Here is a 118,637-nt window from a genome sequence, read left to right on the forward strand (position 1 = left end):
TTTGTTGCTTGTGCTTTTGGGGTCATAGCCAAGAAATCTTTGCCAAGATTAATGTCAAGAAGTTTTTCCACTATTTTTTCTTCTAGTAGTTTTACAGTTTCAGGTCTTACATTTAAGTCTTTAATCAATTTTGAGATGATTTCTATACATGGGATGAGTCCAGTTTTATTCTTTTGCAGGTGGATATCCAGTTTTCTCATCACCACTTATTGAAGAGACCATCTTTTCACCATTGTGTGTTCTTGGCACCTTTGTCAAAGATCAGTTGACCATAAATGTGTCAATGTCTTGATTACTATAGCTTTGCAGTATAGTTTGAAGTCAGGTAGTGTGATGCCTCCAGCTTTGGTCTTTTTATTCAAGATTGCTTTGACTATTGAGCACCTTTTGCAATTGCATATGAATTTTAGAGCTGTTTTTTCTATTTCTGTGAAAATGTCATTGAAATTTTGATAGAGATTACATTGAATCTTTAAATCAGTTTGGGTAGTATGGCCATTTTAAACAATATTAATTCTTCCAATTCAGTAACATTGGATATCTTCATTTATTTGTGTCCTCTTCAATTTCTTTCATCAGTGTTTTACATTTTTTGGTGTAGAGATCTTTCATCTCTTTGGTTAAATTTATTTGTAAGTATTTTTTTAAGTTATTGTGAATGGGGATGTTTTCTTCATTTCTTTTTTGAACAGTTCATTGTGTATAGAAACACTATTGATTTTTGTATGTATGTTGATTTTGTATCCTGCAACTTTACTGAATTAGTTTATTCTAACAGTTCATTGGTGGAGTCTTTTGGTGGAGGTTTTCTAATTATAAGATCATGTCATCTGCAAACAGAGACAATTTAACTTCTTCCTTTCTGATCTGAATGACTTTTATTTCTTTTCCTTGCCTAATTTCTCTGGCTAGGTCTTCTAGTACTATGTTGAATAAAGAGGGGGCAGTGGACATCCTTGTCTTGTTCCTGATCTTAGAGGAAAAGCCTTCAACTTTTCACCAATGAGTATGATGTTAGCTGTGGACTTGTGATATATGGCCTTTATTGTGTTGACGTACTTTCCTTACACACCTAATTTGTTGTGAGTTTTTATCATTAAAGGATATTGAATTTTGTCAGATGCTTTCTTTGCATCCATTAAGATTATCATATGGCATTTGACCTTTATTAAGATTTTTTTTCTCAAGAAATAAAATATTACCTCCAAATTCTCTCTTCCTCTACCCACTCACTGTCATCCATCCATAGAGGTAACTATTATCTTGAAGTTTGTGGTTAGCTTTCCCATGCATAATTTAGCACTTTTATTGTATTTGTCAGTGTCCAGATATAATATAGTCTTATACTGTGAATTTTAAAATTAATGAAATTGTATAATACTTTACATACTGTCTTAGTCAGTTCAGGCTGCTGTAACAAATTACCACAGACTGGTGGCTTATAAACAACAGAAATTTCTCACAATTCTGAGGCCGAAAGTCTGAGATCAAGGTGCCACCTCGTTGGGTTTTGGTAAGGGCCCTCTTTCTGGGCTGCAGACTGTCAACTTCTCATTCTATCCTTATATGGTAGAAAGAGGGCCAGAGAGCTCTCTGGGATCCCTTTTATAAGAGCACTGATCCCATTCATATGGGCTCCACCCTCATGACCTAATTACCACCCAAAGGCTGCCACCTTCTAAAAACATAGCCTTGGGGGTTAGGATTTTAACATATGAATGTTGGGGGGGGTGGGACACAAACATTCAGTCCATAACACATACCCATTTGTAATTTGCTTTTTATGCATTGTATTTTTAAAGATGTGTGAAAATATGCAAAGCTCTAGATCATTTATTTTGACAGCTGGATAGTATTTCATCTTATGAATATACCATGATTTATTTGTCTGTTCCTCTATTGGTGAACAATTTAAGTTGTTTCTGCTTTTTGATAATATGAAAAAAAGACCCTCAGGAGTGAAATTAGTGGACCCTGCTACATGACAGCTTCAACTTTACTAGGTCCAGTCTAATGATTCTCCAATTCATATCACCTCAAGCGGTGGTAATAAGAGTTTCTGTTTTCTCACCACCTTAACAAGAGTTGGTATTATCAGACTTTGTTTCCTAAATAATAGTGTCAACTCTGGCTTGCTTTTTATAAACACCATAATTAATCATGCCCTCATCTGGTTCCATAGAACCTACCATATTGTATTGCAGCCATGTGGGTTACAACTGAGTCATGTTGTATTACGATCACCCCCACTGGGCCATTCATTAATGACGGGGTTCCTGTCTTTTCCTTGTTGTGTCCCCAATACCTGGCATGGTGAATGGTAACTGTGAGTGCTCAGTACACACATGTTGACTTGTATATAAAGAACAAAGAGATCAAAGAGCAGAATGGTTAGTGAAGGGGGTGGAATCAAGATTGGTCAAAGAACTGGAACCTGCAAACACTCCTGAACAGAATGTCAACTGGTACAACCACTTTGAAAAACTAGTGGGCAGTATCTACTAAGGCTATGCACGCCCTATGACTTATTAATTCTACTCCCAATAGAAGTGTGTGCAAACAAACACCCAGACACATGCTGCTATGTCCACAGCAGCACTATTTGTAAAAGCCCCAAACTAGTAACCACCCAGAAGCTCCTCCATGGTAGAACTGTCAAATTAAAATGTGGCATATTCACACATTGGAATACTAGGCAGTGACGGGAATGAATGATCTATAGCTGCAAGCAACAATCTGGAAGAATCTCACAATACGATATTGCTGCCAGACCTCAAGGATCACATGCTGTATGATTCCATTGACCTGAAGTTCAAAATCAGGCAAAACTAATCCAGTGTAGAAGTCATGATAATAATTACTCTTGGTGAGGAGTGGATGCTGACTGGAACGGGGCACGGGAGTGCCATATTGTCTTATTTATTTACCTTGTATTGAGGTAAAATTTACATATGCAGAAATTCACTTTTGTTAAGTGTACAATTCAGTGAGTTTTGACAGTCAAGCTACACAAGATATAGAGCATTTCTATCATCCCAGAGAGTTCCCTTGTGAGTCTTGTGTTCTATTCCTTAACACTGGTCATGAACATTGGTTACATGGGTGTGCTCACTATGTGAAAATGCACTGAGGTGTACACTTAGGATACACGTGTGCTTTTCGGAATGTATGTTATACTTCAATAAAATGTTTCAAGAGTATTTTTGGAAAAGATTGGCCCAAAGAATGGCCATTTGGATGCAAGATGGCCAATCGCATGGCAGAGGGGGTGGGAGAAGAGATGTGGGGAAGGGGAATGGCATGGTGCAGTGTAGAAATAGTAGAGAAGCGTGAAGCGGAAAGAGAGCCTGCCAGTGTCATGTCAAGCTTCAGCTTTCTACACTTGCTGCTGGTGAGTGGCCTGAACCAGGCTTTATCCTCCTGGCACTGGATCTCTTCCTTCCTTCTTTTTTTTTTCCTTTTTACAATATCCTATAATAGCAGGAGGAAATGTCAGGAGGGACTCAGTAGTGGGTTTTTTCCTGAAACATGAAGCAGGTGGCCTTGGCCTCTGCTCACTGGAGACCCCAGGTGAGGACCCTGAAATATTCTTGACAGAAAGTTCTGCCCTTTATGGCAACACTATAGAACACCTCGATCTTTTTTGACTGGAGGAATCCTGGTTACTTGACTCTGAGACTTCAGGCCTTTGGAAATTCCTTCCTTGTCTTTGCTGGGTGGGACACAGCCAGCCCTGAGGGGGATTCAAAGGCTCCTTGGGGAAAGCTGCCTCAGAAGCGTGAACCTCTCGTCTTCTGTTTGCAAAGGTCTCACTTTGCTTATGTTGACAAGAGGGGTGGTGAGTCACTTTAGAGGCTCCGAGGAGAATTTCATCTTGGAAGACCCTGGGTTTTTTTTTTTTTTTTTTTCCTTTCTTCTCCATTTGCTGAGCTCCCCAAAGGTGAAAAACAAAACAAAACAAAACAAAACACTAACAAAACAAAACAAAACACCACCAAATCTGGGTGTAGAGGGCATAAAGGAGGGTACAACTAAATGAAGTGCACTGCATGTCTAATGGTGTAAAAATTTAAAGTGGTGCTTGTTAAAATCTGCTAACATTCCCTTTGACTAAGGAATTAAAGGTGTATTTCATTTAGACTGTTCCCTTCCATGGCAAATAAACCTAAGAGTTAGCCACGACCTTTGTGAAAAATAAACTTAACTGCATAAAAAATTCCTTTTTCTTTTTTAAAACTCAAGCTTGAAATTTTTATGTTCTTTGAGTCATATTCTTGAAGCAATTGGCTGATTAATTCAAGAAATGTTACTTTCCCAATTCAAACATGACATTTTGAAAGTCATCCATGAATTACATGCCTCAAGAATGAAAGGTTTTTCTGTGTCATTTAAAAGGTTTTTTCATTTTGAGGGCAATCATGAGTATTTATAAGGGCACATTTATTACTCCCAGAACAGATAGAAAATGAGCAAAGTCATAAAATTCTTACCCAGCTTTGCTATTGCAGCTGTGTCTCAACCCAGTGCCCCGCCCATTCCCCTGCCACTAAAATGGTTAAGGATGATGTTATTTTTGCCATTACAGGCAAGGCACTGGTCTTTGTATGTTGGCTTTCTGGATCTCTTCATGAAGATCTAAAAAAAAAAAGTCTGTGTTTTAGCTTTGTTCTTCTGGTGGGATTCAACCAAGAATTGCTAGTCTCATAAGTTTGTGCCTGGAAATTTTACCTTCTGATCCCAGAACATGTCCCTTTTCTTCTGATCCCATAAGGTAAACCAATACTAAACCTCAGAAAAGCAACTGGCTGTAAACTTTCTGCCTTAATTTACACTACTGTATGCAGGACCTGTACACACGGATGTATGTTTCTGTATATACCCACCCAGTAATTACTGAGGCAAGCCTTTAATTTGTCTGAAATTGTACAGACATAATGGTGACGACCCACACATTTTTCCATTGGAAATTGTAAATGGATGACCAAGAGAGAACTCCACCCCAAACCCCTCCCCACACACGCTTCCTGGGAAGCTTTTTCCGGGGTCACTCAGTTAATTGGAACAATGGTACTAAAAATGTGCTTTTTGGAGCTGTAGTCAGCAGGGAAATTAATTCTAAAATTAAGAAAAGGTTTTTAAAAAGCTTTTAGAGGTATTTGGCAGGGCAATTTTCTGTCTGCTGAATCTAATCATTAAAACTGGCCAGAATGAGATTGTTTGGTCTTTTTCACCTACAAGCAAAACCTCATCTTCAGATGTGCGTGATGAAAACAATAATAAGTTAATATTTGAGTAGCATTTAATAAGTATTAAAGCATCATGTGATGTCTTGGTTTGGGATCCCCTAGAAGCACACCCTGAGAAGAGACTCTGAGCAAGTAGCTCACATGGGAGATGATTCTAGCCAGTACCAGTAGGGAAGAGGAGAGATGGGAAAGGGAAGGAAGCCAATGCAGTATGTGTTACCAAGAAGGTTACCACCATGGTTGCCTGGACCTCTGTCCTATTGGGAGCTCTGGGAAGGGTATAAAATAGGCTTCATAATTGCCTCACTTGAGGGGTGTGGGAGCTGAGGTATTCATCCATGGAGTGCCTGTCAAACAACTGTTCAGTGCTCCTGGGGGCGGCGTTAACTGCTTGACATGTCCAGTCTGCTTCTGTGCAGACAGTGGGCTGCCATTGGTGAGGTGGTGAGGGAAAGTCATCAGGTGAAGGCTTGCAGGAGCTGACAGCTGAAACTTGGGCTGGTCTGAACAGACATTGGCCACCTACTTTGGGTCCACTGGAGCCCCTTCTGCTGTCTTTCTTTCTTGCCTTGTGTAATCAAGTAGTTGATCATTTACCTCTGTGCAGAGACTGGCTAGGTGCTCACACAGCCCATCTCTGCTTCCAGGGCTCCAAACTAGACTATTTCTTATGTCCCTTGCAGAAGGGTATGGCATGTAGCAGAGCTGTGGAGAGTGAGTAGAAGTGACATGTGGTACTTCTGCCTTACCTACAAAACCCTTTACACATATTCTCCCTGCTCTTTACCAGCAGGCTGGAATAGAGATGACTCCCAGGGCATCCTAGAGAGTCACACCTTGTTGATGGCAGAGCCACAAGATGGAAGGAGCCCTGGTCCCTGGGCCATCACTTAGAGGCAAGCCACTTGACCAGAAACATACTCTTGAGATTTTTACTGTGTTGAGCTACTGTGATTTTGAAGATTACCTATTACAGCAACTAGCATCACCTTAAGTAAGGCAACATCATACATGTGTGATAAAAAAATCTTGTTTGTCTTTATATCACTTACCATTATCTTAAAGCATGTACTTATTTACTTATCAGATTATCCAAAAGGAGGGCCTTTGATTTAGCATCTGGAATGATGCCTGGCACCTAGTAGATGCTCAATAAATATCTGTTAAATGACTAAATACCTTCACTGCACATGGTTTGTGACAGGCCCTATGCCAGGAACTTCATGTACCTTATCTCATTTTATTCTTACAATAACTGTATGAGTAAACTGAAAAAGACTTATGATCTTATCCAGTGGTACCCAGCAGGCAAGTGAGGGAGCCAGGATTAGAATCCAGGCAGTCTGACTCAACCCTCAAACTCTTAAGCCCTCTGCGCATCGCCTGGCGCCCTGTCAGCTGCAGTGCTGGGAGCTGGGGGTGCGGGAAAGCATGCGGCATAGCGCCTGTCCTGAGGTCTACCCTACGGGCTTCTGTGCACTGGGGAAAAGAGGCCAGTCTCTGCTCTTGTTCATGGAGCAGGATATCTTTTAGAAATGTTACTACTCACCCAAGCCGACCAAGCAAGGGCTCAGCCACAGAGTCAGAAAATCCTGTTACAGATTATGGGAGAATTGAGTAGAATACACAGAGATGAACCAGATCCTCTTTGAACAATCTAAGCAAAAGCACTGAGTCACAGAAAAGAACGGATCCTACTGATCTCAGGAAGAGTTAGGAGGAAAGGAGAGCCCAGGGGTTCAGTTTAAAAGCCTGGGCTTGGATGGTCATACAGAGCTGGCTTCCACTAGCTCTGCCATTTACCAAGTGGTATGACCTTGGGCAAGTTGGCTAAGTTTGCTGGGCTTCTTTTCTTTGTCTGTAAAATGAGTATAATAATGGCTGCCTCCTGTGGTAATTAGCTCAGAGACGCAAAGTGTGTGCCCAGAAAATGGTGACTGGTGTAGTACCTCTTCTCTGATCTCTGGTCTTAGGATGGGGAACTCTACCCACTTGGCCACAGGGATATAAATACTGAAATGTGTGGGAGACTATAATCGTGGTGGACACTTGATCCAGAGCTGCAGGGAAAGCTATGCACTCCCCTGGTCTCTCCTTTACCCTTCCCATGTGCAGCCACTAGAGGGCCTTGAGCATCTCTCTTTGCCACTTTTGGCTTGTTCAAATGTGGCACCCAAGAGGCCCAGTGGATTACTAGGGCTCTTTGCAGGGGAAGGAAAAGAGCAATGCGCTTGAGCAGCTGCTGAGGTGTGTCTGAGTCACATTTACAGGTGCTGCCAGTTAGACCACAGATAGCTTACTCTGCTGTGGGCAGGACAGTGTCGGCCCTTGAGTCCACTCACTGAGGGAATTACCTGGGGTTGCCCTGGGGCTGGCTTGGGGCCCTGTGTTGTCTTATTGGATAATCTGGGCAATAATGTCTTGATTTCTGAGGATCGCTCTTTGACCCCCTAGAATTTTGGGACTGAAAATCAGCTCAACCTGTAGAGACAGATGACAGTTCGACAAAAATGTCCCAGAGGAATGGGACCATCCTGATGATGTATGGGAGACTAGGGTGTTCTCAACAGGCAAAGAGCTCAAGAGCCCTCCCCCTCTCCCAACTCAATCCACCTTCCAACTCTTAGTTCATTAGGACAGCAGGGTCAGATAGCAAATGGCAAATAACCCATGGAAAACACTGTTTTTGTCAGTCATTCTCATTATAGGATGAAAAATCTCTGTTTTCTTTGAGATTCCATGCTAAATCCTTAACAAAAGCCCTTAGATATAACTCCATAACTCACTGCTCTTGCTCCTCTGCTCATTACTCTAAACATCCCAGTTTTCAGAAAACACCAAGCACTTTCTTAGTTCTTTGTCTTTGTCCATGCTGTTTTCTTACTCCAGATACATCCACTTTCCCCTCCCTCTTTTCTGCTTCATCAAATACCACTTCTCCATGAGAACCAACAGATACTTCCCTGATTCCTGCCTCCGTTTTCCCATAGTACTTTGAACTTATCCTTAATAGACACTTCTCAGAAGGTCTTGTTCTGTACGTGTTAGTCTTTCCTCATCACTCAGGTGAGCTTCTCATGTGCATTACCTCCAGCCTCTGCTTGAATACCAGTCCTGACAGGGAACTCACCACCTGAAAGGCAATGCATCCCATTGTCAGTCCACTCTTTGCAAAAATAGTTTTCCTATTATTAGAAACCAAATCTGCTTCCGATAGATGGACCTTGACAAAGGCTGAATGTTTGTCCCCTCCAAGGCTCATGTGAAAGATTGATCCCCTGGGTGGCAGTGTTGAAAGGTGGGGATTTTAGGATTCATGATTGGATCATGAGGGCCCTACCCTCAATCCCTTAGCGGGTTAATGGTTTAATGGGTTATCATGAATGTGGAGTGATGGCTTTGTAAGGAGAGCACATGCAGATGCTCTTGCCATCCTCACCATGTGATTGCCAGTGTCACCACAGGACTCTGTAGAGAGTTCCCACAAGAAGAAGGCTGTCGCCAGATGTGCCCCCCAGACCTTGGATTTCCCTAGCCTCCAAATCTGTAATATTTCTCACAGTTTTGTTTTCTTATAAATTACCCAGTTTCGGGTATTCTGCTATCAGCAACAGAAAACAGACTGATACAGACCCGTTAATTCTCTTCCTACTAGTTCAGTTGCATAAAATTCTTAAGATATGAATAAGACTTCTCATTCCACACTCGTAGACCCTAAATGTAAATATCCTGAGAGCGGTGCATACATCCTAAGTGTAAATAATTCATTTTAAAAGTGTAAATGACTGGTAAGAGCATTTCCATAAGCACAGGATTTTATTAGGAGAACTTACAGACGGGGTCAGGAATACCAAAGACACCAGGAAATAAGGACACCAAAAATGTGATATACTAGAAAGAGAACTGGGCTAGGAAATGAAAGATAGGTCTGATGTGATTTATGTTTTCTGAACTTTAGTTTTCTCACTTGGAAAAGAAATGCTCTGAATGATGAGTAGTTGTACTTATTGCTGTAACTGTGGCATTTTGTCTGGAAGTGGCCTTGCTCACCTGGGCTGTCTTAAGTCTTTGCTCTGGCTTAGCTTTCTTAGCTCTGGGTGGGCAAAAAGTTGCATGTGTCAATGGGCTTCAACCTCCTGGGGGCTGAGTAGACGCTCTTGGTGCCAAAGACACTAATGACGTGCGCCACCCACCATACTGTCAGTCAATGAGCCTTTTAGGAGTACTCCCACCTGGGTTGAATTTTGTGTTTTCCCCTGCCTGGAAGCCTTGCTTCACTAGGGCTATTTATAGTATTGGTATCATAAATCAAGGACACAGGTAACATATTTTATTATGTTTTTATTATATATATTCTCTTTTCCTGGAGTTTTGCAAGTAAAAGATTGCATAAGAACCAACTATTTGTCCTAAGTTCTACCCTACAGAACCAGGTCCTATTACAATTCCTTGAAGCATAAGACCCAATGACTCAATAAATACTTTACAAAAATAATGCAGCTTTTTTCCCTTTCTTTAACTACTATAAAAAACTTAGTATTTCCCAGACTTGAGTTCCCCTCCCCTTTTTATATTTATTGGGAATATATTGGTGGAGAAAAAAATGTTAAGATGGTATTAATATAAAATCTATGAAATGAGCTCCATATTCTTTTCCCATTTGTTTCGCTTTTTTCCTTTGGAAAAGTGCTATTCTCTGTTTTTACGTCTAAACTTTCTGGACTCTTCTGAACCTACTGACATAAGCAGAAATTTTACTGCTTTGGGGCCTTCTAGTAGAATCATAGCATTATGCTATTACTGGTCTTTTATGTTAAAGCCTACTTAAAACAAGATCTCAGATTTGTCCCTAAAATACCCACTTACCCTCCACCCCTACTCAGTCTGAGGCAAGAGAATTTCGGAATCTGAGACTCCAGTAAGGTGCCTTCTGACTAAATAGCATTTGGTTGAAGGTGGGCATTTTCTTGTTTTCATACATTTCCACTGTGGCGTTTATTTTTAAAGAGATCATTGCAAAATTCCCTTTCTCTTCCACTTCCCTCAGCCCTTTTCTTTCCCAACTCTCACAGAAATGATTCATTTCATGATGACAACTCCAGAGAAAAGGTTACGCTTAAGTCACATTTGTATTAAATAAGTTATACATAAAAACCGCTTATAACGTTTACAACCTCAGTCTCTCTCTGGAAACACTGGATCCGCCTGGGAACGGAGTCACACCTACTATGTCCCCCAGGTTCTCCTTCTGGCTTTTCTGTCGTCCCCATCCTCCTGCCCACATCGCCCCTGGGAGGACTTCCAAGGAGGTCCGTAGGCACTGTGCATAGCAAGGGTGGCTTCTGATGACGGGTACCCGGGCCTGGCGCACAGCCTTAGTGTAATCTATAACAAATACTCGTGTGCTCTATACAAATGCACACATGTGCGGAGAAGGAGGACTCGGCGCCAGTGGCAGATCAGTGCAGCGTGCTTGTGTCACAAAGCCAGAGGTGGCGTCACCCCACCTCATCCCGGTCTCTTTAATACTCCCTGGCCTCTTGGAACTGCTTGATGTAGTCCTCGTCCGAAGGGCTCTCCGTGCACTTCTGTGCGTTGTTGGGAGGCCGGGCCTCGTTGTACCTGCTCCAGTCGCCCTTGCAGATGATCCAGGGCAGGACGTCCACCTTGTAGTGGAGCTCGGCCGAGAACTCGGTGCTGATGAGGTTGGGCGTCCCCGCCCCTTTGCCCCTGGTGATGAGCTGCATGTTGTCGCCATAGCAACAGTGCTGGGCAGCCAGCGTGGTGCTCTCCAGGGACAGCATGGAGCGGATGCAGTACCGGGCCGTGGGCTTGTAGATCTCCAGCTTCTCCCTGGGCCCGCTGGCGTCCTTCCAGCGGAAGTCCTTGCGCTTGATGCGGTCGAAGATGTCAGCTGTGCTGTAGGCCACCTCGGTGGGGTAGGAGCAGGGACAGCTCGGCAGGTCATTGATTACCTTGTGCATGTACTTCTTTAAGAACTCGCTTTTACAGCTCATCCAACGCTCACAGCTGTCCGTGTCTGAAAAAGGCCACAGAGAAACCCTCTCACCACGTGCAGAACTGGCTGGCCGGGTGACACTGAAGTCAACAACACCCCTCCTAGAGCCCAGAATTACCAGGCCATGGGGGCCATTCTCACCTTCCTTGAACTTGGGAAGTTCTTTGTTGGCAAGACTTCTTCCCAACCCCTCTCCTTTACATTATGAAAAATTTTCAGACACACAGAAAAGTAAAGAAAACATACTTACAGATATGATGACTAACCACATTCCATCAGTTAGATTTAACTATCATTGCATTTACTCCATCTTTCTTAACTTTCATGGAAATATACATTATTACCCCTAAATCTTAGTAGGCATCTACAAAAAAGAAAGGGGGAAATTTTCGTAGATCACAAGAACCCCATTATCACCCTTAACAAAATTAACAATTTAGAGGGCTGTTTTGAATTTTCTCTCTAAATAAGTGGGGGTGTAATGAAAAAGGTCTCCAGGGAACGTTTATAGGATTAAGTTTTATTTCTGTCACTCACTGACTCGTTTTAAATAGGGCTTGTCTTCTAATCTCTTAATTTTAGGCATGTAACAATCACTAGACATATCAAATTCATATGATAAGATGCCTTAAGGAGGAAGGGGCCTGTGGAACCTGCTTTTAGGGAGCTTAACATTTAGACCAGAGGTCAGTGACCAGCAGAATTCGGGTCAGAACCTACCCCCAGAGGTATTGTGTTTGGTTCTCACAATATTAAAAAAAAAAAGATTAGTTGCCAGCATTTGAGAACTAGGTGATTCCAACTGTAAATGTGGATTTCTGGCTTCATTTGAAAAAAAGAAAAGATGTATCTACAGTGGTCTTGCATTCACCTGTGAACAGGTGAATGATGACCCCTTCTTGTACATGGTAGAAGGCACAGCCCCTGCCTGTTCCCTTCCCTCATGGGTGCCCACTCGTGGCCCTGCAGTCATCTGAGTCCAGGATCTCTGGTTTAGTGGATGTCTTAGACTGGGTTCTCCCAGACCGGGACACAAAAAGCTTCCAGTGAAAATGGCTCTTTGGGAGGTGATTCCAGGAAACACTAGCAGGGAGGTGGGAAAGTGAGACAGGGAAGAGAGGGAAGCTAATAGGGTGTGGATCAGTAAGTAACCACTGCAAGGGACTGGCTACTCAGGCTGGGACCCGGGAAACAGTGCACAGAACACCTCACTGTTTTCTCATCCACTGAAAATGTTGAACTTCATCCAAGCCTCATGATCCTGGGAAATAGCCGAGGTTAAGAATCCTCCCTCCCCACCCCCCTGCACCCCCCTTTTGCATTCTGGAAAACAGTTTACTACAAAGAACCCCCTTTCCCCATAGGACTTAGATAAGATTGATGGATGCCCCCTTTGTTTACCTGCAACAAAGCCAGACACAGACCCTCCAAATTCCTTTTCTTTGCTTCAAAAATGATTAGCTGAGCTGCTTGTCCCCATTGATTGAAAAGAACAAAATGCATCTTACTGAACTTTGATTAAGCTTCTCTCCTTCCTCCAGGTCCCTGAACTTTAACCCACCCTCAGCCCAAGCCAGCACACAGCTTCTCCTTAAGGGTCCCTCCTGGAAAATTGGCTGTTCTCAGAGCAAAATGTTCTCTGATCTCCTATCTGATCATGCCACACTTTCATCCCACTTCTGACACAGGGTTCCTTCTAGCCTCATTTACTCCTCTGTAAAAGAAAACCCTCTTTGCCTAACCCTGGAGATGCTTGTAGACCTTATGGTCACAGCATTCTCTTTACTGCCATAATAGGGAGATAAATCTCCCTCCCTCCTTGCAATAATCCTTTGGATAAAGTCTCTCCGTACTAAATTCAGATTTGTTTTTTATTTGATGGGGATCTGGGCATATTTCCACCAGCTCCCATCAATCACTGACAGGGGGCTGCTCCTGACTTCCAGCCCACTGTGCATTCATGGACAGGTAGGTATCAGGGGCCAGAGAAAGAGCTGAGGAGAAGAAATACAGTGGCTTCCAGTTGAGAAGTCAGGCTGGGGTGGGTGGAGGAGACATGGACAGGTCACTGACAGCATCTTCTTCTGTGAGCTGCAGTGGGCAGGATGAGGCATATTTAAGAAGCCAACCATGGTGGAATGTGGGGGTGCATTGAGGGAGGCAAAGGCAAAAGGCCCCACAGGTGTACAAAAATGCAACATTATTTCTAGCAGGGCAAATTGGGGTGCTTCAAGGAGCATGTGGCACCTGCTGGTCCTGAGGCACAGCAGGGCTTTGTGGCCACCACAAGTGTACTGCTCAGAGCTCCTACAGGAGAACCTGCTGTGGGCTCTTGCTGACTGGAGCCTCCAGCTGTCACAGCTTTGGATCTATCGTGGTGTTTACATGAAGTCCATGTTCCCTCCCGGCTGCGCCAGCCAATGACGAGGGACTCCTGCAATAGGCAGCCTTTGCAAGGGACTTCTGGTCAGCATGGCTGCGACTTTCTCAGAGTTGCTTGCACCTTGGTCTGAAAGCTCTCCCTGCCCAGTCCCGCTGCCGTCACCTTTATCCTTCTAGAGAGTTTCCCCAATAAATCTCTTTCATGTCTAATCCCATTTTGATACCTCAGTCTTAGAGGACACTAACTGACACAAACTGCAATAGCAGAGACGGCGGAATGGTGAGGGAGGGCACGCCAGGTAAGCCCTACTTGTGCAAACCAAGGTTGAGCAGGAAAAATCTGGGGTGATGTCTGGGGATGGGGACACACTTAGATTCACTGGAGCAGAAGGTATAGGGAAATAATGTCGGCATTAGATCATGGAGGTCTTGTTCAGTTCAGGCTTGTTTGGAGGGCACTAGGGAGCCACTGAAGGTTTGTGAGAGTGAGCTATTAATTGAGCTGTATAGTAATAAAATGAATTCAGTGCTGATATTGATTGTAAGGGACCTGCTGAGATACATTGGGAGGAATCAGTAGGTGTGTATCAGTATCAAGAGTAGTCAGAGAGTTAGAGCTGTCAGTCCTTGGTGGCTGATGGGCTTTGGGAAAAGAAAGGAAGACGTCAGAAGTGACTCCAGCTCTGACCCAGCTGCCTGGGAGGATGGTGGTGCTATGAGTGGAAATCAAGTGGTCAGGACAATGGCCAGCTTGGAAAAAGGCTCAGGGCTCTGGTCAATACATGAGGAAGAGAGATGGGGCATCTTTTAGGAGCTCAGAAGTGTCGGCATAAGGTTGAGAGTGGAGGATCTCATGCTAAACCGTGTGGGATTGAATCCCAACTCAACTATTCAGTAGTGCTGTGACCTACTTGTGAGCAAGTTCTTTTACCCCACTGTGCTTTCAATTTAGAGTTTTCTCACCTCTAAATTGGGCATAAAAACAGCACCTCTCTCACCCAGGTCGCAATGAGGATTAAATGGGAGGGAGCGTAGAGAGTTCATGGAACAGCGTCCAGGTGCTGCTGGCTGGAGTACACCACGGCTCCTTTCAGCTCTAAGTTCTGCAACTCTACAGCTGTCACTCCCTAACTGAGCAGTCACTGAGAGAATAGAAATTCCATCCTAGGAAGCGCCTGCAAAGTCTGTGGGATCTCCTTTGGAGGGGAGGGTCTTCAGAAACAAAATTCGGCGAGTCCCCAGAAAACACCTTTGTATTTTCCCTCCAGGATGGGAGGTCATCATAATTCATATTATGGGATGTCCATTGACTTATTTTTATTTTTTATTTATCGAACTTACGTAGAAAGTTTAGCATGATGGGCACATTCTAAATGCTTTACAAATAACTCATTTAATTCTACAATAACTCAGTGAGGTAGGCAGTATTACCTCATATTATTTTATAGATCAGAAAACCGAGGCAGTACTAGGTTAAGTAACTTGACCTTGAGCAAGACAAGCTTTTCCCACTTTCCATTTGTCCTTCTATATCCTCATTCCGTGCTTCTCCTTGGCCTGGAAGATGGACCTATGTGGACTGCATCAACAGGCTCTTTGACCCTGACTTCTAGTTGGGTTGAGCCAATGACAGATAGAGGAAAGAGAGCGAGGTCAGGGTATTATTTCCCTGGCTCCTCCTTCACTGTTGCAGGTTGGCTGTATCGCTCTGACAGCCAGGGCTGCTATCAGGTTACTCTGTGGGCTCTGGCAACTGCTCCTTCCCTGGTCCCTTCAGGCCAAGAGGTGGTAAGGGCTCCCCACTATTGCCAGCCCTGGGGTTCTGTATAGTCCCTTCTTGGTTTCCATCCATGCTGCTCCTACCTTTGCAGACAGTCCCTCACCAAATGCTCCTCTGTGACCTAATTTAAATGTGCCGTGTTCTTTCTTGCCTGCACCCTGACTGAAACATCATGTCTACTCAGCTCTCATGTCCTTAGCCACACACCGGGCACGGCTCTGTGCATCTGGGCTGTGCTCTGCAAAAGAACGAGATGCTGCCTGCCTGTGGGGTATATGAGCAGGCCTGAGAAGCTCTCTGCCCCCAAAGACTGCCTTTAAGGCTCTACCATGTTATGTAAAATTCCCACCTTTAAAGTCACTTTTTAAAATCAAATGCATTGTGTTTGCAGACTGCTCCTGTTAAATGCAATTTGATTGTGTGTATGTGAAAGGACAGGGGTGAGGTGGAGGTCCTAGTAACATTGAATTTCCAAGCTGCCTCCAGTTTAGCTCATAGACACATTTGACTGGATTCGATTTTAATTTATTTTAAAATTATTGATAATAATTTATTTTATTATCAAGCATTTAAAAAATTAACATATATTTTAGCAAGATCCAGATTTTGGGACTGTCCTGGAAAACCAGGATATCTGACAACATCGAGTCAGTATTCACTCCACAATGGCCACATCATGTCCAGCCCCTTTGGATAAAGCCTGAGTTCTTCATTTTGTCACAGTCCCCACCGCTCCCTGCTGCCCCGATGCTGTTTCAGTTTCTTTTCATCACGGTGCTGGTGCCATTTGCTTTTTCCTTTCTTTCTTATTAGTCTTTCTTTTTCTTGTAGACTTGTTCTATTTAGATCCTTGACTGAGCCCTACAGTCATTTGAGGAACATGTTTACTTACCAAATTAGCTCTTGAATAGCTGGGCCATGAAAAAAAAAGACTTAGGACTGCTAAGTTTTGGCAGAGATGATAGGGCCAAGGTGAAAAGGCTAAGAAAGAATCTTTAGATGGCAAAAAGAAAAAAAAAGGGGTGGGGTAGGGCAGAAGGAACCTTAGCCTTCCACAGTATAGAATCATATCCAGAAGCACAGGAAGCTATTCTTAAAAAGCAAGCTTGCACCTTGTACCTGAGTAGTCACTTTCAGTTTTGTTTGGTTCACGTTTATTGTATCTGCTCTAGCATTTTCTAGCAGGCAAGTAGCAGAGTGCACCAAACGTTTATGAAAATTCTTGCAAGGGAGGGGGCATCTAATATTGAGAAAATTCCCTTTTTCTTCCCCCTCCCTCCATCTGCTGGAGTGCCAAGGACCATTTCTTGGTTTTATTGAGGATGCTCAGTGAAGGCTGTGAGAACGATTCCATCCCTACCATAGAATGATTCCATGCTAAGGGAAGAGAATGTCCCCTGCCCACCAGCTGCTGTGAAGTCTGTGTAGCGAGCAGGGTGGACACAGAGGTACTGTAATGGCTCAGTGTGGTGTAGGAGGGATGAGATTGCTCTTTCTTGCTTGGAGTATATTCACCGAGCAAGAAATATGCTGGGAGAATTGGATCCCAGAAGAGGAAAATGAAACATTTACATGGATCCAAGGATGGCACTGCAAAGGCAAAAGGAATCTCCAAAGCACTAAATCAATATTTGGATAAAAAAGAAAAAAAATCTTCTTACCAACTTCAAACAGTTTGGTGGCATTAAACTCCTCACTTCCCGCAAGCAGACTCACTTCGGTGGCAGCTGTCCTGAAAGTGTCTTCAATTCCTAAACACAGACAAAAGCTCATTTTCCCCTAGCTATATATAGGAAAAAGTAACCCCCCCACCCCCCGCAAGTAAAAAAACGAATACACCTGAACAAAGGCTTTCTGTACTCATTACAACTCCTGGGCAGAACTACTTGCCAACAGAGGAAACAGTAAAAAGCAGGTAGTAGCGCATAAAATATATTAAAACCCCAGATACCATTTGCAGCATGAAATCAGATCCAAATGTGCCTGAATGAATCCTAAGGAACTCACTCATTAGGCCTGGGGATGGGCTTTTGGGCAGTGGGGGCACATGTCAGGATGGCTGTCTATGATGTCAGGGTGACAAACTAAGCCAGCGGCAATGGAGTGTAGTGGTCAACACCTTGTCTTCAATGACTGCCTGGGATCAAATCATTACTAGCCATGTGAACTTGGGCAAGCCATTTCACCTTTCACATGTGTGCCTCAGTTTTCACATCCCTAAAGTGGGGAGAACTAAATGCCCCGTCTCACAGGGTTGAAAGAATTAAATGAGTTATGTGTAAAGAAAGCACTTAGATAGAGCAGTAAGTGGTAAGTGTTAGTGGATATTTTTCCCTGGAATATTTGTCTAGCTCATTTATCTAGCTAATTACTTGTCTAGCTCATTGAGGGTGTAGCAGTCTATAGCCAAAGACCAGATATTTCATAGTCCTGGACTTTTAGCATTGTCAGCGATGCTTCAGAAAGAAAAAGCCAGGCTTGTTATTACTTGCTCTGAGAACCAAACGCAGCTTTCCTCAAACTTCCCATCTCGCCCATCCCTCACTCCCCGAACGACCACCCCTAACAAGGCTTCCTTTACAAACAGGAATCCTGTGCAAGCTAAAGCAATGAGACGGGAAGGCGTGGAGGGCCACAAAACATTTGCTGGTGAGCCTCGGCTTTCCTGCTAAAGATGACTTGATTTCCCTTACGGGGCTCTCTCTGATTTTATGTGAGGACCCTCAAATTTCTTTGTAGAGTTGACCTAGGGGATGAACTTTTACAATGTAATCACTGCCAGGCCAGGGAGACCTTGTCTGCCCCATGATTCTTTCCAGCAAGGCTGAGAATCAACAAACCAAATAAGGAAAGAGATCCTGCAAAAGGAAATCCCGCCTGTTCCAAGAAAGACCTAAAATGCTGAAATAAAATGCTGAAAATGCTGGAGAGACAGAAAGGATGGAAAGAGGGCAAGGACATCTGAGAAGAAAATGCACAAGCAGGGCTGCTGGCCACACCGCTCTCCGTGGTGACCAGAACAAGAAGGAAGCAGAACAAGTGGTGGCAGAGAAGCGCCTTCCCCTGACGAGGTGTCTAAGTCTACCACCCTGGGTCTGGATGCCAGCTCTGGAAGTGAAGACAACAGGCAAGCCCCAGCTCCGGACGTTCAAAGTCTGTATCCACACTTGGCTGACTGATGCAGGCAACAGAGGTTAATGGTTGAGAACGTGGACTCTGGAATCAGACTGCCTGGATTCAATTCCAGATGAACCCACGTTGCTTGTGTGTCTCTAGGCAAATTAATTCCCCGTGCCTCAGTTTCCACAGCTATCAAATGGGTACAATAATAGATACCTATTTCGTGAGGCTATTGCAAGGATTAAGTGAAATAGTTGAAAAAAATTTAAAAATGTGCTTGATACTGAAGTACTCAAAAAATCTTATTCTTCCTCATCTTTTTCATTTTTTCTTCATCTTCTTCATTATCCTTATTTTCTTTGGCTTCGTCTTTTTGCCCCCATTGTTATTTTTGTCACCATCTCCTTTGTATTTTCCTTCTCTTCCTTCTTCAGTTTCTTCCTTTCTCCTTCTCCTCATATTATTCTTGTTTTTTGGTTTATTTCTACCCATCCAAATCCACCCTGCAGACTTCCAGCACACTTCCCACTCTGCTCATTAAGACGAACGTGGGAAAGATCAGAAAAAGCATCCGGGTCTTTGCTCCACTTTTTTGAAATCCGTCTGCACGGCTGACACGGAGTTACAACAGCCACTTCTTACATTTCAGCCCATTCTCTGCACGCCCTTTTGCTAACATCCATAGTCATTCCCATCTGATCCGTCCTTTCTCCTCAGAAACCCCTTTTTTGCTTCCAGTTCTTTTTTTGTTCCAAACATCTCTGGTTTGAGAATAGAGTGTCTAGGGGTAGGAAAAGGAAGTCTGGGTACAGGGGTCAGATTTTCTGTCTCTGAAGTTTCTTTCAGATGAAGCCATTTGGAATGTGTGGTTTCTTGAAAGGGCCTAAGACACTGTTTTGGGCTGGTGCTACCTGGCAATGAGCAACACACAGTAACACCATAGACCCGGGGTTGGTAAGCGTTTTTGCAAAGGGTGAGACAGTAAATATTTTAGGCTTTGTGCATCACATATAATCTTGCTCTCCTTCTTTCTCCTCACAATCCTTTAAAAGTGTATGAGCCTTACAAAAACAGGTCACTGGCTGGACATGGCCCATGAGCCACAGTTTGACAATCGCCGTTACGGTCCCACTTATTTCCCACTCCCAATATGACCAAGTATGCAATCAGTTTCACTTTTAAAGCACTGACAACGTTCACCATATGAAGTGATAATTAACTTCCAAGTTGACGTACTTTGCTCTCTTGGGAGCCTTTGGATACTCTCTGGTGTTACCTGCAGGGCTAACCATGTGCTTTTCCTGTGGATGGCTGTCAAGCCTCTCGTTCTGGCTTCCTTATCAGACCATGAATATCTGTCTTCGGGTGTCTCTTCAAACACAACAAATCCCACATCAAAGGCCCAAACTAACCAGAGTCCCTCCTTTAAGTTAAATAAGTACAACATGATATTGTCCTTTAAGTCACAGCGACTGCAATCGTGCACAAGATTTGGCAAATCCATCTCTCCATCCTCTAAGCTCATTAATTGTCTCTTGTCTCATTCTGGTCAAAGTCTTATTGGGATAATGGCCGTCTTTTAAAAAGTCAATTTCTATAAGTTTTAAAATAGAAATTAAAAGCTGCCCCTTGAACTTGGAACCATACCCCCATCCAAGCTCACCTGGGCAGTTTGGACGGTCGCAGGTCCTAGATTCTGTTGCAGTGCATGCATAGCCACAAGACCGGGTCCGCTTCTGGTTGCCGTTTCCGCAGGTGACACTGCAGACAGACCAGAGACTCCAGTCACCCTCACCATCTGTGGAATCTGGAAGGGAGCCAGGGAGATGGTCATCAACCTTGCCCAAAGAGTCCCCAAATGTCCCTGTCAAGAAGCGCTCTGATGGTTCACTTCCATTGCTCTCACTGTGGGGAGGGGACCAGATGCCAGCTGGACCTCAAAGGATTATGGCTTCAGGGCCCATGTTAGTGATCAGCTTCGTGAAGACAGGAAGGTTTGGGGCACTGTGGTGATTAGTACATGGCCAGGACTTGAGCCCTGGAAGGTGCCCAGTAAGTGCTTATTGAGAGTGTGCACATTTCCAGAGCATAGGATCATGGAATAACATGCCAGGCAGTTGCCAACGGTGACCATTAGCAGTTCCCTCCCTCCTTGTTGCATACATCCACAGAGAGAGAGAGAGAGAGAGATGCCACTACATGGAAAGAGAGGAGCCACATGAAGGACCTCTGAGACACCAGGCATATGGAGCCTTCTTAAACCTTCCAGCCCTTCCCCATGGACAGCCAACCGCAGCCATTGATGTCAAAAGTAGAGAAAGTGCCCAGAGGCCCTGCCCAGACTCCTGAGCCACAGAATCATGAGAAAGAATGAACTGTTGTTTTTTAAAGCCACTAAGTTTAGGATGGTTTTTACACAGTAGTAGATAACTGATACATTTTTTAAAAAATTAATTAATTTTTTTACAATGTAGTTGATTTTCATGGCCCTTTTCCAATTAGATGACTGATATGTTAATGGTAAAGCTAGAAATGGTCCCTGAGGTCATTGCTCAACATCTATCCAGTAAATATTTATTAAGCCCTTATTATAGGCCAGGCACGATTCTAGGTATGTGAGATAGACCATTAAGTAAAACTTGCAAAGATCCCTGCCCTGGTGGAACTAGCATATTAGTGAGAAGAGAGAGATAATAATCAATAAATGCACAAAATGGGTAACTTAAATAGTTTGCTAGTGCTGATGAATGGTGTGGAGAAAGGAAAAGTAGAGCAGGCTCGGGGGCCCCTGGGGCATGGGAGGTACAGTAGAGGCTAAGAAGAGCTCTGGAATAGTTGGGTGACTTGTCCCAGGCCATCGGGTTAACAGAGAAGGAAGCTTGGGCTCTCTCACACAGCCCTTGCTCTCCGAAGCCTGACTCTGCAGCATCTCCACACTGTTATCATTTCTCCTACTTTACCCAAATCTTCCTATGGCCTTGGGGCCTCTGCTGGTGCCAAGCATGGAGCTACAGGCATGTGCCTTGCAGGGGAGGGGTACCCTCCTTCCACAGCAGGTCACAGTGATGATTATGACATAGGCCTGCAGGAATGCAATCCGCACGTGTTTCTACCTGAACTGCGGGCCCCGTGCCAGCCTCCCGGGCTGTGGTTTACATGGCATTCGCTCTGAACACTCCCTAGGCACACACAGGGCCACTGAGCCTCCTTAGCCCAATGAGCAGAAGAGGAGTGTGCACGTGTGTGTGTGTGTGTGGGGGGGTGCTTTGCAGTTGTGTCCTCTTCCCTAATTCTGAGTGGACAGTTTGCTCATGCCTCACCTGCCCCCAGGTGCCCCATCCATTTCTCTCTCCTCCCCGCAAAAGAATTTTTCCAAAATGGTTTTCCACCGCATGGCCAAGCAGATGTTTGAAACTACTGCTTCCTATTAGGGAGCTGGGCCTCCTTCTCCAGCTTTATCTCTACCATTAGGTAGGCTAATGGGACTGGACAGAAAACTCATTTCCAGAGGGAGAAACATTGCAGTAGGGGCAGCTGCTGTGCCCTCTGAGACCTTTGTTGTCTGGTGACTCTTGCTAATCTCCCAGAGAACACAAGAGATGTGCCTGGAGCAATTGCACAATTGCACGCTTGTCAGAGGAGCATCCAGGTGCAGTAGTTTTCACGCACATGTGCACACACTCAATCATGTCCTGCACACACCACCAAGCCCAGATTTTGTTAAAGGGAACCAAAAAAGCCCAGTCACAGGTAAAGATTATAATGTTTTTATACTCATAAAAAGGGAGAAAGCATATTACATCACACAGGTAGCAGTTCACATCCCCTGTGGGGTGGGTACCAGTGTAAGACATAAGCCAGTGATGCCAAATGGTTTCCTGCTTGGGTTTGCAAAAGCAAAAGGGCCTCAACCATCCAGAAATCTCTTGCAGCCTTTTCTCTCCATTACAGTGATGTAGAGAACTAAATTGGGGAAATATCACCCCTGAACTTTGGGATTTCAGCATGAAACTCACTGTGAGGCTTATATAGGAATTTCTGCATGAGATAATCTCTTGTTCTGGTTTCTTGGACCTAAATGATTAAATGTCAATACTGTGTCAGATTATTGTGACTTACTTTGGTTAATGGGATAATAGCAAATATGATGCAAGCAGAGGCTCAAAAGTGTCCATGCATTAGGGCTTGTCCTTTCCAGCAGTGGAGAACTCTCCTACCACCAGAAGAAGAGCCCAGGGCAGCCTCCTGGAGGTGGAGGGACCAGGTGGAGAGAGGCCCCAGGCATCTCAGCCTCCCCAGCTGTCTAGCTGGGGCCCCATCATTGTAGTGAGACCATCTCAGATGATCCAGCCCCAGCCAAGCCAGCCTGACCAGAACAGTCCAGACAACCCACAGACTCAGGAGAGAGAACCCTTTTGATCTTTTAAGACAGTAAATTTCAGGGGTGGCTTCTTAAGCAGCAAAAGCTAACTGTTACAAATACGCCATAAATTCTCCCTAAAATAAGCTCTCTAGACAGCAGCCAGACTCTAGAACCATCAAGGATTTATTATCCCAGTAAGTAGCTTTCTCCACATCTTTATTTTAAATGCTGCCAAAGCCATTTTGTCTCCAAACTTTATTTATATGAGTCTCCCAAAGTTAGGCATGCGACATGTATACAGCCACGTGGTTAATGATTTCCACTGAGGCTAGTGATGAAATGAAACAACCTCCTGGGGAAAAGCATACACGTATGTCAGCTCACTACCCTGAAGCCTATCTAGCACACTGGACCAGATCAATGTCCCCGCAAAGACCTTCCTCTTGGGGATTTCTATTTGTTTAATGTGTTCATAGACAGGAAGGGAATTTCTGACTGGGACAAAGCTTTGAGGGCAGTATTCCTTTTGCTGTAACAAACAAGCTGGTTCTCATTTGCTCACCTACCAGGGAACATGGCTCAGAGTAAAAAATGAATGTGAGCAGCAATAATTGTAGAGATGACAACCACCACAGGAAAACACTGTCCCTGGGAACATTTATACGATGCTTTGATAGCCCCTATCTGTGACATCAGAGCTAAAAGAGGGAAGAAAACACCCCACAGTGCAGTGGGCTGAGAGCTGGGTTACAAGGATGCCATCTGAAACATTGAAGTAGTCCTTTTATAGTTTCAAGGCCCTAGGGTTCTGTGGGCCAATTTCAGTGCCAAGGCAACTAAAGTGACTGGGTCTTGACTTGGCCCCTGGCAAATGTCACTACTAATCCTAGATGATAGTGGCTGCCAATTATTGAGTGCCTGCTTTAACCCACTGCTTCTCTGTAAACACTAATTTAGCTCCTACAGTAATCCTGCAAGGTAGGTTGAAACGTGCTCCTTTTGTGGATAAGAAAACTGAGGAACAGAAAGGTTATGGTACTTGCCAAGGTCACACAGCTCAAACTCAGCAGAGCTGGGATTAGATCTGAGGTCTGCTTGCTCCCACCACACCCTGTTCTATACCCTGGTACTCCAGCAGCTTTGATTCTGGCTCAAATTGGCCTCCCTTCTTTAAGGCAACCACTCATGTGGCCATAATTCAACATTGTAAAGAAAACCCCCTAAAAAAAAAAAAAAATCACTGTGAAATCTTCTGTTAAAACAGGACCATGACCAGGTAGAGAATTTCAAAGAATTGCATTAAAAAGTACCAATCCTTTTAGTAACATCTCCATAATTAGATTAGAAATCAGGATTGCTACCTTATGAAGAAATCTTGTCACTTACATACCTCTAAAGTAGTCCTCTGAGACTTCAATGTGCACATGAATAACCTGGGGCAGTGGCCTTCAACCTGGACTGCACATTAGAGTCATCCATGGCACTTTAAAAGACACTGAGGCCTAGGACCCAACCCCAAAGACCCTAATTTAAGTGGTCTGGAGACAGGTCCCGGCATTGGGATTTGAAAAAAATCCCAATGGTGAGTATAATGAGCTACCAAGGCTGAGAACCTTCGATCTCAGGGTGCTCAATGCATCAGAGTCCCCTGGAGGCTTGTTCAAATACAGATTTCTGGGACCTACCCCAGAGCATCTGATTCAGTAGGTCTGGGATGGGGCCTGAAAATCTGCATTTCTTTCAGATCCTCAGGTGATGCTGTGCTGCTGGTTGGGAGCTACACTTTGAGGACCATTGGTATATAGAGAAGGGGTAGGGCCCAGGATTGGCAAGTTTTAACATGCAGCTGAGGGATTCTGATGTCAGGTGTCTGAGCTCCACTCTTAGAAAGAATGTTCTGTGGGGGCTGGGCAAACAGGTGAAGCCACAAACCCTGTGCAGTCTCAGCTTGGCATCCAGGAATCCCCTGTGTTGCTCTTATTAACAGCACTGATCTTTTCCTCTCATTCCTGTCTTCCAATGTAACCATTCATTTCTAGATCCGTCCTACTATCCTAAGGGACGTGTCACTTTCTTCCCAGAGAGGCAGAATAGTATGATGGTTAAGAGGACAGAGTCTGGGCCCAGACTACCTGGGATGAATCCCAGATTGTGATCCTTCAACTCCAGTTGCTTAACTTCTCCAGCCTTTAGTCTTCCCACCTATAAAATGGGGTATCTGCCTCAGACAGCTGATTAAATGAGCTAATATATGTAAAATGCCATGAAGAGGGACTAGTGCATGGTAAATACTACATAGATGTGCTACCCCCAGTCCTTCCTCTTGGAAAACAGATAAATTGGATTTCCCCTCAGAAAGGTAAAGGTTTCATGAGTCTCCTGGATGGAAGGGTATAGAGTTCTTTGTTTCCCTAGAATTTGATGTGTATGTCTACCATGGCACTATTTCGCTCTCTCAGTTAATTTTCTCCCTTTGTCCTCAGTGGGTGAGATCTTCTTTAGGAAAGAACTGTGTCTGCTCATTTTTGGATTCCTAGCACCTAGCATAGTGCCGGACACGAGACACATTCTTAATAAATGCTGGTTGAACAACTGAATAATGTGGCTAGGAAAAAATTGTCTTGCTGCTTTGGAAGTCACCTACAATTATCTATCGCTGGGTAGAAATGACACTCTGATATACAACTGGTCTTTCTGTTGAAAAATGGGGGTAAGGGTGAGAGTGCAAAGGTACAATCATTCTCAACACATACTGTTCACTCCCAAGTCCACTGATGGTGGCACCATCATGATGATGGGTGCCTTTGTAAGACATCAAGTATTCTTATAACACACTGCCTGATTCCCTACCAAGACTAGCCAGATGCTTGCCAAATGTGTTTCCTCTTTTTCTTGGACACACAGAATACATTTCCCACTCTCCCTTGTATCTATCTGGGGTCATATGACCAGGTCTTGCAGAACATAAGTGGGTATGATATGTGTCACCAGGGCTGAGGGGGTTAAGTGTGTGTGTGCCTTCTCCAGGTTCCCTCTCTTTCCTTAGCTATCAGCCAGATAGACAGTATCAGGAAGATAGCTCTCAGGCCCTAACAGCTGGTGGAGCTCCAAGATGGAAGGAGGCTGGATCCCTGAATGACTGAGTGGAGCTGAATTCTCTCCATTCTGTCTCCCATCCCAACTCAAGTGAGACACGAACTTTTATTATTTTGTCACTGAATTTGGAAGTCGTTTGTTACCTCATCTATTCCATTCTAAAAACATGAGAAACAACAAGTCCTAACTTGGGATCTTGAAATTTATTGGGGGAGGGTAATTACCTTGACAACCCATGACACATTCCACTGCCAATATCAAACCTAACACACTTGCCTGCTCCATGCATCTCTTTTCCTAAACTGATTTTCAACATAAATTCTTACAGTAAAACATACGAGGAAGTTGATTTGATGATTTCTTCATTGTTAGAAATAAAAGTAGAATTTGGGGGGGAAAAAGGCAGTAAGAACCCCAAAGACCCTAAAAAAATTCTCTCCTAGGATAATTGGTATGATTTTAAAATTATAGTCTTTCCAGAAAAATGTGGCTGCTGGTGCCTCCTTGGGGCTTCTGCGGAACAGAGCCTTTGTGAGGTATGCCTCATCGATGACCAAAAGCCACATACTGTAAACTGGGTTTTGCTTGGCTCCATGTCCGTTAGTCCTCATGGTCCTCATTTACTCTACCCACCAATCTTATATCACTGGGTGGTAAACTCACCATATTCTGGCTGCTCTTTGGTTTCAAAAGTCCGGTGGCCTGGGGCCGGACGGTCCCAACCCCTGGGGGGGTTGAGGAAGTTGCTGTCGTCTGAGGTACTGTCGTACTTGTAGTCCTGGTCCCCGCTGTTTGCCCTCGCCAAGGACAAGGACCTCTGCCACCAGGCCCGCCAGTTGGGGGATGGGACTGACCAGCTGGGTTTATTCTCCGGATGCTGATCTTTATCTGCTTCAGTGTCAGGACCGTCGACCACCTCTATGGTGACCTGAAGAATTCAGAACAGGCCAGGGTCAATGTGGAGTCCACAGCCTCCAAGCTATGGGACCCTTGGAAGAAAGTCTGAGAGAGCAGAGGGAAAGGATGGATGCATCCCTCCTGAAGGAAAGCTGAGACTGCCTGGCAGTACAGAATGCAAAACATCCAGGACAGCCCAGGTGAATTCCATGACCAGAGGGGACATGGCCTTGGAGGAGACATGGGAGGAGAGAATTCATCACTAGGCTCCCTGATTTACTGACAATTAGGTTGTTGAGAAGACTTTTATTCAAGGAGTAAACAGGAACTATATGTGTTCCCAAAGTGATACAAGAATAATCAAGCAGAACACTTAGTGAGTACTAATGCTATGTCAGGCACTGCTCTAAATGCACCACCTATATTAATTTACGAGTATTTAATCCTCATAATAACCTCCTGTACCTGTATGTGTGAGCCACTCCTCCTGTCAAGAGCTGGAGTCTGTTTCCCCTGCTGTTCAATCTGGGCTGGCCTTGAGACCCACTTTGTCCAGCAGAATGGGTAGGGGTGACACTGTGACAGGTCTTAAGAAGTCTTGCAGATTCCGTTTTTGTTCTCTCGGAATGTTCCTACCACTGCATAAGGAAGACCAGCCTAGACCACTGCATGTGTGGAGGGCACATGGAGGGAAACTGAGGCACCTCAGCTAATGTCCAGCTCCAACCCCATAATCACATGATCAAGGCCATTTTCTATCCTCCATCCCCAGTTGAGTCACCCCCACTGATACCACATGGAGCAGAGACATGCTGTCCCAGCTGAGCTCTGCTCAAATTCTTGACCTATAGGATCATGAACAATCTGAAGGTCATTGCTTCAAGCTATTGAGACTTGGGGTGGTTGCTGGTTAGCAACAGATAGCTTTTTACAGACAGAGAAAACTGATGCACAGAGATGTTAACAACTGGTCTAAGGTCACAGAGCCAGTGAATGGTGGATGTGGGGAGTCTGGCTCCAGAGCCCATGTTTTAATCAACTTTGCCACGCTGCCTCTCAAGAAGTAAATGAGAGTGGCACTGCACCTCATGAGTCCGAGGGAGCAAAGAGGCCACAGGTGCTGGTGGGGGTAGAGCTGGATGCCACAGGGTGTGCCGAGAGGTGAGCACGGGTCCTCAAGACCAGGCTTTCCCAGCTATGATTATCATTCATCCCATAGTCCAGACCCAGACTGCACGTGCCTCAACTGACCCTCAGGGTTGGAGCAGACAGTCCCAGAGTCAAGGTTAGAACTTGCTCTTGGATTTACAAAGCCTAGTTTTGAAGTCTGTCACGGGACTGGAAGGAGGCAGCTTCTTGGCTCTGAGAGACAATCAACGTAGAGAAACTTGTTTAAAAAATATAATAAAAGACTCATTGGGTTCCTTTGGCCATCACTCAGCTCTTGCAACACTCTCTGGATGAGTTCTGTGCAAATGAATCAGAAACACGTGCTCCAAGTAATCAGCGCAAGATGTACTGGGCAGATGCATTTCCAGTTTCGCCCTAACCCGACATCTGAGAGAGCTGCTGAGATGCTCTGCCAGATTGCACTGGGGTGTGCCCATCCCTGAGACAAACAGCCCCTTCCTTTTGTGTAAGGAATGGGAAGGCTTGGATCCTGCTCACTTGTACATTCATTCCCAGCCCATGGTGGGCCCAGGCTGTGGTTTTGCAAGGTTCAGACACACGGTCAAGACAATGGCCTTCAACCTCGGCGTATGCCCAGGCTGCGGCGGGCCAAGTGCATCTTCTGTTGTAGGATGCCTAAAAGGGCACCATTAGCTTTATCCCATGCCACCACCATCACCCGAGTCTTGTAGGCATCTCTTGCATATTTATAAATAATTATGGAGCCATTTAGTAATCTCCTAAAAAGAAAAAAGGGAAAGGAAGAAAAGGAATACATCGTACATAGTGTATCATTGCTGTTTGTTGGCATGGATGGTCGCTGGAGAGTAATGGTCACTGCGACCCGCACGGAAGCTGGGAAGGACAAGTAGAGAAGACACACACAGCCGGGTGGTGCAGAAACAAGCTGCGCAGTGACAGGGCAATGCCGAGCCCTTGGAGGCATGACCTTTCTCCTCTGCAGCCCCGGCTCCCTCTGCCTGCAGACAGCACAACCGAGCTGCAGTGATCGTCTGCAAGGCTGTGAGGGTCTTGGAGGGGAGAGGCTGCCAAGAGCCAGGCAAGCCTGCAATTATGGTAATGAAATCAGTCTCTGGGTAGGAGATAAGGGGGACTGTGCCCAACAGTTTCGGTATTCCATTTGTATGCGGACTGGAGTCAAAGGGATTGCTCAAACAAAACTTGCCCTGCAATTTCTCCAAGCTGGGAATAAAAACAATTTCATGTTTCAAGCTATTACCGTCAATACGATTTTTTTTTTTTTTTCCAAACTGCTGTTCAGATCCAAACAAAATAGATTTGTTGCCTGGTCAGGCAATGAGTAGCAAAATACGAATTTATTCCAAAAACTATATCAATGACTAAACCTCAACAGCTTAGAGGTTTCTTTCTTCCCTTTAATTGCTAGCCACTGGCCCAACTGAATTAACAAAACAAAACAAACACTGAACAAATCTTAAGATCCACCCTTCCTTACAGTTAACAATGTGGAAATCTCATATTGATATCGAAAGAAGAAATCTAATCTTGAACCTGAAATTTCATAGGCATCCAATTAAAAAGACTTAATAAGCATGATCAATGACTTCTCAAATGGTGGGGATTAGTTTTACATTTCCCGTTGCTCTCATTTTATTTACGTTTTTTTTTTTAGCATCAACAAATCGTTTTGTAAAGACGTCTTGAACAATAATCGACCATAATGAGCTATAGGTGTGGAGTGAGCACAGCTGATTTCCCAGCTAAGATCCTAGATCTTCCCATCCTTTCTCATCTTTAACACATAATTCAAGTGTCTTAGAGCATTTGCTTCTTCTGGACTTTCCCACACCTTAAATCAAGATGGCAAAAGGAAGGGAATGCTTCCAAAAGCCTCAAGTCCAACTTCTGGCAGAAACTCCTCAGCTCTAAGTAAGAGTCCAAAATAGGTGCCCATCTGGAGAATTCCGTCCAAAATCAAGAAATGCACCTTGATCAGCTTTCCTTCTCTTGATAGTTAATACTTTCATCAGAAACAACTGCTTACTCTTGCTCTGAAAAACACTTCCCACAAGGAAACTAACACTCCTCAGTCTAACTGGTAATTAAGAAATGCTACCAAGAACACAGAAGCCAGGTCCTTCGACCCCAGGAGAATCCTCTCACTCATTGGTCCTCTAAGCATTGGGAGCTGTGGGGACTAGGTGGGTGTGGGTTGGTATCTCCCAAACGGGAAAATGACTTCCTCGGTACAAAGAGCACCCAGGGACACGTCTCCAGCAAAGGTTTTGGATCCAGATCATTCTCCCCCGCACCTTGACAACTGCTGTGGAGAGAACACAAAATGGACTAGTGGGTCCTTTCAGACCCACCGAGGCTCTAAAAACCACTATGGCAACGCCAGCTAACTGTGGCTCGTGCTTTGAGACTTGCAGCAAGCATGCCCACACATTACTGTCCCTTTCACACAGTGCAGACCCAACTGTTGGGCACAGAAACTGGCTCGAAGAATTCAAATTCCCGAGGCAAACAACGAGGAAGGTAGAAAGCCAGTCTCAAAACCAAGCCTTCTGATTTACAATTATTTTCATACGCATTTCCTCTGTCATCTCTGTCCCCATTACCATCACCAACCAGCATCTATCAGTTCTAGGAAGCTGACTAGGCACGTGGCCCTGAGCTAAGACTGTAGGGATGTCTCGTTTAATGCTCCCAGATAACCACACTTAGGCAGTACCACACTTACCTGTAGTATGTAGGTACTCATGTCAGTTTTATCCTTCTGATTTTACAGAGAACGAACCTGAGGCACAAAGAGGCCGTGTAGCCTGCTTGAGGCTACAGAGGCCAAATCCGGCTGACTAAACGGTGGTGCTGGATCCTGGGTCAGTGTGACTCCATAGTCCATGCTGCTGACAGCAGCACCCCACCGGATTCTGAGCAGCAGAATGGGTGGGTGTGTGGGTCTGTGTCTTGGGCATAGAAATTTCTTGGTTCTTACTCAGCCAGGCCTGCCATTCCAAATATATTTTAGAGAAGAAAGAGGAGGGGAAATCAGAAGTAGAAGCAAGTACAACATTTGTAGCCCTGGCCAACTCATCTGATGGTATCTTGTGGCACTCAAGAGGCCTATGGCCATGCAAGTAAGTCTGTGCAAGAAATAAAAGGCCTTTACACAACTGTTTTTAAGTCTTTCTCAATGGAAGAAAAGAAATAAGTATATTCGTTGAAATGAATACTAACTTCACTTTGATCCAGAGAAGGGAAATATTTGGCTGTGAATAGCTACTGTAGTATTGAACTGATGCAGAAGCCCCACAGAAGCAAATGTTGGGGCTTTTTAAAGGATTTCTCACCCTAAAAGTCAAGAGTCCCAAGAGGGACAAGGCCCTTTGCACAGGCTCAGCAATGTGACTTTGGAAAGGTGCGGGCTGTTTCTGCAGAAGGCACAGCAGACCAGCCCTGGAGCGTGGGAAATGCTTTCAGAGCCTGGAAGGGTGACAGGGACAGAGGGAGGGGGTATTGAATTCCTGTCCAGCTCCCCGGCTCCAGCTAGGGATAACTAGGTGGGGGCAAGGGGCAAGTTGCCAGGGAAGGGGGCAGATGAGATCAGAGGCCCTGGCAGCGGAAGACGACCCACTGATGCACCCTTCACCTGTCTTCACTCTGCTACCCAGGGAGAAAGTGCTTTGAGGGCCGTGGTGACCAGTGGGGCTGTCTGCTTGGTTGAATCGGCCCTGTGTCAAACCAGTGGATTTCAATAAAAGAGCAGTGCTGTAAGGAAGGGTGAGGGCTGCCAACATGGAAATCATCACCCCCTTTTAGAAAGCACCTTATGTTTTAAAGGACCACCAGGGAACTGGTTTACTCAAGTGCAGTGGTGCATGGGCTGCTGCAGCTAGCACTGTGTGTGTGTGTGTGTGTGTGTGTGTGCGCGTGTGTGTGTGTGTGTGTGCGCGTGTGTGTATGTGTGCATGTGCGTGTGCACACACACACTTATACACAGATGTAGGACTGGGGCTTCCAGGAGTAGCAGCTGCTTCATTCCTTCTTTGAACAGATTTCTAAGTGACCAATAATAACCTTTTTTGATTTTTCCAGAACAGAAGGACAGAAATGCAGCTCAATTTTCTTTTCTTTAGGGCCAATAAGACATCAGATCAATAAAACATTGGCTTCCCCCACCCCTCTGTACGGCTTGCAGAAGGTTAACAGACCCAGGGGTTGTGTAAAGCAGAAATGGAATACCCGACTGGGCAGTGGGCAAAAAGCTGGTATTGGCCCCGTCTTTCTGGGTTTTCGACTTTAATGATATCTAAGTGGGAGCTGCATTAGTTTCGAATCCACTCTGCCAATAACCCTGATATTTGCAGCTGTGGGGAAATCTTTATTCTTGGGAGTTATGGCGATCTTTACGGTCCAAAGGGTCACGCAAGAAAAATATGGCGACCTCATAGGAATAGCCCTGTCCCTCTTCCCACCCTGTCCTCCCAAGCAGCCCTTTTGGAAGCAACACCTGGAGCTAAACTTCTTGTTCCTGGGCGAGGGTAAGAGAAATGAAAACAAGCATTGATTGTGACTTTTCACCTGTTCTAAGTCTACGTGAGCAGGTGTTTGGGTTCTCAGAGGAGATGAGGGCAAAACTCATGGGAAGTTGCATTTTACAAAAGTCCAAGAGGCTTCGCCAGAGAGGAGCTCATGCTGTGAACATCCATGCCCCGTGTGGCCTTCTCTTAACTCATCCTAGACTTATTCTCTGCTCCCTCACCTCACTCTCGTTCTTTCTTTCCACACCTGGCAACTCTGACAGCCCCCTCCCCCTCAGGAAGCTGGGCAGGACTGTTCCAAAGAGATCTTTACTTCCCATTTGGCTAAACAACACTGCATCTGATGATGAAAAATGAATCATGATCTTGGCTGCTCTACTGAGCTCATGCACAAATCTGTCCTGTGGGCTGTAGAGGGGTCAGCACTTCATGGCTGTCCCTTTCTTTTCTTTGGAAAGTAATCTGGGATTCCCAGCTCTGTGGATTCCAACTGCCTTTGCACCTAACATTTAGGATATATTTTTAAAAGACCGAAGCAGGGTCTGGGCATTTCTGGACTGATGGATGTATTTGGAAGAGAGAAAAGGGATCTTGAAAAGTTCTGCTCAAAGCTTGATTCGTAGGTACAGCACAAGGCACCCAGTCAGTTTTCAAACAGGGAACATTCCCCCCAGCCTTCTATTTCCTGCATCCAGGCATTTCCCTGTACCTGTTAAACTAATAGCTCAGTTCCCAGCATTAAGCTCCACAGTGATGTTTCCCACCTCTGGAAAAAAATGCTAGCCACGGCAAGCTTAAGATTGGGGTATGCCAAACAATTTTGGGGTGCTCCTCACAAAGCACCCTTGGGGGGAGGCTGGCTGGCCTGGAATCATGCAATGTATATGTACAAACATGTAGACCAAGCCACGATAGGGAGCAATGTTGAGCAATGGTATAGAGATGTACGTGCCTATTTTTTTTTTTTCCCAAGTGAATCTATTGGTCTTTATCAGAGAGCCCTGTGGCCAGTTCCTGAAGAGGGGGCATTAGAGTGAAAGGCCTGTTTTTCCAATTAATCAATTAGAACAATACAAGACACATCAGAAATATTAACTGGGGCATGCAGTGATTTCTGCACATGGGCTGTCAAGGAGTGAGCTCTAAAACATTTTTCACTTCTGTACCATTGACAGAGCCCTGCCCTACTTCTTCCCATCTACTGAGATCTGCCCCTCAGAACACAGTGCTTTTCACCACTCTGTCTTCATGATCCTTCTGGCACTGCCTTATGTGGTAGCTGGGATCTTCACACCTATGCCATTTCCTGAAGGGACCAGACCTTACATTTCTTACTCTCCCATAACCTAACATAGCATTTACATGCTTTAGGGCTGGCTGATGTATTTTAATTGAGTTGTGTTCTCAGTGATATCTGTCAGCCACCATGACACTCGTGTTATGAGCAGAACCAGAACTCTGGTCAAGGAAACCTGATCTAAAACTGTATCATGCAGAGGGTGTTAGTCCGGAGAGAAAGAGAGAGATAGTTAACTTAATTAAGGATCAATTGCTTGGAGGTCAAGTTCAGGAATTGCCTGCCAAGTAAACTAATGGGCGTTTGGTGCAGAGAGGAAGAATCAGGAAAAGCTGCCCCTCCACAAATGAAAGGAATTGAGAACAGAACTTAAAAGTACAGAAGCAGACTTATGAGGACAGGAGCTGGGTAGGGGCTGAATTGCCCAGGGGCATTAGCCCTCCCTCAGCCATCATGAGAACCATCTTTCGGAAGAAACAGAAGGAAGTACATGCAACGTTCAAAATTAAGAGTTTGCCTCTGAAACACGGATTGGTGGGTGAATATCCCTGGGAGTCTGTGAGCGTGAAGTTTTGCCCCATAACTACCGTTTACTAGCCATATGACCTTGAGTAAACCAAACAGTAACTCCCTGAGTGCCTGTTGCCTTATTTACAGTATTGGATAAATGACACCAGCTTTGTCTCTTTGCCTTGTAAAGTCACTGTGCTATTTCCATGTAGGTGAGTGTTGTTATTTTCAGTCCCAAGCACCGTTTCCCTAACCTCTCATTTCCTTCTGCTGCATCCAATCCCATCTTAGTGGACTGTATTCATCTCTCCCCTAGCAATTTCTGTTCTCACTTTCCTTCCTCTTACCAGATTTTTTTTTATCAGTCATTTACACTTTAGAGCAACTGAAGCTTGTCACCTCCTGCAGGAATTGCTGGTGTCCAAGGCAAGCTGGAGAGGCATTGAGAGAAAGAGCCTTCCTGAGTGCTTTGATTCATGCTATGGTTTGCCTAGTCTATTCACATGTCAGACTGGTCCTTTCCTAAAGCTGCCATATTTCATCAGTTTCAGGGTATACTATTTTGTTTTCTTCCGATTTTCCATTTCTATGTCTCTGACATCAGGATGTATCTTATAATCCATGGTGTGTCCCACTTTCATCAACAGTGTTTTCTTGACTGGTTCATAAAATCATGGTGCATCTCATAATCAAGGGTGTTGGGTGTTGCATAGATGAAATGCAACAGTGTTCTTAGGGAGATAACATGACCACAAACAGGAATCATTAAGGAGTTAAGAGGAAAAGTGAGATAAGGCAGCAGTTTCCGTTGGAATCAGATCAGGAAACAAAAAATAGTTTCATTTTCTTCCACCTTTCATATGCCAATAATTACCTGGATATTTGGGTTCTGTCCATTGATATCAGCTTTGGAAAGATCTGGAAAGTTTGGTAAATCAAGGAGAAAGGATCTGGGTCCATCTCTTTGCAATGAAGTGTGCCCAGTCTCTGGTCGGAATTGCTGTCTGGGGAAGGGTTGGTGTGCAGCCTGGTGGTCCAAATGCTCCCCTGGTGCTTGTTTGGAGAGAGGAAAGCTGGTTTCTGATGAGGAATCACTTTCCACGTTGAGGTTATTCTAAAACGAATAAACAAACAAGCAAACAAACAAATAAATTGGAGGCACATAATTAACAAATACCACCCTTAACAGTCCATCAAATTCAGGAGCAAGGATGATTCCAGTGGCCACAATTAAGCCAGCATGTTACTACCAGCTTCTTCTGGTACACCATCATTTAAGTTCTCCATCTTTAAAAATCCAAATCCTCAAGACACTTCTCCAAGCCTGCTATTTGGGAATTTTCTGAGAATGAATGAGTTATGGGCTTTTTATCAAGCATCAAAGTACATCAAAACAAAAGGATTATTTTGAAGGAGAATAGGGGCTCATTTAAAGCTGGAACCAAATTACTTCTCACAGCTTCAACCGATTAAACATCTTGGCTGTAATTACATCCCTAGTGTCCACTAGTTGGTTTTCTTTGGTGTGGACCTGGAGCAAAAGATCTGACCAAGCTGGATAAAAGACTTGACTCAAATCATTGATTATACCCATCCATCCATTTGTATGTCCATCTGTCCATCCGTCCATTTACCCTTCTGTCCATCCATATGTCAATTCATCTGTCCATCCATTCATCTGTACCCACCCACACTCATGTCTGTTCAACCATCCATTTATCCATCTATCCGATCATCAATTGCCTACCACATGCTAAGCACAGAAGATACGGCAATGAACAAGACAGACATGGGACCTGCTCCTTTGGAGTGTACGTCTAGTCAGAGGAATAAATGATAGATACATAGATAAATAAGTAAGATCACATGAGAGAGTGGTGACTGCTAAGAAGAAAAGAAAGAAGAAGATGGTAGAGAGTGGCAGGGGAAAACATTAGATAGGTGGCCAGAGAAAACCTCTCTGAGAAGGTGACGTTTGAGGCAAGACCTGAGCAAGAGAAGAAGACACCCTGCAATGATCTGGGGAAAGGACATTATAGCAAAGAGAACAGCAAATAAGACAGTCCTAGTGTGGGAATCAACTTGGCTAACTGGGGGAACAGAATGGCCAGCAAGGCTGGTGTACAGCAAAGGAGGGAAGAATCTCATGAGATGAGGAGGAAGGGATGGGGATAGCCAATGACAAAAAAGCATTTGGAAATTTAATGCCTTTTTTTATGAAAAGTGCAAATTCACTGTTTTTCCCAGCTAGTGAAAAATGTCTTTATTCAGTTGTCACTGGGGGGGGGGGATCTTTCTAGTGATTGGAGAGTGCAGACATGCTGGAGTTCTTTCCCAAAGTGGCCCTTCATCTCCTCGTCTTGTTTTCCCTGGACTTCTCATCGGAGCCTCGTCCATCCCCTCAGGAATGGCATTTTCATGTTTACTGGTGGAGAGAGAAGTGGAGATAGAATTTCACCGGCATTTGGGTCTGTGGTTAATGTTCTTGTTATTCTTGGGCATGTTGTGGGGTTTGGGAGCGTATATTCCAGCGTGCTGTCTCCACACGCACTGCCTACCCACCCCCCCCACCACCACCGCAGTGACTTTGACCCGGCCAAAGGGTTACATCTGCCATCAACAGCCTCGTGACTCTGAGAACCCAAGGTCTAGAATGGACTAGGATGAAACACACGCAGCAGATAAATATCTTCTTAGAAAGCTAACCTGAGGGAATGAACTCGTGCACGCCTCTTTAAACAGCAGCGGGACTGAGGAATAAACTCACTGATGCAGGAACCATCTTTGTGAGTATTTGGAGAGGCCAACGGAGGACTGAGATAGAGAGCATGTCCACCGCCTCTGCAAATCATGAGGTGACTGAGCCGCTGTTCTCAGCATGTTTGTGCTGGCCCTTCTTTTCTGCTCAGGAGATGTGGCCAGGGGCAGTGTCTTTGTACACCTTTCCAGCCACATCTCTGCCACGGTGTTTGCCTCTTGGCACATCCTCATGGAGGGAGATGCCCTGGCATTCTCAGGCATTGCTCAGTGCAACAGAAGCCACGTGTGCTATTCTTTGACTGAGTCCAGCATGCATGCACACACACACGTACACGCAGTATTAGTCTGTTTTTGTATTGCTGTAACAGAACACCTGAAGCTGAGTGATTTATAAAGAAAAGAAGTTTACTTGGCTCATGATTCTGGGACAGCTGTATCTGGTGCAGACTTCAGGCTGCTTGTACTCATGGCATAAAATGGCAGGCACCCAGTGGGTCCAAGATCACACAGTGAGAGGAAGCAAGAGAAAGAGAGAGGAGGTGCCAGGTTCCTTTAAACAACCAGCTCTCATGGGAAGTAATACAGTGAAAACTCACTCACTGCCCTCCCTCTCCAGGAAGGGCATTAATCTATTCATGAGGGATCCACTCCGCCCCTATGACCCAAACAGCTCCCAACACTGCCACACTGGGGATCAGATTTCAGCATGAGCTTTGGGGGACAACAGATCCAAACTCTACGAGAGAGAGAGAGAGAGAGAGAGAGAGAGAGAGAGAGAGAGAGAGAGAGAGAGAACTTATCACACCCCACAGGGAGATAACTGATAACTGAATGCAATTGTTCCCTTGCTTTTCTCCCTGGATCCCCAACCCTAAAACTTCCTCCGCAGTGTTAGGGAGGAAAGTTGTATTCTTTCTCATGGAGAATTTCTTGCACAGCATTCAGAAATATGTCTCAGAAGGGACCCAGGATTTGCTTCCCAATTGCTTTAGGGATCCCTCCATATCCAGCCCTAACTTCATTGTAGCAACTGAGGTGTATGGTTTGGTTGGGTTATAAATGGAGCTTCTTCCCTTTCCCCTGTGATGAAGTACTCTATCTACTACTAACACTTGTATTTTAGAAGAAGAGGTAGAAAATGTGTTTTTGCTGCTATTTAACATTTTGCTCAGATATCTGAATAAACAAGGACTGAATCTGATTGATTTCTTGATCTGACTCAAATTTTTCCTGGTAGGAAATCCACCATGACAGAGTGATCCTGGCTTAGCCTCAGACCAAGCAAACTCCTTCGACTCTCTATGGCTCAACGACCCTCCCTGTAAAGCAGAGATGATAATAAGGAGAGTCCCGTATCCTCGCAGGAGGATGGTCAAGGTAACTCAGGATGAGTTTTTTTTTGTGTGTGTGTGTGTCGTTTTCGTGACCGGCACTCAGCCAGTGAGTGCACCAGTCATTCCTATATAGGATCCGAACCCGCGGCGGGAGTGTCGCCGCGCTCCCAGCGCCGCACGCTACCGAGTGCGCCACGGGTTCGGCCCAGGATGAGTTGTGTCTATACGTGAAAAGAGAAACAAAGGGTTAGGGCCACTGTCTGGGCAGTTCAGGCCACAAGCGCCTCTGCCGGGAATTGTCAGATGACTGGGGCTAAAGTATGTTTTGGCTTGAGTTATGCACACAATTGTGGCATTTCTCCATCTCTCCCCAACTACCCCACCCCCCAGACACAGGCTCAGTGTTTGTAAAGTATTTGGAAGATGAGAAGTAATAAAGAAATGCTAATCACGATCTCTGAGTATCTTAATTATTCTTGCATCTCTTCCAAAACACATTTAACTGGAAACCTTGGCTCCCTGCAGTGGCATGCCCCAAACTGTTCATAAGCTGGAAGGCCTAGGACACGGGAAGGGTGGCTAAGAATGGCCCATATAAAGCGATACTCCATTTTATTCAATCAGTAGCAAGATTTGGGAACAGCCACTATTTTGTTAATCTAAATTTTAAATTTGGGGCAGGAGACGACAGACAGGATCTTCTAACAAAGCAGGAAAGAGACTTTTTTATGTTTTCTCTAAGGGACACTTGCCACATCTTCCTTGCTGAGTCCCCCTTGGAGGCTCTGGTTGAGACATCATTCCAGCTGTCACCAAGCTCAGTCCTTGTATATCCCACTTAAATTATTCTAGCAGAGTGAAGATTCTCAGGAAAGGTGGACCTCAAAGTAAAGATTTAAATAGATCGTGTTTTATTCAGACAAGCAAATAGTCTTCTCTGAAGATAATAGCTTTGGAAAGTCCAGGAATTTAAGAAGAGAAATCTCACAATTCTTTCCAAGCTGCTGTAGGATTCTTAAGCCTGAATTAAAGTGACATGAGGGGCCTGCTTGGTGGGGGAAAATTTCTTTACCTACAGTACGTCTTTGGGTTGACTTCAGTCTGTGAGTTTTTGACAATGCTGTAGCGCCAGTAGCAATGTTCCCTCTTGTGGCTGTAATTTTAGAGCTGTGACTACCAATGAAAAGGGAAAGAGAAGAACTAAAGCTGTCATATGGTTTACGCACATGCATTGTTCAACTGCTGAGGCAGGTGATCCACACTGGTCAAATCATTCAGCTGCTGCTTGATGCTCCCCATCTTTGGGCATAGCTCTGCCACCTGTTATTTTACAACTTATTCTTACCTGAAACACCATGCTCCTGCAGCCTAGTATTTTACCTTAGTTGGTCGTACTGTGGCAGACATTGTAGTTGCCTACCCAATGTCCATTCCCTTCTTTTTCTTATGAGTGTTTGTTTCAGGTGGCAATGTGCCTGGCTAAAACTACATTTCCCAGCATCCATAGCAGCTGGGGGTGATCATGTGACATAGTTCCACCCAATGAGGGGCAAATGGAAGGGGTAGGCTAGAACTGCTCCAAAGTAAGCCAATTCATTTTGCCTTTGCCTTTTTCTCTTTCACTGATTCCTGTCTGGAATGAGGACACAGTGCTTGAAGGGAAATGAGGCAGCTGGCAGATGTGAGGATGAAGGCCGTACTCTAAGCCTGGATGACTGGGAAGATGGAGGGGCCTGGGTCCCTGAGAGCACTGACCCATCATACCAGTCCTGGAGTGGTGACCCCCAAATGTCTTTTACCCTGATCATTAACATTAATGTCAGCATTGACAATGCTGCAGCACCAGTAGCCATTAGCAGTGTTCCCTCTTGTGATTCTAGTTTTAGAGCTGTGACAACCAATAAAAAGTGAAAAGCCCTGTTGAGCTAAATGACTATGTTGGGTTTTCTGTTCTTTGCAACTGAACACAATCCTTAACTTATAGAGGTACCGACAGTGCATTTAATGAAACATCGTGATGAACTTCACAATGCAGCCAGGCTACAGATGCTGCACTCTGCTGCTAACTTTCCTAATTCCAAATCTGCCATCCACACCCTCTGTATACATTTATAGAATCTATTCATTGTTTCAGCATCTACACTTACATTTCTCAAATCCATTGCTTATTGTATAATGTAATATTTCCTTTAAATTGTCCTAAAATACTACCACTAAATTTCAAGGAATTTGTCCTCTCTAAAAGGAGCAGAGCTTCTTGGACAAATGGCTGAGTCCAGAGTTTGGGCAGGGGAGGTGCAGATGAGTTTGGGATACTTCACTGTGCCAGAAAGCAAGGAAGCTTTCAGTGATTAACAGGGTCTTCTCGAAAGAATATGGGAGCCAGCTTGAAGGGCCCTGTTGCTGAAAGATTAGATAATCTGGGCCTCAAAAAAAGAAAAAAAAGATTGTACTTGACTGATGCACAGTGCATCTATGAAAACCCGTGAGGCTATAATGATAGTCACAAAAGAAAGATTGCCAGAAATACTATTGGCATCATATGAGGTAGGTATTATAAAACTCCTTGCTTTGGAAGTCAGTATTAAAAAGAAAGAGAGGTTTTTCTGAGGAAGTAATATTTGAGCTAAGATCAAAAAGGCAAGTAGGGGCCAGCCTTGTGGCTCACTCAGAAGAGTGCGGCGCTGGTAGCGCTGCGGCCGTGGGTTCAGATCCTACATAGGGATGGCTGGTGCGCTCACCGGCTGAGGGTGGTGCGGACCACACTGTGCCGAGGGTTGCAATCCCCTTACTGGTCAGAAATAATAACAATAATAAAAAAGGCAAGTAGAAGTTAAGCAGGTGAAAAGAACAGGGGAGAGGGTGTGGCAGGTCAGGGGACACTGTAATCCTGGCAAGTACTCCCCGAGGCCTGGCACAGCCTGGTTTACAGATCCAAAGGATTTCAGATTCGGAATGACCAGAGCTATCCACTGCCTTAATATGAGATAACCAAGTTAAGTAATAAAGTGTTGGGCCGAACACCCAGAGGTCAGCCCACAAACCTTTGGTCTGAGAGTTTTCTGTCATACTGCATTGTGACTTTTCTACTGGGCTGCCACTTCCCTGGTGGCATTCTCTGGGACATCTGGAAGTTTGCTGAAGCTGTATGGTGCTGGCGCCTCCTCCCTTCTCCCTCACTCTCATCAGCTGGCCCTGAATGGCCCTGGGAAAGCTCCAGAGAGGTGAACTGAGAAGAGAAAATCTCTCAAGTGTACACTGGGTGCAATTTCTAAGATGATGAACCCAGATGCTTTAATCATTTGTGTCCTTTATGCTGTGGATATCACTGGTCCAAGACCAGGGATGTTTGGCCACTGCCTCCAGCCACTGCGTGGTTGGAGCTGCTCATTTTGGCTGTCCTCATGACCCAGGTGGATTGCCACAGCCACATCAAGTGTCAGAGTGGTCAGAATGGCCACAGTCCCCAAGCTGATCATTTGGCATGGGCAGATGAATACAAGGGAGAGAAAGAAGTTCTTTAGACAACCAAGCCACAGCGTGAATTAGGACGATCACTTCAAGGCAGAAGATCAAGGTGTGGAAGTTGGCAATGGATCCACTTTTGGAGAAAACGTGCTAAGCATTGTTGTCCCAGTCTGCAAATAGCTACCTGCCCTACCTGCAAACACCAACCAAAGGCTGGCTGATGTGTAAAAAACAGGGTTGATTTGACTCCTTCCAGAGCTTCCTGAAGAGGCACAAACTAGTAACAAATTGTGGCTGTCTAGGACAGTTTTAGTCCTTTTTCTTTTTAAGGTTGTGGTAACTATTTCCAGATTAACACACCAGGCAGACTTCTTGGAGGCAGACTGGATGGCAAATTTCTGGAGGGCAGAGAACCAGCCATATCTGCAGTCTCCAAATGCAACACCCCCCAATTCTACAAACTCAAGGGGCACCCAATAACTACTAGTTGGTGATAATGATGGCTATAGTTATCACTGGCCAACTAGGACCCGACATAGATTTTGTTCCAATTAGGCTAAGGCTACAGGCCTCATTACTCTGAATATGGCTTTTATGTGGGATTCTAAAGAAAAACAAAAAAATCCAGGAATCTTCTATTAACAGTATTAAAGAAGATATTATTAGCAATGCATTTGGTCCTGTAGACTTTGTACAATAAACAGCAGAGATTAGAATTAATGTCACCGCAGCCTCTCTCCTTTAAACATACTAACAATATAGCTAATTGGCAATATGTCCTCATTTGGGGCTGGACATCTGCATATTATTATTGACAACGCTTGTTCCCTTTCCCCAGATTAAAGGAAGCCATGCTGCACCCAGGCATATGGCTGTGCTCCTCCCACATGAAAACACTCAGTTTTCTTCTACCCACGATAAACACACTGAGGGCTTTATCTGTGCCGGGCATCGATTTGGTCTGGAAGACTTCCACATGTCTAAAAATAAGTTCAAGAATGCCACTGGTGGTATTTCAAAGGGAAGAGCAAAAGTTTCCCTATTTAGGGAGATAAAAGAATAGAAGGGCACCCTGACTATCTCTACACATGACTAAGGAGCAAGTGCTCCTCAGAAGACAGAACTAGGAGGGTGAGTACATGGGTTCCAGACCATCAAATCTGCTTTCTCAAGGGGGCAAGCACGTTCTTAGTGCTCAGGAAGATGGGGTTGAGACCATCCCAATAGGAGCGGCAGCTTGTTCTGTGAAGTGTTGCAAGGAGCTCACCAGAATCCTCCAGGGTGAAACCAGCACCATGAACATGTGGATGACGAGGGTGGCCACCTTCTGGTCTCCCTCTGCCTGTGTGTAATGGCAGTCACTCCCCTTTAGCAGCAGGGACAGAGCAAACATCAATGCTCTGATTTATAGCAAGCCTGAGAATGCAATGTCCCTTTAGGAACCATTCCTGCCAGAGGGGACATGGCCAGACACATGCTTCAATCTTTGCTGGGGGGCCCTGAAGACAACCCTGGGAGTTAGTGACACAGGCACATCATGTCTGAAGAAAGGAGTGTCACAGTCCTGGTTGGGAACAGAGCCTTCTATGGAACATCTGACTAGTAGTCGAGGAATGTCTCATTACGGTGGCAGAATGTATCATAAGGATGTTTACTTTAGGTCATGGGAGTGACCTCACTTATGATCTCAGGTGACACTTTAGAAGAGGTGAAGAATGGTCAACTGTTGCACTGGGCAGGGGGCTGGCTCTGCAGGGACACAGGCCACTCGTGCGGGCCACCACCCCTGTGCTTCTTTCCTAAGTGAAGGCTCTTGGGGCTTCTGACAAAACGGATATCAACACTTCACTGGCTGGTCTCGAATACTTCTGCGAACTGCTTTGATCTTGAAAATGTGTGGATTACTGGTAGTTTTTCAAGTTGTGCTTTCTCCATGGCTGGCAAAGAAAACAGAGTGGTAACTTTCCAGGATTAATTTTCTTTATGTGCCATTAGGCTAAAGAATGGACTGAAAGGAAGCACAGATTATTCTTTCAAGTCTAAGAAAATGTGTAAGAAGCAGTGTGCCAGGATGAAAAGTCAATTTGGCCAAAAAAGTCTTTCACTCATCCTCTGAAACATCTCTGCAAATGTAAGGAGATGGAGAAATTGTATTTTCCAGTGCCCTTCTCTGGGGGAATGGTGGACTTGTCTAGAAGACCATGATAAAGCCCTCAGTGTGTGAGGTGAGCCCTCCTCAGGATTAAGTTAAAGGCAGGGCTTTGTCTGCTGAGAAGAGTATCTGAATTTGAGGTGCGAGCTAACTTGGTCAGGGCTACGAAGGACAGGGCAAGCGTGGCCAGCAGGGGGCTTTGGTCCCTACTCTTTGGCCCCATTAGAGATCAGCTTCTCTTTTAAGTCAAACTTTGAGCAAATATTTAATGAGAATAAATTTGTGGTGATTTTTCAAGTTGTGCTTTCTCCATTGTTGGCAAAGAAAATAGATTGTTAACTATCTAGGATCTCTTTGACAGGACACAATTTGAAGAGGCACCAATTCATTGGTGTGCCTAACAGTCCCAACTCTCTAAGTCCTACCTTGACCAGAGGGAGAGGGTGTCCAACAGGACAAGGAGACCCAGGAGGTGAACATCCCCTGCAGTGATTCTGTGTCACCCCACATGGAATGAGGGGATCCCAAGGCCCAGGCCAAGGCTGGTGGTCAGCTGTCAGGAGGGAGAACCTGGAAGGCAAGCCAAAGAGCATAGGATGGCAGAGTTCAGAGGCTGAGGCCTGGGACGGGGGTGGCCCCAGGACCTTTGCCCAGTTACTAGTCTGATTAAGAAGATGGCTTCTTCTTGACACCCAAAGTCAAGATCCCTCATTGAAACCTACCACAAGTCCCTCTGCTCCAAGTATGTCTCAAATAAGTTTTAAGGGGAACTGGATCTTAACCTTAGAATTCTGGAAAAGGGATCATGGTATTGTAGAAAAAGCCTGGGCCAGGAGTTACGAGAGCTGGATCCCAGCATCTCCTCTACCCAGTTTTGTGAGCTTTGGTAAGTTATTGCACCTTTGCACCTGTGGTAGACTAGTTAGCAAAAATGTCCATAAATTCAGCCTTTCTCTAAATATCCATGCCTTGGGTGGTTGCCTCCCACACTATCTTACAGCTTGGCCATGCTTCTTACTGTGGCCAAAGGCACAACAGTTAGCAGAGACTTGAAAGGTGCTTATATATTGGGGTTTGCCTATTTTGGTTGCTCTTTGGAATCCTGAGACCACCATATGAAGACAGTGAGCTAGCCTGAGCTAGCCTGTTGAATGGCAAGAGACATGTGGAGCAGAGACAATCTATCCTAGACCAACCAGCCTGCCAATCGCCAATCACTCAGATGGAGACCATCTTAAACCATCCAGCTCCAGCTGAGCCAACTCAGACTTAGGAGAGCCATCCAGCTGACCCAAAGAATCAGGAGAAATAAGAGATGTTTATGGTTCTAAGGTAATGAATTCAGGTTTGTTACACAGCAAAACTAACTGATACAGGACCTTAGTTATTTCTTCTATAAAATGACCATGGTGTGGTAGGATAGCAACTGCAGAAAATCTCAAGTTGTGGTTTCACTATTGCTGGAATGCAAAATTTCCAGTCCATTCATTTCTAACATCCTTGGAATAGAATCCTTAAGAGATACTTGTTCTGGAGAAATTACTTCCCAATAATTAAAAACAAACAAACAAAAAATACTTTATTCCAAATACTGCAAACATTAAATCCAGGGTAGGGAGATTAAACACAAATCCAATGGTTCTAAACACATAAAATGTAGATATTACCTTCAATAATTAGAACACCTTCTTCTTTCTCCTATCCTCTACCTGCTAACTCAAATCTTGGTAAAATCTGTTGGAAAATTCCAACCCCCTGCCTACTACTTCCTTCATTTACATGTACTTCTCTCTTAATAGCTCCAACACCAGTTTTTCAAAGATTTGGGGCTGAGACTTAACAGTTCTCCTGTGCACTTTCATGATGCACCTGTACAGCTCTGTGGGCTGCCAGAAACTAGTAATGCTCATTTATTAGGGAACCCCTACTGACATTGTAAAACCATTATAGAGCTATCGCAGACCAAATATGGCCCGAGGTGAAGAGAAAGCTGTGTGCCACCAGGACTGGTTCCCTTTCCCAGCTGCCCGGACAGATTGTTCTTATTTGTATTGCTGTTCTGCTCTCCTCTAGGGAAATGGTTTGATCCCTGCTTGGAAAACTGGCAGCCAAGGCCATTGTGGTCCATTGATTTAGCTTGGTTAACCTTTCTCTGTAAATGACGAGGATATTTGTGCTAATTACGGATTCATTCAACAAACACTTCCTGGGTATTTTTTATGTAACAGGGACTGTGCTGGGATGAGACAGTTCCAGTAGCATATGGCTTCTTAAGACAAATTATCCCAAACTCAGAAATAAAGGAAAAGGATGACTGCAGGTTCATACTGGAGGACAGTATGACAGGCCTGCCCAAGATTATTCAGTTCTCTAGGAGAATGTATCTTTGTTTGGCCTGTCATTTACTATTGATTAGGACCCAGACTAAAAGTTACATGCAAACTTGTAGATTTTCATCTTGTAGAAATGCAAAATTTTTTCTGTCCAGTAGAAACAATAACTCAGAGCTTACTGTTTTATGGCCCTACAGGACATTAACCAGTTTTGTTTATGTTTACAAATTTACTTTATAATGTTTTTCTCAACTAACCTTATGAATATTGATTCTGCAAAGTGCTCTAAACTGACATTACCATCTTCCTAGTTCCCTCATTAATTAGTTAAATAAATCTTTGATCCATGTGTTTGTTCTATATTTGTATGAGACTCATGATTTTAATATTATGAAAATTATTATGGACAGGTTTTTGTCTTCAAGGAATTCAGATTTGAGAGGGGAAGTTAAGAAATGCTTAAACATGTATAAAATGCAAGATAGAAAGTGAGAAATTTTGAAGGAGTGGAAGTTTTCAATGTAAGGAAGTAAAATTATCTAGATTTCTAATTATGATCCCAAAACTCAACAGTATTGACTCTTTAACCTCATCATACCATGCTCTTTCTTCTTCTCTAAAAGACTCCTATTTGGGTATTGGTCTGATGCATTAACAAGCTGAAACTAGCATGGAGAACCATGGCTTGTGAACAGGACTTCCCTCGAACTTCTGCTCTTATGAGGGGCCCTGGGGTAGGGCAGAAAGAAGGCCAAAGACCAGAGGGCACCCAGCCTACTTTCAACCACATTATTACCTCACCCCTATGCAATTTCCTACTCTGACCCCAGAGAAACAAAGCACCTTCCAGTTTTGTTCTCACTGAAGATAATTCTCCAATTAGATCTTGTTCAACTAGAGGAGGCTAGAGAAAAGAGAACCATAAGCTTCTCAGAGGCTTTCAGGAGGAGATCATGAGGGGTTGGGTGCAACAGAGAACATGTTTACACATTTACTGTTCTCCCCAGTCTAAACATCATGATATTAGGGTGTATCAGGTCGAGTCTGAGCAGGAAACGCATGGCACCTTCAAGATGGGCAACTGAGGAGACTTTAATAAAGGAACAATTCACACATTTGTCTGTGAAGTGGCTGGAAACCACCAAGGATGCTCCAGTACCCATAGCCAGTAAGGCCAGGGAGATCTCACACCGCCAGGCTTGAAGATGTGAGGACAGGGACAGAGAGAGTTATGTGGAGGGGGTGGGTGGGGTACGGGGCTCACCAGTACTGCAACCTCCCTCTCTTGTGCCTCTCATCTCCTGCCCTGATCGACACTGGCCAAACCCAATCAGAAGCCAGAGAGCAAGGGAGCCTGTGATGTGACACATTTAGATCAGGGCCCAAGGCATAAATTAGGATGGAGAAGGGTGAAAAATGGATCTAGGGAGGTAAACAGAAGACTTTGGGCACACAGGACATATTTGGGAGAAATAACAGCTATCACCCATGCCAGGCACTGAAGATCTAATCTTTACAATGTCCATGTGAGGTGGACATGAGAACCCCTATTCCACAGATAAGGAAATTGAGGCTGAGAGCCCCTAGCTAGTATGTGGGCTCCAAAGCCCTTTTTCCTGTCACTGTACTGTGCTGTCTTAATTTCCCCCCAGAGGTGTTGTTTAAAATAAGAGTCAGCAGCCCATCTGAATTCCCTATCGTTCCCCACATGTAGCTCCCGTCCAGAGTAACGGTTCTCAGAGGACTGGCTCAAGAACACTGGCCTGCAGCACACTTTTGATTTCATCCTTAACTCTGCTCCCCACGTGGTTTGGTAGGGAGAGTCCTGGCCTCATTTTCTTAGGAAATCCCACATCTAGATACCAGTCCAGCCCAACACTACTTGACTTGAGCAATCTGATGAATTCACAGGGTCCATTAGGTCTGGTCAATAAAAACAGTAGATATAATGAGCACGAAATAAAACAGATGACGACCAACTCATGTGGGAAGAAGGCAGGAATGAATTGGCACACAGCACTTCATGCAAACATGATGACAGCCATTCGGTGGGCCAGACGAGGCAGAGGACAGAGAAGGCAGGTCCCAGAGAGCCAACTGTGGATTGCTCTAAATTTAGCAGTTGGGGTCATCACCTTCTTTCTCAGACCTGCTAAACATATGGAGTGAACTTTAAAAGTGACAACACCCAAATGGCCATCGATAGTAGAATGTATAAGTAAAATGTACACAAGAAGTAAAGAATAATTACACTTTGTAATAATGAATATACTAATATTGATTTGATCATCACATATTGTACTCTGATGAGGGTAGTCAATGCTGTACCCCCCAAATATGTATAATCAGTTATGCTTCAATACAAATTTTTGAAAAAATATTCAAATAAAACACTATACAGGAATGAGAATGAACAAACTCTAACCACACCCAACCACACTGATGAATTTCACAAATATAATATTGAACAAAGGAAGCCAAATACAAAAGAACATATGACTTAACGATTCTATTAATATAAAACATTCAAAAGCAAGCCAAACTGACCAATGCTGCTAGAAGTCAGGTCAGTGATGACCTGGGGGGCCAGTGCCTGAAGGGGGCCCTCGGGGGGCTCCTGAGCCATGTTCTCTTTCTGACCAAGGAGCTGGTTACACGGATGCATTGACTTTATGAAAATTCAATTGAGTTGCATGCATATGCCTTGTGCTCCACTCTGTATGTATGTTACTTATGTACAGAACTTATATAACTACCAAAAACACAAAGAGAAAGAAAATAGAAAGGGAGTCAGAGAGAAATGGCAATTGACAAGGTCGTAGATACTTCTTAAAGAAGCCAGGCTTCTCTGTTACCCCGTTGTTTTATTTTCTGAACAATAAAGCATGCAGGAAAACACAGCATTTGAAGAAAGAGGGGCTTCATATTATTTCCCTGTGGCTTAGTTTTCTCACCTGCAAAATGGGTAGCATCTCTTTGATAAAAATACTTCTTTTCTTCCCTTTACTAGTCCCTTCGCTCCTTAGCCTTTCCTAGTGCTCACTCTTCTGTTATTAGGTTTTCTTTCCAGTGTTTCTCCCTGCAGGTGCAGCTCCTATCTTCCCTGGTAATTACCACATTTTCCCACCTCCTCTACCGTTTACAAATGTGTTTTCGGTGCCAGCTTTGTCCAAATCCTTCTCATGCATCATTTCAATCAGTTGCCTCCTGAAGTTCCCCACCAGACAGGTACAATTATGATCACCTCCATTGTACAGAGGAGAAAACTGAAGTTTAGAATCCTGCCAAAGTTTTCTAGCTTATAAAGGATGCAGTGAGGGCCTACCATGACCGTGTGAAGGCTGGCTGACTCCAGACAGCTGAAGGCTTTAATGCTGGACCAGCAGAGACAAAAGAAGGCAGCCTGTGCTGGCCAAAGCAGCCAGGGAGAGAGAATAGCTCTTCCAGCAACCTCAGTGTAAATGGCCAGAATTCAGGGAAAGCACCTAGGGGGGCCCCTCCCAAAAGGCCCACCTTCAGGATGGAGGGAGAGGTCAGTCTTTAGTCTTTTGAGTTTTAAAGTCATTTTCATCTCTGCGATCTTCTGTTAACATGCAACCAGTCCTGAAAATAGTCACAGCAGAACTGCCTGCAGGAGCAGGCCTTGAGGTGGGTTTTGGGATCCAACTCCCCAGTTTTACAGAAGATAATCCAGAGGATAATTGGAGAGGAGGGTGGCACACGGGCCTGGGCCCAGAATACAGTGTTTCTGCCCCCCCCCCCCCCACCAAGTGCAGTGCTCTTCCACTGGCTGCTTTGGTGGCACTGCCTGGTTGTTCTCCATGGTTTCTTATGACTAAATCACAAAAAGTTAGTTTTTCCTTCTTTATAATTGCAGTCTCACCAGAAAAAGTCTGGACCTCACTAAATATCCTTTGAATAAATGAATGGATGGATGGATGGACGAATAGGACTTTAAGGCCTGATAGGCACGGACACAGTTGACCCTTGTGGTTTCATTTAAGGCTGCCATGTACATTGTACAATTTGTTCAATGGCAAGGGGGCAAGTAAGGGTTGAAGTTCATACTGGTGGAAGAGATGTTGTCTTCCCAGAGGGGGTGCCTTGTTATAATTCATGCAGAGACTAACGGGTACTGATCAATGCCTAAGTGTCACACTTCTTTCTGTCTCCTCTACCTGCAAAGCCTTTCCTTCCCTTATCCACATAGAAAACTCCTATGCATCCTTTAAAACCATGTTTATTTATTGCCTTTTCTGTGAAGTCTGCTGCTATGGGTTAAATGTATCCCTCAAAATTTCATGTATTGGGGGCTGAGCCTGTGGCGCACTCGGTAGTGTGCTGTGCTAGCAGCGCGGCGACGCTCCCGCCGCGGGTTCGGATCCTATATAAGAATGACCGGTGCACTCCCTGGCTGAGCGCCGGTCACGGAAAAAAAAAAAAATTTCATGTATTGGAAACTTGACGCCATTGTAACAATGTTCATATGGTGGGAAATCCAATTACGGTATTTGAAAGGTGGGGCCTTTAAGAGGTGATTAGGTTGTGAGGACTGTACTCTCATGAATGGATTGGCCCATTCATGGAGTAATGGACATGGTTCTGATGGATTTAAAAGGAGAGCAAGTGGGAAGGTTAGCTCTCTTGCTCAGCCCGTTCTTGCCATGTGATATCCTGCATCTCTATGAGACTCTGCACCAAGAAGAAAGCCCTCACCAGATGTGTTTCCTGGAGCTTGGACTTCTCAGCCTCTAAACTGTAAGAAATAAATTTTGTTTCTTTATAAATTACCCAGTTTCAGGTGTTCTGTTATAAGCAAAATTAATGGACTAATACACCTTCTCTGATCTTTAGCATAATTAATCCCTCTGTGCTCTGAATTACTTCTATACTTCATACATACTTTTAAAAATTGTATTTATATACATTCTTAGACTTTTATTCATTTTTGTCCAGTTTCTGGCTAAAAAAGACACACAAACAGAAACAGTTTCTGGCTAAAAAAAGACACAAACTCAGTTGCACAAAGAGGTAAATTAGCCATGTTAACTTCTTCAAGTCCATTCATATCTGCTAACAACAGAAAGAGCATCTCACCCATTTCTCAAATTCCACCACCCCAGTCCAGACCATCATCAGCACTCTCTCTTTTATCTTTCATGTCTCAGTCAGCTTAAATGTCACCTCCAGAGAGGGAGGACTTCCCTGATCATCTTATATAAGTAGTGTCCCTTCCCACCCCTCAACAGTTTCCCTCTATCACTCTGCTTATTTCCTTTATAGTATTTATTGCAAGTTGAAATTATTCTGTTTATGGGCTTTCTTCTTTATTGTAGGCCCCCACCAGGATGTCAGCTCCTTGAAGCAGGGACTATGTCTCTCCTGTCACTTCTGTATCCTCAGCACATAGTAGGACCTCAGTAAGTGCCCTCTGAATGAATGAATGGACCAGTGAGTAGATGAATGAATGAATGAATGAACGAACAGGATTTCAAAGCCTGATAGGCACGGGCACAGTTGACTCACCCTACATCTCTAAGACCACATTTGGGTCCCAGGATGTGGGAGGATGAGAAGAAGCTCCAGCAGAAATGAAAAAGGTTTCCCTGGCTCAGTTCCTGTGTGATGACCCCAAGTCCTGGCGTAACATGCTAGGACAGTCATCTGCCACTGAGTGATGCCATGAGCAGGGCCCAGCTCTTCTCTTTGTGTAGAGAGAATACAGGGACTATGCTGGAGGTAACAATGGCTGTTGCCACCTGTCTGTGACCAAGTCACCATTCAACACCCAGCCAGTGCACCAAGGAGCAGCCCTGGGGGAGCAAGAGGTGACAGGAGAGATTTGGGAAGCAGAGACAGAAAAATGAGTCAAGGAGATGAGGAATAGGGCACAGGCATTTTGCTTTCTTGACTTCAATTTTGATTCCAAACATTTTCTGAATCTGCTTGCTTCTCTTCAAAGTCAAATATGAATCAAAAGATTTTATGTATATATATATATATACACACATACTTATTTAAAAGTATATGTATGCATACAAATATGTATGCAAATAAAAATATCTGCATATATAAATATATCATATATTTATATATATAAATTATATAATATATTGTATGTAATAAATACATAGTTTAGAAGTATGTATATACACTTACACATAAATATATATATACACATAGATATAGATGTGTTTTTTATTTTAAGTTTTGCTTTAATTTTTAATATAATTTTTAGATATCCAAAGTATCCCACTGCTTCATAACCAAGGTCACAGAAAAGTGATAATAATGCTGAGTTATCACTATAACCCAGTTGTTCTCCATGTGTGGCCATCAGACCAGCAGCATCGGCATCACCTGGGAATGTGTTAAAATGCTGAGTCTCAGGCGCCACACCCTACAGCTCAGTCTCTGGGGTGGACCCAGCCATCAGTGTTTTAACAAGCCCTCCCAGTGATTATGCTGCAGGCTTACACCTGAGCACCTCTGCTCTAACCAAGAGAAGGTGGCCGAGTAGTAGTTAAGGAGCTGTTATTCTGAGGGTCACTTGAGCAAAGGGAAATGATTTCCAGGAAATAAAGGGCTGTTGAATGTTGAATAGTTGGTGTGCTTTTATCTTGGGGGAACGTAATCAGATAAAGAGCAAATGAGCTCCAAGGCATCCAGTCTGGCCTGGGGAGACCCTCTGAGCCGTCACACACTCCTTGGGGATCCCCCTATGATGAGAACATGGTGGGAGAAGGGCAGAGCGCCTCACTGCCCTGGTGTCCCAGTGAAGAAGGCTGCTGGGTCAAGCAACATTTCAGATCAACATGCAGGGAGAAAAGGTAAAAATCCCCAAAGACAAAGGGTGAACTGTAAGACTGGGCTTGCTTCTGCTTTTCCCTGGCATCAATATATTCCAGCCCTGCCAGGCATTCCTAGGTAGTGAGACCCCAAATGGGGCAGCAAAGGGCCTCCTGCTGATTTCTCCCTCACTGTGTGTCTGTCTCTAAATAAGCCACCAGGTCCATGGGGAAGGACAGACTTGGGTCCACACTGGCTGGTGGGTTAGATGCAATTTTTTTTTTTTTTGGCAGCTGGCCAGTCCTAGGATCTGAACCCTTAACCTTGGTGTTATAATACTGAGCTCTAACCAGCTAAGCTAACTGGTCAACCCTCCACAATTTTCTAGCTCAGAGGTTTGGCAGAAGATTAAGCAAGACCTGAGAGGGGACCTGACAACCTCAGGCAGGGGTAAGAGAGAGGAGAAACTACCCATTTGCTTATGAGAAAAGTGAAAATAAGAGGGAGACAGAAAGTTGGAGAAAAAAATAGCTTCCTTCAGGTGTCCCAAATGCCAAGTGACTATTGCCCTGCTTGAAGATGGCTCCTTTTTAAACACAGTGCCCCCAAAGCCTTCCCACAACCAACTGATCAGTAAGGTTAAATCTCAGACCATCCAACATCTAACTTGTATTCGCTAGGAAATTGAAGCAATGATTTATGTATGAAACTGAAGAAGGAAAATCTATTTGATTCCAGCATATACACAGCAGCTACCATCAAAGCCAAATATTTCCTACTCCAAAGGAAAACATAAATCCCTGAGCAGCATTCATTCATCAGTTCCTCTGTATGCTTGTTCCTTATTCATCCAGAGAGATCTTCCTGGTGGAGCTGTTCACACTGTGTGTCCGAAGCCTCCATAGACAGAAACAACAGCAGCCAAAAATCCAGCCCAAGGAAATGCTCTCTTCAGATCAATCGCACAGGCCCCAACCGGAAAGTCTAATGTAGCTACCCGAGCTTCGCTTTCCCCCAGCAAATTCATACCTCGCCCTGTGAAAATGCCATTTGCTTGCTTTAGTTTGGACTCTCTCACTTAACCCCAAGTGTGCAGATATAAAGACTGGCTTTTTAGGTAGAGCCAAACCCATTTTTAACCAATGTCCCGGGTATTCGGTTACTAAGAGCCTGACTCCCAGCTCCAAACATTCACCCTCCCAGTGGTCTCCAGAAAAGTCACACAGTAAGCAAAAAGTTCTCCAACATGGCATGTTATACAAACTCATGAATGGCTTCTTTCAAAATCTTGACTTTTGAAAGCAGGCTTGAGAGGTCAGAGGATGGAGTTTGTTACAAGTGGATTTTCTTGCTCTCCAACCAAAGGAAATATGTTTGTAGCTTTTCAAAAGAGAAAGTCCTATGTCTCTGCCTCCCACGTCCCACGCTGGTCCCCTCTCTCCCTGTGCCTCACTTTCTCTCATGCCAGATCATGACCTCAGTCCCGGAATTTCACCCTCTTTCCCTCAAAGTGGAATTTCTCCCGTTCCAGGTCCTGAACAAAGATTCCACGATGCGTGTTTGATCTCTTCACGCTCCATTCTCATTAGTCTTTCACACTCTCCATCACTTGGAAAAATACAAACAGCATGGTTCAGTTTTAAGGTTAAGAACTGACAGTCTCCATAAACATTTTTACAATCAAGCTGACTTATCCACTGCCAGAATTTGGTGTCTGTGGAAGAGGGGGGTGAGACGGGATGGAGGCCGGGAGTGGGAAGTGGAAACCTTCAACGTCAGCAGAGGACAAGAGCTACCCAGTCAACTGCTGGGTGAAAGACACCCCCAGGGCTTCGCTGGCAAGGGTTACTGGGTTGCTATACCTCTGAATAATTAAAATATTATAGGGAGGGATTAGGAAACCTAAGGAGTGGAACGGCTCAGGTATAAATTCCTGACTTACATAAAATACAAAGCAATCAAAGTTATAAAATTGCTGGTTCATGAATATGAAAGGTGGTCAATAAAGAGGTTAGAAAATCATTCTCAGGAAGTTTCAAGTAGGGAGAAGCAGAGGGTAAAATAGATGAAGGGAAGGAAGACCTAGAACGTAAGCCACACTCCACCACAAAACACTCAAAATATTTAAGAGCTGAAATCACCTAATTAGCTGGGATGCATTTTGATGGTGCATGGGCAGATGAACTACAAGATGTTTAGCCAATTAGTCATTCAACATATAACTCCTGGGAACCAATTACTCTGTTCCAAGCACTGGGAATACAATGGGGAGTAACATAGACATGGATCTTACCCTCATGGAGCTTATAGTCCATAGCAGGGGTCCCCAAACTTGGCTATATATTCTGATGTCCCAGCCATACCCCAAACCATTGAAATCAGGTGTCTGCGGTAGGATCCAGGCACCAGTATATTTAAAAGATCCCCAGGGGGTTCCAATGTGCAACAGAGTTTGGAAACCATTTAGGGTTCTTAGCTGTGTTGTCACGATTTGCTCAACCAACAAGCCCCAAGGCCTTGACCATTTCTTACCTTTGGCAGCTCCTTTCCTGCTCTGCTTTGGACAACTCCGCACGCCCACAGGGCATTCTAACCTCTTCAGTACATGGGGAATTCTCTCCAAGCTTAATCCACTCTGAGCCTATTGAGGGAGTTTCCTATCTCAAAGTCCCTAGTCACATCCTTGAAAGCTGCTAGGGGACCTCTTTATTCCAAACTCTAAATCTGGACATAGTACCCAGAACCTAATCTGATAATGGTATAAAATATTTGAAACCTAGGCCATCTCAGAAACTCTAAGCTGCCATATCTACAAGGTTATTTCATGGCATGAATACTGGGAGCAGACTCCTGGCAGATTTCTCCAGATTTCTTTGTTAAGGCGGAGAAAGGGAATGTGCCTGATAGCCCTTCCCCGCTGTTCTCTCCCAGTTTTCATATCCAGTTTCCCTGCAAGTGATCAATAGAAACCCATTACAGACTTTCTTGGGCCTACTCCTGGATTTGCATCAATTTAGAAAGGAAACATTACATTAAGCCTTTTCCTGTATAGGAGAATGAAAGAAAAGAGAAAAAGGAGGCTGCTTTGAAGTTGCAATGATTATGCCAGAAAAAAACCCCAAAAACAAAAAACAAAAAAACGATAAATCCTGAGAAAAATGTATCAGAAGAAGTATCTCCCTCTGCTTCCCATTGTGTGCTCCGAGGGGCGCAGTGGTCCCCTCTCCAACCACCCGAGCCTGCCAGTTGGCAAACCCAGCGGCATTCCTCTACAGAGATTAAAACCAACTTTATGATTGTGGTGCAAATAATAAAGCGCCTGGCAGGGTTTCCTTCCAAAATGAAAGCTCATTTATTTTCCGAGGTGTATAATTTGGTTGTAAATGTTTCCTTTGGGCCAAAACATCCCAGATTGGGTTTTTGCCTGGAACACATCACTACTTTGCTGGAGGAGAATGGACTCCGTGTGGTCCCGCCGCGTCCGTGCACCCAGGGCACGGTGGGGTTCACGTTGGCCTGCCCTCGCTGCACGTCTCCAGGCAGCAGTGGCTGGACAAAACCGGGGGTGGGAGGTGGGAGGCGCTGGGCCTGGACCACAAGCAATCAAGCCCCGGCCCCTCTGTGAAATGGGCAGGCTCACCGCTGACCCTCCGTCGCACCTAGGTTCTGTCCCTCTCAGTGGTGCGGAGAGTAGATCATCAGAAATCTTGCTCCCTATGAGATCTGGCTTTTCTTCCAGGACCTTATTTTATTTATCTTTCCAAAAATCATCCTAAAAAATTCCACCCAGTGATGACTAATATTTGGATAAAGGCAAAGCCAGATTCTTTTCAGGGCTCCGAGGCTGACCACAAAGACTTGGGGCCAGAATTTGGCCTGCGATGTTTAGCTAATCTCACCCAAACATAAACAGCTTTTCCTCCTATACAAGCAGCTTAAGAAATAATAGCATTATTTTTTTTCATGTTTAGCAGCTCTTTCTCTCTTACATCATATGCTTTTACCTTGTGGGGTTTTTTTTTTTTTTTTTTTTGCATCTTCATGTTAATTCAAAGCCAGTGTAAGGTTTTACAAATAAAAATATATTTATTTATTCCACTGGGTTCTGTTCCCCCAAACAGTGGGTCACGCAGAACAGGGAAATGTCTTGTGGGATCGAGGGAATGGCATCAAAAGTCATCACGCACTACCCTTTCAGGATATTTCGAGTTGTCACTCTAACACTGGGATTGAGATGGAGGGGAGGAAAATAAGTGAACTGAAAGGGGAAAACAACATTAGCAGAGTTCACCCAGGCCACGTGAGAGGGACACCAGTAGAAATGAGAGTTATGGGGCCTGGCTCAAGAGGTGAAGTTCAATGGTCTCATTTATCATGAAGTCACCTGCTGGAAAATGATGAGGCATGCTTTTGCTAAACCTGAGATCCTCCTGAGATTGACCCTGAAGCAATATGTTAGGCAAAGTGTTGCATTAAAAAAAATAGCTTCCTATGGAGCATAGACATCTCACTGCTAAGGTGAATAGTCCAACAGCTTGTCAAAATTCTATCAAATTTTCCAATTGATCATGGCCTCTCCGAGACAGTTCACTCACCAGCTATGCAGTTCATGCTCAGCCTTTTGGTTAATTGTCTGCTGCTGGACATCAGACCCTCAATTCAAGTGGAGGAACAAGAAACATTCATAAAGAAGAACTAAGTGAAGAAATGCTGGAGAATAAAAATTTCTGACAATTTGAGCACGAAGAAATGTAGTGATACGAATTGGGTAGCCACAGCCTCAGTCTCCAAGTAACCCGTTGGCTCTAGGTAATTTCTTCAGCCCCTGTGGCTGCTGCTGTCACCTGCCTAGCCCCCCTGGAACTTGGAAATTCAGGTTCACACAGCACTTAGAAACCACAAAACTGACACATAATGAACAAGTCATGGAGGAAATTCCAACCTTCATCAGTATCAGATCCACAAACCAAGGGATTCAGACCACTCCTGTTGCATGAAAGTCACTTTTGCACTGCGGTTAGATTTTATTCAAAGGCACACACATCATACTGAGATAAAAGAGAAACCAAGATCCGACTTCTTTTTGAAAACCATAATTCTTTCCTACTTCGCTACCTTATGTCTATTCATCTGAGCCTCCAGGGCTGTCAGTCACTTCCTGTCGTGGTCTGGTTTCATCTTCTTTATGAAGCTTTCAATACTTCTCACAGTTCCCAGGTGCAAACACGACTTGGCTGAAAGTTGTTTGAATTCAGAATATTGCCTGCAGAGATCTGGACTGTGGGTTTCTAGAGATAATTATCTCTCATGCCTAAATCTCCATTTTAAACTGTTCCTACTCCTACCCACATGCACACACACACAGACAGAAGTGCCGTGGTTCCAGCCACAGTATCCGGCAAAGGTGTCTTGGGTCACTAGAACCCTCTTGACCTGTGCAGGCTCCAAACTGCATGATAACTTCATCACATGGTCAGAAGTGAATCAGGGGTCAACAAGGGGCATGCCAACATTTCAAAACATGATGTTTCCTGATGCTCCTATTTTTGGTGAGCTGAAAAGCTTAATTCATGAAGGAATAAGGAATTGCAGACCCAGGCTCTCCTCCTGCCTCTGAAGCTTTTGTTTTGTTTTGTTTTGTTTTAAATCTCTGTCCCACTCTCTCCTTTCCCCTGGAATGGTTAAATAATAAAAACCAAAGGGGGGACATTTAATACAGTGCAGGGATTGTTGAGTGACTCTGAATCATTCCATTAAAAATCAAGCTTACATTTAAAAAAAAAACAGATATGAATGGAGAACCCTAAATTAGTCACTTCCTTCTAACAGGCCAGGATGTTGGGGGATTGGATGAGGCCTTGAAACTTGAGAATTGAATCAGGGCTCTGCCATTGCCTGCTGTTAGTTAAGTAGGTACTTTCCAGGTCTCAGTTTTCTCATCTATAAAGTGGAAATAAAATAGTATCCATTTTTGTCTTCCTAAAGGTGGTTGAAGGCATTTTGGAAAACACAAAACTCCCTGACATTCCAGACTTTATTGAACACCTGCCATATGTAATGAGCTACACTACATGCTGTGGGGTGTAAAAGAGAAGTAAGCTACTATTCCTGCTCTCAAGACCCTCCCTCTGTTTTGGCAGGCAGAGTGGGGGGCAGGGATATTTCATACCATAGGTAGTTACATAGGCAGCCCTGTCTGATAACTTGACTGTAGCCTGTGGGAGACCATGAGCCAGATAATAAACGTGTGTTCTTTTAAGCTGGTAAATTATGGGGTAACTTGTTACACAGCAGTAGATAACTAATACATGGAGAAAGATATTTAACTGAGATGGACATGGAAGGGAACACTGCTGTTTGAGATTAAAAGCCCAGACACATGGCCCAAAGTTGTGCTTACTCTTTCTTCTAGGCTTTGTTGATTTTAGGAAATTTCATAAAAAGAAACCTCTTCACTACTCCTTTCTTTCAGTGTTTCCTAGAATTGGTTAAAGAAACATGATTTGATTTTTCAATTTCAAACGACTCAGGGGCATTCCAATAGAAAACTGGCAGGAAATTAATGCCATATACATCCGGCAAGTGAGATGCTGCTGAATCTGACAGTCAGGTGAAACACACCTTTCCGCTTTACACATCTTACTCTCTTTTGATTTTGCATTGGTAGTTTGTTTGTAGGGGAATGGGAAGGGGAAAATATCCTCTCAATTTGAAATGGATCATCCTACAAATGCATCAGTGGCACCAACATCTCTGAATGATGGTTAACAAAAAATTTGGCCAAGGATTTTTAAGAAACCAAATGATCTCTTTGTTTATGTTTGAATCAAGGAGGTACAGGCAAAGCTAATACCCTGCCTGTGAACTGTGGAATAAACCTTCATGCCAAACTTCTTTAATATGTTTTTATATGCAACGTGATTGCTTGTAATTAAATTCCTTTCACTGGTCATCTTGCTGTATGAAAAACAAATTACGAAACTGCCTTACCACATAACTTGTAGGACTTTCAGACACATAATGTCTGAATAAGTAATCATAGTCTATTTTCATTACCTTAGCCTGGGTTTTTTTTCTTTGAAATCTTCCATAGTACTGGTAAGCAGACCCTCCATGCCTCAGCTGACAACTCTGTGAGAACTGTGGTCATCTCAGTCATGAGAGATTTCCCCTCTGCCCCCGTGCAAACCAGTCAGAGACAAGCTGTTCTCAATTGAGCCTTCTGCTCTTGCAGACTTTTAATTCACCTTTGAAAGTGCAAGCAGACCTCTACATTTAATCCAAGACTGAGGCAAAGTTTCTCTCTCCCTGGGCTTACCTCGCCTGTCTGTGAGTGAAAGAGAAGACAGCAATGTGCACTGTTTGGGTATGTCCATAAGTGTGACTTTACTAAAGTGGCTAACAGGGCTCTCTTTCTGGCCTGTGGATGAATCAGCAACTCCTATATTACAGATGTGGTAATAGATAAACACTCCGTTCTGCACATACCATGAGCATTGAGGCCTATGCTCATTCCACTAAAGCAAACATACTATCTGGATAATTGAGAAATAAGCCCATCCTCACTTCAGATACCTATTTCAGAGAAGCTATTCCTGCTACTTACTCTAATTGCAGAAATACTGTGAGCCACTAAGGTGTCTTGTATTCCATATCAAATGGGTGTAACAACTGCTACCCAAACTATGTTTTGCTGATTAGTTAATACAGTGCAAATAGATACTTAAAAGTGATGAATATAGCTTGAAATTTGGGGCATGCTTAATTTATTCCTTGGGTTTTGGCGCTGGGGAAGGACTGTTTTTTCTTGACTCATGTCTTGTATTCTGAGAGGTGATGGGCTGTATGGCAACTGATGGCATTCAGATGATCACTGATTGTTCATACAATGAGAGAAACCAAGAGGTCAAGCAGGAGGAAGACAAACAGCAGGAAGCACAGGCCCCACCGTGGTACCCGGCAGTGAACACTCAGAGTCCTGAAAGCATAAGCCACATTGAGTAATGAAGCAGAGAGGGCTACCTGCCCACCAAAAATATGTGTCTCTGTACCAAGTTGGAGGCAGCCCTTCAGCCAGGGAATGTATTTCCCAGCCACCTTGCATTAAGATATAATAGGTATGAGCAGAAGTGATGTGTGTTGTTTCTGAGCTGGGACTTTTAAGAAGACATCAGAGCCTGCACCATCCTGGGTCCCTGAATTGACTGGATGGAACTGACCACTAAAAAAGCTGAAGGGGAAAGAAGTCAAGTGCTGTACCCAAGGTCACATCCAGTTAGTGACAATAGGGACTCAAACTCGTGTCTTCTGACTGTCAAGGCAAGAGCTCTTTCTGTCAAAGCAAAAGGAACTTCTGTCCCAAGCCACTGCTGTCATAGTGATTAAAGCATGGACTCTGGGATCCAGAGAGACAAAGTTCAAATCTTGCCTCTACCTGTACTGTGTGACTTGGGTAAGTTACTTAACCCTATTGTGTAAAATGAAGATAATAACAGTGTCTATCTCACAGTGTTGTTTTGAGGATTAAATAAGTTCATATTAATCAAATGCTTAAAAAAGTGCCTGTCCCATCGTAATCACTATATAAACATCTGACAAAAACAAATAAAATCAGGTGAAATCTGCATAACTGCCACCTCCCACCACTCTACACGTGAACACTAAGGAAGCTGATACCTCAAGCTATGGCTGCCAACCTCGCCTAGTGAGGCCCAGGTAACTCCTACCTCTCATCTTATGTCTTTACACCAGCCTAAATAATCATAGAAACCGCAGCCCAGAAGCCACCATGACACTGAGCAAAGAGTGTTACCTCTATTCAAGAGGCTCTCAGGACCATTCCCATCACGGCTTCCCAGTGGCCGTGAGAGATCTTCCATGGCCAGCAGGCTCTCCACCCCACACTGCTCTGAAGGTCTCTTAAATGAGTTCAACCTATTTCCCTGCCCCCCTCACACACATCCCTCAACCCTCCTTCTAGTGGAACTTCTAGGACTTTTACTCCATGATAAGCAACCATCTCTCATTTTCAACTTCTCTGACCATCCCCTCATCCTCCTCCTAGATCCTCCTGGTTCCGTGGCTGCTTCCTGACCATTTCTTCCCCTTCCTCCAGAAAAACAAAAACAAAAACAGATAAACCCTGCTCCTTTCAAAATGATGGCTATTCCAACAGGTCTACAGAGTTTCTCATTGAAAGTTTCAGCTTCTGGCTCAGTCTTCTTCACCAACCACCACCTGTTATCCTTTCTGATGACTTCGACATCCATGCAGAGGACCTTCCCAGGTTCTCAGCCTCTTCACCTCCTCCGACCTTTTCCTTCACTGCACCCTAGCCAGCCTCTCCCATAGACCGGTTGTCAGCAAGCCCTCCATGCAGAGACACTTCCTGTTCTTTTGGCTTATTTTCTCAGTTTTCCAGCTCATTGAGATCTGCAGTCGACTGCCATTTTCTCACCCTCTGCAGCCTTCCCTTGCTTTCCCCTTCCTCTTCCTCCTCATGGGTGCCCTTATAATCATTCCCTTGCAACTCCCTCAACTCTCCTTGACTCCTTCTCTCTCTCTGACCTACAGACTGGCAAAACCTCAGCTTTGGTTGAACCCAATGATCCAACTCCTCTAGGTATGTAGTCAAGCAGATGGTTGATGGGAAAAATAAAATCACCAAACTTGACAAACTTGCTTCATTTTAGACCCATGTTCTCAAACCTCCAATGAGTACTCAGCACTGCTCCAAAATCTGACCGCCTTCCCCTCACAACCTTACGTCCTCCAGTATTCAAGAAGACTATCTCATGTCTTCTCTCCTCAGAGCTCCTCCTCGTCCTGCTCCTTGCCCTCACCTCACATTTCATTAGTGGAACGGGAGCCATCGGATGGGAAGTCTCCTATTCCCACCACTACATCTACACTCCACCTGCAAAGCTCGTCCTCTCCCTCTCCTCATCTGTTACATGGAGAGGGCGTCCCTGCTTTTATCAAAAGCTGATTCTCACATTGATGCTCTTGCCTTCTTAAAGAATTTACTCCTCAGTCCTCCCATCTCAATCTTGCATCATTAATCTCTCCCTTTCTACTGGATCATTCTCACAGGTCCTGGTATCTCTGATCTTAAATGAATGGAAAAACTCTCCTTTGACCCCATGTTCATATGTCTCCCCTTTATTACTATACTAACTTCCCTAATATTTATCTATATGTCTATATCTGTATATTCCATCTCCACTTGCTCACCTCCCAGATGCTCCTTTACCCAGTAGACACTGGCGTCTGTTCCTGTCATGCCTCTGAAACTGCTCTCATTAAGGTCACCAGCAACCGCTTTGTTGTCCAGTTGAATGGGCACTTCTCTGTCCCCATCTTCTTTGCTCTCACAGCAGCATTCAACAGAGTCCTCTCTCCTTAGGCACTCTCCTGCCTTGGTTTCTGTGACACCACAACTCTTGGGTCTCCTCCTACTACTTTGGTCACGACACCCAGTCTCAGTTCCTGGTTCATTTGACCACTCCCTGCTCCTTATCTTTACCTGGATGTCCCGCAGGCATCTCATCTTCCACACGATCAATATAAATCTACTGGAGTGTACCCCACCCTCATAAATCTGGAAGCCATCTTTGACTCTGCATTCTTTCCTAACTCTGAAATCTGATCCATCAGCACATCTTGTTGGCTCTGTCTCAGAACTGTGTCCTGCATCCATCCACTCCTCCCGACCCTGGCCCACGTACCCTGGTCCTCTCTTGCTTGGATTATGATGAAACTTTCTAACATGTCTGTGGCATTCCCTCCCCTTTTTCTGCAAACCAGATGGAGCCATCCTTCAAAATCTCTTCAATGGCTCCTTTCTCATCAATCTCAGAACAGCCAGATTCTTCATCACGACCTACAAAGCCTCTGCCTTCTTCTACAAGTTCATATGCCACTTCCTCCCTTACACATAGTTCTCCAATGTGGGATTCTTCACCAATAAAATGAGAAGGTGGAGCTCAGCTTTCTTGCCAACAACAAAATTCTAGGATCTGAGGAGTGTCTACGGCCTGCCTTCTCAGCAGAGTGCCTCATGGTGGTGGTGGTGGGCTGGAGCTCAGGTGAAGCCCTACCCCAGTGAGCAGAGCAGTGACCAAGCCTGCAGCCACGTGCAGTGACCCATGTGTACTTGAGCACCTGTCATGTGTCCATGTATCCTGGTGACATAAAAGGCACCTCACTTAGATCATTAGGATCAAGACACAGAAGCTTCTGGGGGCACGGCCACAGCAATTCTCCCACCAGCATCCACCTTAAACTGAAACAACCAAGTAAAACCTTTCCTCAGATCCCAAGGGAGAGCCTGCAGATGGCCTCCTGATGTCACTCCAGGCTGAACACTTGGGGTTTTGTGGGTGCTGAGTTTTTCTTTTAAAGGGAGTCTGTGTAGCCTACAGTCAGCTACTCCCATTCAGGGAGGCTCCATCGTACTGGCAGGTTTCCATGGCGTTTCTATTTACACCACATCCTAAGTGGCATGAAAATCTCCAACTCAAAGGAACAACAGATGCATACAGGAGCCTGAGAGTAAAGCAAATTGAGATAATGGTTTGAGCAATCTTGGAGCAACCATTCAGAGGCCAGAGAAAAGACACGGCCTCTTGTAATTGGAGCCATGATTCCATCTCTTTGCTTTCTCCTCTGTTCACATTAGGAAGGTGGGAACCATACCCTGCTTGGCTCCGTGACACACAGCTCTTAATAATGGGGCCACATTATTCTGTAATTGAGTTAACTGGGTCTGGTCCAGCCCACTTCCCTTCTTTTCTTCCCCCATTTCTCCATGTAGGAGCAAATTTAAGGCCAAGGAGACTGACATTCATTTTTGGGTTATTGCAGACCTTAGCATAGGGCCTGGTCTTGGAGAATAAGCAGGGAAAGAACCACTGCGGGGCACGGGAACCTTATCAGAGTGCACTTCAGGGCAGTGAGGCCGGTGGGGAGAACTTGGAACAGAAAGGTGCCTGCCTATGAGTCTGTCTCTCCTTAATTCACCTGCTGTTCAAAATTTAGTCGCTCTCCTTGAGATTCCAAGCTCTCTCCAAATATTTCCAGTCTTTTTCAGTTGATGCTTATTCCCCAGATTTATCTTACTTCACTGGTATCTTTTCAATTGAGTATTTTGACTCCATCCAAGCCTCAGCAGGCACTCTCTGCTGCCTCACATGGTTTGCATCTTCCTGAATGTACCAGTGAGGTGAGAAGAAAGAAAAGGATCTACTCAGTGGGTAGCCTTTTTTCAGCCAAGTGTGGAGAGCCGAACCTTTCTAGGAGTAATGGATTAAACAGAAGTGGATGATGGCCATTCTTTAAAATGTTTTATTGCCCATGGGCCGATTAACTGTTGCAATAAGTGATTGTATTAAAAGGAGCATTCTGGATTGTTCAGTTTTGATGGTTTGGTTTTGAGCAGGCTAATAATTTTGACTATAGGTGCCTTTTTCTCCAACACCTGGGTCAGACTCAAAGTTAAGCCAAAGACATCTTTTACATTATAAGTAATTTTACTTTTTTCCCTTTGGAAAGTAAATAACACTTTCATTTTCTGATAGACATAAAATATAACTCCATTCTTTTCTAAACTAGTTCTAGTATCTGTAAACTCCAATAACTGCATGAGATTTCCACACCAGGGTTATGTGGAGTGATGTCCACATGGATATTGGTGGACTGTGTGAAAGTGATCCAGGAGTTTAGTTTGGCTAAACCTTTAATAAATATTTACTCCACTAAAGGGCAGCTCGAAAGAAGTTAATGAGTAATGGGATACTTTGCCATTTTGCCTAATTCCAGTGAGGTGGCTCTCTGATTTGAAGTAGATTGTCTCTCATTAATGACTTTCTCAAAACATTGCAGAGCCTAGGGAAAGGGTTGGAGCATAAAAATATAAACTGATTAGTCCAAAAAAGTCACCATGTTGAGTAGAAGGCTCTCAGGCCGATGGCTGGACTTCTGGGAGTGTTTGGGTATATGTAACCACAGTGATGTTTATTAAATGGAATGTCCATTTCACAGCACTCTTAAAGGTATTCTTTTTTTAAAATTTTAAGTTATCGCTTCTCTTTATTGTACATGATGTCCTATAAAGAAGATATATGTCTACAATTGAGCTTTGAAAGAGGACCATGGGGCCAGTTCTATTTAAAGGGAATGAAGTCAAGCAGTAAATTTGCTGGTCACTCTTTTCACATGGACTGTATCTTAGGCAGCAGTTGGTCTTTGATGTCGTAACAATAGCCCTGGGCCCCAGAGGCAGAGGAGCACCCCTATAAGACCCAAACTAGTCTGCATTCATTAAAATTTGGAGAACAGTCTGCAGGGTAGCACACGTCAGGGAGCCCAGAGAGTGGGTTCCAGGGCTGCGGGTTACATTTCCTAGTGAAAAACAGCTGTCTCATCTACAGTTTCCCCTGCCTGTTACATTCTTCACTATATTTGTACTTGAAGTATGATATTCATACAGAATTATGCGCCTCTGTAATTATACAGTTCAATGAGATTTTACAAACTGAAGACACCTGTGTAACCAACACCCAGATCAAGAGACAACATTACCAGCACCCCAGATGCCTCCTGTACCCTCTTCTAGGCACTTCCTTGACAAGGGTAACCAGTGTCCTCTTTTCCAACATAGATTCATTTTTCCTGGTATTGAACTTCATATAAACAGAATTATCTAGCATGTGCTCTTTTGTGCCTCTTTCACTCAACATCACACTTGTGAAATTGTACATGTTGGGGTAGCTGTCATCTGTTCATTTTCACTGTGAGTGCACTTACCACCTTATTAACCATTCTGCTGTTGATGGGCATTGGGGCCATTTCCACAGTGGAGCTATTTTGAATAATGCTGACATGAACATTCTTTTTCAGGTCTCTGAATGTGTAGATGAATACATTTCTGTTGGGTACGTATCCAGGATGGAATGGCTGGGTCAGTGGTATTTATATGTTCCATTTTAGTAGTTTGTATCAATTCAAACTCTCACTAGTATGCTCCACATTTTCACCAACACTTGGTATTTTCCAGGCTTTTTTGTTCGTTTTTTCATTTTGCCATTCTGGTGGTACAATGTAGTGGTTCCACACTTTTAATGGTCATACTTTTTTTTAAAAAAGTTATTTCTGCTTTCTATTTTAGTTATTTGCCCAATGAGTGCTCAATTTTGTGACCACTGTCAAATGAGTAAATTATTAAGACAGCTTGGAATGAGACTGGTTTCAACTCAATATTTGAGATGCCAAGGGAGAAGAGAGAGAATATTGTAGGACACACCTGAGGTGTAATGAGGTCAGAGAGGTTGGGCTTAATAAATGAGAGACACAGTCTATCAAAACCCAAAACAAAACAAATGATAAACCCCATTGGTACAGGGCCATCAGGAACATGGAAAGTATAATAGAAAAAGATCTGGAACCAGAATGGCCCACAAGCTGATCAGGTACTAGCAACACAATGCTATAACTCAAAAAGGAAATATGATACTATTCTCTAGTAGGGGAAACATTTTTAAACCCTGACCACTTGTTTCCCAGTTCACCACAAGGAAATGGACTCTGTGACACACACTGAGGAGAAAAAACTCTAATTAGTCACAAGGAAGAAATTCTTCTGGTCAGCAACGGTAATTAAAAAATAGAATATACAACTCACAGAACTTGTGGAACACCTGTCCCCAGGCTGTCCTGTTTCTCTTGTTATGTCTGGGAGAGGAAGGTAGGAAAGGGTGCCCTTCATCAGGAAGAGCGGTTGCAGGCTTAAATTGTTAAAGCCCCATGAGTGATGAGTAACATATTTGTGGGCACGGTTCCATCCCTACCAGGTAGGACATGATTTTTAAGCAGCAAAAAAGCCACTACTCACAAGAAAGATGGAATGAGATGGATGTGCATGTCTTTACTCAGGAATGGCATCTCATGGGGTAGAATCCTATGATGACACAGTAACTTGCAGGGTGACACATGGAAGCCTTTTCCAACTCTAATTTCTCAGGGGCAGGGCACTTTGGGCCTCACCCTTCCCCTGGGCCTGACCCTAGCCCCAGAACCAGGCTCAGCAACTTCATAACACAGCCCTGGTAGATGGTGGGTTTCCACTGGAAATGACATCCCTCGTGCATCTGCTTCCTTGGACGTTGTGATGTGGGGGGGCAGGGAGAGGAGGGGGACTCCACTTAACCAGGAAGCCAGCTGCTTCCCCAGTGTCTTCTCTCAAACTGCAGCTGCTCTTTCCTTCCCTTCTCCCATGTTGAAGAAGATGCTTCTAGAAGCATCCCTGATTGGCAAGAGGCAGAGTAATGTGTGCCTTCTCAGTGGAAGGCAGCTGCACAGAGCCAGACTGGCTGGCATCAGTTCTGTGCCATGTTTCCCTCCACATGAGGTGCTCAGGGAAATCAGATGTAGACCTTGATTTCCTTACATGGCTCTGCCTCCTTTTCTTCAACTGCAAAACGGGGATAATCCTCACTGGGCGATTATGAGAATTAAAGGAGTAAACAAATCTAAAGTCCTTACAGCAGTGCCTGGAATAGAATAAGTGCTCAGTGTTAGCTTTTGTACCATCACCATCATCATCACCACCAGTTTTTAAGATGAAGTTCAAAAATAAATGGAATTCTCCCCGTAGGATGTCTATTCTCAGATAAGGAAAATGAAATCAGAAATTTGCAATGACTTACCCAAAGTGACACAGTTCTGTAATATCAATGCCCACGAGGCAAACCATTACCATGTGCCACAAACACTCCTTACAACATTATAACCTCCCACTGAAGTAGCTATTCGTCCCATTTTACCGAATGGGACACTGAGGCACAGAGAAATTGAAGACTTTTTCCTAAGGTGCACCCTTAAGTGAGAAGCAGAACTGGAATTAAAAGAACTCCAGAGCCTATGGCCACTCTTTGGCCACTCTGTTTCACCTGTGACTTGTTTTGGCTGACAGGATGTTAACAGGTGTGACCCAAGCAAAGGGCTGAGGTGTGCTTGTGCCTTTGCAGCTGGGTTGCCTTTGCCTTTCTGCACTTGTTCATTACCATGAGTGGAATGTGTGGCAAGTAGCCTGCTGGTCCTAGCAGCATGGGAGACACATGGAGCAAACCCAGACCAACACCCAGCTTGGAGCCACACCCTGCCTAGATTTACTGGATCCCAGCTGATCCAATGACTGTGAGCATGAGAGTACATGCTTTTTGTTATTGGCCACTGGGTTTTGGGTACTCTGTCCTGCAGCATTATTGGGCAATATCTGAATAATACAGGACCTGTGTTAAGTACTTTCTGGGACTTACAATTTGCAAAGAAAGTGTACATCTAGACCAGTGCTTCTCAAGTGTGACCTGCATGTGATTAACTTGGGGATCCTGTCAAAATGCAGATTCTGATTCAGTAGTTCTGGGTGGGCTTAAGACTCTTATTTTCTAACAAGCTCCCAGGAGATGCTAATGCTGCTGGATCATAGACTGCATTCTGGGTGCAAGGGCTGAGAAGTCATTCTGAGATTTTAGTCTGTAGCTCAGGGCCACGACTGCACCTGGTGAACATTTGGGCAGTAGATGGGCCACATTATGTGGAAAGGAAGGGCTATCCTTGTGTTCATAATGAGTATCCTCTGTGGGGCGCTAATAATCTGCACTCCCCTAATGTCCAGTATGGACAGAGGTCAGCTCAGTTCCAGAGCTAAGAATTAGAAACACCTAATGGGATTTCCTCTTTTTTATTTTTACTATTTCTACTTCCTGGAATTTGAAGATTCCCAATAATAAACGTGGCTTCTAATTCATTTGGGTGGGCCTCATAACCCATCCCAAATTTCTTAGTCACCATGTAATGGAGGCTCCAGACAGGAGACACAAAATCTATTTCTGGTTTTCTGAATTTCCCGTCAGGCAGGGAATGGGAACTTGAAGATGAAGGGACATTGGACAGTGGCAGCCTGGAGGAAGCTGAGTCTGCTGCTGGGACACTTTTCTAACCTGTTCTTTTGCAATTTTCATTCCCCACTCCCCACCATGACCAATCCCCTCCACTGCCACCGCCATCACCTAGAGAATTGAGCCCCATGAGATTTTTGAACTTTGGGCATTCTGAAAAGAAAGGAGAGTCCTTTCCAAGGAGATAGGATCTTCTCTCCTTCTTTCAGTTTTTCATAATATAGACCACACATCTATTATTTTAACTGTAGGAAACTATTGTCCTGGGAGTCAATCTCCACGTTCTGTAAAGTTTTCTAAGGGTGTCTCTGGGTTGTAGATCCTAAATACATTGTGTGAATGCATTAAAAAGATTGCCACAATTTCTTAATAAGCTAAATATACATCTGTCATATGACCCAACCATTCTGTTCCAACGTATTCAACCGAGAGAAATGAAAGCATATGTTCACACAAAGTCTTACACCTGAATGTACACAGCGTCTTTATTTTAATAGTTCCCAGATAGGAAACAACCTAAATGTCCTTCAGTGAGCCAATGGGTAAGCATATTGTGGTGTAGGCAATAAAATGGAACAAATTCTCTTTGGACAAAACAACACGGGTGAATCTCAAAATCATTATGGTGAGCAAAGAAGCCACACCATGCAATACTGTGCGTTCTGTGCAATTCCACTCATAGTAGTCCTCCCAGTGGATGCCTGAAACTGTGGATAGTACCAAACACTATGTGTACTATGTTTTTTCCTACACATACAGACCTATGATAAAGTTTAATTTATAAATTGGGCACAGTGAGAAATTAACAACAATAAATAACAGTAAAATAGATCAGTTACATTACTGTGTAATTGTTATAATACAAGTTATATAAATGTGGTCTCTCTCTCTCTCACTCTTTCTCCCTCTCAAAATATCTTAATATTTTCAGAGTGCAGTTGACCATGGGTAGCTGAAACTGTGGAAACTGAAGCCGTGGATAAGGAGAGACTATTGTACATAAAAATCTAGAAGATGCAAAACTAAACGACAGCAACAGAAGGCAGATCAGTCGTTGCCTGGAGATTGCTGGAGATCACGGAGGAGCACGTGGAAACTTATGGAGATGACAGATTTATTGGTAGATTTATTCATCATCTTGATTATGGTGATAGTTTCACAGGTGTCAATATCATCAAATTGTTCATTTTTTAAATCTCTTTTTAGCGGCTGGCTGGTATGGGGATCCGAACCCCTGGCCTTGGTGTTATAATATCATACTCCAACCAGCTGAGCTAACAGGCCGACCCTCGTGTTCACTTTAAATATGCACCGTTCATCCTTTGTCAATTACACCTCCATAAACCTGAATTTAAAAAAATAATAAAATGACTGCCACTTTCCCCCTCCTCTCCTCATTGCTATCTCCAAGGGGTACCTGTGAGCCAAGGCATGTTTTTATGTTTGTCTTTGGCATGAATATACTATCTGGATGCCTGTGAGAGTAAGTTAACACCTGTGTGGGCTATGATATCATTTCCAGCTTCCCTGCATCCTTCATATAGATTCTAGCCATACCTTGTTATTTCAGAAAATAGATATGTGATGTCCAGCAGGAAGTGGCCTAGCCTATTGCATTCAAAGTCTACCTTCCTTTTTCAAGGTCATTGCTGTTGAAGTATCTGGGGATTGGGGTGTCCAAAACTGCAAGTCTGGCAGCTTGGGGACCCAAACTTGAAGACAGAACTTTTCTATTCCATGGGCCCTGCAGCACTATCGCTTCTAGAGAGAAGGGGCGTGTTGCTCTCTAATGGAAGTATATCAGTCACAGAGAGCACTCTGTGCAAGATGACTTGGTTTACTAAAAGTGCATGGGTCAGGCCAACAGGAAGAAGGGGTAGTTAACCTACTGTTTTTGCTTCTACTCGGTTTACAGAAATAACTTTCCAGTGACACATGCTGGTCTGTGCTTGGGGAGTTGATGCTAAGCTATATTTATCAAGGCACCTTGTTCTCTGCCTTTTTCGGGCATTAGACGACATCCCACACATCTCTGAGGACTTCCCACTGTCACTCATCCTCCCAACTAAAATAGTAAACAACCACAGGATCAGCTTCTCAGGAGAGAAAGGACCACTTATATCTCTAAACATCAGGAATTTGTAGGCTTTGCCCAGTCCTGTCCTTTCCCATCCCTGCAATTTTGGAATTCTCTGCTCCACTGCTCTGGGATGACATGGGGTAGCCTGAACCTGTTGCTGCCCACAGCACGTCCCTTTCTGAGGCTAACAGACATCATAATTGTTAATGACAACCACAAGCAGCAGGTGCCTCATGGAAACTCTGCTCTGTACCTTTCCAGAGACTTCCGGCACTGTCGCTACCTAGAGGAGTAATCATTATCCTCATGACTACTGTTTGGGTAGTACTTCATTTAGTTTAGATTTTCCTAGAAGCAGTCCCTGAGACAAAAACAAGTCATATATTTGAGAGACTCCAGGACCTTCTAGCAGGGGGAGGGGAAGAAAGGCAGGGAAGAAAATGAGCCATAAGGGTTCATTATCAAGCCATGACCACGGTGGGCAAGAGTGCTTAGTTCCAGAGAAACATGCACTAGCACGTTGGTATTATTAGAACTGTCCTTGACCTAACCTTTTGACTAATATTCCACAAAAGGAAATACATTTTTATGTATTTTATGTTCACAGCTTCTTATGAAGTTCTTATGGAAGGGGATTATATATGGTTTAAATGAGATGCAAAATGGTATCTTTTTTTTCAACAACACCCTCCTGTACTGTTTCTTTGAACTTACTGCACATAATCTGGGGATTAAACTGACACCCCAATCTCATCCTCTAAATAATCTCCTGTTTTGGGGGTGATGAGTAGAGACAGTGGGACACCCTGAGCTGTCACTGAAGAAAGGGGCTTCATAGTCATACTTTTCTTTAAAATCATAAAATCCTGAGCCAAAGGTTGCAAAAGGAAGACGTTCTTGGAAGATGAGAGAGAAACAATAGAACCACAGAAAGCTCTAAAGTGTAGTAAAATAAGATAATGAGGACAAGTTAAGGAGACTGAAATAACTGAATTTGGAAAAGACAGGAACTATCACGTAATAATCTTCAAATCTTTCATGAGGAGTGTCTTGAAAAGAGAGCAGGCAACTGCTCATGAACACTGGGAAAAAAAGTGAACATATAATTAAGATGTAGCACAAAAAATTTAAAGGCCACATCAGAGAAAGAATGTTCTGATATTGAGGGTTATTAAAAAAATACTTGTCTGACATATAGAAGATGTTTTGGGGATTGTTTCTTTTGGAGGCTTTAAAACCAAAACAGACTCTTCCATGCTGAATGGATAGTTCTCACGACATCTGTGGGTGCCCCCCACCCTCGATGATCAATGCCTTTGAAGCCTTGGCTGGAAGAGAATAAATGAAGGAGTTGCACAAAAAATAGACTTTCTTTTGGTTTGCATAAAGGAAAATAAAATTAAGGGATAAAATTATAGTGTTGTAGTTCAAGGTGGCCAACCAAGCATTGTGTTCACCTCTTTTCCCTTTCTAACTTCTGAGAAGGCAGAAGAAATATAACAAGCAACCCACAATGGAAGTGGAAAGCTGAGAGAAAGGCCAGCTATAGAAGAGTGGGAGATTTCTGGTAGATATGAAACAAACTGCAACCAATTGAAAATGAAACACTACAGAGCTCAGAAAAAAGAAAGAGAAAGCTCTAAAAAAGTAAATTTCCTTAGAAGAATTCCCATAATAATATCAAGAACAGAGACTGTGTCAGTTTCACTACCAAATATTCACTCACAAGAAATAAAAACATATTTCCTCAGAAAGGTTTGTATAAGAATACTAACAGGGTCTTATTCAACATATACCAAGCATTGGAAACAAACCAAACATACATTGATGGGGGAACGGATTAACAAATTGTGGTGTAGTCATATGATGGAATATCACTCAGCAATAAAAAAGAGAAACCTAGTGATATACACAACAACATAAATGAATCACAAAAATATTATGTTGAGTGAAAGAATTCAGTCTCACTGAAAAATGTAAGTAGTGGGATTCCATCTTTGTGGATATCTGGAACAGGAAAAAATAATCTATGATGATGTAAGTCAGACATGGGTTTCCTGTGAGAGAAGTTAATTGCTTACAAAGATGCACTAGAAGACCTGCTGGGGTGATAGGAGATGTTCTATAGCCTAATTTTGATGTTAGCTATATGAGCATATGCAGTAGTCAAAATTAAAAGTGAGCCCTTAAGATTCATCCATTTTATTTTGTGTAAATTATACATTGTTCAAAAAACTTTTTAATTGCAAAAAGAGAGAGACAGAAAAGAGAAGGGGAATAGGGAAAGAAAAGGAAAGGAAGAGAAGGGAAGAAAAAGAAAGGGAAGGAAAGGAAAAGGAAGGGAAGGGCTACTTCATTCAGTCCTGGGTTGCACAGTGGCTGAGTCTGATATTTGCATCTGATATTTACTGCAAGAGCTCAGTTATGAGATACTCCTAGACAGGGCACTGAGGTTGAAAAAGCTGGAAGATCGAGCCATGAAACACAGAGATAAAAGTATGAGAGAAAAAATTAGACATGGAAGATAGACCTTAAAATCTCAGTATTAGTTTCAAACTCTAACAGGAGTTCCAGAAAAAAGAGTATAGGGATATTGGAAATAAGCAAAGAAATAACTAAAGAAATCTTCTCAAGCTGAAGACAAACTTGGAACTTCAGATTTAAAGGGTCCACCATATGCTGAACAGGACTAACAGTTGAAATCCTAAATCTAAACACAACCTGATGAAATTTCTAAACATCATGAATAAAGGGAAAAATCCTAAAAGCTTCAAGTTTTAAAAAATTACAAAGAAATGACACTTTTCATCTGAAACATGAGATGGTGTAATAAAATTGAATTATATCTTCAAACGTCTGAGGGTAAAACAAGATAGAAGACAGCTAACTGCCAAATTCACATTTAATTATGAGAACCATGTAAGATATGTCTAAAAATACAGGTTCTCAGAGATTAGAATTGATAAACTCTTCCTAAAAGAATTTTTGAGAATGTATTTCAGCAAAATAAAAGGTAAAAATATGAGGTCCAAGAAGTAGCAGTAGATAAAGAAATAAGTAAATCTTATAGTTATATCTAAACAATTATTGGGAGCATAATAAAACTGGTAAGATTTGATTCCTAAAATGGATATAATAAAAAAAAAGGAAGAAAAAAATGAAACAGAATGAAAAAGAATATTCTAGTACTAAAAATTTAGAAAAATATGATTAAAATTTTAGAGATAGCAGACAGACAAGACAGAGAAAAAGCATGTCAGAATCTTGCTTTTGGAGGGGTTTAGGTTATAGATACAGATTGATTCTCAGCATTGATAGAAGAGTGAAAGATCAAGTATATTTGCTAAAACATTGAAAGAAATAAAAATAGAACATATAACTTTCAAAACTTGAGGGAAAATAAACACAACAAATGATATTTAAATACTCATTAAATGTTAAGTGCAAAGCTCTCATAAAGCACTTAGCATGAATTAAATTTTTTAAATCTTACAGTAATACTAGGAAATAGTTATTTTATATCTATTTTATGGATGAGGAAATGTAGACAGAGAGGCTAACTCTCTTGCCAAAAAAAGGTCACACAGATAAATTGCAGTGGTGGGGAGGCAAAACAGAAAACATTAAAAATTTGCGAATAGCAAATTAACTGGAAAAAATATCTTAATACTTATCAGTAATCACAATAAATATATATGGGTTAAATTCATTGATGTATTGCATGGGAAAAATTAGGTTATTAATAAGAGAGATATTTAGATTAAAAAAGGCAGAGACATTTGAAAATAAATGTTGAAAAAAGACACCCCAAAAAATTCAAAAAGAAAAAAAAAAGCAGGAGTAGTAATATTAACATTAAAGAAAAAATATTCAAGACAAAAGGCAGTAAAAGAGATAAATAAGGAATTTCACTTTGATAAAAAGACAACCACCATAAAAGACATTTTATGTTCTAACACCATGAATTCTAAAAAATGTAAAACAAAAATTAGAAGAACAAGTATAATAAGGAGAAACAAATACACAAACATAGTATAAAACTAGAATGAATTTTTCTCTGAATTCACCAGATAAGTAGATAATAAATGAGTGAAGACATAAAATGTTTCTATAACATAATTAACAATCTTGATCTTTTAGGTCTTATATCTATATATAATACTTTGTATACTACAAAGAGTATGCATTTATGAAATATTTGTGAAATATGCTTGAACTACGTATACTTTATACCGATGAAATAGAAATTCTGTTAAATATATAATTTTCTGGGAAAACATTAATTATCGAAATTGACTACAGAAAGGCTATATAATTTGAATAGACTATTGACCATGGAATAATCTGGAATTTCAATCAGAGATCTCAACCAAAGTGAGACCAAACTCATGAGGATTTTATGAGTGAATTCTAACAATTTCTTAAGAAACAGTTAATTTTTAATATTTAAAGTGCTACAATGAAAAAATAAAAAGATTTCCAACTCATGCCATTAGACTACAAGGATAGCACTACTGAAATGGCTAATGCTAGCTTTGATGCACACAAGTGTGAGAAAAACTGTAAGCAAATATTGCTAAGTATAGCTTTCTTAGACTCTAGAACTAACAAATTGTAGAATATAACAGAAGATAAAATTCTATTCACAATAGCAATCAAACCTAGAAAATAGTTTGTCAAATAAAATGTGAACAAAGAGATGAAGAAAACTATAAAAGTTTACTCAAGAAATAAATAGGTACATATGCCATGTCCTGAATGGCATGATTAAAAAATGATAAAAATTCTGAATTCTCCTCTACTTAACCTAAACCATTTAAAGCAATTCTCATTATAATCTCAATAAAGTCTATCTGAAAGGTCACATTTTATAAGAATCTCTAAAAAAAAATTTTTAAAAATTAGAAAGGGCATTTGCCCTATTAAAACTTACTATAAAGCTACATTATAAGAAACAGTGTGGTATTTGTATATTTGTATTGTAAAGACAAATGAGGTCAAGAAACAGACTTATGAATATATGAAAATTTTAGTATACGATAAAAGTGGTATTTTATACAAATGAATATAGAATGGAGTTTTTAACAAGTATGATAGGACAATTGGTTATTCACTTGGACAAAAACAAAGTTATATCTCTATCTTAAACTTTAAACTCACAAATAACTTCAAAATAGATTGTAGTTTTAAACAAAAAATAAAATTATAAAACTATTAGAACAGAATATACTTAAAGATTTTTTACGATTTTTACTTGAGGAAAACGTTCTTAAGTAAGGCAAGAAAACCAAGTCATAAGGGAAAAAAAATCAGAATTGATTATATTTAAAATGGAAAGTTTCTGCATGTCCAAAGGCAACATAAACTATGTTAAAAGACATGAGCAAGATTGGTCAAAACATTTACAAAGCATATGAGACAAAAAGCCAATATGGTAGATACTTTAAAAAGATGGTTACAATGATTCCACCCTGAACATATACTCCTTTTCAATGTGACTTTGCTGCTCCTCCCATCACAGGTGGGATCTATTTCCTGCCCCCTGGAATCTAAGTTGACCCCATGATTTGTTTGGTTAATAGAATGTGGCTGAAGTGACATTGTGCAAGTTCACCAAGAGGCCTTGAACTTGCACTTTTATACTCTTGCTGCTCTGAGTCCACCTTGGAAAGATGTGTGAGCTAGCCTCTTTGAGGATGAGAGAGTATATGGAGAGAGAACCTAGGTGACAGCCAGCACTAACCATCAGACATATTTGTGAGGTCATCTTGGACCACCTAGCTCATGTCAAGCCAACAGACAGCCATAGCTACATGAATAATTTCAGGTGAGACCACCAGAAGAACCACCCAGCTGAGCCCAGAGCAAGTTGCTGACATACAAACTCACAAACAAATAAGATTGTGGTTGTGGTAAGCCACTAAATTTTGGGGTAGGTTGTTATGCAACAATAGCTAAGTGGGAAAATTATCCATCATTTATAATGAATTCCAGTGATAAGAGTAAACAGCCTGACAGGAAAATGAGCAAGCAAGCCACCAAACAAGAAATACAAATGGCTGTTGACCTGAGTTAAAGCTGGAGGAGTCCATATTGATGAACTAGAACCAGAACTTGGGCTCCACAGTCAGCCTGCCTGGGTCGGAATCCTGGCCCTGCTGCCCCTGTGCAGCTTTGGGCAAATTACTCAAATTTCTTCAGCCCTCAATTTCCTCATCTGTGAGACGGGTATGTAAATACTACCAATCCCATAGAGTCATTGTGAGAAGCCTTACTTGCATTAAGTACAGATAAATGTGGCTTTTGTTTCTACTGCTGTAAGCAGCTCCGGTGAACTCTTGAATCTGAAGCAGTGAATACAAGAAGCCAAGCTGTTTTGGTGAAGGCTATAGAGGGATAAAAGAGGGAAAGTACTAATAAATTAGGGGATAGAGAACAAAGACATTTCAGAGTGTGGTTTGCTTTCATGTTATTATAAAAATAATCATTGGTGTTTTATAATACTTGCTTAATCTCACTGTCTAAATGAGTTCTAGCTTTCCTACTAAAAATCTATAGAAATTCATGATTTGAAATCTAAGACTTAGTAGAAAGGTAGTCTTTTGAATTTCAGATAAAGGAGATACCATTACTATTATTACAATTATTATTGTTTGTGGATTCTATATTTTGGGATGTTCTGCCTTCCAGACTGCTTTTATTATATAATTGTTTTCTCATCATTATTAATTAAAGACATATGTAAAAACTAATATGAGTATTTGATCAACATAGGACAAACTTATTCCAATGAAGAGATAAGATTTTATTTAAAAGCAAAAAATGTTGATGTTTCTATGCATTTTTATGCTATTGCCTGCAGCTATTGCAAACAACTGTATAAGTTCTTATTAGATATTACAAAATATTGAAAACAGTACAAATACTAACATCATTATTTTTAAGAACCAGTTAACCAATGGAGATAGTGTTCTCAAAGCATTGTATTGCCACCTTGTAATGGCATACCTAAAGTACAGTGACAGTTATTTCCAGAGTCAAAAATGTATGTATACACATACATGTCTATATTTGACACAGAAAGACTGTCTAAATGCATTTGAAAATGTAAATTGTTAAAAGGCCTTTTCTCTCTTGTAGCCAGCCTGATGACTTTACCAAGAACTTGTAATACAAGGATGCTTCAAATACTTTTGTAGTATAAAATAAAATAAAATAAAAAAATTAAGGAGCTTCTAGTTGTGCAACCTTGTGCAAGTTATCTAACCTTAGTATCTCCATTTGAAACAGAGATAATGATAGTGCCTAATTCACGGGATTTTTGTGTGAAGATTAAGAAAGTCAATATATATAAGGTGCTAAAAAACAGTGCCTGCCACATAAAAGGCATTTAGCAAATCCTAGTTATTGTTGTTATTCTTACTACTGCTTTTATTGGGTGTCCTTGATATATCCAAACTACTAAATCTTAAATAAGGATGCATCTCTTTTAAAATAATCCCAAATGTACTATAATTTAGGTAAACAAACTCATTATTGCATATTTCTGACTAAGTCAACCTCATAAGTTAGAATGTTTTAAGCAGAGATAACAACAACAAAAATTACATATAAGGATTGATTAACTTTCTGGTTACGAAGAAGGATTTTAGCAGCTTAGGATATCACAGAGCCAACAAATTTAGTTGGAGTTTAAGACCTGGGTTTAAAATGCCCAGTAAACAAAAAGACTACAGTGTTCACAGTTTTGTCTTCAAATACACCTGCTGCTAGCAAATTCACTTTCTGTGGACTGCACACAACAGACCAATAAATGTCTTTTGCAGCCTCCTCACTTGGCAGAACATACTTTCTCCGTTTGACTTGTAATGCCTTTGGAGAGTCAGAGGGCCTAAGAAATAACTTGGGTCAGGAAGAATATAAAACTTTTATAATTACAAAAGAGAGTAAAATTATGAACTAAACTGCTAAACTCATCATTCTGTTTGGATAAGTGTGTATACCGAGTGGAAAGTATAACTGAACATTGTTATAGGATAAACTGAAGCTAGCGGATTAGCAAATACTTGGGACCCAAGGTATTTCCAGGAACATTACTCTTTCTAAAGCCCCCATTTCTTCTGCACTCTTGGGCAGTTCCTCAGCCAAAGCCCCTTTTGAGAATTCAGTCCACTTCCCTTTTAGAGTTGCCACTTCCCCCAGCTGCTTCTCTCATTACCAGACTGCTCAGGCGGAAAAGGCCAACCCCACGTTATTCTAATGATAGCAAACACCTCATAAAGAAATCTGCCAAATTTACTTTTCCACAGAACATCATTTTTATAGCTTTTCATGAGTCCATGAGGAAAGAAAGCATCATGTATAAAATATGACTTCCAGAAATCTTGAAGGTATTAAGAACAATTTCTACAGTGATAGATTGGTGGGTGTACCACAGTCTATAGGAATCCCTTCAGTCTGTCACTGTACCTATTTACCCACAGGAGTTAGAACATTTTTAGAAACGTCCCCAATTTAAAATAACTTTAAGCTTTTGGGTGTATACTTTTCCATGCTGGTTTTGTATCTGTGTGCAAGGATCACCTTGCTTTAGTCTATAACACCCTGGCAGAGACAAAACCTGGTGTAATTAAGCAAGAGTTTGGAATGTGTGAACTTTGGCAAGTTTCTTAAGCTCTCTGGTCCTCAGTTTCCACATCTGTGAAGAGGGGCTATTAATAGTACCATACCTCACAGGGTTATGATTAAATTAAATGAGTTAAATTTTGCAAAGCACTTAAGATAGTAGCACATAGTAAGTACTATGGAAGTGTTTAAGTGAATTCTTCGCTTTAGCAGTAAAGTTTTTCTCAATAAATTGCATGAAGATGTAAAAAAAAATAATAATAAAGGCAATAACTACAAAGCCCTTTGGGAACAGTGAATAATGCTTATCTCGACATTGCAGAGAAAAGAGATTTAGAAGGATGGTTTGAGGAGAAGATTTTAGGAGCCAGAGAATCCCTGCTGCCTCCTGGGAAAATCCCTGCTCATCAGGACCTGTGCCTTAAGCTTACAGCTGTTGCACCCCTACACCCAAGAAAAAGCGCTTTCCAAGGTAGTGGCAGGAAATCCCTACCTGGGCACCTTTATTCAGAAACCAGAACTCACATTGAGTCTGACTGCCCCCTATGCCCTCCCCAGTCACGACCCCTCCCCTACCTTGGAGCTGAAATAAATCAACAGAATCCCATTCCTAAAACGACCTTCAAAGGGGCAACAGATTGCTGGGAAGAAATCTTAGCTACAATTTTAAAGCCCCAGGAAACCCTGTCTCTACAGGTGCCTTGACTCCCGGAGGGACACAGGAGGCACGGGAACTGCGTGGGCGAGGAGGGGATGTCTGATCATTCTCCTTGGGAAATTGTCTTGATCTTCGCCATTGCTTTTTGAAGGGGCAGACTCACCAGAGTTCTTTCTCCCAAACAGACTTTGGGGATATTATCCTAAAGGTCTCCTGGCCTCCCTCTACCCCCACCCCGCCCCACCTCTAGTAACGTCACTCAGCCCCTAAAGGGCAGCCCAAGACTGGCAGTTCTCCAAAGCAAAGGAATTCTCCACACTTCTCTGCTCACCCCAAGCCTCGCTCCCCCAGGTACCTGACCTGTGACAGATCTGGAGGAGCAAGGTCCGGCAGACCCTGGGGCCGGGGCCACCTTCCAGGCACATGCCTCCACTCCGCTTCTGCCCAAGCGGAATTGCCCGGGCAAAACAGTTGTTCTTTGGTGGAGCGGGGAACCCGCCTCCTTGCATCCATCGAGCTCTAGCTCAGCACCGCGCCACCCCGGTCCCCGCTGCCGCGCACGCCCCTCTCCGGCGGCGCACTTACCTGCAGCTGCACCAGGCTGGCGTTGCCCGCGGCCCCGTCCGGCCCGTCGGCGGCTCCCGAACCGCGCAGCACCGTGATATGCAGTGTGAGCAGCAGCAGCCCCAGCAGCAGCAGCAGCTCGGCCGCCAGGCGCACCATCCTCTTGAGGCGCGCGGCTTTAGGACCCGGAGCGGCGGGCGGCTGCGGCGGCGGCGGCGGCGGCGGCGGCGCCGGGGGAGGTGGAGTCGGAGCCCGGGAGCTCGGCAGCGCGGCTCCCGCCTCGGCCCCCGCCGCGGCCCCGCTCCCCGGGCCCGCGGGGCTGGCGCTGGGCGCGGCGGGGCGCGCCGGGCCGGGGGAGCAGGAGCCGCCGCCACCGCCGCCGCACCACGGCGGAGCCACCGCGGGGCCGGGGGTGTCCAAGCCGGCTGCGGAGCAAACCCCGGCGCTGCCCGGCGGCGGCGGCGGCAGCGGCGGCGGGGACGGGGACCGAGAGCTGCCCGGGACCCGGGCCGGGCCTGGGACCACCCTGCGGGCAGGGGGCTGCGCGGTCGGCGGCGGGGCGGGTGCAGCCGAGCCCCCGAGCGCACATGGGCGCCCCAGATGTGGCCGCGGCGCCGCAGCTGGAGCGGTAGCGGCCGCCAGAGGAGCGCGGGGAGGAGGAGGAGGCGGCGGCGGAGGAGGAGGAGGAGGGCTTCAGCGGCGGCCCCGAGTTACCTCCACACTTGCCTTCCCCGCCCTCGCCTCCTCGAGCCACTCACCCGGGAGCCACCTCCGCTCCTCTCGGCGCCCCTCGTGCCGCCCGCCGCGCCGACCCGCACACCGAGTCCTGGGGTGGGCCGGCTCTCGAGGGGGACTTCGGGCACACGGAGGTTGTCACTGTTTGGAGGTGGTCGGGGTGCCCCTCCGGGGTCTGCGTCCGCCCGCCGGGCTGTACCGAGTGCGCGCTGCCGAGGTCGCTGCGGCCGGCGAGGGCAGAGCCCTTGTGCGTACTGAGGCGCGGGGCTGTGGGTGGGTGGCTGGGCGCGGGTGCCTGCGCGAGGGTGGAAACCTTTATTGGCAAAGTGGACCTGGAGCTGTGGTTATGGTGAATGGTGGGGCCTCCGGATAAGCCAGGTGCCTGTCTGCGACTGTGCGCCCCTTCTCAAGCCGGCGGGGAGGGGAGGGGAGTGACAAAGTGTCGTTCCGGAAGGGTCTTGACACTTGCGCTCCTGGACGCTGGGCTGCTCGACCGCTGGGCACAGCTGCTGTCGCGTCCGCGGCGCCCTGTAGAGCCTGGGAAGGGAGGTGAGTCCAATTAGCTGGGCTTCAGTCTGGTCAAGCGCGCAGGTGTCGCGGCGGGAAGCTGCAGGGGCACGGTGCCCGAGGTTCAGGGGCTCAGGACGTAGTTGGGACACGGGTAGTGAATCTCAGCTCTGGCAGTCTCGAGTCGGTGGGGGGGCACTCATCCCGGGGGCGCAGCACCCGGAGGGGATTTGGGGGCTGCCGTCACGCAGCCGCCGCTCCTGGGCCACCGCCTCATGACCATGCTGCAGCCTCCGGCTCCCGCGCGCGGCTCATGCCTTGCAAGGGGCAGCTGGCGAACGGAAGGTCTAGCGGATCGAGCTGGGGGCCGGGGTCCTCGCCTCGGAGCTAGACGAACTGGGTCTGGGCTCAGGTCACCGCAGTGGCACCGTGCGTTTCTCTCCCTCTTGATCTTGCTCGAGCTCTCGCCTTCTCGAAGTGGCCCGGAGTGGCGGGCGCTCTGTAAGGTTGGGACCTTTTATACTGTGTTCCCTCCGCCTCCCACTCCCTGTTTCCTCCCACCCTCCTCCCCTGCGCCAGCCCAGCCTTTCCCTCCCCCGTGAGCTGAGCCCCAGTTTAGGCGTTCACACACATCTATTTTGCAGATTTCCAAGCCTATCTCGCATACCAGACCCTAATGCTCCCGGGATAGATTCTCCCTTGGTGAATGAAATAAAACAAAAACAAAAACAAAAACAAAAACAAAAACTTTTTTACAAACAGGGTCCCCCTATCCTCCAATTTTATGCACTCCTCCGCATCTTGGAAACTGATGTAAGATCTTAATTCTACTATCTTCTGATTTCATATCTCTATGCAAGGCACCTCAGCCAAGTCTTACCCAAATTAAGACATGAAACCATTCTGAAAGTTCCTCAGGTTACCTTGGCATTTTGCAGAATTTAAAAAGAGGTGGTTAAGGTTAGAATGTTGAAGAGGCATTTTTAACATTCTAACCAGCTCCAGCATCTTCTTAATAAATTGGTAGCTGTTTATGGAGCACGCACTGTCTTTTCCTTTTCAGTAATTTTTTTTTTGGGGTGGGGGAGTTTGGAGGGAGTGCTTACTTTGGATTTTTAGATGACCGTTCCTATCAGGCTTCTTATTCTGATCTCCAGGCTCTAAAATGCTAATAATTGTCAACTGGAGCACTGGGGGAGAATTTGAAACAATAAACTGTCCCTGGTTCAGATGGGAGATCAAAGACGGGATCCCAGCAGCTTTCAAATCCCACAGAGTTCCTCCTGTGTGTTTTCTAATTAGGATCACTTAAAAGTGGGGGAAGAGGGGAGGCCAGGAGAACCAGCACAGGGATGGAATATATAAATTAAGATGGCAAACTAGACTCCTGTAGCAAGATAGTTTAAAGATGGCTCTAACTCCCAATTGTGCCGGATTGTGATGTGGGTGCACAGGGACAAACGACTTTCCTCTTGCCAGAGGCAGGCTGGTCTAAATTAGCATCCAGGGGCTGCTGTGTTCTGCCTTTTCATCACACACAATCCCCACATGTGAGCCTCAACTGCCTCTCCTCTCATTTAAAAGTAGCATTTTTTGATCCAAAGGAAAAATGACTTTTAAAGTACTCTAGAAAGAAACCCTTGCAACGAATGTAAATTCTTGTAAAATTGTAAATGGAGATTTGGAGATCAAAGTCTTCGTAAAATGTTGTAAAAATTGTAAATTGAATTTTGGGGACAGATGCCTTTATAAAATGTTGAACAAATGTATGAATGAATCCTATTAAAATCCCTTCATGCTGAGAGATCCAAATCCCAGGTGAATTTATGTTCTAGTAAGCACACATAACTAGTATTGATAAACGTCCGTGCTCTATGACTAAAGTTACCAAACAAGTCTGCCAGCAGTGTTCTGCTTTTGAGAAGTTAGGGAACATAGGCTTATCATTATGGAAAAATAATTAAAAATTTAATAGCCGAAACAAATTAAGTTTCAAGCACTTCATGAAATTATACCAATAGCTGACGAAAGTTTTAAAAATCCTACCTCCTTCTTGAGAGTTCCCACAGGACCTTATTCATGTCTTTATTACTGATCTTACTATACCTGAGTAGAATGTGTCTGTATGCATGTCTCTCTTCCCACCAGACCTGGATCAGGATCACCTTGGTGGTAGAACATTTCTTCACACCTTCCCCCTTCCTCCCCCTAGTATCCAGTTCTATTCCTGGGTTCACAGATAAGAAGACATTTTCTAGCCCCACATAGATCTAGGTGGGACTGTGAAGAGCTCTGTTACCTCCAGATCTGACCATAAAACTTCCTGAATGATTATCCATATGTCCTCTTTCCTTTCAACTTGGCAAAGGACTCTGAGGTGGAAGGAGCCCAAATCTGAGTTACTGCTGAAAAGAGAGCTATCGGACCAGGAATATCTGCATTTAACCTTGTGCAAGGGAAAAATACAACTTAGTTGTTCAAAGACACTGTGACTTTGGGTTGTTTGCTCAGCAGCTAGTTTTGCCTATCTGGAGAAGTGCAATCTTCAGGACAGGCACAGCTGCCTCAGCATCTCTGCATTTCTAGAGCTGAGCACAACGCTTTGCACAGAATAGTTGCTCAGTCTGTTTTTAAAATAAATGTAACAAATCTGGTATTTATTTAGACCCTACTTAAGAAATTAATTTTCCTTATAGTGTTCCTTCTATAGGTGTCTGACATGAATATTGTTAACTCTTCTGTCTCTTGATTATACTATTCTCTCACAGATTTTTTTTTATTAATATGACTAAGCTTCAACAAGACACATGGCCAATCTTGTCATCTATATTCCCATAAAAGTCCTCCCTCTTGAATTATTTTGACATAAATCCATGACATCATATTGTTTCACTTGTACATATTTCAGTATGTATTTCAAAAAGATAAGGACTCAATTTAAAAATTTTTAAAAACACATGCATAATTGTACATGAGCTTTGAACAGAATTAAGAAGTCAAAACCAGAGATTTTTCTAGGCATAAGAATGACTAGCATTTAGGGATTGTGGTGGAGGCTGTTCAGTGTTCACCAAAACCTGTTTCCTTTTCTTCCTGGACATACCAGTACACTACATTTCCCAATATTCTACACATTTGGTCTCAGCCATGTGACTGAGTTCTGGCCAGTACAGCACAGGTAGAAGGGATGTGTGCTTCTTCCAGATCTAGCTCAGAAAAATCTCCTGTGCAAGATCCTCTTTCTTTTCCCTATGTACTGGTTGCATGTTTCTACCCAGGGAGACCTTAAAACAACGATCAACCTGGGTCCCTGGAGCAGACCGCCTACTGCACCTCCATCTCTGACCAGGAACATCCTGGCTGGGCTATTGTGTAAATGAAAAAAAACTTTTTTTTTTTTAATGTATTAAGCTGCTAAAATTTGGGGGTTTGTTTCAGTAGCTTGCATTACACTAATACAGGAGACAATGTTCAGAGAGGGAAGGACAGCAAACCTTTTTTTACAGGGTCAGACAGCAAATATTTTTTGTCTTTGTAGGCAATAAGTTCCCTGTGGCAACTACTCAGGTCTGCTGTTGCTGTGAGAAAGCATCCATAGAAAGACATGAATGAATGGGTGTGGCTGTGTCTTAATAAAACTTCATGTACATAAACAGGCTGCTGGACCATATGACTTAGTTTGCCAACTGCTTTTCTAAGGGGCTAGCACATCTCACAACCTTGTCTTAGCTGCTGTATATGGAGGAATTACAGCAAAGTGGAGTCCCATAGATTCCATTTACTAACCATGTAACTTTTTGGGCAAGTTATTTTTGCCTCTCTGAGTCTCAGTTTCTTCCTCTGTAAATTGGGGCTGAGAATGTCTACTCTAGGGCTGTTGTGAAGTTCAGCGATCACTCCCACATGTAGGACAAGGTAAGTTGTTCCAGGTCTCCATGTCCAATAAATGAAGGACTTTGTATTCTGTCTGCAAGGGCAGGGAGCTTGTCTGTCTCACTCACTTCTGAATTCACATAGTAGCTGCTCCATAAATGTCTATTCAATGAAGGCAACGTTTTGAAAACTGCTAAAAATTATAGCTCAAATGAACCTTAAAGGTAAACTCTGAGCTCTCAAGGAAACACAAACAAACAAGAATTCAAAAGTGTTGTTCCATACCCAGTCTCTCCTTTGAACTAGGAAGGAGTCACAGTGCTTAGAAGTGAGAAAATCACCACCATCAGAGGCGCTCCCAGGGTCTCCACCCCTGAAAGCAGTTGCTAGGCTTGTGGGGCACCTGGATCCCTAGCAATGTTCTGCTTACTGATGCTCCAACACACACGAAACATGTGAACACTGAGGGGATGCCTGTGGATCTCCCCACATCACCCTAAAAGCCCCTAAACGTACAAAGAACCTAAGAGACCATCGAGTAGGTGGCTTTCTGAGGAGGTCAAGAAGCTGCATCCCAGAAGGAGCACTGTCCTTCCCTGGAACAAGGTGTAAAATATGATTGGCTTCTTGAAGGGTTTGTGTTGAGTCTTCTTTACATGGCAGGTTCTTTCTGCATTTCTGGCATGATATTAAAATATGATGCTCTGCTCCTCCATTGAGCTCTTCTGCAAATAGCTAGCTAGCCCTTGTAGCTCTCATCTGTGTTCAAGAGACCCCTTTATTGCTTTTGTTTTGTCATAATTATTTCTGTGCAAATTCTAAAAAGCAAAATAAAATCTCAGGCACTTGTTATAGCTGGAGGAGAAAAATGTTTCCTAATTACAAGATTATATGTTATACATCATAAAATTTATTTTCAAACTTCTGGCAAATAATTTCTAGGCAGGAATAGAGCAAAGTATTGGGTCAGAATTGAATGCTGGAGTCTAGTTGCTGGAAGGGGCCCACAGAGTTCTCTAGCTTCCTTTTACAGATGAGGAAAGTGAGGCCCAGAGAATTAAACAGATATTCTCAATATGGCACAGGGACTTGGTGGCAGCATCAGGACAAGAACCTAGGTTCCCTGACTCCAAGACCAATGCTCTATTTTTCAAAGTAAACTTTCAAAAGTTAAAGTATGGCATACATAGGGAAGAGTATATATCCTAGGTGTAAAGCTCAATGGAATTTTTACTACTCATATCAAGAAACAGAATGTTACCAACATCCCAGAAACCAATTACTTGAATATTGGTAATATTCTGACTTCTATCACCATATATTTGATTTACCCTTAACAAATTAATATAAATTTAATTTCACGGTACATGCTCTTATATATGGCTTCATGTGCTATCTTCTATACCTCTCCTCAACTTTTTATTTAGAAAAATTTCAAACCTGTAGAAAAATTGCAAGTATAATGGCATGAACACTCATAGATCCTTGAGGTGGACTGCCCAAAAATGACCACAGTTTTTTCCCCATTGTATGGAGGCCATTGACAATGTGACTTTGTAGGTTCTCCCGTCCCAAGGTGGAGGTCTTGTGATTAACTATGACTAATAAAATGCAACAGAAGTGTTGTTGTACCAGTTCTGCCGTTAGGCCTCAAGAAACATAAATCTCTCATTCTCTGTCTCATCTCTCTGTGTGTCTCTGTATCAGAACTTTGCCGCTGTCATGTGAATAATCCAGACAAGCCTGCTGGAGGGGACCTAGTCATCCCAGTTGTCCCAGCCTACACCAGCCTATCCCCAGAAGCAGAGCCACCCAATTGACTTGCAGCTGATCAAAGACACATGAGAGAACCCAGTTGAGAACAGAGGAGCAACCCAGGTGATCCTAGCCTAAATAGAATAATTGGCTGAATAAATGTTGTTGTGTATGCAGTAGTCCATCACAGTAAAAGCTGCTCAATACAACTCTTTACCACAAGTAGTTTAGTTTGTGTCTCCTAAGAATAAGGAAATTCTCCTACATCATCACAATATAATTATCAGACTCAGGACATTTAACACTGATGTAATAATATTATATAATTGACAAGCCACATTCAAATTTTTCCAAGTGTCCCTGTAATATCTTTGATCACTATTTTTTCTATCCAGGCTTCAGGTAAGAATCATTCATTGCATTTAATGGTCATTGGCATGTCTCTTTATCACCTTTGGTCTTGAACAGTCTCCATCTCTCCCTTCCCCCTTTTTCTTTTGGTCTTTAGTGTCATTAACATTTTTTAAAAGCCTAAGCCAATTGGTTTTGCAGAATGATCTTTGGCTTATACTTCTATGATTGTTTCTCCAGGATTAATTTCAGATTATGCACTTTGGGCAGGAATGCTACCCGGATAACGTTCTGTTCTTCTCAGGGCATCACATCATGGGGTCCCTGATGACAATTTGCCCAGTGGTTGGGGAATCTTTTTCAAGATACGGGGATCCTGAGTCATTTTTGTGATGGTAAATGTGAAGAGTTCTTGATTAAGAATATGTTGGTGTATTGGAAGTATTTTTTTATGTGTGGAAGGAGAGAAAACATGAGTTTATGTAATTTCTTGGGAAGCTTTTCCGCTTTGTTCCAAATTGTTTATCATTGTCTAGCTCCCTCAAGGTAGGGGGCTGTGAACACGTCAGAGATTGACTATCCTCAGGGTGAGCTCTACGAATCAGTTATTTTGTTTGCTCTAATCAAAAGTCACCATGAATTCGTTCTTAATAGTTTAGCCTCAAATTCTCTTTCAGTTTATTTTTCTGGGAGCAAATCAGACTTGGTGTGAGACAAAGGTGAAATAAATTTGTTATTAATAAAAATTATCTTCAGTGATTTAAAAATAATAAATACCTTAACTTTATGATGCTTTCTTTAAAACACACAGAATCTAAATATACCTTAGATAAGTTAAAAGAGCTCAGTGAAATGAAGAAAAAATCCAACAGACTGGAGATGTTAACTTCTTTTTAAACAACTAACAAAATAGTTGAAATATCTTTTCAACAGCTCCGCGTGAGGTTATACCTGAAGGAAAGCTAAAACTGGTTAATTTGCATTTTGAAGTAAATTTAATCCAACAGTTCTTCAGCAGAGAAAGATCAAGCTGACATCTCTAAGATGCCACATCAGAGATGTCTCCACTTAAAATAGCTTTGCGACTGACTGGTTCTAACATCTTCACTAATAAACACAAGATCTCATCATCAATGCTTGTGGCAAGGATTTCACAATGATTGAGGGTGTAGTGCCTCATTTGTGAGCCAGATGTGTCTAAACTGAAATCTGAAGATTCTCACTTGTAAACTCTAAACAGGATGATGAAAGTTAGATGAGAAATAGCTTTGCGGAGAAATAAGCATGAAAGAGCTGTTTACACATTTTTGGAGATCAAATTCAGGATGGTTGTTATTTTATAAAGGTTGGGATTTTCCTTTATTTACCTGGTGTCTAACTACATTCTGAAATAGTAGTTCAGTAAATAATGGTCGGCTTTTATTCATAATAAAGTGACAAAGAGTAATGTTTTGGAATGAAGATTTTATTTGCTGAGGCCATGAAAGCCAAATAACACTTTAAAGGGATATTTTGGTTACTCAAAAAGATCAAAGGATAAACTGTTCTCACACTTGTTTGTTTGCATATGTTTGAGAGTAAATAGCATGCGATGGTGGTATCAGGCATGACAACATTGAAACGTTTTTATACTTGTATTAGTCTGGGCAAGACACATTGGTTGCTGTAACAAACAGCCCCCAAAAGGTCAATGGCTTAGCACAATAAAAGTTTATTTCTTCCTTGTGTCACAATACTTATAATACTTTGGTATTCAAAGGGCAGCCTTCCTCTGATTACTATTTAGTGGGTAGATATTCATTTTCTAGAACATTCATCCAGCAGACAAGGGAAGAGAGAAAGAGTATATGGAGGATTGCTTAAGATGCCTTAAAGGCCAGAACCCAGTCACATGGCCCCACTCAACGACAAGAATAGCTGGGAAACGTAGAATTCCTGTGCTTAGGAGGAAAAGAAAATGGGCAAGTGGAATGCACAGTGCTGTTTCCACATAGAATTATCTCTGCCAAAACACTGCTCATTGTCACCAGCATGTGAACAAACGCTTGTAGTGTCCTGAATGGTCTATAGCAGGAGTCAGTACATGTTTTCTAAAAAGTGCTAGATAATAACCATTTTCAGCCTTGTGGAACAAGAAGAAAAATCAAGAATATTACATATGTACTTACATAACCCTTTAAAGTGTGACCATTTAAAAATGTAGCTCATGGACCTCACAAAAATGACCCAGGATCTCTGGACTAGAGAAATTCTAAAAGGAAATGTTTGGTGCTACAGAATTTTCTGTTTCTCACCTTCCTTCCTAAGCTGATTTTGACTTTGGTTGAGACTTTCAGATAACTGTTTGTGGCAAATTATGTGAGGATATAGACTTAAGTTATGAGCATTATGCAAATATAACAACAGTTACATTCTCAGGAGATAGCTTTTAAAATAGAAACATTTGCCATTAACTGAACAGTAAACAGGAAAAATCTGGTTATGTTTCAAAATATGAGAAACCTATATGTCATGATAAAAGGGTTCATTTCTGCAACATTACCCACAGTGACACCATACTCTTCAGTATTTTCTAAGTACTTTTTTTTTGTAATGACTCTAATTGTTGACATTCGTTCAGAACTTCTGTTCCTCACTCAAAGACTTAGATGTTGCATTTCTCCTGCTCTGCTTCCTCTCCTTGTTTTAGGATGCTTACTTTTCCTGAATATTGTACAACTGGATAATGATATAAACTGGAATCATTAAATAGTCCAGACAGAGCCAAGGGGGAATCTCTGCTTGGCCTGACCATATCAATTTTGACTCATTAGCTGTGTGGTGGGGGGTTAGATTTTATATATTGTTCAGGTTAAATAACTATAGCAAATCCAAGAAAACATTGCAAATACGTGGTTTGTAATATAAAATTTCACTAATAAGTAGAAAATTTCTGTTACTTTTAATTTTTGTAAGTTTTTTATAATTATAAATGTAATATATTTTTACTCTTGAAAATATGGGAAATTATAAAAGAAGAAAGTTGAAATTATACATATTTCTGTCACTTAAAGATGATCACTGTTCACCTTCTGGTAGAGTTCTTTTATGTTTATACACACGCACACATGTGCCTGCATACACACAACAAACACATGCAATTATATGTACATCCAGATATACGTAGACTGCATATGTATTTAGACATTTTTACATAGTTTGGGGACATAACTAAAACCAGATTTCATATGGTTATTTGCAGTCTTCTAAGAAAACTTCAATGGCTGCAGCATATTCTCTTGTAAGAATATATCATAATTTAAGTAGCCTAACCTCTATTTTTAGACACTTGCACAAAATTTCCTTCATTAAAATACCATTAAGAGGTATATACCCAACAAAACGAGTGCTTTTATCAGCAAAAAGACATGTGTATGAATAATCATAGGAACTATATTCCTAATAGTCCACAGCTGGAAACAATCCAAATGTGCATCAGTTATAGAAAGGCTAAACAAATCTGAATATATCCATACAATTGAATACTAATTATCAGTGGGAAAGAACTAATGGCTGGCTGCTACATGTAACAATATGCATGATTCTCACAGACATAATCTTTAATGGAAAAAAAACAAATATGAAAGGCTACATTTTGTACCTTTTCATTTATATGAAATACAAGAAGAGGCACAACTAATCTAAGATGATGAGAGATCAGAATAGTGACCTCCCTGTGGAAGTGGTGTAGACTGGGGCGGGACACAAGGAGAACTTGAGAGTACTGCAAGTACTCTATATCTTGATCTGGGTGCTGGTACATATACATGTAAAAATTAATTGAGCTGTACACTTCAAATTCGTGCACTTTACTATATGTAAGCTGTACCTCAACTAACAGAAATAGGAATAAAAATACTCTGTGATACGTATTTGAAGATAGGGTTTGATGACATTTCTTATAAGTTCCTTAGGATGGAGTAATCTCAAACATTCTAAAAAATGCTATTTTGAATTAAATAGCATATTTCCCCTAAAAACCTATTATTTCTTTTTCTGTTACGGTACTCTTGTAAGCTAGATAAAGGGCAGAATTTTTCAGATAATGTTAGTAATGTTTAGATTTGTCAAAGGAGAATAAATCAATTGGGGTATCATGACTAGAACTCTTACATTCTTCTTTGGACTTCGGATAAATTTCAATTTAATCTAGCATTAAAAATCTGAAATCTAAATTCAAAAGTTTATATAATTGGAGATGTTGCTTCATGAACTGTGGTTAACAAAAAGGATTCCTGATAGAATTCTGTATCTTGTATTCCTAGTACAATTCATTTATGATACAATCAGTGAACGATTGCATTATATTTTCAAGAATGTTGCTAGTTTATGGAATAAGGTAATATTCATCCCACAGCACATTAACTTTATATGTGAATAGTCTGTATATTAGTCAGGTTTCTGCTATGATAATGCTACTTAACAAAGACACCAAATCTCAGTGGATTACAACAGTAAAAGCATTTTAATTCACTTTCGCAAAGCTGGAAGTCACCTGTGATATGACTAATTTTGGCTGGTCCAGGATAGACCGTGGTTTTCAGGTCAGTTTCAAGTCTGCTCCCCAAGTCCAAGCCTAACATCAGTGCATTGAGGAGGTGGAAGACTGGGCAAAGTATACTTCACATGTATTAGTAACTAGTGCTGCATAACAAACAACCTCAGAACTTAGTGTCTTAAGACAACAATTTATTATTTCTCTCAAGTCTATGAGTTGATCGGGTGCTTTTACTAATCTGGCCTGGTCTCACTCATACATCTGTGGTCAGGTGGCATGTGGGCCAGGGACTGGTTCACCCCAGATAATCTCAGCTGGGACAGCACAGCTCTGTTCCATGTGGTGTCTCATTCTTCAGCAGGCTAGCCTGGACTTGTTCTCATAATGATGGCAAGGTCCAGGAGAGAATGGAACCTTGAAAGGCCTTGAGCCTATGCTCAGAACTCATAGGGTGTCACTTCTACTGAATTTTGTTGTCTAAAGCAAGAACTGGCCCAGATTCAAAGTGTGAGCAAATAGATTCCACCTCCTGATGAGAAAAGATGCAAAGGTACATTGCAGAGGGTATAGACAAAGGGAAGAGCAGGGAATTGTGGCTGGTTTTGTAATCTACCATACTGACCACAGTGAAGTTTGGTAAGGATGGGGAGGAAAGGAACATCTGGATTTTAAAAAGCAGAAAAAATATTTCAACTTCATTCAATTTCAACTTAGCTTTAACAGAGATGCCACATAAGGAAAAACAAACAAAACTGGGTAGTTTATCTTTTCTTAGGATCCTACTGTATGCTGTCCAAAACCATTTAGTCATCACCAGATGATGGTGTTTGGCCAACTTAAGACCTTACTTAGGTTTGAACTGTACCCTGAGGAAATTATTAGGATGCTGACATGTCTTTGTCTAGCATGTTTCTCTATAGTTTCAGTGTATATCAGTTGATTGTAGTGAGAAATTACATGATCAGAGAAAATGATACTAGAATAAGTATTGATAATGCATAAAATTATGTAAATAGGGTGAGAGTTTCGCTCTAAGCTTTCCTGTTTTTTTTTTTTTTTTTTTCTTCTCATGATCTCTCATTTCTCCCTTGGATGTCTTTGAGGGGTCCTGTGTGTTATTTTTCCCCATTCTTCAGTAGGGTGTTTTCTCTGCCCAGGTGATATACTAATATAAGGCTTAGTCATATGTGATAGTTAATTTTGTGTCAACTTGACTGGGATACAGGGTGACCAGATTAAACATTCATTCTGAATGTGTCTGCAAAAGTGTTTCTGGATGAGATTGGCATTTGAATTGACTGAGTAAAAAAAGATTGCTCTCCCCAATATGGGTAGGCACGATTCAATCCCTTGAGGGCCTAAATAGAATAAGAAGATGGAGGAAAGATAAATTTGCTCTCTCTGCCTGATCACATGAGCTTGGACATTAGTCTTCTCCTGCCCTTGACTGGGACTTATATCATCAACCCTTCAATTCTTAGAACTACACCAACCAGCTTTCTTGGCTCTCCAGCTAGCAGATGGCAGATGTGGGATTTCTCAGCCTCTATAATTGCACGAGCCAATTCCTTATAATAAATTTTACATCTATATCTATATCTATATCCTAATGGTTCTGTTTTTCTGGAGGACTGTGACTAATACATCATGTGACTTGCTTTGGTACTGGCATGTGAGTAGAAGCAAAAGAATGTCAGTTCTGGAGCTAGGCTTTAAGAGACATTGTGTGTTTTCTGTGCTTCTGCCCTGGACAGCCACTGTTCTAAGAAGGATGAGCAGACCTGGACCTGACTACAGCCTGGGGCCAAGGTCAGCTGGCTCGGCCTAGCTCAGCCAATCCCTAGCTGCTTTGCAGACATGGGAATAAATGATTATTGTTTCAAGCCACCGAGTTTTAGGGTGATTATTACACAGCATTATTATGGAACTTATAAACTGATCCCTGAAATTCCAGAAAAATGAACTGAATTGTCTCTCCATGATGAAAGTTCACATTTACTGACACAAAACTTGGGTAAACAAATTTTATATAAAATATTATAGTTGGGAGACCATTCATATCCCACCTTCACAATTTGTCATGTCTGTATAACCCCTCCACTATTATTAACCTAATATTTTTCTTTGACTTAATTTGAAATTCATCCTTTTAATCAACATTTCTACCTACCCATGTCCAAGAAATATCTCTGAAATCTAACATTTGATGTGTAAGCTATATTTTTCATATTGTATCTATCTATCATATGTACTGTGACCATTCTATCTGTGCATTCACCAACCTCATTTGTTATTTCCCTAGGCATATAGAAAACTTACATTTTTCAGCTAGGTGGGGCCATCTGACTTAATTCTGGCTAAGAAGTCATACTGATTTACTCATTTCTAGACCTAGTTCGTGAAATCTCCTTGTTCTGCACTATTCTGTCTCTTTCTCACTTTCGTTTCTCTCTTTCCACGTCTACTGGCTGGTTTCAAAGAATATAGTCTAGGACTCCAGGATCCTTGAAAATGGCAAAGTCAGCAAAGGGAAGAAACCTTGAATTTTGGATGCCCTTGTAGATCAGAGGCCTCCCTTCCCTCCTCCCCCTACCAACCTGCACTGGACTGTCCATGAGAAGAAATCAATGTTTATTATGTTAAGCCAGTGAGAATTCAGGGGGTATTTGTTTCAGAAGTTAGAGTTACCCTGCCTAATAAAAATGCATAACCCTTAAAATTAAAATGTATCCATCCATCTATTACATAAACTTATCTTTTGTACCACCTGAGATCCATATGCTAGACTTTGAAAACACTCCTAGGTTCAAATCCCCATTTTACAGTCAAGGAAACCGAGCCTCAGAGAGGGAAGATGCCACCCACGTGTGCATAGTGAGTTAGAGCAGGAGCTGGGGCTCAAATCCAAAATGCTCAGGTCCCAGACTGGCAAGATTGCCAGGAAAGCTGTCCATGTTTTTAGTCTACCAGGAGCTGCAGGGCCAGCTCCTGTCAGGATTATGAAGGAGACTGGAATAGACACTGCCAATGTCCCATTCAGTCTTGGCAACACTGATAGATGCCAAGGACCCCCCTCTGACCGCCTGTGACTCTGTCTGTGTGTGTTCTCTGCCCACAGGAGTGTGCCCCACCCACATCCATTGATGGGTGCGCTGGGAGCAGCCTTCAACCAGCAACAGACAGGAGCAGTGGCTAAATACCCCAGTGTCCTTCCCTGTGGATATAACCAGGGCATGTGTTATGCGGTCTCCCAGAGGGTCCTCAGAGGGGCTGAGCCCCAACAGCCTGCAGTGCTGACCCACCCCTGAGTACTCCCTGTCTGGCTCCATCCCTTTCATTTCCACTTCCCCCCTCTATTACCTGAACCGTGACAGAGAGAATGTCCTCCAAAATTCATACTTTGAAACCCTAATCCCCAATGTGATGGCATTGGAAGGTGGGCCCTTGGGAAGTGAGTAGGTCATGAGGGTGGAGCCCTTGTGAATGGGATTGGTGACCTTATAAGAGGAGGCACGAGGGCACTTGCCACCCCTCTTTGCTCCCTGCCATGTGAGGACACGGCAGACTAGGAAGCTGGCCCTCATGACGCACTGAACCATCCAGCACCTCCATCTTGGATTCTCCAGCTTTCAGAACTGTGAGAGATAAATGCTGGTAGTTTAAGCCACCCAGTTTATAGTATTCTGTTAAAGCAGCCCAAGCAGATTACGAGAGAGCATTAGAGAAGGTGTCCCTGAGGAGGTGACATTTGAACAGAGGACTCAATTTGAAAAGGGAATACTAGCAGAGATTTCCAGGCAACAGGTTTACCACTTACAATGGTTTTGGAGGTGGGAAGAGGCTTGGCCTGTCCAAGGCATAGGAATGAGGTTGGAATGGCTGCAGTGAGGGGGGAGTGAAGGAGGGAGCCCTTGGACAGGTGGGCACAGGCCAGATACCTAGGGTGAGGTTTGGATTTATGCTAAGAAAAATGGAAAGCCAGCAAAAGGTCTTAAGCAGAGGAGCGATTTAGCCTGATCTATGTTTCCAGAGTTCAGTAATAGACCTTTCCAGAATATGTGAAAACCAAAGCACCCTCTTTTTGGCAGGAGGCAGCTCGTATAGATACCTAACAAGGCCTACCTGTGAGGTCCCTCTTGGAGGAGAGGCCGGGGTCCAGGGCCTCTATGCATTTTGACAGTCCCCAGTCCTCTGTGGTCCATGTTCACCATGGTCTGTTCTGTTCCTCCTTCCAGTCAGAAAGGGCAGGTAGAGGTGGCCCTGGATGGGTGAAGTTATGCTCATTGCTTTCAAAACAGATATTTTGGGCCCTACTCTGTCTTAAAACCCTTAAACTTTCCCCTACCTCATACCAAATCCTAAATGGATTTAATTTAATAGGGAAGAAAATATGACTGTACGATTAAAAAGGTATTTTACCCACACTTTGCCCACATGAAATAAATATCTTTTTGTACAATACCCCATTAAAATTATTAAAGGAGGCCCCAGCAATATTTCCATGCCCAGGGGAAGAATTCGATCACAACGCAAGACAAAATGGGCCCTTGAAAACTTCAACGAGAGATCCTGGAAATGGCAAAGGAAAATTGTGAGCTCTAGATGTAAAATAATTGAACAAAAATGGCCCAGACAGGCAGAACAACTCAGCCCCCCGAGCAGTCTCTGTCACCGTCTTCCCTTCAAAGGTGGGGAATTCTGTTGCAAAGGCAATTAAGTTGTTCCAGCCTTGGAACTAAGACATCTCAAAATTAAAATAAAAGTATGGAAATCCAAAACCAATCAGTACTCAAAGCACTGATTAAATCTGTCTTTAAACATATATATCCTTGAATGGTATTATTTGAGTTACCCTATTCATGAGGATTCCGAGAAGTCTTACAATGCTGTTAAACTTTATGTGAAATGATTTTGCAAAGCTGTTTTTGGTTGGAGCCAATGTGACAAGCACTTGGACAAACACTTTTTTCCTTTGGAGACACACATTTATTGTAATTTCAAAATGGAATTAAAGAGTTAGGTTAGAAATTGTTTTAAAAGGTGAGCTTATCCTTACGGTTTTTGCATTTCTTATTCTGAATCACCCAGCACCCAACCCTCCTCTGAAGTTTAAAAGATGATTTGACAGTACAAATTACCTTCTTTGTTTTCCTTTCAGCAGAGCTTGTGGCTTTTATAGGCATATAAACTATTTTTATAAGTCAATTCTCTACAAGTTATGGCATGAAAAGAAATGGGCAGTGGCTATAAAAAATGTACACTAAATTGTTGCTAATTAAAAATGTAGCTATTGGCCATGTTAATTGAATAAAATCATTGCTTTTTCATGTTATCATTTAATTTAATCCTCTTTTTTTATCCATAAAGACACACTTTATTAAAATAGACCATAATTTCAAGTGCACAGAAGCAGTTGAAAATGCAAAATCTTTCAATATCTGAACAAAATCTTAAGGTTTGATTCTTGAACATTAAGATGAGTGTTTGCATAGGAAGTAGATATATATGCACATGTATCTTTATGAGATTGCTGAAAGCAGAGACTTTTACTTCTTTTTAATTTATTTATCATAATTTTAGAAAAAGAGTTCAAATTGTGGCATTATCAACCTAGTAATTTCCTCTGTGCTCCAATTTTCCTCGTAAAATGGGGATAACAATAGTAGTTACTTGTACGATTGTTGCCTGCATTAATTCAGTTATTAAAGAGTCCAGAACAGTACCATTCAATGCACATTTGTTTATATTGCTCAACCCCTAGCATCCAGTTATTGTGTATGTAGTTAATGCATAGTAACTGCTTATTAATGAATATTCTGGTAAGATAGACCTTTTCTAGAATTCCAATTATTCAACAGATATTTTCATTAGCTCAGTGAGTCCAGTTCATTCAACACACATTCAATGGTACCTATCATGTGTTACAATGAACCGTCAGTGGTGTGCTGGAGATGGGCATACTGACTTGTGAAAGCCAAATGTTAAATTTCTAGGAATTTTGCGAGCTGCTTTAAAACATGGCTATTATTCAGAATTAAATTACATACATGTATAATTAAATACACTACATTAAAAGCACAGGTAATACTCAAAACTTGTCATTTCCTCATTACTTTACATTTTACAATTGCCTTGCTCTAGAATTCATTCATGTTTGTTGCACGTATATGGTGGAAATACTGTATGATGGTACACTTCTGCATATCTCGCCCAACTCTGTGTTCAGTGATGTCATGTTGGTAGCTTGAAATCAGCCACAGAGGGAATATTTTTACCACAGAAACCAGCAAATGTTACAAATCAGGCTTCCCCCAACTTAATCCCCCTACCCCCAGATCTAGTTGCTAAATATTTATCAGCACACCACTGACTGTGCTAGATCTGGAGGTGGGGGTGGGGATACAGAAGAGTGGATGCCTTCAAAAAGTTTACTATCTAAGAGCCCACAGTTTTTTACTGCTTCATCCCAAATTTTTCTTCATTTCAAACTTTCACAGGTTATTATGTTAGGGAAAATTAAACTCATTTGTGTGATATTTCTGATTACTCATAGTGAAAAATCTGGATGTATTTCCTCTTCTCGTTGCTTTTCTTTGTACATAAACATTAAAGTATTTAACTCTCAGTAGCGTATGAGTAGCATTTTAGGATTCTTATGACAGGTGTTATTTTTAATTGACTGACAATATTTAAAGATTTGTGTTAATACAGGCACTTATGGCAAAGAAAATCCAAAATGGCAGCAAATTAATACCACCATCCTTCCAGTTGCTCAAATTTCTCCCTTTCCTCACCCTCCACAGCTTATCCATCAGCAGGCTCTGCTGAGTCTCTACCTCCAAAACAGATCTGGAGCTCACCCACCTCTCATCCCCACTGCCAGCTCCCTCTGCCAGGGCTCCTTCAACACTCTTGACCTATATATTTCCACTCTTGCCCTTCTCTAATCCCTTTCTCCCCACAGTAGTGGGAATGTTCTTTTAAACATGCAAATCAGGTCACATCACTCCCAGCTTAAAGCCATCCAGGGTTATACATTGTACTTAGGATAAAATGCAGCTTCTTGGCCTTCGCATATAAGGCTTTGCAAGGAACTGGTCCTCGCCCCACCTTACCTTGGGCCAGTCTCCCCTGGGCTTCCTAACCTCCAGGCTCATTGTACTGATACCTGGAGCACACCCATTCTTTTCTGTTTCAGGGCCTTTGCACAAGCAGTTCTGCTGTCTGCATCATCCCCGTGCTTCTCCTTTCCCAGAAGTGTGGGTGTTTTTGTCCTTCAGATATCAGCTGAAATGTCGCCTCATCAGGGAGGTCTTTCCTGATCATCCTGCAGAAAATAGGCCCTTCCTCTTGTGTTTGTCTTTACCGGAGGTTCATATCTTTCCTGTATTACATTTGCATCATTTGTAAATAAGTACTATTTGTTTATTTTTGTCTTTTGTCTGATTACACAACTAGACTGTGAGCTCCACGAGATCAGGGGTCACGCCCATCCTACTTCACCAGAGGAAGCCTGAAGCCTAGCACAGGGCCAGGCACATGGTGGACACTCAGTAACATTCACTGAAAGGACAGAAGTGTGGCCACGCAAGAGGATTTCTATAAGCCCAGAGTCACATTTTGCTACAACTAGAGTTTTGTAGTGGGGTGCTCGCACAGAGAAATCCAAGACCAACATTGGTTTTATAGCTCTTTTAATAGTTGCCAGCTCTTTTGGTATTACAGCTCTTTCTGGTGTTACAGCTCTTTCTGGTGTTACAGCTCTTTATTGCTTGCAAGCAAGGAGAGCACCAGCATTTGGCTAGTGTCTCCCTGAATGAAGAAAAGGGGCAGCCTTATATAGCCAAAATTCCCACCCCAAACCAACCAAGTTCTCATTCAGGTCCTCTTATGCAAATGAGGGATGCAAGTTTGTTAATTCGGATTGGTTGGCTATGTGACATAGCTCATTGGTCAGTTCTGGAGCCAAATTTGCATCTGGCCCTTAGGGTGATGTAAAACTGCTGTTATCTGTCATTAGCACATGGGTGCAGCAAGCAAGATAGGTTACAGAAGCTAGAGTTCGAGGTTGAGACTGTCAAGCATAAAATTTGTAAAACAATTCCTCAAGCGGAAGGGGGCAGGTTTAACAATCAGAAAACGCTCAAGGTTGTCTATTTCATTAAAAAAAAAAAAAAAACAGCTTACAAAAGCCAAGTCAAATGAGTTATGCTGCCAATACATAAAATGGCTCCTATATGTAAAGCAAAACATAAAATGGCTCTTATATCTAAATGGAGCCAGGATGGTCAACCATCACAGTTTCAAATAAAAATAACACTCACTTTGCCTTTTTCTTTTGACATGATGACAGGAGTTTGTTTCCTAGTACTCTTCTTCCCACTTTCATGCCTTTCCTTTTCTGTTTCCCTTTGCCTGTCCTAATGGCTGCCCCAGTCGTCCCTGGGGTCCCATCTCAAAGGCAATCTCCTCCATGAGCTTTCTCTGGGTCTTCCCTGATGGACATGCCCTTTCCAGAACCTTACTCCTCTTCTCTCCTGGCTTCCTAAAGGCTCTTCCCCTACTGATTGTGATTGTGAACTTGGCTGTAAGCTTTTCCAGAGCCCATACAACTCTATATCCCTGAGGAATCTAGCAACATGCTCTATAGATAACCCTGCCCTCAGTAAAAGTTGCTAAATTAATTTGTTTATGATGAAAAACTGGAAAAAAATGGGTTAATTACTCAAATGTTTCCAAATGTCCAGATGTTTATCTTCATGCAGGAAAAAAGAAAACTCTGAATGACTGATTAAATGTCTTCCTTTTCATCTCTGTGGTTTAGATCTGTTTAAACACAGTCCCATGGTTTGTTTCTTAACCATATGAGGGGTCTTCCAAAAGTTCATGGAAAGATCTGTATTGTCTTTTAATTCTATTTTTCCATGAACTTTTTGAAGTACTCTTGCATTCACTCCCTTGTCCAAACAGTGCAAATTTCTCTGTCTAGTACTTCCTCTTAAAAAAAACCTTTTTAAAAAATTTAATGCTTCCTCTTTAAGGAAAAGCTGAGAAGAACTGAAAATACTAATTCTAAATAACACATATTGTGAAATGAAATTCCCTTTGTAGGAAAAGCCACGGCAGACCTGCTGAAGGCACTGGCAGTGTCTCCATGCCAGGATTTAGGGGCCGGTGAACTAGATTCAGGCCTCATGTGTTTGTAGCCTGATGTTTGCAACTCTGCCTCCAAATTCCAAGGAGATTAAAACTCATAGAATTGAGCCCTAAAGACCTGTATGGTTCCCCCATAAACATTATACATCAATTTTAAAAGAAAAAAAGTACAATGAAAGGTATCACGTGGGTACTGAAAAAAGTCAAGTAGAAGAAAGTTGAATAAAGAAAAAAGACAGTGATCACACAATGTGGTCCATCAGCAGCAGCCCCAGCACCCCTGAGCTGAGAGGTGGCTTTGTGTGAAGATTCTCAGGTGCACTGTGGATCCGCAGGAGAATCAGGATCTGCAGTCCGACCAGGCTCCCCAGGTGATCTAGATGCACAGTAAAGGTTGAGAACCCTGCCCTTTAAAAATGGGAGAGAGAAGTAAAATCTTCTACACTGAGTGGCACTGTTTACCTGTTATTTTGCTTCAAATTTAGACATTTCTTCACTTTTCTCCACTTTGCCGTATCTGCCCTTCCTTCTGTCCCTGGAAGTCCCCCGTACCTGTGACTGGCACTGGAGGCTGTCACTCAGGCTTGATTTTGCTCACAGCTATGCTGCTGCTGGCTGCATGAGCCTAGTGAAACCACTTAACTTTTGTGCTCTTCTGTTTACTCTTCTTTACAAAAGACACAATGGTGCTGGGCTACCCAGAGCTTAAATTAATTAATGTTTATAGAGCACTTCAAGCCTGGGGGATAAAAGCCTCTTTGAAAATGTGTGTAATTATCATTACGGCTAATGAAGATCACTCCTAACTCCTCCCCCGTCACGGGGGTGGGGGTGGGGAGCTACCCTTGGTAACATATTCCAGATGAGGCAGAAATTTAACTCCAATGTTATTTTCTTCTTTTGGTCACTCTATTAATGTTTTCTATTTTGTTTTGTTTTGTTTTGTTTTTTAAACTACAAACTGGTTGTAGATGAATTAAGTCCAAGTGGGTTTGTGATATAATATTCAAAACACATTCGAAATGCAGCACTTTCCTGCAGCCTCAGATTTTGTGCTCCTGTTGTTTCCTTCTTTGGAAAGTAAAATCCATATAGCCTCAGAGTGAGAGAAGCCTTGACTAGAAGGTGACTTAGAGGTTTATAGTTCTCATGATGTTGAGGTTTTTTATTTAACCTTGGGTTGACCAACTTCCAGGAACATATTCAGAGCTAATTGCAGTAGAGAAGACACCCTTCGGATGTTCTCTGCTCTAGGATAATTACAATTTAAAGTGACAGATTCCTCTCCCACTGGCTCAACAACTGATGGTGTTCAAAGGAACACAGATCCATCTACTTAATGCTGCTCAGGGTACAAATGGCCCTTGGCATTGACGATTTTAAACTGATCTTTAATCATTCCTACGGGTTATGTCTCAGATTGTCTTTGTTAACCTGATTTTGAAGATGATGAAGGAAGCAGATGCAGAAAGTCAATGAAGCAGCTGCACTGCCTTTTGGGAATTTCGTTTTAAATAGTCAATTTTTTGAGTTTTGAGAAGTCAATTCATTTAGATGTACTAGGAGAAACTTGCTACTTTATTTATTTAGAATCATTTTGAAGAGAGAAACTTTAGTTTGAAATGATCTTTTAAAGATAAATTGGCATTTGTTAACTGAGTTTCATTACTGCTAGGTAAAGCTCCATAAGAATTATTGTACTGGGCCTTGGGACCGGTATCGAACACATGAGGTAACACAGGTGGTTGAAGGAATGTATCTACAGCACAGGCCACCCTCAGAAGAGGTAGAATCACTGAAACTAAAGCACAAGCAATGACTGAGAAATCCCTGGATTTGGATGCCATCCTGACAGCATCTTGAGCACACACTACTTCTTTCCTTGCTATGTATCCCCCGGAACGGCTTAGGATTCATCTGTTCACTGAAACTCAGAGTCCCAGAGGCAAATACACGAAGTCAGTTTGGAACAAAAATATCAATTTATTTGTAGGGCATTTGTCATTTGAAGAGGCATTCCTGAGAATCTCCTCTGCACTGCAGGATGGAAAGTGGTACTTGCCTTCAAGCGGTGTGTGAGTTAAGTGTAGAGACAAGATAAACAGGCTAGTATTTGTCTCTTCTACTAGAGGAGTGTTATGAGAGAAGGAGCCAGGTCTGTTTTACTCACTTTTGGATCTTAATGCACGATAGAAGCTCAGGACATTTATTTTGAATGCATGGAGAGAGGGAGAAAAGAAGGAAGGAAGGAAGGAAATGAAATAAACTATGCATGCTGTTGTTATTCAAATGCAATCCAGTCACAAATAAAGAGAATAAGAATGACAATATGTAGGTTTGTGGGATGAGGTGGGAATTAATGGCAGGGTAAAAAAAAAAAAAATGGAGCAGTGAGGCCAATTACAGGCATTTAGATATGAGGTAGTAAAATACAGTAGCCCTTTCTCAGGTCATATCCACATAATAAAAAGAATCTAATTAAAAACTGAAAAATATATTTAATAATCCAGATATTCCTTTGCCTATAGTTAACAGTACTGTATCATTCACTTAAAGATTTGTTAAGAGGGAAGATCTCATTTTACATATGTTCAATGGGTTAAATGTCTGTGTCCCCCCAAAATTCATATGTTGAAATCCTAGCCCCCAATGTGATGGTATTAGGAGATGGGGCTTTGGAAGTAATTAGGTCATAAGGGTGGAGTCCACAAGAATGGGATTAGTGCCCTTATAAAAGAGACTCCAGAGAACGCCCTTGCTCTTTTTTCCACTGAGTTAGGATACAACAAAGAGTAAGCAGTCTGCAACCAGAAAAGGACCCTCATCAGAACCCAGCCATGCCGGGACCCCAATCTCAGACTTCCAGCCTCAAGAACTGTCAGAAAGAAACTTCTATTGTCTATAAGCCACCCAGTCTATGGCACTTTGTTATAGCAGCCTGAACTAAGATGACGTTCTTATCACACACACACACACAAATCTAGACATCAAATAACTGAATATTTGTTATATATGGAAAATAATACCAAAATATTAGGCTGAAATTTTCTGGGCTTTTGACAAAGACTGGTGGAAAACCCCATAGAGGTTTTGCTATTCATATGCATGATAGGTGGTGAGTTTTAAATTTACTCTTTTGAAGTAATTTGTGTCTTAGGAAAGGCATAATTATAATAGTATGTACATGAAAATTAAACTGTTCTTTTTTTTCTTCATTGTAATTAAAGTATTTTGCAGTGAGAATATCCAAAATCAATAAACAGGAACAGAAAGGAGTTAAAAAATTAGTTAAAGCTTTTCTGTAAATCATTGGCCAGGATAGAATTTTCACCCTAGGCAATCTGGACATGAGTTCAAAACTGCATACCTTGTTTGTTCTTTGGATACAGAAATCTCTACTCTAGGATAATAAGGGGAAAAAGTACAATTTTTCACATACCTTATAAAGCACTGTGGTTGCCCAACCCCAGGCTGTTGGCTTTCTGTACAGGACTGAGCCAATGCAGGGCAAAGTGTAAGTAGGCTTGACTGGGTCTGTACAAAGTCTTTGAGTCTTGAGACAGGCAAATCTAAAATAATAGCAGTGAGTGGAGTGTGAGCTTTTTCCCATTCATCTAAATGGGGTGGCCAACTATGGGCTTATTATTTCACTTAGAACACTGTTAGCCATTTAATGGCAGTTATAGGTCTTAGAGGCCAGCAATTAGTGGTGACTTCTAGCTTAACTCAGCACCTTCAGTTTCTTGATTGTTGTAATGGTTGTTGGATAAGCAGAAGGTCGGTGAAGGAGTCTTTTTGATCCCAATCACCTTAGTTACTGGATCGTTAGGTTCCAATTAGTTAGCAAATTCTCTGGTGAGCTAGATCTGTATTAGGTAGGTTGGTCATTCTTACCAGGTGAAACAAATAGTCTTACATTTCTGACTGTGGTATCATAAGGAAAACCACAAGATGTCATCCAGTAATGGCCAGTGAGCTAGTTCTTTTTCTTTTCTGTTTCTTATTTCTTTTGTGTTCTGCTTCTTTCTTCTGCTGCTTTTGCTCCCCCCCTCCCCTGGGGGATGTAGTCTAGCTCATTAACCCAGTGAACACCCAAATGAGATAAAGTCATTATTGACAGGGGAGCTCTCATAAATACAAAGCTCATAGCCCCCTCATTCTTTTACTCCTTCATCTATTTATTTCACAAAGTATGTTTTCAACTCTACTATGTGCCAGACACTGGTGTAGAGTAAATTTGGCTGAGAAGATCTCTGGAACTTACAGCATGCAAGTAAACACGTTGTAATTTACTTGTGTAATTCCTGAGAGTGTTGAATTGCTTTGATAAAAGTTGCTTTGAGGTTGGTTTGGGGATTACTTTAGGTCTGCGCTGAATAAAAATATGATGTGGGCCACAAATAGAGTCACATGTGTGTTTTTAAGTTTTCTGGTAGTCACATCAAGAAAAGTAAGAAGAAACAGGTAAAATTAATTTTAATAGTATTTTAACTCAATGTATTCAAAATATCATTTCAACATGTAATAAATATAAAAATTATTAATGAAATGTTTCACATTGTTTTCATACTCAGTCTTCAAAATCCAGTCTGTATTTTTTATATGAATATATATGCCACATCTGAAGTGCTCAGCATCCATTGTAGCTAGTGGCTACTATACCGAACAGCACAGCTTTAGGTAGTGGGTGAAGGTGTTTCTATCACCCAATAATGAGAAAGAGTCAGCCATGCAGACATATGCATTCCAGAGAGAGGGACCAGCAAGCGCGAAGGCCTGCAGCACAGTTAAGTTTTTAACAAAAATTTGAATTCACTTGTAAATAAGAAAACAAATATAGCTAGACATTCACTTTATAATACTTGCATACAGCCCTGCTCAATGATTTAAAATTATATTATTCTTTCAAAATACTCACATAACACAACAGGCCATTATTTCTTATAAGCCTAAATGTTAATGGCTGGTACAGCTTCGTTAAATAGCTTGGTTACTATAGAAATGAACTCAGAGCAAAAAACACCCCCCCCCTTTTTTTTAAATAATGGTTAAATGAATGCATCTTGAACAGATTTTTTTCTTTTGCCTTCAAACATGCAAATTTATCACAGTCTGGTGTATATTTTACTGATAAATATACTAATTGCAGGTTCTACGTACTCACAGCATTATCTATCTTTAGGACAGAACTTTGTGAAAAGTACATCTGGGTATCATTGCTTGTGTTTTATCTTTCTCTAGAGGCATGCCATGTTTGACCCCTCTGTTAGCCCAGAAACATAATGAATTAATTAGACACAAAGGTATGCCATACATAGAAAATGAAAACACAGAAATAACTTTAAAAGGATCATTAAATGCATTTTAAAATAAAATGTCTGGAATACACTTTTTCATCCCAAATAAGCATTCTCATCTTCACTTGATACTAGTTTGATGTATGTCTTCATTCAGAACCCTCCAGAAGCTGACCCGGAGAGTAGAAGAAATTTATTTGTGAGGTGATCCCAGAAAGCAGGGATGAGAATGAGACCAGGAAGCAAGGAGGCCACAACACAAGGTGTATTAGCAAGCCAGTGATCATAGTGGGCACCTGCAGCTTAATCATGCCGTGCCACTCTGAGATCTGTGTAGAAAATGCCCCAGAATTATCCCACTTCAGGAGCAAGGAATAATTACCCAGTTCTGTCAGTCACAGGCTGGGCTGGGAGATGGATAATTCCCAAGCACTTGTGACCTGACTCTCACATGAAAGCCAGTGCTCAGAGAAAACCCTCAGGCAAAGGGACATATGTGCCTGCAATCAGAAGTTGGATGGGAACAGGAATGAGAAAGGTCTAGTGAATCTGGACAGGTCACTGACAGCAGCTGCCCAATGTGTGTAATGGAAATCCATGTAGAAGCTTATATACATTGCTCAGCACTTTACAGTTTACAAATTATCTCCATTTATGTTGTTTAATTTAATACTTTCAGGGAACCTGGGGAGTGGATTGAGCAGGTCTTACTATTCACATGTGACAGACGAAGAATCTGCAGTTCATGGGGACCTATGCTCACAGATGGAAAAGAAGCAGTGTAGGAATCTGGCTCTAGTGGCATCCCAGTCCACCACCATGTAGCCATGCTCTTTGCACTTTCGATGGGACTGATCTCGTCCCTAGACACAGGGATGATGCCCATCAGAGCACTGTGCTCTTACTGCCACACCCATTGATTCTAGGGTGAGCATGTGACTAAATGGCTGAGATAAGAGCAAGATGTTGCTTTATCTTTCTTTTAATTTTACATGTGTATGAGGAGATACTCAGTCCTATAGTTGTGGGCAGCCATCATGTGAGCATGAGGCAATGCAGCCTTAGGGTGAAGTTGATATTGCAGATGGCAGGAAAGATAGATGGAGAAAGACAAAAACACGTAACAGGGTCCTTGGTGAAATTGTTGGCTCACTGGATCAACCTCTGATAAAGCTGAGAAAACTCCAAGCCATTTGGAGTTGGATTTTCAACCATTTGCCACATGGACCTTTTTTTGTTTTTTAATCATTACATAATGGAAACATTTTTTGTGGCCCTTTACCAATTTCTCGCTAGGCTCCCCTTTCCCACCTCTGGTGGCCTCAATTCCATTCTCTCCTTTTGAAAGTTCAAGGAATTAATGTGATTGTATCTTTTAAAATTTTTTCCCCCAGCTCCCAGTTATGAGTGAGGGCATGCAGTCTTTTTCTTTCTGTGCCTAGCTTATTTCACTTAACATAATTTTCTCTAAGTTCAATATTGCTGTGAATGGCAGAATTTCATTCCTTTTTAATGGCAGAGTAGTATTCCATTGCGTACATATAACACATTTTCCTTATCCAGTCATCTGTCCATGGACAATTTAGGTTGGTTCCAACTCTTGGCTATTGTAAATAGAGCTGCAATAAACATGGGAGTGCAGGTATCCATTTGACATGATGATTTCCATTCCTGTAGGTATATACCCAGCAGCGGGATTGCTGGATCATATGGCAGTTCTGTCTATAGTTGTTTGAGGAACCTCCACACTGTTTTCCATAATGGCTGCACTGATTTACAGTCCCACCAACAGTGTAGGAGGGTTTCCCTTTCTTGGCATCCTCCCAGCATTTGTTATTCTGTCTTTTTGATAACGGCCAGACTAACTGGCATGAGATGATATCTCAATGTGGCTGTGATTTGCATTTCCCTGATGCTTTGCAATATTGAGCATTTTTTCATTTGTCTGTTGGCCATTTGTATATCTTCCTTTGAGAAATGCCTATTCTGCTCCTTTGCCCATTTTTAAAATAGGGTTACTTGTTTTTTTTTTTACTGTTAAGTTGTTTGAGTTCCTTGGATATTAATCCCTTGTTGGATGCATAGTTTGTGAATATTTTCTCCCATTCTGTAGGTTGTCTTTTCTCTCTGTTAATCATTTCTTTGGCTGTGCAGAAGCTTTTTAGTTTAGTATAATCCCATTTGTTATTTTTTCTTTTGTTGTCTGTGCTTTTGGGGTACCATTCATAATAAGTCTTTGCTCAATTCTACTTCTTGAAGTGTTTCCTTTATGTTTTCTTTCAGCAGTTTTATATTTTTGGGTCTTATATATAAGTCTTTAACCCATCTTGAGTTGATTTTGGTATATGGTGAGAGGTACAAGTCCAGTTTCATTTTACTGCATATGGATGTCCAGTTTTCCCAGCACCACTTATTGAAGTGGCAGTCCTTTTCCCAATGCATGCTCCTGTTTCCCTTGTCAAATATCAGTTGGCTGTAAGTGTCTGGGTTCTCTTGGTCCAGGTGTCTGTTTTTATGCCAGGACCATACTGTTTTGGCTTCGATAGCTTTGTAATATAATTTGAAGTCAGGTAGTATTATGCCTCTGGTTTTATTTATTTATTTAGTTCAGGATTGCTTTGGCTATTTGGGGTCAGTCTTTTGTTGTTCCCCATGAATATTAGGATTTCTTTTTATTTCTGTGAAAAATGTTATTGGTATTTTGATGGAGATTGCATTGAACATGTAGATCACTTTGAGTAATATGGACATTTTCACAATGTTTATTCTTCCAATCCAAGAGTGTGAAATGTCTTTCCATCTTTTTATGTCCTCTTTAATTTCTTTCAGCAGTGATTTGTAGTTCTCATTGTAGAGATCTTTCACCTCCTTGGTTAAATTGATTCCTAGGTATTTTATGTTTTGGGGTGACTATTGTAAATGGGCTTGCTTTCTTGATTTCTTTTTCTTCTATTTTGCTATTATAGTATAAAAATGCTACTTTTTCAGTGTGTTGATTTTGTATCCTGCAAACTTACTGAAATCATCTATTAGCTCTAAGAGTTTGTTGGTAGAGTATTTAGCTTTTTCTATATGTAGGATCATGTCATCTGCAAACAGGTACAGTTTGACTTCATCTTTTCCAATCTGGATGCCCTTTATTTTTTCTCTTGCCTGATTGCTCTGGCTAGTACTTCCGAACATTCTATCTGACTCCTGGCTGGGCACTCTACACCAAAAGCCCCAAGTCACCCTGGATAAAAATTACTTAAACTTCATGTATGTAAAACCTAGAAGGATTTTACATCTTATTGGAACAATATATGCACCTTAATTCCATCTTTTCACTTGAGGTATATGTCTTTTGCCTGAGGAACTTCTTTTAACATTTTTCATAAGGCAGGTCTATTGGCAGTAAATTCGCTCAGTTTCTGTTTGCCAGAGAAACTGTTTATTTCTCTTTCATTTTGGAAGAATAATTTGACTGGATATAGAATTCTAGATTGATGATTTTCTTCTTTTAATAAGTCAAGTATTTTACTTTTGCCTCAGTCTATTTGTGCTTCTATAACAGAATACCACAGACTGGGTAATTTATGAAGAATACAAAGAACAGAAATTTCTCACAGTTCTGGAAGCTGGGGAGTTCAAGATCAAGGACTAGCATTTGGTCTGATGAGGGCCTTCTTGCTACATTCTCACAAGGCAGAAGGCAGAAGGCAGAAGGTAAGCTAGCCCCTGCAGAAGCCTCTTTTATAAGGACCTCATTAATCCCATTAATGGGGGAGCAGCACCCATGGTCTAATCATCTCTTACAGGCCTCATCTCTTAGGCAACACCTGAATTTTGGAAAGGACATATCCAAACCACAGCAATTTCACTGTCCTTTTGCTTGCATGGTTTCTGAGGAGAAGTCTACTATAATCCTTATCCTTGTTCTACTATAGGTAAGGTGTTTTTTCCTCTGGCTTCTTTCAAGATTTTCTCTTTGTCTTTTTCTGAAGTTTGAATATGATATGCCTAGGGTGTTTTTTTGGGGGGGGGGGTTGTTGTTGTTGTCTGTTTGTATTTATCCTTTTAGTGTTCTCTGAGCTTCCTGGATCTGTGGTTTAGTGCCTGTCATTAGTTTTGAAAAGTTCTCAGCCATTTTTACTTAAAACATTTCTTCTGATTCACCATTTTTTTCTTTTCCTTCTGGTATTCCAGTTACTCATATGTTACACCTTTTGAAAATTTTCTATAGTTCTTGGATGTTCTGCTCTACATTTTTTTCCATTTATTTTTCTCTTTGCATTTCAGTTTGGGAAGTTTCTATTGACTTATCTTCAAGCTCACTGATTCTTCCTTCAGTTATGTCAAGTCTCCTGATAATCCCATTGAAGGCATCCTTCATTTCTGTCACAGCGTTTTTTGTTTTTTTTTTTTAACATTTTCTGTTGATTCTCTCTTACAGTCTTTATCTCTCTGCTTGCATTTCGCATATATTCTTGCATGATTCTACTTTTTTTCATTAGGGCCTTTGATATATTAATCATAGTTATTTTAAATTCCCTGTTTCATATTCAAATATCTATGTCATCTCTCAGTCTAGTTCTGATGATTGCTTTATTTCTTCAGACTGTTTTTTCTTTTGGAATGCCTTGTAATTTTTTCTTGAAAGCTGAACGTGTTTTATTGGATAATAGGAACTGAGGTGAGCAAATCTTCAGTGTGAGGATTTATGTTAGTCTGATAGTAGTTTGACTTTGTTTATGGCTTGCTGTAGCTATAGCTACAAGAGGTTTTAAATTCCTCCAGTGTCCTTGTTTTTGTCTTGACTTTGGGCTTCCATAAATATTGCTCCTCAGAGAAAGTCTGTATCAACTCTTTTGGCTGTACTCCACTGTTATTATAATGAAACCCTGTTGGTGTGGTAATAAGGTGTTGAGGAAGGGGAACATTTTATAGTCTTTCAATGAAATCTCAGTATTTTAGTCAGCCTATGTCTTTCAGCTGTGACCTTCACAAGTGTTTTACTAGTAGTATAGCTACTTTCCCCTCTGCCCCTTATTTTCTTCCTTGGCTGCAGCATTCACAGTCTATTTCCTTGGAGACCTGTCTCATATATATATATATATATATATATATATATATATATATATATATACACACACACACACATACATACATATGTATGTATATATATGTATGTATATATATATTTAGCCTCTTTAGGTGAGACAAGAATGCTAGAGGGGACTGGAGTTGGAAAAAGTCCCTTCCCCAGATAGGATAAGGTTCTGGCAATATTTTTTTTCCCCTGGAGAGTAGGTCTTTGTTAGGAAAACTGTATATATTTTACAAGGATTACTCTTCTCCTACCCAGCCAGAACCAGGAGGGAGTCTTTCTTGGATTGTCACTGTGAGAATCTGGTAGAGTTCCTGGAGGTAAACCTCTTGAAAGTTTGTCCCTGCCTAAGACTGAGGGCCCCAACAGTTTCTCATGCCAGTCTACACCCAGCCTTCAACAATTAAGGAAAATTAACATTGCTTCTGCTCCAGGTAAGCAGATCTTGATGGTGACTTTCTGGATGCTTCTGTCTGTTCAGATTTTTGCGTGGCAGTTTGCTTTGCCACCTCAGGTCTCTGATGGGTCCAAATAAAGTTATCCATTTTCAGTTTGTTCAGCCATTTCTTGTTATAAGGATGGGAGTGGCAACTTCCAAGCTTTTTACATGTCAAAGCTGAAACTGAAGTCTCCTTACCTCCTCTTTGAGACTCAGTTTCTTCACCTATGAAAATCAGTACATTTACAGCTTCTTTGCAATGTTATAGCCATGATCTTGTGAGGCAGTAATTCATGAGAAAGTAATGTAAGACCCATAGCAGGTGGTCAATAAAGTGGGGTTCCGTAGTGAAATTTTAGAGGGGATTCTTTGTCACAGTGTAACAATGTAGAGTTGAACTATGCATATACTTACCTTTCATGGAATCAATTAGATGTGCTCAAAATATTGATAAAATATAGAGAAAATAATGTAAGTAATGTGGATGATTCTGCCTGTCATTCCATGTAGTGCTCTTTTCTCTTGATGTGAACATGGTATTGTAGACCTGTAAGTGTCAACGAGGACAAAGAGGCCATGAAAAGCTGGGAAGTGGGGGTGAGGACGAGGAAGGAAAAGTTCCAGGCAGAGGGAACAATGAATAAGAAATTCCTGAGGCAGGAAGAAGCTGAGAACATTTATGAAACATGGCAGTGGAGCTGGCTGGGGAGAGGGGTGGAAGATGATGACGGATTTGTCTTTGAATTTCTTTTATTGCTGTCCAAATTCAATATTTTTCTTTATGTATTTACTTATGTGGAATTATTATCTCATATCTTTTGCCCATTTATTTATTAGTTCTTTGTGATAGTATTGCTTTTTAAATAAATTCATTATACATATTATATATGTATATATATTTTATCTTTCATATTGGAAAAAAATCTTCAATTTTCTTTTTCTTCTTTTATTTTAGTTTTTTACCATGTAATTATTTAAAATGCATAGATCTTCCCACCTGGTGATATGATAACTCAGTAGCTTATTAACTGTAAGCTCTTATTTCTCACTCACATGTCTGTGGATTAGCTGAGATGCAGCTGATCTAGACTAAGCTTAGTTGAGCTTGATTCCATGCTGTGTATTGGTCTCAGATCTGCTCCATATGTCTCTCATCCTCTTAGACAAATAGCTTCTTAAATATGTTCTTCTCAGGGCAGAAAGCAGAAGTGTGGGAGGATATGGCAAATCACACAAGCACAATTTAAGCCTCTGTTTACATTGCATTTGATAATATCCTACTGGCTAAAGCATGTCACATACCTGAGCCCAGTGTTAAAGGATGGGGAGGAATACTATACCCACCATGTGCCCATGACAATAATGTGCATGTATAAAAATACCGCATTGGCAGGAATAATTAATACTAATAATTTAGTCTACCACATGTGCCTGTGATTGTGAAAAGACTGAAGGTTTTAATCAGGTCTTGTAAAAACCTGAAGTGCAATATCTTAAGTCATTTAACCTGAAAGGCTTAGCGTAGTATTGTTTTTATCTTATGCAAAATGGAAGTCTGAATATATTACGGTACTAACAAGCAACACTAAAAAGTTAAATTTCTTGAAATATGTATGTAATATTACAATATTATTAAACCTTTTAAAACATATTTTTGTTGTTTTGGATACAGTCACCGCTGGTGTTCATGGATTCTGCATCTGTGGATTCAACCAACCGCAGATGAAATATATTTGGAAAAAAAATTCGAATAATGTGTAGGCATTGCATTAGTTATTATAAGTAATTTGGATATGACAAAATATACAGGAGGATGTGCATAGGTTATATGCAAATACTATACCATTTTATATCAGGGACTTGGGCATCTGCAGATTTTGATCCTAGAACCAATCCTCCACATATACTGAGGGACTACTGTGCTGTTTATTGTGTTAGTTTTCTTAGTTACTTGGGAATATTTTTGCCCTTTCAATTTTGTTCCATAACTATTGTTTGATTTGAAACCTTCATGAGGTTACTTTCATTTACTCTGTCTTGTTCATTGCTGTATCCCAATAGTTAGAACAGTGCTTGGTACCCAATGGATGCTTAATAAGTATTTGTTGAATAAGTTGCATATAAATTCATATAGAACCACAACATTTTACTTTCTTTAAAAAGAAAGTTGTGTGTTGTTGCTCGATAACATATTCTAATGTCTGCCATTAGAATGTCTGTTATTTTCAAAATAATTTTGTTTCTATTAAGTTGACAATATGGAGAAATTTTACTCTCAACCTATTAAAAGATTTTTGTAAAAAAATTTGTTAATATTTAACGTTTGTTTCTTTATGTAGCTAACCCACGTTTTTCTTTAAATTAATTTCCAAGAAATTTATGTTGCTTTGTAAATGGTATTTTTGATTAGGAACTTATAAGAATGTATTTGTATCAGCTAACTTTTGCTACTTAACAAATCACTCTCCAAATTAGTATCTTAAAACAACAAATGTTCATTCTTTCTTATAATTCTGTGAGTTGACTAGGCAGATCTTCTTGTCTGGGTAGCTCAGCTGGGGCCATCTGTCTTGCAGGCAGTTTGCAGGCAGATTGGTCTAGGGAGCTTTAGATGAGGCATTCCATCTCTGCTTCATGTGGTCTCTTATCATCCAGCCTTCTTGCCTGGATGATTTCATATAGTGGTCTCAAGATTTCCAGAAGCAGGTGGGTAAGCCCTTCTGTATAAGCATTTTTTAAACCTCAGCTTGCATCATGTTTGCTATTGTCCTATAGCCCAAAGCAAAGGACATGGCCACACCCAGAATCAGAGGCCAGAGAAATAAACTTCACATCTTGATAGGAGGAATGGCAAGGCTACAATCCATATGGACTTGGATTTTGCTATGATCCCCAAGTAAAATATTTTGAAAGAAAAATCATTCTATAAACGGACTGCTTTTAATCCATGTCCACTTTATTCTCATGCTGATGTGAAACATCTCAATCACTGAGTGCTTAATGTCTATGAAAGAGAATTGGGCCCTTGTTTGGCTTCTTTATTTGTTCATTCACTCATCCATTTACGAATGTCTACTGTGGGTTAACCACTGTCCTTGGTGTTGTGGATACAAGGGTGGATAGGACAAGATCTTTGCCCTTAAGAAGCTCATGAAAGATCGGGGGAGACCCAATAGGTAATTCAAAATGTTTAACAGTGGATCAACATTGGATCTGACCAATTGTAGTATATACTAGACTCTGGGCTGGAGGAGGGTCCTAAGGTTTCTGGATCATAAGGAGGTTGAGAGTGTTCCAGGAGAGGGACTGGGGTGGCAGAGGGGTCACTCAGAGGATGTAGGACAGTGGCTACTTAATCACCATGGAAATATCAGGTCACCTGTACCTGTGCATCCAGCACTGTATTATTATTAAGCACCTATATCACGCCTTGTAACATGCTTGGTATTTTACATTTCTTAACACACTAAAGCATAATAAGGTAGATCTTATTATCCAACTTTACATATGAGAAAACTGAGTTTCAGAGACATTGGGTAGCTACTCTGAGGCCACTCAGCTAAAAAGAGATGAAGCTGGGATTTTAAGCTAGGTCCCCTTGACCCCAAATCCTGCGTTTTACTACCATATCGGAGCAAGTGGGTGATATGCTTCATCTTTATGCAGTTTAAAAGACCCTGGGCATTTTCTGTATGGTTAGTGGTTTCTTTGGCAAGACAGTCCCATGGAAAGGCCAAAGTTTTGGCTCTTTGGACAAGGCTCTATCAATGTCATAGTTGACTGAGCAAGTTCTTGTGACTCCAGTAAGACCACAGACCTCAAGATTAGTTATTTGTGGTGAAAGGGAAACAGATGTCTTTTTGCTTGGGTTCACATAAAGTCAGACCCAAGGATAGGGATTTGGGTGCCAGTAGTTTTTCTGGGAGACGATTCCAGAAGCATGGTGAGAGAGGGGAGAAGGAAGCTGGGAAAGTGAAGACAGACACTAAAGGGCTCATTGATGAGCAGGTTACCACTGTGAGAAGCTGGGGCACCATCCTGCTGAGGATACTGTGAGAGACTTCGCAGAGCATACCTTCAGATTTTCCCCTGTATGACAAAGAGGCTGAGGTGTGCTTATCTGCCAATTCTGATGGCTCACAGGGAGGACTGCTCCTGGGGCATCAACTTCTGCCTTGTGGACTGGGGACTACTGAGTCCAGAGAAAACTCTTAAGCAGAGTGATGCAGGTGTTTGAGGTAGGAAGCTTTCAGTGCATTTGCAAATGCCCACCAAGCTGCAGGTAACTTCCAGGTCAGCCTTAGAGGACAAAGGCAGAACATGCTCGAAGCAGATATTAGAAGGCAGAGAGTAAAATAAGCCTGAGGACATCATGACTCTTTTAATTAAATCTTGCTGTGAATTCATTTGTACTTCAATAAACACTTTTTATATTAACCACACCATTGGACTTATTTACCAGAGCATGAGCATCTTGTGAGTAGAGACAGAAGTGATTTTTATCTTCTTTTCCCAATATCTAGTTCTGTGATGTGAGGTTGACACATGTCAGTTACTCAATAAATGTTTGTTTAGGGAGGCAATTTAGGAGAGTAGGGAGAGCTGAGCCCTTGGGGCTGGTCAGACTGCATAGTCTCCTGGCTCGGTGATTTATGTCATTGTATTCCAATGTTCCTTGTCCCTCTTAGTCTATTTCCCCATCTTTAACATTGAAAGAGTGGTGCAAGACTCAAATATTTTTGTAAAAAGCAAACGAGTTAACAAATGTTCAGTG

General features: G+C 42.4%; 1 protein-coding gene across 1 annotated transcript; it reads right to left on the reverse strand.

The window, feature by feature from the left end:
* Positions 1 to 10,276: 10,276 nt before the first annotated feature.
* ISM1 (isthmin 1) lies at positions 10,277 to 82,286 on the reverse strand. The gene is made up of 6 exons (XM_063075649.1): positions 82,149 to 82,286; positions 35,281 to 35,520; positions 26,670 to 26,934; positions 20,211 to 20,354; positions 17,089 to 17,178; positions 10,277 to 11,286 (listed from the first exon to the last, which is right to left on the reverse strand). The coding sequence occupies exons 1-6, from the start codon at positions 82,284 to 82,286 to the stop codon at positions 10,769 to 10,771; spliced, it is 1,395 nt and encodes a 464-aa protein (XP_062931719.1). The 3' UTR covers positions 10,277 to 10,768.
* Between the last annotated feature and the right edge of the window lie 36,351 nt (positions 82,287 to 118,637).

The sequence above is a fragment of the Cynocephalus volans genome, chromosome 1 (assembly GCF_027409185.1).
Source record: "Cynocephalus volans isolate mCynVol1 chromosome 1, mCynVol1.pri, whole genome shotgun sequence".
NCBI lineage: Eukaryota > Metazoa > Chordata > Mammalia > Dermoptera > Cynocephalidae > Cynocephalus > Cynocephalus volans.

Excerpts from the sequence above, each read along its gene's own strand:
- ISM1 (XM_063075649.1), bottom strand. The coding sequence starts at position 82,286 with ATGGTGCGCCTGGCGGCCGAGCTGCTGCTGCTGCTGGGGCTGCTGCTG. Across the intron at positions 26,935-35,280 it reads GACAGAACCCAAATATCCAG|GTCACCATAGAGGTGGTCGA; the intron begins GTAATTATTGGC and ends TGAATTCTTCAG. Across the intron at positions 17,179-20,210 it reads CGACCGTCCAAACTGCCCAG|GAATTGAAGACACTTTCAGG; the intron begins GTGAGCTTGGAT and ends GTCTGTGTTTAG.